General features: G+C 34.4%; 1 pseudogene across 1 annotated transcript; it reads right to left on the reverse strand.

Moving 5' to 3' along the window:
* Positions 1 to 4,702: 4,702 nt before the first annotated feature.
* On the reverse strand, positions 4,703 to 88,634 carry LOC309820961 (UBX domain-containing protein 2A-like; annotated as a pseudogene). The gene is made up of 4 exons: positions 88,608 to 88,634; positions 88,440 to 88,518; positions 4,958 to 5,320; positions 4,703 to 4,913 (listed from the first exon to the last, which is right to left on the reverse strand). The product of its transcript is annotated as a UBX domain-containing protein 2A-like (transcript).
* Positions 88,635 to 144,179: the final 55,545 nt, after the last annotated feature.

Genomic DNA, 144,179 nt, shown 5'->3' on the forward strand with positions numbered 1-144,179 from the left:
AGGTGAGTGGTAGACAAGTAAGTGAAGCTTCATCTGCCGCTCCCCCTCTCTCTCATTACTGCCTGATCATCCTCGCCCCCGTCCCCCCGATCTGTGGAAAAACTGTCTTCCAGGAAACCAGTCCCTGGTGCCAAAAACATTGGGGACCGCTGCTCTAGTTAATAGATCTTTAAATATATTTTTCTCTGTTTCTTTCTGTTTCCCTTCCTGTCCTTACCTGAACCAGGGATTGTCTTGCATTTAGTAAACCTGTGCTTTTCTACTCTTGAGGCCAGTGCCAAATTCATAGATAAGTCTTTTTCTACAGTAGGCAGGCAAAGGATTCAGTTTCTGCTGAGCTTGTCTGACACTCAGAGCAACATATTTTAATTATGTTATTCTAGAATTAGGAATTTTTTATAGCTGAATGGAATAAAAATCCAAATAATATACTGCTTAGTTGTAATATTATAGAATAGAAAATAGAGATATAAAACCAAATGAAAATGTAAAACATTATTTCTCAGCCTCTTAATGTTTTGTTGCAAGTCCTAAATGTTTAATGTTTATATTTATGCACTGTTTCCTAATTTTTTTTAATTAATTAATTTATTTTTATATTTATTTTTGGCTGTGTTGGGTCTTCATTTCTGTGCGAGGGCTTTCTCTAGTTGCAGCAAGCGGGGGCCGCTCTTCATCATGTCTAATTTTTTTAAGAATATATTTTTTTCTGTTCTTTAGTTGCTAGGTATGTGAGGTGTTAGCAGCATGAATAGCCATATAATTCAAATATATTTTTCATTAATATTCTGAAAGCCAATATCATGTAGGGAAAGAAAAGCTACTTGTAATCAAGAAAATAAATTACCAGCGTTTCACTTATTTAATGACATGATAATACGTATACCAACCACCAAAATAATAAGCATTTGCTGTTATGATATGTAGATTCAGTTGAGGGCACCTAGGTGATTCACATGATCTTGAACCACTCATGGATATTTTGGGGGGCTGGCTGCTTCTCAGCCAATCTAGGCTGGTCTTGACAGCAATGGCTTAGTAGGATCAGATCTGCTCTACAAGCTCCTCATCCTCCAACAGGATAGCACATACAAGTTCTGATGGGAATACAAAGAAGAACTACAACAAGTGCAAACACACAGATCCTCTTGAGGCCTAGGCGTAGAACTAGTACCATGTAACTTCCACCTTCCTCTACTGGCCAAATTAATGCACATAAACAAGTGTAGAATCAGAGTGTACGAACACTACAAGGTTACATGGCAGAGGTCATGAATACAGAGAAGTGAAGATTTGGGACCAATGATGCAATCAACCACAGCAGTAAGTGTTCAATTACATTTAAAAGAAATAGATCTATGATGTAGTTTGCAAATAGTATCAAATTAAAAAATACAAATGAATATTCAAAAATTAAATTTCTGTGTTCTATTCACTTATGCCTTTTCATATTGCTGACTTAAAAAAATCAAAGTATAATTTATATAAGGTGAAATGTTCAACTATTAAGTACTGTTCAGTCAGTTTTCATGAATGCATATCAAGACACAGAATACTGATGCTTTCACTACCCCAGAAATTTCCCTCACAGTCTTTCCTAATCAATTCACTTCAACTTTATTAATTTTATACTAGATGTATATTAGTCACTTCATTAAGATAAAAAAAGAAATAAAAGGCATAGCTATTAGGAAGAAGAAACAAAGCTCTGAATTCTGAGAAGATTATGTATTCATGGAAAACTGAAGAATTTACAAGAAAAGTAATAAAATATAAAAAGTGGATATAGCAATGTTTCAGGATACAGTTACTATTAAAAATAAATTGTATTTATGTATATTAATGAAATACTAAAACTGACATTTAAAACAGCATCAAAAATTATCAAATACCAAAGTACAAATTTAACAGTGCAAAATTTTATAGACTCTAAGCTATAAAGCTTTGATGTTATAAATTGAAGAAGATTTAAAAAACTGTAGAAATATACCAGTAAGAGGTCAGTTCTCCTTAAACTGATGTGGATTTACTTTAGTTTCCCAACTTAACATTAAAATATTAGCTGTGAGCTTTTCATTGGTGTCCTTTATCAGGGTGAGGAAACCTCCTTCCATTCATAATTTGCTGAGATATTTAATGAAAAATGTGTATTTTACCTTGTCAATACTTTCCTTGCCTCTATTGAAGTAAATAATATTCATTCAATCTGATAATGGTATGAAACAGTAATTTTTGAATGATAATGTATTCTTTCATCCTTGTTATACACCTCATATGATAATACTGTGTTTTCCTTTTCCTAGAATGATGGATTTGATTCACTAATACTTTAATAACTTTTGCATCTGTTTTCATAAAACATACTACTCTGCAATTTTTTTGGCAATACCATTGTCTGGTTTTGCTATCAGGGTTGTAGTGGCCTCACCAAATGAGTTGAGAAACCTTTACTCTTTCTCTACTTTATGAAAAACCTTACAAAAATTGCTATTCTTTCTTCTTTAAATGCCTAATTTAATTCATCAGTGGAGCAATCTAGAATTGGTGCTATATTGTGGGAAGATATTTATGAACTAAATATTCACATAGACATACAAATATTTAGGTTAGCCACTCTTCTTGAATAGGTGTTGGTTATGTGTGTCTTTTAGAGTACTTTTTTTTTTTTCCATTTGGATTTCAAATTTATTGGCATAGAATTCTTCAACATACCACTTGTTATTTTAACGTCTATGAGATATGTAGTAGGTGGTTTTGCTTTAATTTTTGACATTCGTAATCTGTTTTTTTTTTCTGTTTCCTTTTTTCTTCATTATTTTGCTAGGGGTTCATGAATTTTATAGATATTTCTGGAGAAACAACTTCTCACTTTAGTCATTCTCTCATTTACTGATTTTCTCTTTTTTGTTTGTTTTCTATTTCATTGATTTTTACTGGTATTTATTTTTCTCCTTCTTCTTTAGTATTTGTTCTTTCTCTAACTTCTTTTTGTACTGGGAGCTTTGTTATAGGATGCATTCACATTTAGGATGATATCTTCTTAATTAACTGACCCTTTTAAGCTTATGGCCCTACCTTATAACCTTGAATTTTTCCTCATTTAAGAGCATCAACAATGGCTTTCTTATGATTAATGAATGCATGGTAGATATATGTCCCTTTCTCATGCATAATGGATGAATAATAAATTAGGTCCGTTCTCTCATTTTCAACCTGTTTGTGTTTTTATATTTACAGCAAGTTTCTTATAAGTGGCATATGGTTGAATCTCGCTATTTTTATCCAGTCTTATAATGCCTCCCTGTTAATTGAAGTGCTTAGTCTATTTACATGTAATGTAAATTATTCATATGTGTGCATTCAAGTCTAATATACTGCTATGTGATTTTGATTGTCTCATCCTTGTTCGTCTATTGTTCTCTCCTTAAATTGTGGGTGACTCAAATATTTTAAAAAAATTTATTTTATCTTGTTACATCTTTGTTGTTATTGTCATGTATGCATGTGTGTGTATATGTTTTGCATTAAAAATGCAATATTGATCTTTAACTTTGAACATTCTGTTTAAACTATTTTAATGTTTCATAAAATTTTATCTATCATATGTTTCAAAATTACCTTTCAACTTTTGTTGTTGTTTATTTTACCTCTATATATGCTGTAAAACCTCTACTATAATCTGAATTGTGTCCCCCCAAAACTCATAAGTTTAAGCCCTAATCCCCAATATGATTGTATTTTTATATAAAGCCTTTAAAGTAGTAATTAGGGTTCAATGATGTCATAAGGGTGGGAGTTTAATCTATGATGATCAGTGTTCTTATAATAAAAGGAGGAGATACCAGGGATGTACACACGCAGGATAAAGGCCATATGAAAGCACAGCAAAGAGATGCCCATGTGCAGGCCAAGGAGAAAGGCCATGGGAGGAACCATCTCCCCTGCTTGCACCTTCATCTTGAACTTCCAGTCTCCAGAACTGTGAGAATATAAATTGCTATGGTTTAAGTCATCCAGTGCAGGGCATTTTATATAATAAACTAATATACTTATGTTCTTTTATTATTTTTGACATTTTAATAAGCTACAAAATTTTATTCTTAAATATATATACATCCTAGATACAGTTGCCAAATTAATATTTGAGTATATCTTGATGTTACAGAATGAAAACTGAACACACTGTGAAGTTTAGTCGTAGTTAAGGTGAAAAGAGAGTCTTGTAGTCTTTTGATTATATCTCAGTTATAAAATAATGACATTGATGCTTTTAACGTGCAATGCACTTTTTTTTTTTTAATTCACTGCTCTTTTTAAATCTGAGACAGCTAACATTTTAAAAAATCACTGCTGTTTGGGAAAGTAATGGATATGCCTTTAAATGAATCATAATGCAAACATATTTGCTTATTTATATGATGTTAAAATTCTTAATTATATAGCTACTAAAATGTACCTTATGTTGATTAAATGATATTTGAAAATGTGGAAAAATGCATTGAATTTCAGGAACATAGCTCCAGTCATAGTTAACTTTGCTAACTTGTACTTATTTTTAGAACTCTCATCAGAGGACAGTAAAATACGACCTGGATCAAAGGTCCAGTGAATATGACTTTTCCTTAATGCATTTTGGTCTGCATGTTTACTTACAATCATTATTCCTCTCCAAATTTCCCACTTAGTCCATTAAAAATTAATGCTATGAAAGTTCTCTAAAATGTTCAGCTCTTTTTTGGAGTCTCTCAATGATTGCAACATTGTACAAATCTGCTTCTTCCAGTGTGACTGTTTCATCTAGCAATTTGAGAAAGGGAAGTGGCACTGCCAGGGAAAGGGAGGACTTCTTTGAGACCCTTGGTATTTTCCAATGAAGTCTTTGATGTGGCTTACCCAAAACCTGTGACATGCAGCTCAAGCAGTGTTTAGAGGGAAATGAATAGCTATTAATGCCTACAGGAAATATAAAATTTCTGGAAGATCTTTTTCCATTTGGCTAACCAGATCTGTATTTTAGTGAAATGTTCCAGATTATTAGACAACAGGCAGAGTGTCTTTATTCTCATCCTCAATACTCTTTGCTTTAGAAAAAAATTTTGGTGTAGCACTTCCCAGTCTGTGATCCTGCCCTGAGAAGGGCTGGAATACAGTCTTCATTGACATACATAGTTCATTTTTCTTTTTTTTAATCTTTAACTAACATCCAGCATTTCTTTGTCAAAAATCTTTTGTAATTCTGAAGGTAATTCACCTTTTTGGTGGTGTTCAGAACCTACTTACTGACTTGCACCATCAGAATAACTTCTGAAATCATTAGCGACTTAGAATCCATTTTACCATAGTTTTTTTTTTTTTTTTTTTCGGTACACGGGCCTCTCACTGCTGTGGCCTCTCCCTTTGCGGAGCACAGGCTCTGGATGCTCAGGCTCAGCGGCCATGGCTCATGGGCCCAGCCGCTCCACGGCACGTGGGATCTTCCCAGACCAGGGCACGAACTCGTGTCCCCTGCATCGGCAGGCGGACTCTCAACCACTGCACCACCAGGGAAGCCTGTTTTCAGTAGTTTTAGTATGAGGTACTTGGCTGTGTTTTTATTTGCATTTATCACACTTCAGGTTTCTTTGAACTTCTTTGATCTGTGGGAGGTTTTGTTTGTTTGTTTTTAAACATTTAAAAAATTCTCAACCTTAATCTCTTAAAATATTTCTTGTGACCATTTCTCTCTTTCCTTCTTCTCCTCCTGGGTTTCCAGTACTTGTATATTTGAATGTTTTCATATTGTCCCATGGTTTTCAATTATTTATTCCATTTTTTCTCTGTCTTATTTTTGTGCTCGAGGTAAGAGAATTTCTATTGTCACATCTTCAAGTTCAAAATTATTTCCTTTGTTTTGTCTGTTCTGAATATACCATGTCAATCTAGCTTGTAGTTGAGTGGGGTTAGGGACTCTTGCTTATTTATTTATATTCAGTACCCCATGAATGTGAAAATCCTCTAGTGATAGACAGCTGCTGCTTTTTGCTTAGCGTGAGGCCTGGAATGATTGAGGCTATCTCTGTGGGTGTTATGGTTCTACCTTCTGCTTTCAGCAGGCCCAGGAAGACTTTACTAAAGATGGGTTTCTCCCTGTGCTTTGCTCCTCTCTCAGCAGTAGGGCATTGCTTGCTACCCAATGTAAGACTTATCCAGTGGGGAAAATATTTTTCAGTTTCCCTGCTACCAGTGCAACCTGAAACAGGCCCTGTTTCCTTGAGCCTTATGTCTTAGGCTTTCTCAGCATTCCTACTCTTCCACAGCAAACAACCACTTCCTCCTATTCAGTACAAAGTCCTGAACCCAAAGAGATTTCCTGGTACTCTCTCAACTGTAGCAAGTGTTTGCCTCATACTGATGCACTGTCAGAGATGGGTGTTTGTCCTGCTCAGCCTTTAGGGGCTGATGGCTTAATGCCATGAATTTAAAGAGGCTATGGTAGGTAAGTGTTCTGTACCTCCCATAGCATCAGAGAGCTTTGGCTTTTAGGTCAAAGTCTTTTAGGGCAGAGTCTTTCTGGCCCCCTCCCAGTGGTAGTCAGTCTTGGCCTTGTATTGATGTATGGGGTTGGGGAATATTGGTCATATTCTGTCTTTCCCCCAGTGACAGTTATTTTCTGCTTCAGGCAGTGAAAGATCTGGGGCAGATGGTGTTCAATTTCTTTCCTTTCCCCAGTAGCAGAGAGCTGCATCTTTCATCACATCAAGATCCAGGTTGAGTGTGGATGGTTTTCCTGCACACTGCTCAGGGTGGCCAATCCTTACCTTGCAGTCATGCAGGTTTGGTGAACAGGCAGGTTGCTTTAGGCTCTCCTTCTTCAGCCCCAAACATCAGCAAGCCATGCATCCTGTGAAGTTGGTATGTCTACCTTCCCTGTTCTCAGTCCCTCTCATGAGCAATTGACCTATGAAAAGGGTTGACGAGGGAAGGCAGTCTCTTATGTCTGGGGCTTTCAGGGATTCCAAGTTAGCATGCTAGCCCTTACTTGGCATTTAATAAGTCATCAAATTTAAGCTGTTTTGATCCAACTTAATTTTATAGTAGCTAAGTCTATTTCCCATTGTTATGTCTTAGATGAAACACTTTATGTGTCTTATCCTTTCTCAGAAATGCATGTCACCCATTGGAATTTTTTTTTAATTAGATAGCCTTTTGATCTTACCATTTTATTGAAGAGCAGGCCTGTTCTCATTTTTAAGGTGATAATAAAGTTGTTTTTTTGTTTGTTTGTTGCTGCTTTCCATGTTTTATGCAAAAAATAAAAGATAAATCTCACTCTTCAATTTTAAAACATAATTTTGGAAAGAAATGAAGTATTAGCATATAACATTTGCCTGGTTTGCACTTTTACTAATGGGCATGTTAGCCACATTTTTTTTCTCATTCTAACTCTCATAGTCCTTTAAAAATATAGATGTTTGACTCAGTTTCATGGTAAAAAATAATGATTTGATAAATTAGAAGCCCATTTTATTTAGTATGTGACTATTATTGATTAAGTCCATCAGGTTATATATTTCTAAAGAGCTACACTATAAAGAGAAAGAAGAACAAATTTTGAACTTTTTATTGTCTGCTGAAGCATTTCTTATAGGCATGTACAAACAGGCACACTGATGTACAAACAGATCCATCTAGAGTCTTCATTTCTACATCTTTACTGTCATCACCTATTTACAGAGAGACTCTTTTGGGACTTCACATATTTTTCTCCTAGAATTTTCTAGTTAACCTCAGATATTGCATCGACTCGAGGACAGTCTGTTGGTACAATGATATTTGTTCTGTGATAACATGGGGTTATTACAAGTCTTTATGAGAAGACTTTAGCCTAGTTTTTTTCAGATCCTACAGCATGTCTTTTTCATTATTTTTAAACTGGATGGTTAGAGTGTGTGGATCATTAAACTTTGCATTCACCCTAAAGAACAGAAATAGTGTAGGTTTTAAATAAGAGAGAGTACTAGGGCACTAAGGAAGAGAGTGTCCTTTCTGACTTTGCAGAGGCAAAATCCTTGACTAAATGGCTGATAAACAGATCACTTTGAATATTTATAATAGTTTTGCAAAAAACTCCAAAGCAGTCATGCTACCTGTAATAATGAAAGTGAAAATCTTTTCAGCTACAGACTTATTTCAAATAATAGTAATTTGTAAATGTTCTTCCAAGGAGAACTAATAATTATATTTTCATTTTTTTAGATATGCAGGGGTAGTAGCAACTTTTTCATGGATTTTAATGAATCATGCATATTTTCAATCTATGCTTAGCAATTCTAGACTTACCACTGTATCCTATTTAGCTTCTTAGGGCTTCTCAGCATATTTACCAAGTTATTTTTGAATACAAAAAATTTTATTAAATTTATAACCTAAGTCCAGAATGGTACACAATCATATTTGTATTAGTGATGCATTTACAGAAAGTAAACACACACTTTTTTTCTTCTTATAGGAAGAAACAGAGTGTTATCAGATCCTTCAAATCCTCCTTCACAACCTCTTTTCTTTGGTGACTACAACTGCCCCTCCCCCCAAAGTGAATAACAACAATGCTGACATCTAAAATAATATATTGGTTTTGCACTTAATAGAAAAGGGATCATCTATTATGTACTATGTCTGTCTAGCTTATTTTCATCAATATTTTGCATATGACATTCACCCATATTGCTACATTTGGTTGTAGTTTATTCATCTCATTAATGAGTAGTCCATTTTATGAATGTATCACAATTCATTAATTGCTGTAAATAGACAGTTGATTCCTTTCCAAATGTTAGCTAGTACAAATGTTGCTGCTATGAATGGTCTTTTTCATATATTTGGCTGAACATATGTGGTGGGGAGATACAAACAAATGAAGTTACTTGCTCAAAGTATAAGTAGGTTAGCTATAGTAAATACTACCAACCACCTTTGTAAAGTGATTGCATTAATTTAAATTCTTAACAACAGTATGTGAAAGCTCCAATTGCTCCATGTTCTCCCAAAACATGAAATTGTCTATTATTTTTATTTACCCTGCTGGTGAGATTATATTTCTGTTTTAATTTGCATTTACACTTTATGATGAATGAAATAGAGGACTTTTTCATGTGATTTATTCCCAGTTGAACATTATCTTTTGTGAATATCTTGTTTGAATCTTTTGCCAATTGTTCCATTAGGGCATCTTTCTTTTTATTGATTTATGAATGCTCTTTATATATTCCAGGCACATCCATTATTATATACATACGTATATTAATTTACATATATTTTATATCTACTTTGTAGATATACAAAGCCCAGAACATATTTCTCTATATTTATGCATTTATGTTAATCCTAGAGAAATACTAAGAGTTAAAGAGGATGAAAGACACAGACTATTAAAAATTGACAGGTCACCTTGAGGCCATGTCCTTGAAATCTCTCGTATGACATGAAGATATAACATTAATTGAAGATCTTGGGGGCAAAATGCCATGTTAACAAACATTTTTCCACAAAAATCCACTCTTATTTTGACCATGAACTCTTACCTCATGTTTTGAATTTGATCTTCAAGGGCCACTAAACTCAATCTCTCATATTGTTCTTGTCATCAAAGTTTATAAGTCTTTTTCTTGAAGTGTTCTAGAATTCATTATTTTCATGGTTGTCTTACCTGTTTTATCTCCCAGGCCTCTGGGATCTGCCTTACAAATATCTTAATAGAAATCATGTGTATTATTGTTTTTTCCTTTGACTAGTGTAACATCAAACAATAGCATTAAATTCTATCTCTGATAGAGCTGTATGAGTTATTCATTTCTCCTTTTACCCATTTCTACCTAATTTATCACCTCATACCTGCATGATTTCATTTTCTTGCTGACTGATCCTCATGGCTTTTGTCTACCTCCCTTCCAAGTCATTCTATACAAGGCTTAACAGATATATATATTTAAAAGTTAAAACTCTTTATGAGAATAACCCACTTAAAATCATTTAATTGTAAAGTCTTAGCATGTAGACAGAGTCTTCCAATATTTGATTGGGCCTTACCTTATTAACTTATGCTCTAATAGATTTGTGTAATTGGGACATGACATTGAATTACTTAATATTCTTATGGCAGTAAGGAAGAATTCTGCTTAAATCATTGTCCCATACCTACATTCTATTAAATAAGCAAGCATCTTCATTTTAATAACCATATAAATTATTTTTCTGTAGAATTCAACTTGTAACTTTTCATTTTTTCTTTCATTTTATTGCAAGTCTTTTGAAAACTTGTACAGGACATGATTAAGTTATGATAATAACTAAACTTAAAATAGTGCATTCTTCAGTCGTTGTCAGTGTTCTAATATATGTCTTGTTCTTTCAGAAATAATTTAAAAATTCACATTTTTCAAAAAATCATTTGAGATTAATTTAGGGTAGACTTAGATAGGCAACAGCGATTTTATTTCAGTATTGATTTTCCACAGAAATTTGCTCAGATTCCCATATGATCATACCATATTGCTTACAGCACAGCCCAGAAGGTTAGTATTAAATATCAGTCTTGATAAGACCCCAGGCGATTTAAGTACATCTTGGAGTCATTTCTCTCTGATTTCTCTTGAGTTATCTACTGTAGAACATGAAACAATTTTATTTTACTTAAAAAGCTCAGGTCTAAAGAAAAGATGGTTGTTTCTTCCAAAGGAAAATATTTTTATACGAAGTTTCAGTTAAAAATATTTCAGGATATTCCTGTCTTTGTAATGAACTCTTTCATGTGAATCAGTTTATTTTGAGTCATTCTTTTAAACTGTAGAGAACATTATACATACCATATTTATTTTATATCTAATTTTTGTTCTTATTATTCACTGTTTTATTCCTCAAAAGATTACCTGGCATAGAGTAGGTACTGAACAAATATTGTTTTAATGAAATTAGCAGGTCCACTGTGTACTATTATTTACCTTTGAGCACACTAATCTAATCTCCCATTTTCTTGGCCTTTTTCTGTAAAATGTCAGTAATAAAGTATGTATTTCACAAGGTTGTTATTAAGATTAAGTGAGATATTGAACATAAAGCAAAGTATAGTGCTCAGCACATTGTAAGCTCTCAATAAGTATCAGCTTTTCTTATTAAAATATTTTCAGGACTTTCTTAAGGAAAAATCTTAAGTAGTATAAGTTACTATATTCAGTTTTAACTATTTAATAGATCAAATCCACCATGAAAACACAAAGACATTCCTAGTGTAGAGAATGTTACTGAGAACATAATGCTGCCTGAGGCAGTTTCTCAGGGAAGTCTCAAAATTGTTTGAGTAATGACAATGGTGTGATAATAAGTGTATGTAATAGTTTCCTAGAGTTTCCATAACAAATTACCACAAACCTGATGTCTTAAAATAACAAAAATGTTGTTCTGTCCCCGTTCAGGAGACTAGAGTCTGAAATCAAGATTCAGCAGGGTTGTTCCCTTCCAGAGGCTTGAGAGAGAATCTGTTCTATGTGTCTCTCCTAGCTTCTCATGGTTGCAGATGATTATTGGCATTCTATGGCTTGTAACTGTATCAGTCTAAACTCAGTTTCCATCATCATATTTCTCCGTGTGTCTCTGTGTCCTCTGTCAAAGACACCAGCCTTTGGATAGGACCACACTAATCCAGGATGACCTCATCTTAATTTGTTTACATCTTCAAGAATCCTATTTCCAAAAATAAGGTCACATTTACAGGTTCCAGAGGATAGGGTTTGAATTTATCTTTTTGGGGAGAACACAGTTCAAGTCACAACAGTGTATATAATATGTTTTTTTATATACAGAACTCAGTTAACATTTCAAAGATAAACATATCTTGGGGGAAGATATGTCCTAAAATAATGTTACATCATTTTAACTAATTAATTTTACAGCCTGAATATTAATAATCTGCATAATCAGTTAGATGGGAAGTTTTAGTGAGTGCACACACATGTACCATTATTAACTGGCCCCCAAATAATACAGAACATTTCAGCCAAACTTCAAAGTCACAAAGGCCAATTTGCAGTCAGTTTTCTCCCCAACGTCCAGCCTCTGGTAAGTACTAATCTGATTTCTGTCTCCACAATTTTTCTTTTTCTTGACTTTCAAATAAGTAATATCTTAAAGTATATAGTCTTTTGTGCCTGCCTTCTTCACCTTGTCATCGTGATTTGAGGTACAAGGCTTGTCACATGAATCAGTAGCCCATTAATTTTTATTGCAAAGTAATATGCTATTTTATGGATACAACACAATGGCTTTATGCATTCTTGTATTGATGAATATATTGGTTGTTTCATGTTTGAAAACAGGAATTATTATGAATAAATCTATATACAAGCTTTTGTGTAGACCCATATTTCTGTTTGTCTTGGGTAATAGCTAGGAATGGAAATGGTGATTAACATAGTAAGTGAATCTTTAACTATATAAAACAACTGTCAAATTTTTCCAGAGTGGCTATACCATTTTATATTCCCACCAGCAATAAGTTCTAGTTGTTTTACATACTCTAAAATTCTTGGTACTGTCAGTCTTTTTAATGTTAGTAATTTTGTTGAATTTTAGTAAATTCTTATTATGATTTTAATTTCTATTTCCTTGATGAAAATTATGTTGAACAACTTTTCATATGCTTCTTTGCAATGTGCATATCTTATTTGGTGAAGTGTTTGCTTATGTGTTGTCCATTAATTTTATCAGGTTGTTTGTGTGCTTATTTTTGATCTGTAAGAATTCTTTATATAGTCTACAATAAAGTCGTTGTCAGAAATATATTTTGCATATATTCTCCATCTGAGTCTTGCTTTTTAAATTTTTTGAAATGTCTTATGGTGATCAGAAGTTTTATTTTTAATTTAAAATTAATTTTTCAATTTTTCTCCTTATGATTGTTGCTGTTATGTCATATCTAAGAAATCTTTGCCTAACCGATGATCACAAATATTTTCCATTAACATTTATTTCTACAAGTTTACTTTATCTTTAATTTTAGGTCTCCACATTTAGGGCTATAATCCACCTGGAATTAATTTTTATATATGGTGGGATTTTTTTTTAATATATATTCTTTTTTATTTTTAATAAACTTTATTTTTTAGAGCAGTTTTAGGTTCATAACAAAATTGAATGAGAGATATAGATTTTTCCATTGTAATGAATTTCCAATTGTACTAGAGGAATTTGCTGCAAAGATTCTCTTTTACACATTTAAATAGCCTTGTACTTTTTCATAACTCAATTGATTTTGTGTGTATGCATCTATTTCTCTTCTCTCTTCTTGACTCAATTGATATATATGTGTGTATACACACATACACGCACACACACACACACACACACACACAGATTTTTTTACTTCTCATACTAGCCTGTGTTGTTTATTGTGACTATATCTCTTGAAGGCAGGCCATTTAAGCCCTCAAACTATATTCATCTTTTACAAACTTATGTTGTCTCTTTTAATCCTTTCGTCATTTGTTTTGCTATTATTTTGTAAAATTCCATATTTAGATTCTTTGTGGCTGATGTATAAAAATATTATACATATAAATATGTTTCCCATTTAACCTACAGCCATGCTAAAAATACATATAAATCTATTATATTTTGTTTATTTCTTCAGGATTTATCTATACACAATAGTTCCTTTTGCAAATAAAGATGGACTTTCTACTTCCCTTAGAGTATGTCTATTTTTATTTCCTTGTCTATCTTTCTTATACTGCCTAGGACCTTCAGTAAAATGTTTTCTTTTTTCTTTTTTCTTTTTTTTTTTTTTTTTTTTTTGCTGTATGCGGGCCTCTCACTGTTGTGGCCTCTCCCGTTGCGGAGCACAGGCTCCGGACGCTCAGGCTCAGCGGCCATGGCTCACGGACCCAGCCGCTTCGCGGCATGTGGGATCTTCCCGGACTGGGACACAAACCCGCGTCCCCTGCATTGGCAGGCGGACTCTCAACCACTGCGCCACCAGGGAAGCCCTTCTTTTTTTTTTTTTAATGTTCTTTAGTTTTTAACTTATTGTGTCTTGTTATTTAATGTGGGATATCTGTAGGGTGAATATTTTGATCTTGCTCTATCATCTAGCTTTATACTCTATGAGCTTGCCTTAACTCATAGTGATTAGATCATTCTTATTTCTTGTAATTTTTGTTATGGTTTAAGTCTGACATCTTGCTGTTTGTTTTCTCTTTTCCCATCTGTTCTCTGTTCTGTTGGGGTTTTTTTTTTAATGTTTCATGCCTTACCTCGATTTTTTAAATGTCATTACATCCTAGCTATATATTTTTGTTCTATTATTCTTTTTCAATGATCACTCTATGGTATGAAATATATACTTTTTTTGTTTTGTTTTGTTTTGTTTTTGGTTTTTTTTTTGCGGTACACGGGCCTCTAACTGTTGTGGCCTCTCCCGTGGTGGAGCACAGGCTCCGGACATGCAGGCTCAGCAGCCATGGTTCACGGGCCTAGCCACTCCGCGGCATGTGGGATCTTCCCAGACCGGGGCACGAACCCGCGTCCCCTACATCGGCAGGCGGACTCTCAACCACTGCGCCACCAGGGAAGCCCCCCTGAAATATATACTTTTTAACATCACATTCTACCTTCAGATGACATGTACTATTAACTTATAATGTAAGAATAGTACAAAAGTACACTTTTTAAAAAAATTTTATTACTATTTCCATTTCTGTTATTGTATTAGTAAACATTTAACTTGCACACAAATCTCACAGAGCATTGTTATTGTTTTCTTTAGAGAGTAAATTATCTTTTAAAGATAATTAAAACAAGATAAAAAGCATTATCTTCTATACCTACACATGCATTTACTTTTGCTGACACTTTTCATTCATTTTTATCTGGTGTAATTTTATTCTACCTGTAGGACTTACTTTTACATATCTTTGGGGCAGGTTCATGGACAATGGATTCTGAACTTTTCTGCCTGAAAAACTATTTCCCCTCTATTATTACAATACATTTTCTCTGTGTTTAGAATCCTTGGCTGACATGTTTTTCTTACATTTGTCGTCTGATATGAATGAGTTGTGATATGAAGTTTATTGTTTTGCTTATTTTCTTTCCTCTGTACACATTGTGTCTTTTTCTCTAGTTTCTTTTAAGAGTTTATCTTTACCACTAGATAAGCCTTATGATGAGTTTCTTTATGTCTATTGTGATTGCGATTCATTTAATTTCTTGGACTTACGGGTGTATGAGTTTAACCAAATTTTGTATTGATTCCTGTAATCGTCACGGGTCCAATAAAGTTGTGTCCCATTATCCTATTGTCAACCATGTTAAACTGGAAACTAAATTTTCCAAAATCCAATTTACTGTCAAGTCTTAGGTTAGAGTTGGCCAGGAACTTTCACAAGGTATGGAATGAAGAAGTGTGGCATTGGCCATCACTCAGTGAATGTTGCTGTGGTTAGATGCTGAAGTACCCAGAAGTTTCCAGCTTGTCCTACTGCCCTCTCAATTCATTGTCCAGATCTTCTGCCAATGGGTTTTTTGTGTAGATTCACAGAGGCAATAGGCTGACACTCCTATTCTAGTAGCTCCCTCCTTGCACTTGCCCTTCTGTAGCTGAATATGTGCTTGGCTTCTCAGATTGACACGGTGGTGATGCAGCTGAATCTCTCTTACCTGTGTTTGGACATTCATTTTTCTGTCTCTTTTCGTAATTGTGCAAGCTTTAATTCCTATAGTAAATCACATTCCCACTATTACTGCGTTTCCATTTTCATCAATCAGCCTTTGCTGATACAGTAGGTATTATGATGATCTCTATTTTTTAAATAAGTAAAATAAGAAATGGAAATAATTAGTAATTTCTTTAATATTAAAAAGCAAATGAGCAGTTGAGCTAGGATTTAAATATGTGAAGCCTGTTTAACCACCCTGCCATATTGTGGTAATACAATATATTTTATTTTAAAATGCGATATTTTTATGACTATATGTGTTGAAACATTTGGAGATGTTTATTTATTTGCTAGAACTCCTTGCCAGCTCTCACATTCATGTAATGACTACAGAGTATTAAAATTAAGTTCAAGAATAGATTTTGTTTTTGTGTTTTATGTCAGGGGTGATACGTACAAGAAGAAACGTTCTGTGAATAAAAGTATCAAGAAACAATATCAAAAATATATTTGAATAAGAAATAATAAGTACTGATATAAATACAAATTAAAAAAATTCAAACGTAAATTTACATTACCTAGATTTTCTTATATTTTTTCTGCCATAATTATGGCATGAATTCTTTTTTTCACTGGCATTTATTTTTAAATAGCCACACTCATTATGCATTGCCTATGGACGAGTAAAGACTCTAATTAATAAATATTGATTTCAAATGCCTGGAAACATATAATATTTCAAATAAACACAGTCATAATGAAACAAATTAAAATGAATAATGTATGCTTACATTTGTGTATTTACTAAAATGTGAATAAAATATCTTTTATTAACACATAATTCTGGTTCCTGAGCACGAAATAATTTTTTAAAAGGAGAAAATATTTTATTTATTAATTTATTTACTTATTCAAGATATACGTAATCACTTCTATGTTCCAGGCACCTAAATTTTATAAGCAACTCTTTTCATTAGTGTTGATTGTGCTATTAAATGCCAGATTATGTATTATATACAATTCAAATCAGTAGGTAGGTAGTTGTGTGGATAATGTTTACATAGCTTCAACTGAATTTGCAAGTATTATCATGATATTAGATTAAAATATGTTGTCACTTGTCAGTTAGATAATCAGCAAAATGCCTAGTTCAAACAACAGAATACCAAAAAAAATAGAGTAGTACTTTTGTTTATTTGTAAAATAGTCTACATTTTTATGTTCAAATGAATAAACTTAGCTTTTGTTTGCATTTACAAAAGACTATATAGTTGTTTCATATACACTTTTAAGTTAGCAATGATTTAGAAATTTTTAAAGTGCATAAAATAATACATAACAAATACTACAAAGACACAGTGTAGTGTAAGAATACCAGGTTACCTCTCCTGGATCTATAAATCAATTTATAAATGATTTTGAACCACTGGTTCCTCGTCTGTATAACATAAAGGAAGAGAATGGCATAATCTTTTCCAGCTATATGAGGTGATCTAAGTAGTTAACATATTGAAATTTTCGCAATGTATTTTTACTGCCTAGTTGGTCATATTTGCTCTGAAAATTCCTACCAATGGAGTAAGAAATGAGGATAAATCTCATTGCTTCAAAGAAATATAAATGTTGCTGTAAGTAAAATGCATCACATAAATTTAACTTTTGGGATACAACCTTGAAGAGACTCACAACCAAAATATTAGCCTGAGTGCAAAGGATGTTCAGTTACTAAGCCTAAATAAGTTGGTTTAGTTTTGAATTTAAAAGCCTTTTCTTGGAAGATCATGGTTATATTATTTAAATTATTTCTCTGTGGGTAGGCAACCTATAATGACAAATTCCAGCAGTATCCAGGTTCTAAACCTACTTTGGTGGTGTAGAATTAATGTTTGAGTTTTGTGTGTAATTCTTGATAGTTATGTTAGTTATTTTGGGCTGTCATAATAAAATAGCATAAACTAGGTGGCTTAAACAACAAACATTTATTTCCTCACGGTTCTAATGCCAAGATCAAGTTTCCAGCATGGTCAGTTTCTGGTGAGATTTCTCTTCCTGGCTTTCAGATGATGCCTTCTTGGTGTGTCTTCCCATGGCGAGGAGTGAGTAGGAAGCAAGTTCTCTGGCATCTCTTCTTCTAAGGGCACCGATTTCATCATGAAAGCCCCACCTTCATGACCTTATCTAAGCCTAGTTATCTCCCAAAGGTCTCACCTTTAATTATCATCACATTTGCTTAAACATATGAGTTTTAGGGGACACACAATTCAGTCCATAATAGTGCTCCTGTATTTTCATGTTCACACTTCATACACTTTCAGTTTTATTTTTGTCTCAGAGAATTTGCCTTCACTCCCTGGGAAATACATCTTTATTTCTCAATGGAGTGTCTGTCTCACTACCTACTGGGAAGTTGGGTGTTACATGAACAAATTTTCCATGTATTATTATATGTTTCACCTTGCTGCCTTTTCCCAACCTTTCAGTCTGCTAATATTTTGCCTTATGTGTATGAGCTGCTATATATTTCATTTTTGTTATTCTATTTGAATCAATTCTGCCAATTCCTAGACGTTTCCCCAATAATAAAATTTTAATGATTCAAAAGAGTATTAGAGGGCTTTCCTGGTGGCGCAGTGGTTGAGAGTCTACCTGCCGATGTGGGGGACACAGGTGCCCCGGTCCGGGAGGATTCCACATGCCGTGGAGCGACTGGGCCCATGAACCATGGCCGCTGAGCCTGTGCGTCCGGAACCTCTGCTCCGCAGCGGGAGAGGCCACAATGGTGAGAGGCCACAACGGTGAGAGGCCTGCGTACCGCAAAAAAAAAAAAAAAAAAAGTATTAGAGTTAAAGTGAAAAATATAAATAAAAGCAATGTATATTCATTTCAGAAAATTAGTTATATTTTCCAAAATATCTTTTCAAAGAAGAGGATTCTTAAGTGTGTGTTCAGTTGAAAGAAGGAATTACTTTTTCAGTTATAAATATCATGAAAATTACATAATTTATAAGTTGATATTGACTTTCTAAAATAAACATCAATATTTATTGAACACCATGTGTATCTTTATCCAGGCAACTTCAGAAATAATTAATCTTGATATTCATAGAAAATGGAAATCAATAACTAAAATGTGAGAAGCATTAACTATCATGTTGTAAATTCTGTAAATTCCATTGATGTTTTAAGGGTTTAATCTAAGTCTTTGATTCTAAGGAGTAGCATCACTTAAAGTAATTTAGCCTAACTAAAGAATGACTTATGTAATATTCTAAGCTTACAACCATGTAGAGAAGTGTTAGGCAACTGGCCAAATCAAAGCCTAATAGATGACAACATATTTAGAATTTTTTCATTTAATCGAAAAATAAATTTTAATAACTAACAAATTATGATTGCAGTCTACTCCTAATTTTCACATCTGCTTAAATTTGCATTTTAAATAATAGAGTCTGTTCATTATATTGCCAACAAATTTTCATGCAAGGTTGAACTATGTCATGTAATGGGATGAGGTGACATGGATTTTGATACTTGCCTTTCCTCTGTGACCTTGGGCATTCCAACTTAATAAAAACATAATAATAATTGACTTCAACCATCAAAGCACTAAGTCAGATGTCACAGGGATAGAAACCAAAAGGAAACACTGTCCTCACACTGGAGGAGTACACAATTCCCTTGGGGACAAAAGTATGAAAAATATACAAGTTTCTATAATTCAATGTAGACTTTAAGTGCCTTTAAAGAGGGACTCTGGGAGGGATCATGCCAAGAAGTACTTCCCAGAACTTCTGCTGCCAGTGTCCTTGTCCTCACAGTGAGCCACAGCCACCCCTGCCTCTGCAGGAGACCCTCCAACACTAGCAGCTGTGCCGGGTCTCAGTTGCAGCACCTGGGATCTTTGTTGTCATATGCTGGATCTTTGTTGCAGCATGCAGGATCTTTGGTTGCAGCATGTGAACACTTGGCTGTGGCATGTGGGATCTAGTTCCCTGACCAGGGATTGAACCCAGGCCTCCTGCATTGGGAGAGCAGAGTCTTAGCCACTGGACCACCAGGGAAGTCCCTAGTGCTACTCCACTGGTGGATGTGCTCCAGTTTCTTTCCCATTTACTTGATGGGCTTTGCAGTTATTTCCAGTCTTGGGCTACTTTGACTGTTTTGGTGATCAACAAAGGGACCCAAAGCAGACTTCTGTCCTTCGCCTCAACACTACAGGGAACCAGAGCCTTGGTACCAGCAGAGGCCTCTGGTGCCCATCCACCTCCTTGGAACACTACAGAGAACCAGAGCCTTGGTACCAGCAGAGACCTCTGGTGCCCATCCAGCTCCTTGGACAATCCAGACAAATTTGGATGAATCTCTTCTGGTTCTCAGATTTCTCATATTGGTTGATGGTCCTGAGTTTTATTTGGCAGTATGTATCGGCCATGTGGCTGACAAGGTCTTGGTGCTCCGGCCGAGTGTCAGGCCTGTGCCTCTGAGGTGGCAGAGCCGAGTTCAGGACATCGCTCCACCAGAGACCTCCCAGCTCCATGTAATATCAAACAGTGAGAGCTCTCCCAGAGAGTTCCATCTCAATGCTAAGACCCAGCTCCACTCAATGACAGAAAGCTACAGTGCTGGACACCCCATGCCAAACAACTAGCAAGACAAGAACACAACCCCACCCATTAGCAGAGAGGCTGCCTAAAATCATAATAAGGTCACAGACACCCCAAAACACACCACCGGATGCAGTCCTGCCCACCAGAAAGACAAGATCCAGCCTCATCCACCAGAACACTGGCACCAGTCCTCTCCACCAGGAAGCCTACACAACCCACTGAACCAACCTTAGACACTGAGGGCAGACACCAAAAACAATGGGAACTATGAAGCAGCAGCCAGTGAAAAGGAGACCCCAAACACAGTAAGTGAAGCAAAATGAGAAGACAGAGAAATATGCAGGAGATGAAGGAGCAAGGGAAAAACCCACCAGACCAAACAAATGAAGAGGAAATAGGCAGTCTACCTGAAAAAGAATTCAGAGTAATGACAGTAAAGATGATCCAATATCTTGGAAAAAGAATGGAGAAAATAAAGAAACGTTTAACAAGGAACTAGAAGAACTAAAGAGCAAACAAACAATGATGAACAACACAATAAATGAAATTAAAAATTCTCTAGAAGGAATCAATAGCAGAATAACTGAGGCAGAAGAACGGATAAGTGACCTGGAAGATAAAATAGTGGAAAAAACTACTGCAGAGCAGAATAAGGAAAAAAGAATGAAAAGAATTGAGGACATTCTCAGAGACATCTGGGACAACCTTAAATGCACCAACATTCAAATTATAGGGGTCCCACAAGAAGAAGAGAAAAAGGAAGGGACTGAGAAAATATTTGAAGAGATTATAGTTCCCTCATATGGGAAAGGAAGTAGTCACTCAAGTCCAGGAAGCACAGAGAGTCCCATACAAGATAAATCCAAGGAGAAACATGCCAAGACACATATTAATTAAACTATCAAAAATTAAATACAAAGAAAAAATATTAAAAGCCTCAAGGGGAAAACAACAAATAACATACAAGGGAATCCCCATAAGGTTAACAGCTGATCTTTCAGCAGAAACTCTGCAAGCCAGAAGGGAGTGGGAGGACATATTTAAAGTGATGAAAGGGAAAAACCTACAACCAAGATTACTCAACTCAGCAATTTCTTGACAGAGAAATTAAAACCTTTACAGACAAGCAAAAGCTAAGAGAATTCAGCACCACCAAACTAGCTTTACAACAAATGCTAAAGGAACTTCTCTAGGCAGGAAACACAGGGGAAGGAAAACCTACAATAACAAACCCAAAACAATTAAGAAAATGGTAATAGAAACATACATATCGATAATTACCTTAAGTGTAAATGGATTAAATGCTCCAACCAAAAGACATAGACTGGCTGAATGGATACAAAAACAGGACCCGTATATATGCTGTCTACAAGAGACCCACTTCAGACAATAAAAATAAAGTTAAAAATGAGAAAAATAAAAAGTGACTTTGAAGAGATTTTTTTTAATCTGGAAACTAAAAGGAAGTAAATATTATAATGATCAGATAACTTTCAAGGTGGGCTTTCAAATTTGTGTACTGTTTCAAAAGAGAAATGGAGAATTGGATGAGAGAGCACTGCAGTCAAAGAAAACAGTATGAAATCTTGAGAAAAATGTGTAAAAGTAAGAAACATCTTCAGAAAGAGCAAGTCATAAAGTGTTATTTTAGAGTGAGCAAATGTAGAGAAATGGTAGTATATAAAGCCAGAAAAGTAGTTTAGAATCATTTTGTAGAGGAATTTAATTGACAGACTTTAACTGATTAACTCTACAAATAGTTTTTTGGGGGCTACAATTCCAGAGACCATATTACACACTAAAAATCCATACTTCACATTATAAGAAACACCAGGTCTTGAGACTATATAGAGTGAAGGAAAATAGGAACAAATGACATAATTACATAAAAATATCTGAAACTACAATTATATGATTCTGAAGGCTGTGATAGACAATTGCACAGTTCTAGAAAATACATGATAGGAAATATGACTGCATCAGATGGATTAATGAAGAATTCCCTGAAGAAAAAGAAAAATGAGTTCAGAGGGCAGAGGTGAAAGGAGGACAAAAGAGTATTACATGCATGTGAGAAAGTTTGTATGAAATGTAAGGCCAGTGTGGCTGCAGTACAGGGAGCCACATGTTCTCCAGTTGTAGGGGAAATAGGAAACACAAGACAGTCCCAGATGTTGCAGGGTTTGTAAAAGTCAGTTTGTTCATTATCCTAAAAGTAATGGGTAATTATTTAAGTGAATAATAAGAGAAAATGTTGTTTTATTATTATCAGAACTAAAACACTCACTGTTGAGTGAAGAAAAGTTGGAGGGACAAAAGGGTTGGAAGGAAGGAGATGAAAATGTTGCTACAGTGGACCAGTTGAGAGCTAATGATTGCTCCAAATAAGTGCTTTGGAGATAGATATCTTTGTACTAATTTAAGAAATATTTAAGATGTAAAATGGAAAGTACATTGTGGAGAATTAGAAATTAAATGGACAGAGTTATCCAAGGTTACTCTTTGTCGCTGGATTGTGATATTTAGTTGAATAATGGTTTTATTCACAGTGATGGAGAATTTAGGCAAGCCTGGGAAATAAAATTCTTTAAAGGGGGGAGACTGCAAACTCATTTTAAGTACCTATGGGGTTCCTTTGAAGTAGATGTCAAAGCAATGATGCAGATTTACAATTTCAAAGAGTGAGGCTAGACTGGATTATTGATGTTGGAGCAGTAATGGGGCTTTGCTAGGGAGCAATGAAAAAGTAATAATGCACCCCAAAATACTGACCAAGTAGCATGGGATAAGACTGAAAGGAGATTAAGAAAGAATAAATGAGTGCTAAGAGAAAGCCTAGAGTGTGACATCACGGAACTGTTTTAAGAAAGAGGGCAGCAAATGCTGAGACAGCAAGTAAAAGGATATTGACCATTAGCTTTCCAGGTGGAGAAATCAATGAAGATTTTAGAAGTGTTATTTCAGAGAGGTTATGGAAAGAAAACAGATTTTTCTGGGTTAAAGAGAGAAAGGTAGTGAGGAAATAGAGCCAGTGTTCAAAGGTAAATATTTTAAGAAGTGGTTTGTACAGGTAGGTGACAGGGCCACAGTTGAAGAAGCATATAATTAAATTGAGGGATTAAAAAAATGGAATACTGAATATATTCTATGGAAAAATGCAGTCGAAGAGAAATGGGATTATACTTCATTTGGTACCTGGCATAAATCATTGATTTTTTCCTAATAAAAATGACAAGATAGAAAACTTTATTTCTTGAAAATTAATACAACTAAGGTAAAATGATGACTTGAAGCTAAGTCCCTCTTGAAGGAGATAAGAAAAAAATGCAAAGGCTGATATAAACGTGTATAACTGAACTTTTGGACTTGATGTACATTAATGGCAGAGAGATTGGAATAGAAAAATAAGGAAACTGATGTGATAGTTCTGAAAAGGTAGAATCTATTGCAACTGGTAAATAGTTTTACCAAGAAATTAGAGCTACTTATGGTGAACCATAGGCAGATGTCTAGGATATAATTATTGGCTTTTGAAAGCATCTGAGGAAATGATTTACAGGAAGGATGAGGTATTTCCTCCACATTGCTAAGTCCAATGATCAGTTTCCTAACTTCATTTTGCTTGACCTGGTAACGACATTTAGTAAAGGTTATCAGTCCCTTAAAATTCTTTCTTCATTTGGCTTTAAGAAGACAAACACTCCTGATTTTGTCCAAAAGTATTGTAATTTTTTTTTTTTTTTTTTTTTTTTTTTTGCGGTACTCGGGCCTCTCACTGCCGTGGCCTCTCTTGCGGAGCACAGGCTCCGGACGCGCAGGCCCAGCGGCCATGGCTCACGGGCCCAGCCGCTCCGCGGCATGTGGAATTTCCCGGACCGGGGCATGAACCCGTGTCCCCAGCATCGGCAGGCAGACTCTCAACCACTGCGCCTCCAGGGAAGCCCTGGAATTCTTTTTTGATTTCTTGGAAAAAATCTGGAGAGATCCACGGATCAGTTCTTGGAATTCTTCATTTTACTGATTTTCTGCATGATATTTTCCATTAAATAGCTTGAGGTGCTTTTAATAGGCTAGCAAGTCCTACATTTTTATCTCAGTCCTGAACTCTAATAATATATCTTTAACACTATTTGACTTCTTTGCTTGGATCTCAAGTAGGTCTTTCAAAATTAACAGGACCCAAACCCATATCCTAATTGGAGCTCTTCCAGTAAGAGCCTGCTAATCTTGCAATCTCTCTCTCTTAAATTAATAAGTACCCTACCCTTCTTGTTCTTCAGGCCATGATCTGGAAGTTGTTAGCCACACCTCACATCCATTCTATCAACATACGTTGTTGGCTCATTGTTCAGAATATATTCTATATCTGAACACTTCTCACTGTTGCTACTGCCACAAAGCGTCTTCCTAACTTCTCCTATTATTACTGTTCTTCAGACACACAAGATTCCATGCTCTTTTTGGTATAAATTAAGCATGCTTATACTTTAGAACCTTTAAATTGGCTAATCTGTCTGCTTGCAATATCCTTTTTCATCATATCTGCATAGCTTGCTCTCTCATCTTTAAGTCTCTACACAAATATACTTTTAAACAAAATTCTCCCTGAATACCATTATAAAAGAGATTACACCTCACTCCCACACTTTCTATAACTTTCGCATGCTTTATTTTTCCACATGGTAGTATACCATGCAGTGTACAGTTTAATTTTCACTAGGTTATTTATTTACTGGTTACCTCTGGCTTGAGCAGTACTATCCAATGGAACTTTCTGCATTATGGAAATACTCTGTATCTGGCCTTTCCAAATTGGAAGCTGCTATCTACCACGTGTGAATTTTGATAACATGAAATATAGATAAAGTGACTAAGAAAATGAATCATGATTTTATTTAACTTACTTTAAGTTGTAATTTAAATAGCCACACATGGCTAGTGGCTATCATCTTAGACAGTACAAAGCTAAAATGTTAAACTGTAATGGCAAGGATTGTTCTCTGTTTTCTCTACTTCTTTCATTATTCTGTATAGGCTGTCTAAAGCACAGTAAGTGCCCAATACATACATGCGTTAATGAATGAATGAAAGTAGAAGTCCAATAGTTAGTTGATAATATTAAGTTTGGATCATGGAAGACCAATAATTAATTAAGATAAAACTGGAAGTTCATTAAAGAGATTTTTTAAAATTTGAATTTAGAAAGAAAATAAAGAATAAGCAAACCGTGATATTTCAAAAAGATATTTCAAGGAGAGATTTGCAATTAAATATTATAAAGATTTTGAGGAGAATGAAAAGCATGAAAATAACGTCCTTGAAATTTGAAAAAATGGTAGTCATAAGTAATCACAGATAGAGAAGAATCAGTGCTTTGGTGAAGGAATGTCAAGAAGCTTACCCAGGCTTCAGAGTTTAGGGTGGGGTTGGACTAGAGAGAGTCGGGTAAATTAGGCAAATTGGCACATTAGCCATTTATTAAAGACTAGAAGAAAAAGATAAGTTATAACAGTGGAGAAATACTTTAGTTTGTATTTGTTTGTTTTTGGTTTAATAACAATTGACCAGTTGTTTTGTGACCGTTGGTACAAAAACAATGAGAGATATTTTAAGAAGCAGAACATAATTGGTAGACTAGGCTCTTAGAGGAGATGCCTTTGGACTGACTCAGGTTAATACAGATTTTAATTGGAAAGAAAAAGATTCTCTCTCTGCTTCTCTCTCTTTCTTTCTCTCTCTCTGCTTCTCTCTCTCTCTCTGGAGGAAGAAAGGAAATGTTAGAGAAGAGATAAGCAGAAAGTTTAAGGTTAAGAAATGTCTTTTCAGTATTTCCAAATCATAACAGAATGGAGGGAAAGTAGTTAAGCAGAGGATAGCACTGCTCTGGAAGATACGATAGGAATTAATAAAGTGTTGTTGAGCAACAATGCAGGTCCAGCTGAGGTTAGAAAACATGAACAAATCATGTTTTCGCGAATATTGCCAATCATATTTGACAGCTCTGGTGTTAGAAGACACAGAAAGGCAGGGAAAAACAAGAGAAGTTTTAACGCTGCAATTTCATATATAATGTTAAAAAATTCATCTGTGGCAAGATGACAAAGAATCAGGAATCCAGTACATAGCAAGAAAGATAAATATTTTATGATGATTGAACTTTCTGGAAGAGGTGGTATATCATAATATAACATGCCTGAAAGACCTTCCCAAAGTGCTGCAGTGTAAAACAAGACATATTATAGCTACATTTATTCCTGTCCATTGACAGATTTAAATGTGGAAGTAAATTTAGCTATTGCACCTGTAACGTAATTGCCTTAAATTAAAAAAAAATGAATACCTATAATAATACTGATTACAATAAGGTATTAACTTGCTAATATATATTTCACACTGTCTACAATGACATAGAATTTTTAGATACTATCTATCTCTTCCATTATTAAATTTTTCAGGGCATTGAGAACAGTTCCTTATTCAGAGAATAAATTCCTTTCCTTAATCAGTGACTATAATTTAATTTCTCAGTACTGATTTTCACATATTAGAATGTAAACTTCACCCTTTAACCCCAGACTGCATTCTGTGCACATTTGAGAGCATCTTCCTGGTGTTTGAACTTCTCTGCCTGTCCTGAGTGTGTGCCTGCTGTCAGCTGCAGGACCTGGCTTAATCCTCGCTTTAGCTTTGGAGGGTTGTTCTGGCTGTTTATAGTCCAGTCCTTCTGACTGTGACACTTAAGGCTAAGTTTAAGTTAAAAAAATTCACTCAGGTAGTTTGTGGTAGCAACAAGATTAGCATCATGACCTCTGTACTGCTGTCTGATGTACTCTTTTTGAATTTCTCTGCATTCAAAATGGTAAATCTCAGCTTTCTGATTTGACATTTCAGACCACTCAGGAACTCTTCCCTACATAGAGTGGTGCTTTTTACTTCCCAGCATAAAATTATCAGGCCAGTTTGAATGCTTTCTTCCTGGGTCTCATATGTTCTTCCTTCTTGGTTCACGAATTAATTTTGCTGCAACCCATCTGCAATGGACTGAATGCTTCTGTCCTCTGTGCCGCCACACCCACAATTCATATGTTGAAATCCTAACCTTCATTGTCATGGTATTAGGAGGTGGGGTCTTTTGGAGGTGATGAGAGTTAGATGAAGTCATGAGGATGGAGTTCTCATGAATGAAATTAGTGTCCTTATAAAAGAAAAATGATAGAGGTCCCGGGGCTCCTTCTGCCACATGAGGTTACAGTGTGAAGAGGGCTGTCAATGAGGAAGTGGGTCCTCACCAGACACCAGATCTGTTGATGTCTTGATATTGGACTTACTAGCCTCCAGAACTGTGAGAAATGAAAGTTTGTTATTTATAAGCTACGCTGTTTACAGTATTTTTTTTTATAGAAGCCTGAATGCACTTCAGTTAGCCAGCCCAAAGCAAGATCTTACTGATATATTTTTTAATGTTTGCATATCTGAACATGTCTTTATTCCACTTTCATGTTTGATTTGTGGTTTGGTTGGATGCCTGTTTTAAATTCTGTTAACTTTGTTATTTGAGAACACTCTTTCCATATTCAGTGTTCTGGATGGGAGTTTGGTGCCCATCTTTATTGTCCCTGATTTATGACATGTTTATTTGACTTTATTTCCTACCATCTATTTAATTTTTTTCCTCAAGTTTTCAAGATCTTATTTAAATTTAAAAGAGCTTTTAAATTTATTGGTTTTGGTCACAGATGCCTTTTTTTAATAGGTGCAATTTCTTCTTGAAGAAGGCTTCCTTCATCAGTTGGTAAAAACAATATGTGTCTATAATTGACTTAAATTAATTTCTGGGGAACCATGATGTCTAATGACATTGCCACTTTTGCTGATTGCCACTTCTGCTGACTGGAATTTTGTTTTTAATTACTTGGACAGTTCTGGGTAGACAAAAAGAGTCTGGCAAAAGATAACTAAGAAATAGATACCTAGAAACTAATTAGATGTTGGTAAATTCTTCATCCTTTCTATACATTGGTTTCATTTCTCTATATATTCTATACACTCTCTTAGTCCGTTCAGGGTGCTGTAACAAAATACCATAGACTGGGTGGCATATAAAAAAATAAACTTATTTCTCACAGTTCTGGAAGCTGGAAATCCAAATCAGAGTGCGAGCATGGTCAAGTTCTGGTAAGGGTGCTCTTCCAAGTGGCAGACTGCTGACTTCTTGTATCCTCACAGGATGAACAGCAGAGAGCAGTAACCTCTCTGGTGGCTCCTATAAAACCATTAACCCTGTCACCTCCCAAAGGCCCCACCTCCTGACGCCATAACACTGTGGGCGTGGGGTTTCAGCATATGAATTTAGGAGGAACAATAACCCACACATGAAAGAGAGCAAGGAGAAAGAGATTTCTGGACATTGGAAAAGATCAGTAGAGAAAAATGAGAGCCATAGATTTTGAATATATTTATTTTTCTATAACTAGACTCTATGCAATCACTGCTTCATTCTAGAAAAACTTGTTTGATTAGTCATTTTGTCATAAAACTTTTGAATCCTGTTTATAGCAACTCATTCTGTTATATCCATCCCCTAATACAACTCTATTTATACAAATGAGACCTTTATTTGCTATATTGCCTTGGGCTTACCTTCAAATGTTCTCTTTCTTTATAATTTTGTTTCCAAAATTTCATACCTTATGTTTCAAAGGGGAAGTTGCAGGCTTGAAGCTGTATTCTGATTTATGATTTATATTTTATTGCTTTGTTATCTATCCCTCAAAAGTAAAAACATGCTATATAATTGTGAGAGTGTGTACATGGATGCGTTTAATTTTGGTGCTGTGTGTTTCCTATAGCACCCAAATTAAACACACACATTGTTAGAAGATATTTAAAAAGAAATAATATAATTATATGACATCCTTTAGATTTCCAGAAACTCACAGTTCTTCTGGAATGATTATGAGTTTATTTCCAAGAATTACTTTTATAATTTTGCTTGCTGCTCAAGGAAATTTTGGATATTGGCCTTATTAATATATATATTTTTTTCTATCAGAAAAAATGAGATTAATGAAATGTAATGATTTGCTAGCTTGGTGTTGGAAAGTTCTATTTGTCCCATTAGAAGAGAGAAGTTACACATTTACAACAAGATAGTAAAATGATATCATGTAATATTTTGTGAAATCTTACATTTTTAAATGACTGTCCAGGAAATATGTTCTGGTTATTTTACATTTACTGCTACATTTCTCATTTCTTTCCCTGGCCCTGAGGTCAGTCCAGGAGGCTGACCTTAACAGAATCATTATCTAAGTCTCCATTGTCATCTTGCTTTCAGTGGGCTTGGGAGGAGAGACAGGTTGGGTCCATATTCTTGTTCTTACCTCAGTCAGCACCATTCTACACACAATGTCCATTATTCAAAAAAAATGAAAAAAAACAAGGAAAATAATCCAATGTCTAGAAACAAAAATTCATCATTCATCTAGTTTAGATCTTGGATATATCAGACATTATTTTTTAATAAAATAAAAAGAACGATATGTTAAAAGCTCAAGTAAGAAAGGTTGGCAGCATGCACAAAAAAAATGGAAATTTTAGCAGAGAAATGAAACTGTGAGAAATATTTAAAGAAAATGGTAGAAATAAAAAACACGCTAAGTCAAAAATCACTGAGAAATTTTCCCACTTGAGACAGAGACCTGGTCTGCCTAAGAGTGAGACTGCACCAGCACAGCTGAGAACATGCACACCACCCACCATCACCATATATTTAATACATTAACATGAAATAAAATAGATTTTAAGCCAAGAAGTATTGCTAAAAATAATCAGGGATATTTCACAATAAAAATGATCAAAACAGAAGAAATACATGAAAGAATATATAACCTTAAGATAGGGCTCAAAATCGCTGAAGAAAAATCTAATAGAACTAAATGTAGAAACACATATTTTTAAATTATTATTTGGAGAGAGATGAAGATTTTCACGCACTTCTAGCTGAGAAAAATGACACATTTTTGTATAATATCAGTAAGGGTGTTTTTTTTTTTTGAACCCTCATACCACTTTGAATCTTTCAGCACTTAGCAAATAGTAAGGGTGTTTTATTAGCCAGCTGCCATGACTACCTCCCATGGCTCCAACCTCCCTATATTCACAGTCTCGTATATTCCCCTCTAATATTTTATCAGCAATGATCTGCATGACCAATAGCATATGCAGAAGTAATGTTACTTCACACTGTAATCAATTCAAATGTCACTCAACTAGTGTATGGCTATTAAAGGCTGTATCTCTCTCTCTCTTTCTCTCTCTCTCTCTCTCTCTGATTTTATTAACGGCCAAGACTCAACAAACTAATTTTAAAATGAGTGAATTTTATTCTATGTAAATTATATCTAAATAAGCTGTTAAATGTCACTAATTTTAAAAATAAATTAGACTACACTAAATTTAAGAATTTCTATTTACCAAAATACAGAATTAAAGTAGTGAGAGTATAAGACAATTCACAGATGGTGGAAGATTTCCCAGTATCTATATCCGAAACAGATATATATCCAGAATAAGGTAAATTGTTCATACAAATCATTAAGAAAAAAATAGTATCAACTTAATAAACAAGATGCATTAGTAAAATAATAAGAAATGAACAAAACCCAGAATATTTAAATGTTCATTTAGTGAAATATATTTGGCATCATTAGTCATCAAGGATAATAAATTTACAACTACAATATTATCCTACCACACTCTTCCAACAAAACATCTAAGATTAAAAGGGTAGAAAGTACTGATGTTATGAAAGATGTAGAACAACTTGAAGTCTCATAAATTCCTGGTGAAAGTAAACATTTGAACAGCTTTTTTGGAAAACTCTTTTTCAGAATTTCTAAAACTTTTGAGCAAAAGAAATCAGACACATATCACATGACACAATTTTTATAAATTTCAAAGATAAGCAAGTGAATCTATGGTGATAAATCTCGGGGAGAATAATAAAAAGGTGCATGAAAGAATTGTGGATCACAGAAGTGGTGTGTATCTTGAGGAGCATAGTGATTTTCTGAGTATATAAAATTGTAATACATCATCAAGCTCAAAAATATGTTTTACTCAACAATAACAAAGTAAGTAAACATTTTATTTTAAAAGACTAAATATAGGTTCAAGAAAATTACTCTATATAAGAAAACACATTTTATCCAATTTTGTACTTTCCTCAAAATGAAGAATAAAGTGAGTAAAAAAGGAAAAGGAAATTTTTTCTTTTTTAAAAAAATTGTATCCCTGTATACATAACATTCAAATTTGATGAGACAATATTTATATCGGGTACATTCTGAAAATGGATATTTAATTATTGGATTACAGCTTTCATTTATGATATAGTCATATTAAAATTTGAGAGAAGTAAAAATTGAGAGTAAAATAGAAATGTATTTTAAGTGTAGTTATAAGTCCAGTTTATTATAGAGTGTATCAAAATTAATATCATGTTAGAAGAAATTCTGACACTGAGCCAGGAAATCATTAAGCTTTTTTCTGTATTCTCTGGTATTCACTTGCTTTGATTAAAAGCTGTTAATTTATAGTCATTTCCTTTAATTAGATTTACATACTACATCCATTATTTTAAGACGTTATTGTTTTTTTCTGCATCTGATCATTCTTAAAGAAATATTTTTATTACAGTTACTTCTTAGAAATATAACGTAAATTATTGAAAAAGCTCTTTCTTCTAAATGTTTCCTAGAATCAATATTTATATCATAATCACGGTGTCATCCAAGTAAATTAAAGATACATAAAAATTGCCTCTTAATCCAACAAAAATTGTAAATTTTGTTCTGAGAGACGTGATCCCTACTTTGAATCTTTGGGAAATATTTAGAAATAAGAACAAGGTGAAGAACAGAAGAATGCTTTTTCAACCTTAATGCCACATTTTTCTTATGATCAGTAAAGTGAACATATTAAGTGGTTGAAGCTATCAATCAATTAAATATGTTAATAAAATGACTCATTAAAGAAATGCATAATAGACATTTTTAATTGATACAAGATTAATAAATGTATTTATAGAATAATTTCTGATTAAATGATTTTATTGGACAATAAGAAAGCCTATTCATGATACAGAAGCTTGAAACATTTCAATAAATTATAAGATTCATTTTTGTAATCCCACAGTTGGCTTCTTTCTCTTCTATTCTTTCAATTCAATACAAATTTTGACTTTGTAAGCAATATGAACCTTAGATAGATTGATATTATGAAACACTATATTCAAGGAAGGACTAAGCAGTATAATGCTATAGTCCCTTTTTTTTTATTTTTTTGGATTCTTTGTGACAGATAAAAGAAAAAATATTACAGGTGCAGGTGAATAATAGCCTGTCAGAATGAACAAGGAAATGCTTGTAAAGCTGTGCTTTTATTTGAATTATTTATATAAAAAAGGAAAAATGAATTTCTTACAAATAATTTAACACATGGCGCAAAATATGCTGCAATTTCTTTAACTAGAGCTCTGTATAGACAAGTAGGCTCTGTTATTGCGTTATTTCCAATATGAAATGAGTAAAAACACACTTGTACTTCAGAAATTCTTCAAAGAATAAAATTGGGGTGCAAAACTTATACAAACCTCATTGTGAGAAAGGGTAAGAGCATTTCTGTCAACTCCAAATTATCTTCAAGGAACAATCGAATTACACATACCTGTTATTACTAGATTACAGATTACAATTTATTTTCCGTATGTGATGGGGATGAAGTGGTTCAGAACAAGAGGAGGCAAAGCCCTAAACCACAGGGCTGAGGCTGCAGTACATGTGAGGCATTGCCTTGGGAAATATTATGAAAGACCTGACAGGAGAACCATTTTCCAGCTATGACATTGCTAAATGTTTGAGCCATTTTGGTCATGAAGAACCTAGGGGTAAGATGGGAATAAAGACACAGACCTACTAGAGAATGGACTTGTGTAGTTACTTTTTAGAGTTATTTTAGGCACAAGATATGTAAAATAGTTATACAGCAATAAAATTTATCTGTTTCTTTTATTTCTTCCTTTCTTCAAGCCTGTAATGAATATCCATGGAACTTATATTTCAAATTTCTGGAAATATAATAATGAACATTGATGATTTACCAGTATACTTATCTTTTGTGGATAAATATTATAATGTGCCTTTAAGGTGTATTCTATCCACTCACATGCTAACTGTACAGATTTAGACATTTTTTCCATAATTCTAGCTTCCAAATACCCTATGCATAAAAATTATTTTTCATACTTGAGTAATGAATAGAACTATATGAGTATGTGAATTAATTCTTTTCTAGGCATTTCCTCTCTGGAAATTGAGAATCGAGAGTAGACTGTGACTGAAGGATGTACAGGTCTCATGTGCTTTTAAAATTACAATAAAGAGGGGGCTTCCCTAGTGGCTCAGTGGTTGGGAGTCCGCTTGCCAATGCAAGGGACATGGGTTCGTGCCCCGGTCCGGGAAGATCCCACATGCCACGGAGCGGCTGGGCCCGTGAGCCATGGCCGCTGAGCCTGCGCGTCTGGAGCCTGTGCTCCGCAACGGGAGAGGCCACAACAGTGAGAGGCCCGCGTATCGCAAAAAAAAAAATTACAATAAAGAAAGGCTATACATTGGCCTTGAAAAATTACTATATAGTTATAGCCATTGTTTCAATTAAATAAATCATATATTAGAGATTGCAATTCAGTCCATAGCTCTACTTGCATTCACAGTTTACTGATATAATTAATAGATTGCGACAGAGAGGCTTCCTAGCAAAGTTCTTAGACTTCATTAGATCACAAACCACTTTGAGTATCTGAATAGACCATTGAGCCATCCTCCTAATAAATGCAGTGATATATACATCTGATCATATATGCAATTTCCACTGTTTTACAAAATTCTGTATAAAAAGTCTCCATCAGTCAGGGTTCTCCAGGAAAAGATAAATAATAATTATAGATAGATAGACAGATAGGTAGATTTTAAGGAAGTGGATCAGCTGGCAAGATCCAAAACCTCAAGGTAGGCCAGCAGGCTGGAGACCCAGGAGAGCTGTTGTTGCAGTTCATGTCTGAAAGCCATTAGAATTTCCTTTTGCTTGATGGAGATCAGGTTTTTTGTTCTACTCAGGCCCTCAACTGATTGGATGATGCTCACCTACATCATGCAGGGTAATTTACTTTACTTGATTTCTCTGATTAAATGTTAATTCCATCCAAAAATAGCCTTACAAAAACATCCAGAATAATGTTTGACCAAATATCTGGGCAGCAACTCAAGTTGATACATCAAATTAATGATCATGGGCTTTCCTGGTGGCGCAGTGGTTGAGAGTCCGCCTGCCGGTGCAGGGGACACGGGTTCGTGCCCTGGTCCGGGAATATCCCACGTGCTGCGGAGCGGCTGGGCCCGTGAGCCATCCCCGCTGAGCCTGCGCGTCCGGAGCCTGTGCTCCGCAACGGGAGAGACCACAACAGTGAGAGGCCCGCGTACCTCAAAAAAAAAAAAAAAATAATAATGTTCATTAAGTCCACCCATTGTCCAGTTGTCACCCATATGCATTTTTAAACCGTATTTAATCACCAAATAAAGACAACAATACAGTCATACTTTGCCTAACATGGTAAAACTATCCTGCACACAACCAAAAGCATACTAACAATATTTAAATATTATGATATAAAGTCAATACATCTTATGTTACATGATAAGGGGAAAAGAGATGAAAGAGAACAAAGATATTTGCTTAATATATACAAACAAATATACTAGTAATAGAATAAGGAAGAAATACTCATGACAGTTACACTCCTCATTTCTGCAGCTGGTCATATGGTTATAACTGATATTTATAACTACATTTTTCTACTGTCCGTTTTGTATTCCCCTTGCCCTCAAGAAGCACGTCAACTGGTTGTGCTATGTAACCCTAGACAGCCAGCCCTTTACTCAAAAAAGGATATCTCCCAGTTAAGTATAAGAATTAAATGGGTTAGTGAATGTAAGGCACATTAAGAGAAGTGTTTCATGTTCTCATTCAGCCTCCAGAGTAGTTGTAAAATTAAGCATTAAACACATAAACATATATATATATATAACTACATAATTAAAATGTTCTTGATAAAAATAAAATTAAGTGTCTAATTAAATGGAGAGTTAGAGAAATTTTTCTGAGTAAGTAACACTTAAGAAGAAATGAGTTGAATGGGAATTAGGTAAAGAGTTAGGAAGAAAACCATTACAAATAAAGTGAACCATATATTAGGTCCTAATGCAGAAAAGAGCCTAACACATTTGAGGAACTGAAACGTGTGTGTGTGTGTGTGTGTGTGTGTATCTTGTGAGAGGCACAAGACCAAAATGATGCCGTAAGTTAGGATAACACTAGCTGGTTGTGATGGTTAACTATATGTGCCATATTGGCTAGGTTACAGTCCCCAGTATTTAATCAAAGCCATATTTGCATTTTGCTGAGGAGGTATTTTGTAGATACGGTCAGTATGTACAATTGGTATCTTCAGAATAATACCTTGCCTTATGTTATTATAGTGTGCTGAGGTACAAATGTAGAAGCCTTCTGTTTACTACTTTTAAAATATATAATATCTAAACAAAAGTGTGCTGAATTGGGAAAGGGTATAAGTTGCTAATCTTAAGAATTAGAAATTTCCACAACTATTTTTATGTTTACATTTAACATTTATACTAATGCTAAACCTATTTATAGAAAAAAAAGTTATGCTCTTAAGTATAGCACATCCTCAGTAGTCCTGGAGGTTATAATCACTCTTACTTTTCCTAAACCTGGAGAAATGTCCAGAGCTTTAGCAGTTCCTATATTTTATGGGTGTGGAAGACACTGTTCAAAATGTATTATCCTCACTTGGTCTCACTTTGTTCCAGGGCAGTGGAATTCCATTTTACTCCGGAAAGACAAGAGACACCTAGACCTTAATCTTAGATCTTAGAGAAATAAAGCCCTACGAGAGTCCTTGGGGATGTATCATGATGAGCTGAAGCCAGTAATAATAATCCCATTCTACATTTACAGTGGTTAGTCTAATGGTGTATTTATAATTCAGTGCTACTAATGAGGAGAAATCAGCTTTATTAGCTATTGAAAAAAATACTTACCAAGGCAAATATTTGAAAGCAATTATCTTTATACTCTGCCCTTCATTACTACTATATACACTAAAGTGAAGGTTTGAAGCCAGTATTTTCTGAGGAATGGGTCAAAAGAATAACATGGATGTGATTGTTGAGTGACTGAACCAACAGTGTAATCGTCCTCCAGATATGTTAAAGGGAGAATACATCTTCTTATGATTTGTGACACTTTCAGCTCTTTATCAAAAGTTCAAAAAATTAATAAACTTTTATATTGGTGCTGACAAAGGGAAAAACGTTGATTCAGAAACTGTCTAATCCATTTTTCAGAATTATAAACTTTGATGACTAAGCAAAAATAATAAAGATGAGTTCTTGGTCTCAAGCTGTGTTTTTAGGGATATGTCGGGAGAAAAACTGCCCAGTGTATTTAAGCTATTCACATATCATCTTTAGTCAGAATTTTACTAAATGGGTTTGTTTTGTGGAGCAAACACATTGTTATGCCAGAAAAAGTTGTGAAAATTTTGGCTTCACTACATGAAGCTGATTAGGGAACTTTTCACTTGCAAGTATCAGCTAGAAGTCTTACCTGGCAATGTGGAAGCTAGCCATAAAAAACTAAAGCATATAAAGTACATTGTAGGCAGCATGCCCTGACAAAAGCAGCTAATTTTCTCATGGAAAAGGATCAAGATTCCTTGGTTAGAGGGCATGTTAATTATTTGGGACCATATCATGCAGAGATAATTGAGTCCTTCACAAAATGACTTCTGTGTTCCATATAAAGCCCTGTGGCAGCAATGATAGTTCCATATCACATAATGAATTGGAACCATATCTAAGTTGTCACTATTGCCCCACATAATTTCAAGTCTGCTTTAAGGATAGCATGACAGATAAGGTAATCCAATGGGAGTTTTTGGTGAAAATTCGACAGCAGCATCCATTATGTATCTTATTGTTCATCATTGTTCATCAAAGCACTTTGATGATAAAGAGCACATCTTCCTGGTTCAGTGCAGTATCCCCAGTGTTTTTAACAAGTGTATCTGATGCATGATAAGTCCTGTTGCATGAATTATTAAGTCAACATAGCATGCCCTATTAAAAAATGTTCTTGGTGTGCTTGTGTAAATAATGAAGTATGTGTGTAAAATATAGATGATTAGTTATAAAACAAAGGGCATATTCTAAGCACTACCCTCCATGACTCTGTTTTGCTTTATCTTTTTCTAGAACTGTAGAATTGTCTAGATTGGATTTCTTACTCTAAAACAAAACAGAAGCCATTTTATTTTACTTTAAAGGATATATAAATTGCAAATACAGTACATAGGTAAAGAAAACACAGCATATACATGTTAAAACATTAAATAATGTTAGGCAACCAAAGTAAAAATAAACCAGTGGGAATGCATCAAGCTATAAAGCTTCTGCACAGCAAAGAGACCAATGAACACAGTGAAAAAACCTACAAAAATGGAGAACATATTTGCATACTGTATATCTGACAATGAGTAAATATTCAAAATATAAAAGGAACTCCTACAACTCAGTAGCAAAAAACTGTATATCACAAACTTGAATAAAAAATGGCCAAAGGACTAGAAAAGATATTTTCCAGGAAAACTTCCAAATTGCCATCAGATTAAAAGATGCTCAACCTCAGTAATAATCATCAGGGAAATGCAAATCAAACCACCATGAGATATCACCTCACACATGTTAGGATGGCCATTATTTAAAAAAAAAACAAAACAAACTGTTAGGAAGGATAAGGAAAAATTAGAATCCTTGTGCATTGTTGGTGGGAATATAAAATAATACAGCCCTTATGGAATGCAGTGTGGAGTTTACTTAAAAAGAAAAAAGAGAACTACAACAAGATCTAGCAATCCCACTTCTCAGTATTTATTCAAAAGTATTGAAATCAGAATCTCAAGACATCTGCATTGCCATGTTCACTGTAGCACTATTCACAATAGCCAAGATATGGAAACAACACAAGGGTCCATTGACAGATGAATGAATAGAGAAAGTGTAGTAGATACATACATTAGTGTATAATTCACCCTTAAAAAAGAGGGAAATCCTGCAATATGTGACAACGTGAATGAACCTAGAGGACATTATGCTAAGTGAAATAAGTCAGTCACAAAAGGACAAATACGTTATGATTCCATTTATATGAGGTATCTAAAATACTCAAACTCATAGAAGCTGAGACTAGAAAGGTGGTTGCTGGGGGCTATGAGGGGGAAATGGGGAATAGCTATTCAATGAGTATAAAGTTTCAGTTGTCCAGGATGAATAAGTTCTCAGAGTCTGCTGAACAACATTAAGCCTATAGTTAACCATACTGTATTGTGCAATTAAAGTGCTAAAAGGGTAGACATCATGTTAAATGTTCTAACTACAATAGGAACCTAACTATACTAAAATTAAAATTGAAAAAATAATGTACATTAAGTTGAATATACAATATTTCATGGAGGTGGATAAGTATGTAAGCATGAAGGATGGAGAGGGCTAAAAGATGACTCTTTGGTTCCTTTATTAAGAGTTGAGTGTATTGTGGCACCAAATGGTAGAATTCTAGAAATGACAAGTCATGATTTACAAAGTATGACCACTAGATATTTTTGGACTAACACTGAAAGATATTTGCCATCTATCCAAATGTAGATGTCAAAAAGTTACTTAAATTCATTTATTTATTCATTCCTTCATTCTTTCAGAAACTACTATATACATGTATGCATGTATGAATTGATTGATTGATTGATGGTACTGTGTAGACGTCTGGACACGGTCTCAAGCATTGGGGTTAGAGAAAGAATTAATTCAGAGACAAACATCTTTGTCATCCAGAGAGAAAAACTGTTACTTAGGTTGTCAAAGACACAGGAATGAGAATGTTTTGATATGCAAGAAGTTGTAAGCATTGTTGATTATTGCTGAAAATTCAGATGATGTAGGAACCCAAAAGTGCCATTGAATTTAGACGCATATAGGACACTGTTGACCTTGGTCAGAGCAATATATATAAAGAAATGGAGGTGGGGGCTGGATTGTGATTGTCCAGAATTTGAGCACTTTATCCTGGCAGCTATAACTCATAGTTTGCTTTGTTAATTACACTATTGAAGATTAAAATATTTAGTCAAGGAAGCAGAGATACTAGGCTTTCAGTGAGACACGAGAAAGTCCTATTTATTCCTTCAACTTCTTGATAATGTGATATTTGGATATATGGAGTACTGATTTCTGGCATGGAGAACAGATAAAATATGCAACCAAATACATAAAGTAAGAATCAAAAATGTTGGTCTCTCAAATGCTAGATAAAATGGCACAAACCGCAGCTTGGGTCAAAGTGTCCTAAAAGAGAAAATTATCCACTATATTCTGAAAATTACTTTATAGCAATTGCTTTATTACTCTAGTGCTTCAGTTTCATCTTTTATTACACCAATTAATGAAAAGTCTATATTAATCAATGAGTCAACATTTATTTTGTACAAATAGAACAAGCAATTTCAAGTTTTTTAATATCAAACATCACACTGATTCCTTGATAGTTTTTATTCCAGTTCCTAGCAAAATTAAAAGAAACAAATTTGTTTGGAATTCTGGGTGTCCTGCAGTTATTTTGGTGGACAGTTTTTCTCAGCAAAGAGAGACTATTATTATGTATACATAATTTATATAATTAATTAATTGATATTGATTATATCAATATATATGATATAAATATCTAACATATTGCATATACTTTATTTTATGTGGAAATGTGTATACTATATTAAATATCATGTAACCAATATATGTGTGAAAAAATATGGAATATAATCACCTAGTTTTGACAAAACAATTTATATCTAGTAAAGATAATAACTTTGTGTTTTCTAAAGCAGTTTAAAGTAGAATATAAAAGTGAGTTGGCTAGTTATTTGATTAGTTTGTTCTGTGAAAAGCAGCTATAATTCTAAATTTTCATCTCTCTTAATTTTGTAATGCATGAGTATATATAGATTGATAGAGCAAATATTTCTCCTGTTTCTATAGTTTATAAGTTATGAATAGTTAGTATATCATGTCTCCTCTATTGGCCTGCAAGTTACATACCTTTTTACAATTATTTGTTTATTCTTTTTATTATTAAACATGTATTTCCAATTTGTCAAGACCAGTGCTAGTTAGTACATTCCCTTTTTTTCCAGAATAATGCAAGGGCCATGAAAAATTTATATTTAGTTCACCCTATTAAATTAATATGTCATTGTCATTCTGTATTTCAATACTAAATACTTTAATTTCCACAGAATACTGTTAGGCAGCCATAATTAATTTAAATTTACTGACATGGTTTTCATTTCCATTGCCCTTCATTCCTCCCTGTTGTTTAAACTTGTCACTATGACATTTTATCTTTGCTAAGTCTGACTTTAGGATTCCCGTTGGTGCTGGATTGCTCTCAAACTGTCACTCAGATTTTGTTTCCATAACACCTCTATTTCAAGATAAGAATTTTTTATTTTATTATTAATATCAAATAATTCATTTTTAAGATACTGCTGTGCTCTTTTATGTTTCAGACACCTAACAAAATCTTCATTTCATATTTTATCTCCTTTATAACTCCAGTATCTGAAACCCCTACAGGTCTATCTCTATTATCCGTTAGTCTTGCTGGTTGTTATTCAAAATTTTATTTCTCCTCATAGGCCCAGTCACTTAGAAAGGGTGTGGAAAGTGCATTTAAAACATGTTTCCAAGTATTGAATACTAATAAGATGTTATTTTCCTTCTGATATAATGTATTTGCTTATTCCAGGCATCTCAGGCCATTAATAAACCAAGGTCATGATATTTTAATTTCAAGAGTTAAAGTAATTCAAATCTAGTTTTTGGAAAATTTGTGCCAGACTCTTTCAGGGTCACAAAATAAAGGTTTGGGGAGTGGTGATTAGCAGATATCCCCTGCATGAACGAGTGTGGGCTCCACATTTTGTTCTCATATTCCTGTGAGGCTCATAAAGGCACATCTCAGGTTGTCTGCTGCCTCTTTCATAAAAGGCAAATGTACACTGGGGAAAAACAGTTCTAAATGCTAGACTCATCTCAGAATGTATGTTGTTTTCTTCCCTGGGAAGATGGCCTATACATTCTGAGCAATTTTGTTAGCTCTTTGAGGGCTACAAGCAATTTTTAAAATATCTATATTGTCCAGGTTTCTTAATTGCCTTCAGTAGAATTGGTCTCAGTGATCTGATCCACCATTACCAGATATAGAAATCTTACATAATCTTTGTAGGAAAAAAGAATCTGCCATTTGCCTGTATATAATAAAAGAAAAGAAAAGAACTTCAATAAAAATAACTTGAAAAGGAAACGTTCACAGTCTGCTTTTCTTGTAGTTTCTCAAGAGTTTGTCTGCAATTGAACCACTTTATTTCTTTCACAATAGCCAATATAGTGTTTTATATGCAATAGACACATTTTATGAAAATAGGCAAGCTGAAATATCATATGTTGCCAGAGTTTTAAAATCTTTGTGCATTATTAGTATTTTACATGGACAAATTTGTCCATTAACTTTCATTAAATGTCATGATTTTTTTAATAAAGAAAATATGTTCAAACTCGAAAGAAGTAAGAACTTTAATAGTTAAATCTGCTTAACTAAATTTCCCATGCAGTTCAAGGAGAAACAATATATATAACAAAATTCTATGTATTTTGGGGGAAGTTCTCGTCACCTAGTAGCAACATAGGCTTCAGAACTATTATATGATTAATCTTTCTTTTAAAAAATCAAAGAAAGAAAAAAGTCATTCAAGATTAGATTTATTCTAATTTATTCTGATTATCTACTTCAGGAAATTTGTGGCTTGAGGTGAACATATTAGAAAATTTAAAAGGACAATCTCATTTCAAGTTATGTACCCAAAAATAATTAAAAATAGGAATTCAAAGAGATATCTGTAAAACAATGTTCATAGCAATATTGCAGTAAGTCCCCCACATACAAACCTTCAAGTTTTGAAATTTCAAAGAGGCAAACATGTGTTCTTGTGTCCAATCAAGTAAGTTAGTTCATGTGTCTGGTGTACATTGTCACATGTGTGCATCCTCTAGTAGTAGCTGTGCTCTTGTGTACTGTACAGTACTGTATAGAGTATACAGTATCTTTATTTCAAGCCCAGGATGTCCAGAAGCAAGCATAAAAGCAGCAGTGATGAAGCTGGTACTGCTGAAGAGCCGAAGACATTCATGACGCAGGAAATGGCAAGGGGATTTTCTTTATCTGAGGAGGCACTGTTAGTTTTTGAAGCACTGGACCCGGATGTAGAACGGTACATGAAGATTGCAACAGCCGTTCAGAATGCAATCCAGTACTACTGTGTCATCTGTGACGAGAAAAAAAGAGCTACTACCCAGACATCATTGGATCATTTTCTGAAAAGGGTAAATAGAATTGAATCCAGCAGGGAACCAGAATCTGTACCATCAACATCAGGCGTGAGTGAAATTGCAGCTTGCCCTCCATCTCCTATTGCTGAGGATCCTTCAGCCCTGCCATCTCCCACCTCCTCTCCCTCCTCCAGTCAGTAACTCTTCTTGCCTGTTCACTCGATGCCAGCCCCTGGATGCCAGCTGTTGTACTGTACTACTGTACTTTTCAAGGTACTGTACTGTAAGGCTAAAAATGTTTTCTTTATTTTTTGTGTTTGTTTGTTTTTTATGTATTATTTATGTGAAAAGTATTATAAACTTACTACAGTACAGTACTATATAGCCAATTGTGTTAGTTGGGTACCTAGGCTAACTTTGTTGGACCTATGAACAAATTGGACTCACAAACGCACTCTATGAATGGAACATTTTCATATGTAGGGGACTTACTGTATTCACGATTGCCAAATGTAGAAAAAACCAAATGGCTGTTGATGGATGAGTGGCTAAACAAAAGTTAGTATATAAGTACAATGGAGGGCTTCCCTCATGGCACAGTGGTTAAGAATCCACCTGCCAATTCAGGGGACCCGGGTTCAAGCCCTAGTCCGGGAAGATCCCACATCCCACAGAGCAACTAAGCCCATGTGCCACAACTACTGAGCCTGCGTGCCTAGAGCCCGTGCTCTGTAACAAGAGAAGCCACCGCAATGAGAAGCCTCTGCACCACAACGAAGAATAGCCTCCACTCGTCGCAACTAGAGAAAGCCTGCATGCAGCAATGAAGACCCAACACAGCCAAAAATAAATAAAGTAAAAATAAAAACAAACAAACAAACAAAAAGTACAATGGAATATTATTCAGCCTTAAAAATGAATTAAAGTCTAATATATGCTACAATGTAAATGAGCCTTAAAGATATTATGCTTAGTGAAATAACACAGACGCAAAAGGGAAATATTGTATGATTCCATTTATATAATCATTGGAATATTATCCAGCACTAAAAGAAATGAGCTTTTAAAAGGTTTTTATGAGTAAAAAGACATAGAGGAAAGGTAAATGCATATTACTAAGTGAAGAGGCCAATCCTAAAAGGTTACATACTGTATGATTCCAACTATATCTTATTCAGGAAAAGGCAAAACTATCAAAACAATAAAAAGATCAGTGGTTGCCAGGGATTCAATGATGAGAATGAATAGGCAGAGCATAGAGGATTTTTAAGGCAGTGAAAATACTCCCTACAATACCATAATTATTGATATGTCATTATACATTTGTCCAAACACATAGAATATACTATAATACACCAAGAGTGAACTGTAATGTAAACTATGGACTTTGGGTGAATACGATGTTATCAGTGTAGGTTCACCAACTGTAAGGAATGTACCACTGGTGGGGGATGCTGATAACAGTGGAGGCTATGCATGTGCAGGGAAAGGGGGTATATAGGAAATCACCGTACATTCCTCAGTTTTTTTTGTGAGCCTAAACCTGCCCTGAGAAAATAAAGTCAACTACTGAATAAAAAATCTTTTCTCCCCCACTTGGTCTGGGGAGTATAAAAATTTAATTAATTATCCCAACCTGTTTGTTTATAGTGAGGAACGATTTGATTCTAAAGGAAAATAGAAGATACTGGTACCATTAGAAGAACAAATATGTATTTTTCCAGTAAAAATGACAGAACTGTACCCTTGACATATAATAGGGGAAAACAAAGACAGTGTCCCTAAAATTAAGGAGCTCACAATCAAGTTAATATTTTGTGTAATACCCAATGCATTTGTCTTTATTCATGTTTGCCTAACATTATATCATTACATTGGAAAATATTCCTTGAAGGTGTATATAATACTTTTTAAAGGAATACACACACACGTGTGTGAGTGTATATATGAGTTTGTGTATGTTTATACTTTTAGCTATGAATTTATCTACAAAAAGATTGATTCAATAATAAAATCTGGGCAATTCAAATTAGCATTTTCCTACTATTGCATGAATCAATATGAAAAGTATTCTTTAGAACATTCAATAAGGAGAATTAGCACAACTGCATTTTCACTTAAAGGAGTAACCATGTAATATATGGCTACCCTTACAGTATTGGTTCATAGCACAAGGTGCCTGGACTAGCAGCATCACTTCCACCTGGGAACTTGTGAGACAGGCAGATTCTCTGGCCTCCCTCCAAACCTACTGAATTAAAATCTCTGGTTAGAGCCCAGCAATCTGATAATTTTTTTATGGAATACATTTTCAGAAATATTGCTGTCCAGTTTCAAATAAAAGAATAAGTAAATCAAACTGTTCGTTATGGAGAGAAATTCAACCTCCATCAATAAATTAATTTCAGAATACAGTTTGTATATTTTATTTGAGAAACAAAGCATTATTTCATCCAGCTGCACTACTGTTACAGAAAAAGATTTAGACACATATCACATTCTTAGATATACTGGAAACTTAACAGCAAATTGTGACTTTCTCTAAAAATAAAAAGGAACTTGAGATATTGATGACAATAAAATAATTTGGGGTAATATATCCACACATAAAAATTATGTTTTTTAACTGTATATATTAAATTGCAAGGTTGAAAATTATGGCATATAATAGAAGATGTCATCTTTATGTCTAAAAGTAGAAATTTAAGAAAGTAACTGAATTAAAATATTAATGTTATGCATAACGTTCTTGTAAAAAAAATAAGGGTTACCTAATGGAAAAGACATGAGACTGGTTCTCAGGCACATGGCCAGATGGCTTTTCTTGCTCTGCCACTTACCAGTTTATGAGTTTGAGCAAGTCATCTAACCTATAACCTCTATGTGACTAGACTCTCACTATAACATCATGTAATTAGATGATGCACAGATTTTTATTTAACACAAAATATTTGAGGAGGTAGAATTTCAGGTTAAAGAAAGTGATGTCACTGAAAGGCAAGATATACAGGCCAATATCTGGAAGAAGAGATCGCTCTGGATTAGCATCCCTAACACTGTTAGATCTTAGAAAGCTAAAAGCCTGGAAGGGCACAGACAAATAATAAAAAGAAAACAGAATAAAAAGTAAAGGAGGGAGGGAGGGAGGGAGGACAGACATTTTATATACATAGGCTTGGCCAAAAAGTTCGTTCGGGTTTTCTGTAGCATCTTATACCCAATGTGTGTGTGTATATATATATATTTAAACATATATATATATTTTTTAAACATATGTTTAAACATATAACAATTCTTCTGGTTTAAAATGACCTCCAATTAATTTACATTTATGTGGGTGAATATTTAGTCAATTTTAGCTCAAACTGTCTATGAAGACCAATTCTCGTGAAAGCATCCGGCTGCAGACTTACGTAGCTACTTAGTGATCTTGGGTCAGCATGTTGCTCTTTGGTGCTCCACTAGTCTCAGGTTTAAGATTATACTATAATCTGGTCCCTAGGTGCCCAGGATCCATGCCCATTAAAACATTATTTGTCTTACCTTGTACTATTTTTTTAATTTTAATTTTAATTATTTATTTTTGGCTGCATTGGGTCTTCGTTGCTGCACGCGGGCTTTCTCTAGTTGCGGTGAGCAGGGGCTACTCTTCATTGCGCGGGCTTCTCATTGCGGAGGCTTCACGTTGCAGAGCACGGGTTCTAGGCACGTGGGCTTCAGTAGTTGTGACACGTGGGCTCAGTAGTTGTGGCTTGTGGGCGCTAGAGCGCAGGCTCACTTATTGTGGTGCACGGGCTTAGTTGCTCCGCAGCATGTGGAATCTTCCCGGACCAGGGATCAAAACTGTGTCCCCTGCTTTGGCAGGCAGATTCTTACCCACTGCACCACCAGGGAAGCACAGTCCTTTTTTTTTTTTTTTTTTTAATGTCTTTATGCATGTATAATATTTGAGGTCTATACCCATCTATATGCAGTGGCCCTCTGTGATTTTCTTATTCTTACCCCAGGACTTTTCTAGTTAACTGGTTCCTTCACTGTTTCTACATCTCCATGTTGAGGTACCTATTTCATATGCTGGGGTGAGTGGGGCCATTACGTTTAATTCATCATTTGTTAAGGCTTCCTAGATTCTCTATTCATCTGCTGCGATCTATTTCCCTAGAGGCTGACATCTTTGCACCATATTCTCTAGATTCCCTTTCCATGTATTTTTAAGTTGTAATCAGCCAGTGAGTTGCACCAGCAAGAGGTCAGAATGCAAGGGGCAAGAGAGTTTACATAATTCTCCTTTGCTCCACCCTCCCTGTCTAAGCAAGGTTTGGCCAGTGGCTGCATTCTTCTATAGCAGCAGCCCCTCTTGGAAGCTCCATTTTTACATTCTGTTTCCCCTAACTTTTGTCACATGTCTCCCTTCTTTGCACCTTAACCCCATGGTGGTAATGGCTCCCTCTTGTTATTTGTCCCTGGTGCTTCACCTCATTGTTTGGTTCCCTTAAACTTCATGAAATTCCCAAATTCTCTTTAGTTTTCCCATTACTTTTTATGAAGAACTTGACTAGACACTTTGTTAGTCATCTGTCAATGCCATCAACCATTTGTGAATTATTATATAAGTCCAATAAGATCTCTACCTTAATTAGCATGCACTAACTTCAGGTTATATTTCGGGAAAAAAAAGAACTAATCCACATTAATTGGAAAGCCATTCAAACATATGTAACATATTTACCACCCTTGGTTCCTCATAAGGGATTTTCACTTACAGAGAAAGCTAGGGTCACAAGCTCTAAATTCTCCTGGGTCTCATCCTCATCCTCTCTTCTCCTCCCCTAACTACTTCCTCTTTCAATTCTCCTCTCTTATTAATAGAAGATCCTCTATCATATAGTTTTGTAAGCATCAGTCCTCTGCTTCTCTATGACGAATAAGATAAAGGGACTTCAAAAAGGAAAGAAAGAAAGGAAAAACAATCCCAGTGAAAAAGCAAAACATTGTGATATATTTTTTTAAAAAGATCAGAAGATATGAATTTTGAGATGTAACATTCATAGATGTGATGAAGAATTTATTGTCTTGGCCAGGTCATTACAGGAAAAATTAAAATCACTGTACTCAATAAGATTAAAGAATTACAAGATCAGAGTGTCATATACATGTAAATGTGGCTTACAAAAAGCTAAGAAAAGGAAAATGTGAGCCAGATGCTTAATTTCTCAGAGAAATAGGTATATTGTGTATATTAAAAAAAAAGCTTTATTGAAATATAATTCATACTATTTCATACAGTTATACAGATATAATTCATACATACCAAGCAGTTCACCCATTTAAAGTTGTACAGTTCATTTGTTTTATTATATTTATAAATTTGTTCAATCACTATGTTAATTTTAGAATACCTTCATTTCAGGAAACTCCATACCTGTTAGCAATCATTCCCCAATTTCTAGAGTCTCTGTAGCCTAGGCAACCACTAATCTACATGTCTATACATTTGTTTATTCTGTACATTTCATAAAAGCAGGTAGCTTCCATCCTTTACCACCTCAAATAGTCACTATGCAGAATGATGTAATTTATACATATCAATTAAAATTTAAAGCATGTAAGTCAAAGAGTGAGAATAGGGATAAGGTAGAGCGTAAGCATAAATGAGGTCATTCATTGAAAATGTTCTAAATGGAATACGTTTTGATTTTCTTATTTCCTTTAGAATAGATTTGGGTTATGTTATTAGTAGTTCCAATGGCTCAGTCATGTTTTTATTTAGATGCTATTTTTCCATATTCTTTCACTTCTGCCATTTAATTTCATATATATCCATATGACTTGCATATTATGTGTGTATATATATATAATCTTATTTGGATGATTTATGTTTCTTACTCAAAGTCTGGCATAGAATTAGTAAGTGCTTTGTTTTGTTGTTTCTTCTAACAATCAGTTTTTCAGTTAAAGAACTGTGCATAGAGTTCTTACTGTCTATTAGTATTTACATATTTCTTTGTCTCTGTCCCTATCTACTTCACCCTTATTGTTTGACAAAGATGAAGTATAAATAAAAGAAAGAAATCAATAGTTATTCTCAGATACAAATGTAAGGAAGATGCAATGTGTAGCTTTATGAGATTTGTCTACGCCACTGAGCAGTTTTGATTCTACTACTTGGTATGAATGTCATCAGCAAAATGCAGTATGACCAGATCAATCTTTGCTTTAAATTATTTCCAAGAATACATTTAAAAATTTACGATTTTCTTTCATATTTCTTGATATTTTAGTATTCTTTCTTTGGTCATTATTCTCATCTCAGAGTTTTCTTAGGCTTCTTATTTCTTCAACCCCATCTGAATATGACATCATTCTAGTGCAACTGTGATAAAAATTTCAGTTTTTAAACCAGTCAGTGGCAAATATCCATTAAAGCAGAATGTATTTTTCTCACTGCTATTTTGGGAAAATAAATTTCATAGCAATTTCCTATGTTGAGGTAATTTTGCGTGTGTGATAAGGTGATGTATTGGGAAGAGGACCAAACATATGTCTGTCCAGTTTACTTCCATAAATATTTTCAAAGTGCCTATGTTTGGTTGGACATTTAATGCTAAGTGCTATGGGTTAAATAACATGAAAAAGATAAACCTTACCTTGGAAGTGCTTACTGTGCTTCATGAACAAATGTTACCATAATATGGTGAAGAGCATTCATAAGCTGTTGCTGAAGCATAAAAAGGGGCATTTCTGTCTTTTTTTTCCTGGTGCACAATATAGTGATTCAATATTTCTATACATTTCAAAATAATAACCATGATAAGTCCAGTTACCATCTGTCACCATACAAAGATATTACATAATTATTGCCTTTATTTCCCACACTATACCTTTCATACCTGTGACTCATTCATTTTGTAACTGGAAGTTTATACTTCCTAATCTCCTTCCCCTCTTTGTCTCATCCTCCCAGCCCCCTCCCCTGTGACAACCACGTGTTTTCTGTGTCTGTGACTCTGTTTCTATTTGTTATGTTTGTTCATTTGTTTTGTTTTCTTAGATTCCACATATAAGTGAAATAATACAGTATTTGTCTTTCTCTAGGGCATCGCTGTATTATCTGTGCAATTGGAAAAGGATTATTTAAGTAATAATCCATGACCTCTGTTTGGAAATATAAATAATAGCTAATGAGGTGAATATGAGTGGGAAAGGCACAGTTTTTTCTGGTAAAAAATCAGAACGAGCAGAAAAACAGAATTGAAAAACAACATAATGTAGGTGGGAAATTGCACTGTTTTATTAGTGATCACTGAAATGTAATTTAGAGAGTAAAAGGTAACCTGATTTCTGGCTTGAATTTAGTCTTCCTAAAACTCAATTTTCCTTAATATTTAAAATTGTGATATTAGTGGGTTTTCTTCCTAATTCCAGAGTTATTTTGTCATAAAATAAATAAATAATGTGGAACTATTTCTTCACTGGAAAGTCCCCATTAGATGTAAGTTGTTAATTACACAATTGTTTATAGGGCATGAAGTGTTATTGCCAAAAATAAAATCAGTGGTATTATACATGATATACTTCTTACTCATATACAGCTGTTATAAATTGTAATTAAAGACTCAGACTACTCCATAAGTTAGTTGAAATATTTTACATATAAAAGGAAAATGTATATATTATTTATTAATACCTGCTGCCAGCCATTTTTTTAGGAACAGTGGGTATTTCCACAATACATGACCACATGGAGGTTACCTATTAGCAAGTGAGAAAAGCAGATAATAAAATAATAACTTATATAGTAAGTTAATTTAGAAAATTTAATGCGTAATAAAAGGAAGTACTACGGGAAGCGGTTCAATTTTAAATGAGAAGGATAGGGACATCTTCACTGAAAGGTGACTTCCATGCAGAAGTTGGAAAAATATGAAGAAGAAAATTATGTGTCTGAATCAGGCAAAAGGATAAGCAAGAGCAAAGCCCTTGAGGCAGGAGTGAGTGAGGTATGTTCTAGGAAGAGTGCTGAGGCCCATGTGACTCACTTGGAGTAAGTGAGACAAAGAGTAGCAGGAAAAGAAGTAAGAAAGAAAGAAAGAAGGACAGATGGTTTCTGGCAATTATGGAAGTGTTGGTTTTTTTTTCCTTTTTGTTCTCCAGAAAACTGGAGAACTTTGAGCTGAGGAGTGCATGACAATGTACTTTAAAAGATCAGTTGGAGTGTTGTATTGGGAATACCATGAAAGCAGTCAAGGATAAAACTGGTGGTACAGTGAATAGATGTTTTGCTAACTGTTGGAGCAGCAGCAGTGGTCTTGGATTTCAATTCATGACCAAACTTATGAGAAAAAATAGGATTTACTGAGAACCAAATTTGTATAGCTAAAGAGTACAGGAATATAGCATGCTTAATGGCAGCCTGGTGGGAGACATAGGCTTCTACCATGGGATGTATGTAGCCAAAGGAGGATTACCTCAACTCTGGGAAGCTATCATTCTGAATGTTCCTTCTGCTTTCATGACTTCCATTGCCTGGTCCAACTGAATTTAACCAATTTCAACTTACTTTCAATAACTTGCACTTGTTAGTTACAGATAACTGAATATCTAGGTGCTGGATTACATACATAGTGTGCAGAGTGGAATTCTGATTTATCTTAGAAACAGTACACTAATCTTAGTATCTCCTTAAATAAGTGTAGCAAGAAGGATTCCACCAAAGATTAAAACCTCAAATGTTCCTGAAGCTAGAAGAAACGCTACAGGTCTTAAAAGATGTTTTTCCTCCCCCCCAACCCTATTCTAACCACATTTAAGATGGAACCTCAGAAGATTTTTGGTAATTTATTGGTCTAACTCATAAAACTCAAATGGCTTCGTACTTAGTCTTAAAAGTCTGCTTGGATGGGAATTTTACAGAATCTCTTAAGTAGCTGCCTTTTATGATTAGTACATTAGAACCACTCCAAACAAACATTTGTTATTTTTCTCTTTTTATAATATCTCCTGTTATAAAAAGCAGTCAAGGCAGCTCATGAGCAAACAATACCAACCAATCAACAAACAGGAAAAATACTATCCAAGTTTCCATTGCAGTATTAACAAACAGCAACTTCCGAGAAATTACAAGCTAGCAGTTATTCTGGAGAGTAAAATACCAGCTTCCCTCTCTTTGGGCCAACCCCAGTTTCTGTAATTTTCTTCCCCACTCCTCATTTAGTTTAATGGGGAAGAGACTTATGCATTTGAGGAGGTATGTGTTACTGCTACAAATTCCTTCCTTCATGAACATATCTTTGAAATTTCTATTATTCTGTCATGTAGACTTATTTAGGGGTTAACAATGTCAGACAGGTTTTGCTGTCGATGAAAATATCTTGTATAGTCATTAGAAACAGGGTGCAGTCATCTCCCATTGTCTTCAGCTTTCAGCTAAAATTCTGAGATTATAAAATACACCATTTTTGACATTCCGAAATAATACCCTTGACCATACTTATAAAGTAATTCCATTTACTAACCTTTCCAATCCATGTAACACACTGCCTTTTCCTATGACTTAAAAATACACAGAATGGAAGATAAGTAGGGTAAACTTGCCTCTTAATGATGAATGGTGTGCTTCATCAAACACTTATTCTGTAGAATTAAAGACAAGAAAGAAAAGTCAAATTATTTGCAAAGTTATCAAAGTATAGATATTTTGCTTGTAAAATATGCAATAAAAATCTCACACTTCAAAGAATACAATAAATTGAATTCCATTACATTTTTTCAACACTTGTAAACGACACCTTCTTCTCTCAAGAATCTCATCATCATGACTCACACAAATCTACTTAGATAAATGTTAAATCACTCTGTGTAAAATAAGAAACTGCTTGCCAGATTCTTGTTTGTAATTTCTTCTGTAGTAGACTTTCTTGCACAGTTCTCAATATATGTGCCATGGTTTAGAGACCAGAGTACATAACACATATCATGATATGTTTTAGGTAACTAGTTCTTGTACAATATAGTCTTTGGGAATGAAATATTCAAGTAGACATTTACAAAATCAATATCTCTATTAGTTTCTGGAATCAAACCTCTGGCATGTAAAAACTAAATAATGACTAGAGTCATATAAATTAATGTGCCCATTTCACTTAAAAATATAAATTATTTCTAAGAAAATATCTAAAAAAAATTAGAAATTATATTCAAATGTGTCCATATTGAGAATCTGTTAGTACTTTATATTTATTCAATTATGCCTTTGCAAAAATTAAAGTTTAGTTATACATGTAATTGACTAATTGGGGGGACATTTAAAGGGCATTTAATTACTATATAGCAAAAGGTACAAATAATTAGTTTATTAAGAAAATAAAGTGAACCTAACTAAATCAGTAAAATATATAATTTTCAAGTTTTCTTGCAGTTTCTACTTAACTCTAAATTATCCTACTCCAGGACCAGCTTTAACTAGGGAATAAAATATGAGTTTACTTTTCTCATATTAAAATCAAAATGATTATGTTTAGCAAAACTATTTCTTTGAATTTTCAAATGTTTCCTAATAAAGATATTTTATTAATGACTAATTTTATTAATGACTGATTTTATAATATGACTAATGCTGTACAAGTATTTTCTGTTTTTATTTGTCTAAATTATAAGTAATCTGTATGACAAAAGATGATGAGTATCAGCTGTTTATACTACTGAGCAGAGAAGGATCTAAGTTATTTATAGTGATTTTGAAACTCTTCATATGTTTTGATCCAATATGTGCATATTTGCTTGGATAAATGTGGTGTTGAAAAGAGTCAGAGCAATAATACCATTTCCACAGACATAAACAGCATCTCAGTGGGGAGAGGAAGAAGATTCTATCCAGGAACCACAGAGAATATTTGGAGAGTGGAGAGTATTCATTTTCTCTCTGTGACTTAGACAGTAGATACTGCAATTTTTTTCTGTACTCTTCCCACCAAAAAATCCATATGCAAATCCTCAGGGACAGAAAAAAGATGCATGTCAAAGAATTTTTAAAAATATATTGACTGTACTTCAGTTTTCAAATTTTTAAAAAATAGGAAGAAAACATACATCTTATACCTATTCTGCACAAACATATTGATGTGAACCAACAAACTTGTTATAGGGATAATGTTCAATGACCTTATTTCAGAAGTCTTTGGATTAAGTTTTCACTCTTCTTGGATTACTAATTACTGTGGGCTAACAAAGTATATTTTATAAAACAAGATTTTCAAAATTACATTGGTAAATTATAACTATTTAACTAAAGTATATTCAAAGACTGCAGTGCGTCAAGAATTTTTATAGGCAATGGTGATATAAACATTCTTGTAATATGGTTTATACTATAATGAATATCTCACATTAATAAAGATAACAGTGTTAGCAATTATCTGCTATAATTAACAGATTATTCAGTTATAATTGTGTTCAAAATAAAAGGATTTTGTATCTTTAAGTGGCTGAAAATCCAGAAGTAGCTTTGGTATTGAACAAGACATTGGTTCAAATAGAATGACCGCAAACTCATTTGTATTCCTTTCTCACCTTCACACCTTTTTTTTTTTTTTGGAAAGCAAGGAGAGATGGAAGACAACACAGTGAAAAATTATATAATTAACATCTATTTCTTGTAGTAAAACTAAAGAAATACCCAAGAATGAATTGACTCTGTTTAGGAGGATCAAGGATAAAAACAAAGAGGAATAATTACTTGGATTGGGTAGCTGAATAAAGTGAAAGAAGTCTTGGAATCACACACACAATAAATGTGCAGTATACACTCTCACATACACATATATACATCTATGATGCTACACATGCTGTGTGTGTGTGTGTGCGTGTGTGTGTATGAGAGAGAGAGAGAGAGAGAGAGAAAGAGAGATTACTGGCAGAGTTGGAGATCCTTAATAAAATTGTGCTATAATTCAATATATGAGAAAATTCAGTCTTGCTACGACATAAGGGTAGAATTTAGTTCTATCATTTTCTAGCTGTGAGTGTTGGATGAGTTATTTAAATTTTGCACTTGTCAGTTTCCACATCTAAAACATGGTAGTAATAATGAATAACTCCCTCAAAGAGTTGTTGTAATGAGAAAATAAATTAGTATTGCTAAAGTACTTAGAATAGTTACTGGCAGTAATAAATGCCATATGGCTGTTCATTATTAAAATATCAGTGAATTTTTTTTTTTTTTTGTGGTATGCGGGCCTCTCACTGTTGTGGTCTCTCCCACTGTGGAGCACAGGCTCCGGACGCGCAGGCTCAGCGGCCACGGCTCACGGGCCCAGCCGCTCCGCGGCATGCGGGATCCTCCCGGACCGGGACACGAACCTTTGTCCCCCGCTTTGGCAGGCGGACTCTCAACCACTGCGCCACCAGGGAAGCCCTCAGTGAATGTTTTTAAATGACATTTATTGAATATTCTTTTATTGCATTTAAGGAATATGATTGTATGTTGAAAAGTAATTTCAAAATTGATATTTCAATGTTGAAGTACAAAATGAATAATCTGTTTTATTTTCATTTTGTCCTTTCAATATCATTATATAATCTTCCATGGATTGTTAAGTAATGTAATGTTTCCAAAAAATAAGTTGTGTCTCAATATGTATAGATTTATTTAAATGTTAATTTAACCATTTGGAAGGTCAAAATTGTATTTTCCTTTATTGATATTACATACTAACATCTTGGAAGAAACCAGCTCAATTAAGCAAAAGTGTTTGACATTTCAAAATGTTAACCCGTATGCTTTATTGTCCAATATAATGAATAGATTGCCACAACACTCAGTCAATTTTGGATTATTTTAAAAGAAAGAACACAGCATGAATGACAATATTTTTCTTGAAATTTTTAAAGCCCAAGGCAACTAAACAAAGCCATTTTATTATAGCTAAAAATGAGATAACCCCATATTTCTAAGTAGAGGTTTATTTGTCCTAAAGCAAAGTTTAATTGTTTTTAGACAGTGGAAATCAAATATAATTGGGAGCTGGTAATTATAATTCAATTTTACTTTTTCTCAAAAGCAATATATATTTATAAAAAAATAAAACTATTTAAAACATTAAAATTTTCTATAATCTGGACTATATCAAGCTTTTTTATTTACATATGAATATCTTCCACATTTTTGTTAACATTTTATTTTGTCATCCTATCGCATTTTGGTTATGCTATTGGGTACGTAGTGCTAACCCATTGTGGCTTTAATTCACATTTACCCAAATAATGATGTCAGTTATAATAATTATATAATTATTTGCAATCTGTATATCTTCTTTTGAGGAGTATCTCTTCACGTTTTTTGCACTAATTTTAGTGGATGGCTTATTTTCAAAAATTATTACATACATATATATGCAAACACAGACGTGTCTGTAAAATCTTCATTTGTTCCTTATAAAAATATTTTATATATATATATATATATGTTACAGGTACTATTTTTATATGCATATATAAATGAGAATATATTTGCAAATATATGAAATTGTAATTTGTATAAATTTGTCATTTACAGTTGACCTTTGAACAACACAGGTTTGAGTTGCATGTGTCACTTTTATGCGATTTTTTTCAATAAGTACTACTCCCTCCTGGGGGTGTTGGTTGAATCAGTGGATGTAGAAACTGAAATATGGAATACTGACTATAACATTATGCACAAATTTTGCACTCTGCAGAGAGGGTCAGCCCCCCTAGCCCCTGCATTGTTCAAGAGTCCACTGTATTTTGTTACTTGAAAATACATATTAGAGAGAGTTTTATATCAGGATACATATTCTGTTAATAACTACATAGGAGAATGTTTTCTTCCTTAGCTCTCCATTAACTTAACCACTCCTTAATTGTTGACAATTTTGTTTTCCAGTATTTTGCTATTACAAACAAAGCAATGACTATCCCTGCAAAATATACCTAATCTATTCCCCTTATTTGATAGATTAAATAAGATAGCTGGTATTATATCCATTCTTTCTTTTTTTCTGGCAGACTTTAGGGAATTATCTTGTATCCTTGTTAGTAATGCTATAGTTAATTGACTGCTCCCCTCTCGTGTCCCCTGGTTATGTAGCGTCCCCACAAGGCATTTCCACAGTTACCTGTCAACCAACTTTCCAGTGTTTCTCCACATGACATCTCTATTAATCTAGAACACATCTGAAATAGGTGTTGTTTCATGATAGTTTCAAATATTAATAACTTTGAGGTGCCGAAAAGGCAGTTTCCCTTTTGGTCTGTACTGCAGTGATGTCCTAACTTGTTTCAAATAGAAGTGGGAATAGTTTTCTGTTCAGATTTCATATGGTTATGATTCTTCTCTTAGGAGTACATTTTTACTCTGGTCTACATTACCTGATTGTGCTCATCTTTGCACGCAAAAATGATCTTGCAAGATCTATACATCTTTCCATTGATTATGTGAATCCGATATCTAGGGTTCATTACTTTCAGTATAGAGACAATAAGGATGAAATTTTGGAAACATTTCTGGATCTTCATTTTCCACTTTAGAAATGCCATCAAGCAGTGAAGCAGTAAATATTGTCATATTTATGTTACACAGAACTGATTTACAGTAGAAAACATATGGGCATATCATAAGGATTTTATTCAAAAGTCAGACTTCCACATATAGGCAACTGGTAAGGCTGTCTGTTTTCAAACCCATTATGCATTTATGAATATTTTGATGGGTGATTTTCAACATTTATATTTGGTTACTAAGGTCAGTGAGTGGGGGAGGATAAAGGTGGCATTCATTTTTATTAAAAATGATTAAGAGGAATAATTTTTATTTTACTTGGAAATGTTTTAAACTTGATTGATTTGTTTGAAAGGTTTACTTTGAAAGTCTGAGAGGTTATTTGATTTCTCAGGACAAAAGGACAATGAATATTTCACAAGTAGTTTAAGATAAGAGCAGTCTCATGATACTTTTATTAACTTAGCTAGCTTTCTTTTTCTTTTCTTTTCTTTTCTTCTTTCTTTTCTGTTTTTCTTGGACATGAGAATCATGTCAGTGATCCAAAGTCAGGAAAAAATAAATAAATTAATCTTTAACTCTTAGGCTTTGCAGTTAGCGCTTACAGAAATAAAGGAGAGATGCACCATCAGTACCACTTAAATTATTAGTAAAATTCTCATTAAAATAAATAATCCAAGCTATTAAATTAAAAATTCTGTTAAAATAATGTATTTGATATGAAAATTCCTGAATATTTGGAAAATATTGCATTAAGAATAGTAACAAAACTAATATTAAAACTTAATATGGAATAATAAAACACTGCAACAATTTTTAAATCATTGCTATCAAATGGTAGTTCTGTAGATCTAGCAAAAGCAAAATAAGATGCTAAAATAGAAATGGACATTTATCCAGTAAAAATACACATGAAATTAGGAAGTTAAATCAGTCTAGGTAGGTGGTATCATAGTTTAGCTTGTTATTAATAGCTTAGGAGTCAAGTTACATGGTCTTTCATCACTGCAGAGACAAGAGGGAGAAATATAAAGAGATGTGTGGATGCAGGGCAGTTTAATTTTTGACATATTAATATGTAAGTGTCGAAGGGACCTGAATGTGCATAGAGTCATTAGATATTGATGGTAAATGGAATATGAGAAAAGATAAAACCTCCAAATTTTAAAATGGAGATACAGAAGAACCTCAGCAAGGAAGCTGAGATACTTAATACTTAGGACTTGAGGACCGATCCAAACTCCAAACACAAAAGTTTGAGACTTTCATAGTGAAAGTGATCATCGTTTTCATTTGTATCAGAGAGGTCCAGAAAATTAATAAATTGATATAAACATTATATTTCAATTAAAATGTTATTGATTCTTTGGGAAAGAGTAGCTTCAGTAGAGCAGTGACACAGAGCTGCCTATATTGCAACGGTTATAAGAAAACAGGAGATGAGAAAATGGGGACTATGCATAAAGTCATTCTCACTTTGATCTTTACAGAGCACAAGATGGTGGAATAGGGAGTCCCAGCCCTCATTCTCCCACAGAAACACTAATTTAACAACAGTAAATGAACAAAATGCCTTTATGAAAGGCCCAGATATTTAAAGAAAAATTAATGCGAATCCTTCACAAACTCATCAAAAAAATTGAAGTAGAGGGAACCCTTCCAAACTCATTTGTGGAGCTCAGCATTACCCTTATACCAAAGTCAGACTAGATAAAATTATAGGCCAACATCTGGTGAATATAAATGGAAAAATGCTCAACAAAATATTAGCAAACCAAATTCAACAGTATGTTTAAAGGCTGATCACTGTGATCAAATGGGATTTATCCATAGGATTCAAGAATCTTTCAATATTTGCAATTCAATTTATGTGATACACTACATTAACAGAATGAAGGATAAGAATCACTTGGTAACCTCAATAGATGCAAAAACATAATTTGACAAAATTCAACACTGTTTCATAATAAAAAATCAACAAACGGGCTTCCCTGGTGACGCAGTGGTTGAGAGTCCACCTGCCGATGCAGGGGACGCGGGTTCGTGCCCTGGTCTGGGAAGATCCCACATTCCACGGAGAGGCTGGGCCCGTGAGCCATGGCCACTGAACCTGCGCATCCGGAGCCTGCGCTCCGCAACGGGAGAGGCCACAATGGTGAGAGGCCCGTGTACCACAAAAAAAAAAAAAAAAAAAAAATCGACAAACTAGGTAGAGAAGGAATTTACATCAACATAAGAAACATAACAAAATCATATGTGAAAAACCCACAGCCAACATCATACTCAATAGTGAAAAACTGAAAGCTTTTCCTCTGATACCAGGAACAAGGCAGGGATGCCCAGTTTCACTACTTCTATTCAACATAATACTTGAAGTTCTAGCCAGAGATATTAGGAAAAATAAAATAAATCCAATTAAAAAGGAAGAAGTAAAGTTATCTCTGTTTGCAGATGACATATAATACATGAAGAAAACAAATTTATAAAAGCATCAAAAAAAAAAAAAAAAAAGAATCAAATACTTAGAAATAAACTTAACCAGGGAGGTGAAAGACTCCTACACTGAAAACTACAAAACAATTATGAAAGAAATTAAACAGAAAGATGTTCTTTGTTCAATAATTAGAAGACTTAATATAGTTAAAATATTCATACTATCCAAAGTAATCTACAGATTCAGTACAGTCCCTAACAAAATCTCAATGATAATTTTTACAGAAGTAGAAAAAAAATTCTCAAATTTATATGGAACTCTTACCAGTTTGGTGTGCATTATGTCAAATGGCTTCAACAGAGGAGATCAGCGGAAGTCCCGGACCAGCAATCTCGGCCCTTGTGATAGCAAGCAAAGAATTGCAGACTACCACTTCCAGCTTAAGCTCAATGCAAAGTTTATTAAAGCATAGTTATGCTCTCAGAGGGAGAGAGGGCTGTTTCTGCGAAGTGAAACCAGCACTCCTGTACAGGCTTCAGGGTGTTTATAAGGAGTGTTCGGCGAGGAGGCGGGGTGCAATTGTGGGTGAGTGACCGGGGATCATTATTTGATTGACAGTCCTGAGCTATGAAACAAGTTCATTATTGCACATGCCCTCACCCTTGATTCGCTAAGAAAAGCCCACGGTGGGGGCAGGGGTGGGGGCAAAACCACATGCAGATTTTATTATAGTGATGATAATAATGAGTTTGGGTTTACAGTAGGTTATACACCTGTCTAGTCTGGGCATGCGCAGCCCGGGGGAAGTTCCCTTGTGTTGCTGTGCTCCCTCTTTATCAGGATAAGTTGCCCACCACCCAACCATAGTTTCACCTGTTCCGAGTGGGGTCAGGGGAGGGTCCCCAGGTGGTTGGGGTGTAACTTGACTACTCTTGTCTTTTCGCCACTGTCACCTCCTTGCTGCTAATGTCAGGGGAGGGCCCCCAGATGGCTGGGGTGTGATTTGATTATTCCCCTCTTGTCTTTCTGCCACTGTCACTTACTTGCTGCTGATGTCTGACTAACTACCTAACAGAACCACAAAACAAAAATAGTCAAAGCAATATTGAGAAGGAATAACTGATTTCAAAGTATATTATTACAAAGCTACAGTAATTGAAGTGACATAATATTAGCATAAAAACAGATCTGTAGACCAATGGAAAAGAATAGAGAGCTGTTGGGCTGCAACCCACAGGTCTGCAAGCCCAGCCTCAAGAACAAAGAATGAGCCCGGAGACAGTGACAGGGACAAAAACAGTTTAATTGATATGGGATTTTACTTGTCCAAAGCAAGGAGGGTCCTGGAGCAACACCCCACTGTGGACTGCAGATAGCAGGCAGGACATGGCAACAGACTTTCCTACCAGAAGAAGAAGGAGATTACCAGTTATAGGGGAATTGTCCTCATGTTGACTTATCAGTTACCAGGGAAGCCAGCAGAGGATCCAGCCCTTCACTGCTCCTTTGATAAACTATCATAGTGGAGATAAGATTATGATAACGATTAGAACAGTCACTAGCTAGGGCCAAGGGGGCAAGTACATAGGCATTTACTGATTAGGTTCTATGATTAAGAGAGAAGGTCAGTCAGGTGAGTAGTGTGTAGGTGAGTCAGGGACTGGTCAAGTAGGGGATATACAGAGAGCAAGAGAACAGCCATCTTGGGGGTACTGATCATACAGTTGTGTCAACTTGGCTATATAAAAGTCTTTCTAACTTTACATTCTCTGTAGCAGATTGCCTATGATTTCACATCAAAGCCTGGTTTAAAGCTTATTCAATAAAGAAGCTACTTTATTTCTCTTTTACCTCTGTGGAGATCAGTAGGAGATTTTGCTTTTAATTTGCCAACAATAATCTACATATTCAAGATTCTAAGAGGGACATGATGTTTTCCTCTCACCTTGGCACCCAACAGACAGTACATGTTTGCATAAAGATGTCATTAAGTCCATGACAAAAATAAATCTAATTTTAAAGTTTAATGCATCACCTTGTGTGATAAGATTGTTAGAGAAGTGATAAGATATTTTAGGTAAAGTTTTAAGAAACATACACAATTGACCTTTAAAGAATCTTACCTGTTGTTCTTTATGTGTGAGTATCTTCAGATAGAATCTCAAAGATAAAAAGGAAAGTGGCAATTCCTGCAGATGTAGTAGATTTTTAAAAATTAGGTAACAAGTCATGCAAGTAATGGAATATCTCAGAACTAACAATGAGAAGAGAAGGTCATTATCTCAGACATCTAATTAAAGTGACCACACTTCTGAACTGGCCAGGCTTAATTAGTTAGAAAATGCACATTTTCAACCAGCTGGGTCAAGTTTTAAAGACAGAATATCACTGCATTGGGCCCCTATGACCTATACAAATGCTTTTGAAAATATCTGGTAAGAGTAAAATTGGATAAATTCTGTGGCTTTTGTTATGGATGAACAGCAGAATAATACAGTTACACCTGTAACTTGTCACAATGGAGGTAAAAACTGTGTAAACTTGACTAAATAGATAAATAAATGATGTAATTCTTATCTTCATTTTTTGTTTTACCTTATATTTCATATGTATTTTCTACAATATGCATTCTTCTTGATGTGAAATCCATGAACTGATCCTGCCTACTCTTCCAACAGCAGTGGAAGGTAGAAACAGGGATGTGAATGAGTTACCAAGGGAAAGAAAGTAGGGAAATATAAAAACTCACACACAGGAAGGTTGGTTCAAGATAGCAGAGTAGAAGGACATGCTCTCACTCCCTCATGAGAGAACACTGGAATCACAACTAACTGCTGAACAGTCATCAACAGGAAGACACTGGAACTCACCGACAAAGATACCCCACATCCAAAAACAAAGGAGAAGCCACAATGAGACGGTAGGATGAGCACAATCACAATAAAATCAAATCCCATAACTGCTGGGTGCGTGACTCACAAACTGGAGAACGCTTATACCACAGAAGTCCACCCACTGGAGTGAAGGTTGTGAGCCCCACATCAGGCTTCCCAACCTGGGGGTCTGGCAACGGGAGGAGGAATTCCTAGAGAATCAGACTTTGAAGGTTAGCGGGATTCGATTGCAGGATTTCAACAGGACTGGGGGAAACAGAGACTCCACTCTTGGAGGGCACACACAAAGTAGTGTGTGCATCGGGACCCAGGGGAAGGAGGAGTGACCCCATAGAGACTGAACCAGACCTACCTGCTAGTGCTGGGGGGTCTCCTGCAGAGGTGGGAGTGGCTCTGTCTCACCGTGAGAACAAGGACACTGGCAGCAGAAGTTCTGGGAAGTACTCCTTGGCGTGAGCCCTCCCAGAGTCTGCCATTAGGCCCACCAAAGAGCCTGGGTAGGCTCCAGTGTTGGGTCACCAACAGGGAGGGAACCCAGCCCCGCCCATCAGCAGGCAAGTGGATTAAAAAAGCTTTACTGAGCTCTGCCCACCAGAGCAACAGCCAGCTCTACCCACCACCAGTCCCTCCCATCAGGAAAGCTGCACAAGCCTCTTAGATAGCCTCATCCACCAGAGGGCAGACAGCAGAAGCAAGAAGAACTACAGTCCTGCAGCCTGTGGAACAAAAACCGCATTCACAGAAAGATAGTCAAGATGAAAAAGCAGAGGGCTAGGTACCAGATGAAGGAACAAGATAAAACCCCAGAAAAACAACTAAATGAAGTGGAGATACACTACCTTCCAGAAAAAGAAGTCAGAATAATGATAGTGAAGATGATCCAGGATCTTGGAAAAAGAATGGAGGCAAAGATGGAGAAGATGCAAGAAATGTTTAACAAAGAACTAGAAGAATTAAAGAATAAACAAACAGAGATGAACAATACAATAATTGAAATGAAAACTACACTAGAAGGAATCAATAGCAGAATAACTGAGGCAGAAGAACGGATAAGTGACATGGAAGATAGAATGATAGAATTCATGGCTGCAGAACAGAATAAAGAAAAATGAATGAAAAGAAATGAAGACAGCCTAAGAGATCTCTGGGACAACATTAAACGCAACAACATTCGCATTATAGGGGTCCCAGAAGGAGAAGAGAGAAAGGACCTGAGAAAATATTTGAAGAGGATATAGTTGAAAATTTCCCTAACATGGGAAAGGAAATAGCCACCCAAGTCCAGGAAGCACAGAGAGTCCCATACAGGATAAACGCAAGGAGAAACGCCGAGACACATAGTAATCAAGTTGGCAAAAATTAAAGACAAAGAATTATTGAAAGCAGCAAGGGAAAAATGACAAATAACATACAAAGGGTCTCCCATAAGGGTAACAGCTGATTTCTCAGCAGAAACTCTACAAGCCAGAAGAGAGTGGCATGGTATACTTAAAGTGATGAAAGGGGAGAACCTACAACCAAGATTACTCTACCCGGCAAGGATCTCATTCAGATTCAATGGAGAAATCAAAAGCTTTACAGACACGCAAAAGCTAAGAGAATTCAGCACCACCAAATCAGCTCTACAACAAATGCTAAAGGAACTTCTCTAAGTGGGAAACACAAGAGAAGAAAAGGACATACAAAAACAAACCCAAAACTCATTAAGAAAATGGTAATAGGAATGCACATATCGATAATTACCTTAAAAATCAGTGGATTAAATGCTCCAACCAAAAGACACAGGCTTGCTGAATGGATACAAAAACAAGACCCATATATATGCTGTCTACAGAGACCCACTTCAGACCTAGGGATACATACAGACTGAAAGTGAGGGAATGGAAAAAGATATTACATGCAAATGGAAATGAAAAGAAAGCTGGAGTAGCAATACTCATATCAGATAAAATAGACTTTAAAACAAAGACTATTACAAGAGACAAGGAAGGACACTACATAATGATCAAGGGATCTATCCAAGAAGAAGATATAACAATTATAAATATATATGAACCCAGCACAGGAGCACCTCAATACATAAGGCAACTGCTAACAGCTATAAAAGAGGAAATCGACAGTGACACAATAATACTGGGGTCTTTAACACCTCACTTACAGCAATGGACAGATCATCCAAACAGAAAATTAATAAGGAAACACAAACTTTAAATCATACAATAAACCAGAGAGATTTAATTGATATTTATAGGACATTCCATCCAAAAACAGCAGATTACACTTTCTTCTCAAGTGTGCAGGGAACATTCTCCAGGATAGATCACATCTTGGGTCACAAATCAAGCCTCAGTAAATTTAAGAAAATTGAAATCATATCAAGCATCTTTTCTGACCACAACGCTATGAGATTAGAAATTAATTACAGGGAAAAAAACGTAAAAAATACAAACACATGGAGGCTAAACAATATGTTACTAAATAACCAAGCGATCACTAAAGAAATCAGAGAGGAGATCAAAAAATACCTAGAGACAAATGACAATGAAAACACGACGATCCAATACCGATGGGATGCAGCAAAAGCACTTCTAAGAGGGAAGTTTATAGCTATGCAAGCCCACCTCAAGAAACAAGAAAAATCTCAAATGAACAATCTAACCTTACACCTAAAGGAAAAGAAGAACAAACAAAACCCAAAGTTAGCAGAAGGAAAAAAATCATAAAGATCACAGCAGAAATAAATGAAATAGAAACAAAGAAAACAATAGCCAAGATCAATAAAACAAAAGCTGGTTCTTTGAGAAGATAAACAAAATTGATAAACATTAGCCAGTCTCCTCAAGAAACAGAGAGAGAAGACTCAAATCAATAAAATTAGAAATGAAAAAGGAGAAGTTACAACAGATACTGCAGAAATACAAAGCATCCTAAGGGACTACTACAAGGAACTCTATGCCAATAAAATGGACAACCTGGAAGAAATGGACAAATTCTTAGAAAGGTATAACCTCTCAAGACTGAGCCAGGAAGAAATAGAAAATATGGACAGACCAATCACAAGTAATGAAATTGAAATTGTGATTAAAAATCTTCCAACAAACAAAAGTCCAGGACCAGATGGCTTCACAGGTGAATTCTATCAAACATTTAGAGAAGAGTTAACACCCATCCTTCTCAAAATCTTCCAAAAAAGTGCAGAGGAAGGAACACTCCCAAACTCATTCTGTGAGGCCACCATCATGCTGATACCAAAACCAGACAAAGATACTACAAAAAAAGAAAATTATAGACCAATATCACTGATGAATATAGATGAAAAAATCCTCAACAAAATACTAGCAAACAGAGTCCAACAACACATTAAAAGGATCATACACCATGATCAAGTGGGATTTATCCCATGGATGCAAGGATTCTTCAATATACCCAAATCAATATGATACACCATATTAACAAATTGAAGAATAAAAACCATATGATCATCTCAATAGATGCAGAAAAAGCTTTTGACAAAATTCTTCACCCCTTATAAACACTCTTGAAAGTGAGCATAGAGGGAACCTACCTCAACATAATAAAGACCATATGTGACAAACCCACAGCAAACATCATTCTCAATCGTGAAAAACGGAAAGCATTTGCTCTAAGATCAGGAACAAGACAAGTATGTCCACTCTCACCACTATTATTCAACATAGTTTTGGAAGTCCTAGCCATGGCAATCAGAGAAGAAAAAGAAATAAAAGGAATACAAATTGGAAAACAAGAAGTAAAACTGTCACTGTTTGCAGATGACATGATACTATACATAGAGAATCCTAAAGATGCCACCAGAAAACTACTAGAACTAATCAATGAATTTGGTAAAGTAGCAGGATACAAAATTAATGCACAGAAATCTTTTGTATTCCTATGCACTAATGATGAAAAACCTTAAAGAGAAATTAAGGAAACACTCCCATTTACCATTCCAACAAAAAGAATAAAATATCTAGGAATAAACCTACCTAGGGAGACAAAAGACCTGTATGCAGAAAACTATAAGATACTGATGAAAGAAATTAAAGATGATACCAACAGATGGAGAGATATACCATGTTCTTGGATTGGAAGAATCAATATTGTGAAAATGACTATACTAACCAAATCAATCTACAGATTCAATGCAATCCCTATCAAATTACCAATGGCATTTTTTATGGAACTAGAACAAAAATTCTTAAAATTTGTATGGAGACACAAAAGACCCCGAATAGCCAAAGCAGTCTTGAGGGCAAAAAACGGAGCTGGAGGAATCAGACTCCCTGACTTCAGAGTATACTACGAAGCTACAATAATCAAGACAATATGGTGCTGGCACAGAAACAGAAATATAAGTGAATGGAACAAGATAGAAATCCCAGAGGTAAACCCACCCACCTATGATCAACTAATCTATAACAAAGGAGGCAAGGATATACAATGGAGAAAAGACAGTCTCTTCAATATGTGGTGCTGGGAAAACTGGACAGCTACATGTAAAAGAATGAAATTAGACCACTGTCTAATACCATACACAAAAATAAACTCAAAATGGATTAGAGACCTAAATGTAAGACCAGAGACTATAAAACTCTCAGAGGAAAACAGGAAGAACACTCTTTGACATAAATCACAGCAAGATCTTTTTTGATCCACCTCCTATAGTAATGGAAATAAAAACAAAAAAAAAACAAATGGGACCTAATGAAACTTCAAAGCTTTTGCACAGCAAAGGAAACCATAAACAAGGTGAAAAGACAACCCTCAAAATGGGAGAATATATTTGCAAATGAATCAGTGGATAAAGGATTAATCTCCAAAATATATAAACAGCTCATGCAGCTCAATATTAAAGAAACAACCCGATCCAAAAATGGGCAGAATACCTAAATAGACATTTCTCCAAAGAAGACATACAGATGGCCAAGAAGCATATGAAAATTGCTCATATCACTAATTATTAGAGAAATCCAAATCAAAACTACAATGAAATATCACCTCACACCAGTTAGAATGGGCCTTATCAGAAAATCTACAAGCAACAAATGCTGGAGAGGGTGTGGAGAAAAGGGAACCCTCTTGCACTGTTGGTGGGAATGTAAATTGATACAGCCTCTATGGAGAATAGTATGGAGTTTCCTTAAAAAACTAAAAATAGAATTACCATATGATCCAGCAATCCCACTACGGGGCATATACCCAGAGAAAACCATAATTCAAAAACACATACCCTCCAATGTTCATTGCAGCACTCTTTACCATAGCCAGGTCATGGAAGCAACCTAAATGCCCATTGACAGATGAATGGATAAAGATGTGGTACATATATACAATGGAATATTACTCAGCCATAAAAAGGAACGAAATTGTGTCATATGTTGAGACGTGGATGGATCTAGAGACTGTCATACAGAGTGAAGTAAGTCAGAAAGAGGAAAACAAATATCGTATATTAACGCATGTATGTGGAACCTAGAAAAGTGGTACAGATGAACCGGTTTGCAGGACAGAAATTGGGACACAGATGTAGAGAACAAAAGTATGGACACCAAGGGGGGAAAGTGGCGGGGGTCGGGGTGGTGGTGGGATGAATTGGGAGATTGGGATTGACATGTATACACTGATGTGTATAAAATGGATGACTAATAAGAACCTGCTGTATAAAAAAATAAATGATATTAAATTCAAAAAAAAATAAAGAGTGAAGTATTACATTAAAAAAGACAAGAAAACACACACATTTAAAAGAATGTTGAGTTAGGGATATGGGCAGTTAGTCTAGGGATATTGATATGTTTCAGTAATTTACTTCAATAATAGGAAACTCATATACTCATATATGGATGAATAGTGACTACCAGAGAGTTTAGAAAATCACACAGGATTTTTTTTTTTTTCTTAGCTTAGGTTAAAGCAGAAAAGGGAACAAAAATTATTTTGATCATCTAATGCTAATTAACTGTTAACAGTAAGGTATGGCAGATAATTCATCACAACATTCTCCTCTTGGGAATGCAGGAAAATCATATTCCCAAGCCTCCCCTAAAGTCAGTTTGGAAGCCATGCAACTAGTTTCTGGGAAATTAAATATACACTACTTCTGGTCCTTTTCTCGTTCCATGGTTCCTTGGAAGCACTGCATTTGATGGCACAGCTATAAAAAGGAGGAAGCCACAAAATCATCATTAAAGAGAGAGCAGCTCTCTCTTTAATGAGGTGGTCAATACTTGGTCAACAAGGGGTGGTCAATAGATAAAACTTTAATGAATTAAGACACTAGGACTTGGCAATTTATTATCATAGGAAAGTCTAATCTATTCTGATCAGTAAATAAATTGATACAGAGGTGGGATGCTGTACTATTAAAAACTTAAATTATATCTCAAAGCATTATTTCTCATGTTGCAAGCAGCAAGGTAACAACCGCAAGAAGAGCAGCAAGGCAACAGACGTAAGAGACTGAAAATATGAAAGCCACCTGCAGATTTCATGCTTACAAGACTTAGAGTACTAGGGAAGATAGTAGTATGTGTTTGAAGCCATTGGTAGATTTTTTTGAAGATATGAGAAGGATACTCTAGAAATTCAAGGCTTCCCAAGAATGAGGAAGAATGTCTCTGAAATAGAATTTTATAGAAGTTTTATGGAAAAAGGGCCAGTAAAATAATCTTTTTTTTGTTTTGTTTTTTGTTTTTGTTTTTGTTTTCTTTTGGCGGTACGCGGGCCTCTCACTGTTGTGGCCTCTCCCGTTGCGGAGCACAGGCTCCGCAGGCGCAGGCTCAGCAGCCATGGCTCACAGGCCCAGCCGCTCTGCGGCATGTGGGATCTTCCCGGACCGGGGCACGAACCCGTGTCCCCTGCATCGGCAGGGGGACTCTCAACCACTGTGCCATCAGGGAAGCCCAGTAAAATAATCTTGATTTAATAAAGTAACCCGGGGAAAATACCATTTTAATGGTCCTCCCATCTTTTTTTTTTTTTTTTTTCCCAGATAGCTGCTTGTGTTTATTCAGGCTGGTAAGAGAATGAGAGAGTCGAGGGGTCAGAAAGTAGGGAAGTAAAATATACTTGACATTTGTGTCCAGAAAATAATTTCAGGTGACAGAAACAAATGGATCAGAAGTGTATTAAGTTTGGCAGGTTTATCAAAGAAACCATTACTTCATCTAGGAAAGACTTTAAATCATCAAAATATTTAGAGCCTTGAACCCCTACCTTCTTTTAGGAGAGAAAAGGCTCATTATAGACCCCTCAAGAGTACATGGTCTTCATTCCTCATTTTGGATATAGTCACAGCCAGACAAACTCATAGAAAGACATCAAATTTGTGTTTACCAGAGGTGAGGAGTGAGGGGTAGGGAATTGGATGGAGTCAGAAAATACAAACTGCCAGTTATAAATAAGTATTAGGGATGTAATGTACAACATGATAAATATAACTAACATTGCTGTATATTATATATGAAAGTTGAGAATAAATCCTGAGTTCTCATCCCAAGGAAAAACATTTTTTTTCTGTTTCTTCAATGTGGTATCTATATGAGATGATGCATGTTCACTAAACCTATTGTGATAATTTCATGAAATATGTAAGGCAAACTATTATGCTGCTAAATGCTATTATTACCTTAAACTTATACAGTGCTCTGTGTCAATTTTATCTCAATAAAACTGGAAGAAAAAAATACTTGAATGAAAGGGAAACATTTTGGAAACGAGGACAAAGATCTCAAAATAATGAAAAATAAAGACTATGTAATAAATAAGGAAGATGAAAATATCTAGTAAATCAGGGAGAAATATTAAAGAAGATGGCAGAGTACATTAATATCTTTTAAAAGTCCACTAATATGCAATATGCAAAATAAATGCAACTAATATGAATTTAAAGTTTCATCTGTTTGGTATTACTGGGGAAACAAGCCAAAACAAATCACTCTAACTTTTCATGACTAGATGCAATGAAAGGGCATAGCATTTCTGATGGAAAAATAAAACAGAAAGAATCTAAGTGGAACAGTATGTGTCATGACAGCATAAACCTACTAAGCCATCCATGTGATTGATGCTTATGAAATGATAGAGGGTACCAAGGTGAGAATAAGAGGCAAAAAGGGAAATAATACATCTCGAAAGTTGAAAAAATGATTCCTTCATTTGATGGAAGATTGAATTAGATAACAATTAATATCTTGAATTCCTGCAACTTTTATAGTGAAATTACTACTTTGGAAATACAATGAAAAGTTTAAGTTATAAAAATGCATTTTCAAACTAACTAAAAACCATATGCTGATTTTAAAAACTAACAAGTAGGCAAATTATACTTAGGTGTGAGAAGTGTTTTGCTTCCCTTGATTACAACCTCAAGGGAATAATAAGTGAATAATAATAAAATAATAATAAAACATAATGTGTGATTAGAACTGGACCCAGATGTAGAGTACTATGTTTATAAAGGCAATTGGTTCCTAAGCAAAAACATTTCCAAAAATGTTATATTCTACAGTATGTTTTCAAACTGGTTCTAATACTTGAACATGAAAATCTTCCATATGTTTTCTGTCTGTAAACTTAATGTTGTTCCCATTTAGGTATATTTGACAATGATAAGCTTTTTCTACTTAACGCTCTTCGCATTACATAGTATAGTATTTCATCCATTTTATTGTTATTCTTTTTGAAATTGTTAATTAAAAATTATCTTCTATATATTTTAGGATATATTTAACAAGTACAGTCATTATGGCATCCTCTAAAGTATAGTCCATAAAATAGGAAATTATTAGTATAATTTAATCTCCTTAAAATATTGTGAGGAAGGAAACTTGATTCTACTTACCCTTATAATTCTGAGTACCCAGGAAAAAAGAGAGCCAGGCAAATTAAAGGATAGAACCAGTGGATTCACATGGACATTTAGGCCTATTTATTATCTTTTTCTGATGCTTTCTTTGCTGCTGACACATGGGTTTACAAGACAAACCACAGGCATCCATAAAATTAGTTGTGTCAATGTCTTTCCTGCCAGTGTCTTCCAAGATCTAGAGTTAAGTCTGCAAAGTAAAGAAACCCTATATTCGCTTTGGGGATAAATTCCACTATGCTATCAAGCTTACTAATTTACCAATATTAACTCAGATACTGTTTATTCTTCATTTGGCTACTTATGTCAGTTGCTCAATTTGGAAGGAAAGAAAGGAAAGGCAAATAACTTTCAATCTCAAAATTAAAGCAAAACTAAGCACTTTTAGTTGACTTGTGCATGCACACATGGTGCGCACACACACCACCCCCCAGATGAGGAGCGTCTTTCTCCCTTAGCGTCATCTTTGTCTATGAGCAACTTGTGTGGCTCAGACCTAGGACGAGCATGAGTAAGTCAGAAGAAACGCTGGAGAAAGTGCAAGAAAGTAAGCACAGTGAAGTAAAGGAAAGGGGGAAGAGTAGTGTCATCTTGACCCCAGCAGGAATTGTAATACAAGAACTCAAATGCCCTAGTTTGCTTATCTCTCATGAAAAAAAAATATCATCCAGTTAGGTAGAATGTGTTTTACTGGGTGTATGATCGTTTTTAATGTTATTTCAGACATGACAAATATTCCTTTTGCCAGATTCAGTTCTGTCTAATATGGGACTCATGGGGCTATTCGAATATAAATACATTCCTGCCTGTTAAAAGACTTTAACTAGCTGTGTCTTCTAAAGTAATGGGACTAATGTGTATAGCTGCATTTTGGATTTCTTTCCCTCTAAGAGTAGCCAGGGTTGAAAAGTCATTTCAAACCTTGTTTAAAGTGTGAACCATACAGTGAGTTGATTTTAGGATAATTCCTTTTCTACTTTTCATTGAACTGAAAGTATATTTAATTTGGAAATATTGAACATGTGAGGGTGAAGTCAGGAAAAGGGCCACCAGCATTATGTGTTCAACGCTCAACCTTAATCACCAGAGGAAAGAAGAGGTTAAAATGGTCACAGAGGAACACACAGGATGCATGGATTTCTGAAGCTATTTTCTGAAAACTCTATTTCTGGGAAAGAACTATTAGAGGGAGGTGAAGCAGGAGATTTTCTTCACTTAGAAGAACAGCTGACAATTGCCCCAGTAATTCAGTGTTGTTTCAGTTTCCCTAGGATAATAGAATTGTGTCATGAATCTCCCCTGCCGTAGAACCCTGGGACTAACTGGAAACATAAGAGGAAATTTTTTGTCGTTGATTTGTGTTTGATTGATTTGCTTTATTTTGTTTTTAGGAATGGTCATAGGCCAGTTTTGACTTCAGAAGTCTTTCTGTATTAAGGAAAGGAGGCAAATTACAGTCTTCTAAATATTTTGGCAAATGTAGATGATTTAATTTCTCTTTAATAATTTAAGGTATTTATCAAGGTCCTATCTTCAGCCAGTTTTTTGTTAGTAATGGCACAAACCATGACCTTTAGCCAATTAATCAGATAAAGTACAAAAAAAAAAAGTAATGTGCACATAATAGAATGATTATTCAATAACTCAGAATTGTTATCCATCAGTGGGGATGGACTAACGAGGCATAAAAATGAATAGTATAAATAATCTCAGGTAACTATAAAACGGGATAAATCTCTTCTTAATGAATTTTATATCCGATTAGAATATGAGAGGAACAATGATAAATAGGATATATAGGATCAAATCCACATAATTACACGATTCTGTTAAATGTTAAAATAGATAATCTCATTTTTTGAGAGAAAATTATAAAAGTAAGTTTTTTCTTCCTGAGATGCAACAGAAAACTTTCCGTATGCAGGTGTTTACAAGCAGTCTCTCCTGGACCACAATCTAGTCACGCTCCTCTGAGTCCTCATCTTTTTTTTGTTTTTTTTAACATCTTTATTGGAGTATAATTGCTTTACAATGGTGTGTTAGTTTCTGCTTTATAACAAAGTGAGTCAGCTATACATATATCCCCGTATCTCTTCCCTCTTGCGTCTCCCTCCCACCCTCCCTATCCCGCCCCTCTAGGTGGTCACAAAGCACCGAGCTGATCTCCCTGTGCCATGCGGCCGCTCATCTTGGCTAGGCCTAAACTTGGCTTATATGGATTTAAACAAACGCTAGCATAATTTCTAACACCTCAAGTCTGTATCACTAGGATGATACTAGCCTGCCTGAGAAAACTCCAGGCTGCCAAAATAATTTACTGTGTGTTCCAGGCAACACCTGATGATAAGGACCTCTGTCTCCCAGTCCTGAGAGGGTGTGAGCTAACTTCCATAAGCACAGGTTAGCAAACTCAGATAGGTTTCCCATGGACCAAGCTCTCCTTGCTGCTTTTTAAAATTTTTCCCTTTCCTGATTCTGTTCAAGGCCTTGCCATTTCCCCTCCCTACTGCTTCGTTCTCAATTAATTAATTAATGATATAATTAACGTGTAACATTGTGTAAGTTTAAGGTGTAAAACCTGTTGATTGATTCACATATATAGTAATATGATTATCACTGTAGAGTCAGCTAATATGTCTATAATATCACATAATTATTTCTTTGTTATGGTGAGAACATTTCAGAGCTAGTCTTATAGCAATTTTGAAGTATTCAGTACAGTATTGTTGACTTGTAATCTCTAGGATGTACATCAGATCTTGAGAAGTTATTTATCTTCTAGTTGCAAGTTTGTATTTTTATCGACATCTGCCTAATTCCCTCACTCTCCAGGTCCTGGTAACCATCATTTTCATCCTCTGGGATCAAACTCTGCACAAATTGCAGGGGAGCTCATCACTTTCCCCTACTGTCCATAGTTACTGAATAGTCTGCTTTTACCATATTAGCTAACGTCCGGCTGTGTTTATCTTTGACAGTATCCATTATCCAGAACAATTCATAATACACAGAAAATAAAACAATTAGCAGTCTCCCCAAGAACTGCAGTAAATGGTCAGATTTCACCACCCTCCCAGCTCTGATGCCATAAGTCACAAAGCATTGTCATCACTGTCTGCAAATGGTGTTGCTTATAGCTCACACATAAAGTGATTCTAATGTTCACTTGTTATAATGCAACTTGTGTTAATACAGCATTTTACAACTGTTTTAGAATATTTTTAAAGTGCTGAATTAAATGAATCTGCTTGCAATTATTTATTTATTGTTATTGGCCATACCATGCGGCATGTGGGATCTTAGTTCCCCAACCAGGGATCGAACCCACACCCCCTGCAGTGAACATGCAGAGTCTTAGCCACTGGACCACCAAGGAAGTCCCTGAATCTGCTTTTAGAACTCTTATTTCTGTATAGTTCAAACTACTTTCATAAACCAGTTAAGTTAGATTGTACTATGATTAAAAATTATTCACTGCTTTTCCCCAGGAAAGAATGATACTTCCCTACTCCAATAGTTTCAAGATTGCCACATAACTTACTTTAGCCAATTAAATATGGGCAGAAATGTGACATTTCTGAACAGAAACTTTAAGAACCAGGGCATGGTTTGTCTTATTTTCTCTATGCTTGGGCAGTCCCATCAGCATAGGTTCTTAAGTGAAGATAAGATGCAGTTGACTTAGGAAAGACACGTGGGATAGGTGAGAAATACACCTTAGTTTTGTAAGCAAAAAGATTTAAAAGTTAATTGTTATACTGGCATAACCTAGTCTATCCTAACGCACCAGGTAAATCAATGTGTTAGAATAACGTTTATCCTTGCCTGGGCACAGCCAGTAAGTAGCACAGGAGAATATGAGCATCCACATTACAGATGAGTTCTGAAAATATTGTTAACTGTGTGCATTACAGTTAAGTCAATAAAAGAAAGAGAAGAAATTAAATCTTTCTCCCTATTTCTTAACTTAATTCACCTCAGTGTTATTTTTTCTTTTATTTTTAATTCAACATGTGTTTAATTGCCTTCTATGTAGTTCCATTTAAATAAATTCAATTGCATTCCCCTTGCGAGATATATTTTTTTCCAGTATGATATTCTTTCTTCTAGGCAATATATATTTACAGACATGTGTACCCATGAAAATATATTGTTTTGCTATGTAAAATAAAACTATATAAAATAAAACTAAAAATAAAACTATATTGCCAATCTTATGAAACTTTCTATGTTACATATCTATTTCTATGATACATATCTATTGTATTCATTTTAACTACTGTTAAATAGTAGGTATACTTCAATTTATTTAATTGTTCATATAATGAACATCTATTTTTTTTAATTATCCACTATTATAATCAAAGTTACAATGGGTATTCTTATACTTTCTATGCCCTATGCATATGCATATGATAAGAACTAGTAATGGAATTGCCTGTTAATTCTTCCATTATTTTCCTCTTTCCCTCCAAAATGAGTATTGTAATTTACAGTTTCACCAGCAGAGAAAAACAGCACTGATTTCACAGACAAGTTTGCAAACATGTTATACTTTCTTATCTTTAAATTATTTTACCAAATGTAATGTTAAAACCTGATACCTTATTGTTTTTATTTGCATTGCTCCAATCAGTAGTGATTTTGAGAATTACTTAATATATTCATTGGCACTGTATTTCCATTATGATTTTCCTGAGTTTATGACTTGTATATTTTTCTTTTGGATGTTCATCTTTTGGTGTTGTTTACAGTTTATTTGTGGGGGATGTCTGGTGATGATCCTTGACTACTTTTCTGATTCATGGGCAAATTAATCTCACAGATCATTGCAAGACTCCTTTTTTGTTTTCCTGTTCCCCTAGGCCTTTATACTACTGCTTGAGACATGTGTGGATTGCATATATCCTCATAAAATAGATAGCATTGTCTTGAGTGTTTATGTATTATAATAAACATAAATTATATGGCTCTATAGATTCTGTGTCTTTCATGTTTCATCAAGAACTACATTTTTAAAAATGAGTGCATGGTGATGTATGTACCTCTAATTTATTGTTTCTAAATGCTGTATAATTCTAGGATACACAGCTAACATTTTTCGTTCTTACAAGCCAGTTTTCTCTGCCATTTCTGTATATGACACATGACCCAGTATGTAAATTTCTCTAGAGCAAAAACTCAAGGATGGAATTTCTGAACTGTAAGGTAGATGCAGACTTAATTTAATTTATTACTGTCCTAATGCTTTCCAAAGAGGCTATCACAGTTCATGCTTCAACCAGCAGTTCCTAGTTGGTTCAGTTTTCTGAAATTCTCACTAATAATTTATATTATCTGACCCTCCTCTGCCAATATTCCATATTTTATGATATTAACTGTTGAATTGTCTGTTGTTTTATGATATTAACATATGCTCTCTTTGTTTCTAGTTTCTATTTACAAGGCATTTCTTTGCCTGTTTTTTGTTTATTTGTTTGATTTTCTATTCTTGATTTCTCTAAGAAGAGATTTCTTCTCCAAACACATTCCTGACCTCCATCCACCCTTTTATCTCTTCTTACCTGGGGAAAGTAGAGTAATTTACTTTAGTAAATTTGGAGAGAATAACAAAGAGATCTGAATCCATCTGGTCCAAGCAGAAGAGGAGAGTACCGAAGGGGAAGTCCCAACCCTGCACTGGGCTCTTAGTCTTCAAATTGGTGTTTTTAACCTCATCTCTGACTCCACGGTTTTATATTACAGATTGGGTAGGGAAGATGGGTGCTAATAGCTGAAACTCCTTAGTGTCCTCCACACAGGGCTAGCAATGAGAAAAAACAAACAAAAATAGTAGAATTCAGGAAACCACAATATTTGTATGGAGAGAATTTGGTGGAGACCGAAGCATGGCACTGTTGTTAGAACTTTATGTTTTGACAGATATGTATTTTTTTCTTACGTGTTTTTAGAAGCTTATTTTAGACCAAAGAAGTTCTTATGTTTGTGATTTGTTTTTTTTGTTTTTCTCAGTACTAGGGTGAAGGTCTTTAACCTGACCACAGGGTGTTTTAATCTTAGTGGCTCTTACATATCAAAGATTTATCTACAAGTGATTGTCTCTTTATAGAGAGGCAGAAGCATAAATTAAGGGACAAGGACCAGAGGGACCTTAACAAGGCAAGTGTCCCTAAAGGCAGGAAGGTTCTCAGGGTGCAGCCTGTCACAGCTTATTATTTAGGCACAGCTTTTCCTAAACAGGCTTGGCTGAAGCAAATCTTTATTTTACAAGAAAGAAGTCCTTATGTGCCCTTTAAATATCAGTGTGCAGAATGGCTTTTAAATTGCAAAACAGCTAACTTTCTCCTGTTGGCAGAGCAAAAGTGAGGTCTTTACTTTTAAAATATACATGCCAAACCTAGAAAATAAAAGGAAAAAAGTGTCATGCTAAACTGCTACAAAAGAGAACATTAGAGAAATGACAGAAGATTTCATTATTACATGGAGATCATCCTTAGAGGCTGGTAAGAGCTATAAAAAGTGATTATAGAGTATCTGTACAAGCTTCAGATGAAGGTTAGTATAAAATAATTAGAGCAATATTAGATGTTTTCAAGGTGATAAAGTTACTGCAGATGTAGATACTGATATATTGCTGGCACTCTGAGTAATGTTGGAGAAATTATACAATAGAAGTAAGCCTTAGAAGGGCACAAATAGATGAAAGATACTAAAGGAGATTCAGGCAAGATAATTATCTATTAAGTATATGCCTGACTGGACCAATGGAAAAATATTTTGTTGGTGGAAGTGTTAAGGGATAAAAAGGTAGACAAGCTATGTTTGAATAATAGATGCTTCTGGGAGAAACATGAGGATTTGACTTCATATTTCTAGGGTGAGAGACACCAAAATATCAAATGTGTAAGTGAGTGCTAGAAAAACCATGTCTCGATCAGATAAAAAAAGGAAAAATAAAGAAAGGAAGTCATTAAATTCCAGGAACCTACAGGACTCCTGGGACTCAAGCTTCAGAAACATTTATCACAGCTTCAATTCAGGAACCTATTGAGGGCAGTTCTACAGTAGAAATAAATGTGAGGATAAAGAAGAAACACTCCTTGGTTTTACAGACTTAAAAAATCTGTAACAAAAGGCAGTGGAAACATCACTGGGGGCACAGGACTCAAATGTGTTATCTGAAGAGATGGCAAAGGGAACATCAGCAAGTGGATCCAGAGTGGAACGGCTCTAGGTTCTCGGAACGCAGAGCATAAGAGAAGTGGAAGTTTTGATAATGAAAGACAGTGAAAGAAGGTCCCTCAGTATAACTGGTGACAATACTAATCTAAAACATTTGCTAGATGGTACGTGTCTCTAACTCAACTCTAAAAGAAAACAAAGTTTGCTTCCATTATTTTTTTTTCCACACATATGGACAATGCACAGTGCTCAAAATTAACTTCTTGTCAATTTTTTTTTTTCTATTTGAGCTGAATCTCACGGGATATGAAATATGTGTCGTTGAACCAGCCCACTTTACTCTAACCCCGCTAAGTTCTTGCTCCTGTCTTTGGCAACATTAATTTTGCCTGAGAGAGCGCCTGTGGAGTTGGGGATTGGTTTAGTCTGTCTGTCTGTCTGTCTCTCTCTCTCTCTCATTGTGCTTAGAAATTAAAGTTTAATTACCTCATAGAAACTTGGTTATAGAAGGAGTTTGCATTGAGGCATATCGTTGTTTGATATATATATATATATATATGTATGTATGTATGTATGTATGTATGTATGTATGTATGTATTTAAAGACTGCCTTTTACTCATTTTAATGTCATCCCTTCACTGTACTGCAGAACCTCTGATGTTCTTATTTGGCAAAGAATACACACACTGTGGAATGGAAGGGAACTTTCAGTCTTGGGTTCAGCTGTTTTAGAATTGATTTCATTAATGCACTATTTTTGAGACTTTGGGCAACAAAATAGAAATTGTCCTCCATGGTCATTGGTTCTTCTGAAAGCCATAGCCATTGGTATTTGGAGAGCAACTTCTTTGAAGGTAGAGATCAGATAGACTTCTGATATCCCCTTTTGTGGCAAATAGCCCATTCTTGTTAGGTTTAATGGGTAAAACCAAGACTAAGAAAATAAAGTAGAATAGTAGAATAAATGTCTTTTCCCCACTTCTACTTTACATTTAAATGAGCTTTTCCAAAGTACTGTCCTAATTAACCTCTTCATGACTATTTACTTTGGTAAAGTGAAATTGTATCTAATTAGAAAATTTAGAAAGATGAACAGGGCATCCTCATCCTTATATCCTCTTGAGAAAGCATTGGTCACAGATGTACAGGTTCTATAATGTTTTCTACACTCTTCACCTTTGAGGGCAGATGAGCCCCAAACAATTACCCACAATGATTGAGTAGATAAGGCCACCTAAACATGGTATTCAGTATCATTAAGGTCACCTTGAATACAGACCTAAAGTCTCCTTATTTTCTATCAGCAATAATGGTGATAGTTTGTTTCTCCTTCTATTTTTAAAATTTATGTCTTAAGTTCTATAGAGCTCAGGCAGGGAAGATATATACAATTTATTGAGTCCCACACCACCGCCCCCCTTGAAAACACAATGTTTATCACCTAAAAGTTGTTTCTTCTATTTAATATAGCTATAGTTTGAGTTCAACACAAGTTAAATACTTCTTTTTTCTTTCCTACTTGTTGTTAATTTCCTATTCTATTTTTGTCATGCTTTCTTATTTTTTCTGGTTCAAGTAAGTCGACTTATTTTATTTATATCTTTGCTGTTTTTGATTTTTTTCTATTTTTTTTCATTTTTATGATGATAATCTTCCCTTTGTGGTGTTCAGAATAATCTGATAACGATTTCTCTATCATTCTTTGAAAACAATATATAAAAACATATACACATAATGTTTCATTGAGTAAAATGTCTTGGACTAACTATTCACCTTATTTGATTGCTATTGAGTTATTAATATTTTTTTCCATCAATTCTTTTAAAAAGAATTTATCTGTTTTATCTAAGTTGTTCATATAATTAGCAAAGTATTGTTCATAATTTCTCATTATTATGTGTTTAATCTGTAAAGGATTTATAAGTAATGTCTCTTTCGTTCTTAATAATGGTACTTAGTATTTTCTCCATTTTTGTCTTAATCAGCCCTGCTAGGATACATTAATTCTATTATCTGTTTATGCTTCACTCTTAATGTTAGAGTGAATCCATAGTCTTGGTATAGTTATTGTTGCAAAAACATAGTCCTTCTGGGGTTTTGATGGAATAACTTGAGTATTTTCCAAGCCTTTATAATTTGGGATTATATTTAGTCTCCAAATTTTTGTTTTCAGTAGCTGAGATCTCTGCTCACCTTTCTTCATCTTCCAGCCATTACTTTCTACTTAGAGGCATGAAGTCTGTCCTGTGAATGTGGATTTCTACCTGATTTCTATCAAATCTATACCACATTTACTGGTTATTCCTTAGAGAACAAAAATATCAGTATAGATTTCACCCAATGATGTTTCTTTATTTTGAGAGTCAAATTCTTTATTTTGAGAGTCAAATTCCAGCTTCTGCTTGTCTTTTGGTAGTACTCCAGTACCTTTAATTTTTAGTGTGTAATATTTCATATATATATATATATATATACACACACACACACACACATATATCTATTTATTGGAGAGTAAGTCCACTATATGCAACTCTGCCATTACCAGAAGCAATAAAATCTTTGTATGATCAAGAATCTGACCTGGATGGAGAAAGGAATAATGAATTTTTGAAGATTAGTAAATTCTCATTCCATTTCTAAAGAAGACATGTCTGATTGGTATAAAATATCAGCAAAGACCCTGGGAAATTGGAAGGTGGCATTTTAACATTTAAGAGATAGGATTCAGGACTTCCCTGGTGGCGCAGTGGTTGAGAGTCCACCTGCCGATGCAGGGGACATGGGTTCGTGCCCCGGTCTGGGAAGGTCCCACATGCCGCGGAGCGGCTAGGCCCGTGAGCCATGGCCACTGAGCCTGCGCGTCCGGAGCCTGTGCTCCGCAACGGAAGAGGCCACAATAGTGAGAGGCCAGCGTACCGCAAAAAAAAAAAAAGATAGGATTCAGGGATTTTTTCATATTAAGATGATTTCTTTCAGAATGTTTGGAATTTGGTCAGATATTGAGATAGAAAAACAAACATCAACAAAAAAGTCCAGTTACCTAGTCAGTAAGTTGAACCAAAGTTGCTGTTTGACAACCTACAAATTCAAACTTTCCACTCTGTTGAATCTTTTGCATCCCAGCTGCTCCAAACAATAAGTGGATCTTTGGTATAGTTTTCTAATGCCTTTAGGCTTCAGCCATTGCCTTGAGGAATATGTTTAAGAAATATACCTTGTTTGCTTTTTTTAAGCTGTTCAGCACTTTTGGAAGAATTCCCTCAGCTCACAGTTCTTAAATATTTTATATTCTTCATACTGTTCTGTGACAGTGGTCATTCAGTAGCTTAAATCTTCTTTCTTTGTACACCTTTTTCTGGGTGATCATAGATTACAATTTAATTTTTTTCTGTTGTGGGCCAAGATGCCTGAGAATCACCCAAAAAGACTAGTGGAATTTAAATGTCTTCATATTCTTCTTTTTTAAAATTGAGGCATAATTGATATACATTATATTAGTTGCAGATGTACAACAAAATGATTCTATATTTGTACATATTGTGAAATGATCATCAAGTTTAGTTAACATATGTCACCATACATAGTTACAGAATTTTTTTCTCTTGAGAACTTTAAAGATCTACTATCTTAGCAACTTTCAGATACGGAATACAGTATTATTAACTATAGTCACCATGCTGTACATTACATCCCCCTGATTTATTTGTTTTATAACTGGAAGTTTGTGAATTTTGACTCCCCTCACCCATTTCTCCACCTCCCACTCTGCACCTCTGGCAACCACCAATCTGTCCTCTGTATCTATGAACTTGGTAAAATGCCTTCATCTTTAACATGGACAGTCAATAATAGATTGTTTCCATTTCCCTGAATGATTGCTCACAACCTCTTTTTATTGACAATTTTTGGAACAGTTGATATTTATTTGAAAGGCCCAGAAACTGTGTGATTTAAGCATGGAGGTTATTGGTTAGCTCACAGAAATTGATGAGATGCTAGATTTGGAAGAACAGAGCCTAAACAGAAGCTGAAGCTGCAGTCAAAACTGTGCCTAGAGGAAAGCTCTCACTGTTGCTTCTGTTGCCAGCATCAAGAAATAGATACTTTTTCCCCTGGAAAATGCACATGGCTAATCCAGCTACCACTGCCAGCAGAACGTATTCTCTACTTGTTCTGCATGTATGTCACTATCTCCTACTTCATGAGTGGTTTCAGTGGGTTGAGGTTATGTGTCATGTCCATACATTAGGTAGGACATCAAGTGTATTGATAGCTTCCTCTGTTTATGCTGCAACAAATATAACCCCCTCTCCCAATTTTAACAAGGTACTATATATCTTGATTTACAGGCCAGTTTTGTGTTAACTGAGGTTCTACTCCTTATGCGCTCTCATTTTAGGACTTAGAGTGAGAGAGCAGAATGATGTGATATCTGTGGAGGCTTCTGCTCTGACATTTCATATAATCACTTCTGTTCACAGTTCGTTGATGGAAGCAGGTTACACGGCCAAGTATGCTGTTAATAAGGCAGGAAATTAAACTGCCATAAAGAGTCACTTAAAGCAATTTTACAAAAGTTGTAAAATCCTTTTATACTGAAGGCAGTGGATAATGGGAAACAATAAAACCTACTGAATTATTGTATTTTCTTTCTATAGTGTGAGGTGAGTCTCATCAATCCTTTTTTGGTAGAATTTCACTAAATATAGAAAAAGATTTCAGGTGCTTGGCAGGTACCTTATGATAATTGTTCACTATAGTTTTTGGATGCATTCCTTTAAAGATATATAGTGTTTTAACTTGTTTACCCTTGTTTTGATACCTCTAGTATTAGTCACAAGGGTAGCATCTCCAGAGGGCAGCAGATTTATCATTTCTGTCTGTTTGCTTTTTATAATATTTGCTTTTTATAATTTTTATGGCAATACCCCCCATGGATTTGGCAAATAGTTCTATAGTATCACAATAGAAGTCTAATTAGAGGTAGATTAGATATGATCTGATTAAGAAATGTAGTCTAAATATAGCCTATCCTTGTGACTGAAATTAATAATACACTGAAAAATGGGCAGAATTTCTTGAATAGATTATCAGAATAACTGATCAGCCTACTACTGTTAATTGTTTGGGGAATAATTATATATTTTGCTGAAATTTAGCAATACACTCCAGGAGGAGATGTCCAAGAAACTAAATGAGTGTACTTTAGAGGGAATGCAATAAAATTCCATCAAACTTGGTTCTAAGTGAGGGGAGGGTCTATCCCTATAGGGATGATACAGGTTAACTTTCACGTTTCCCCAATTGATATAATATACAGAAAGAGAGTAATATGCCCAGACAAATTACCAGCTAGGATGACTCTTGTGTAGATTGAGAAACTAGGAAATGAGTAATACAGGCAACTTTTAGGAGGAAAATTAAGATTTTTTTAAATTTTATTGATGAAGTTCTAAATTCTACTTTTCCAGTTTGCCCTTGCAATTCAATAACAAACACATAAAACCCTTTGTAGTCTGGGGGAAAATGCAGATTAAAAGTACAGATTATACTTCAAAAATAAGTATAAAAATGGAAGAGAATGGTAATTATGAAAAAATTAAAAGATACTGAAATAATTACCCTGGAAAATCTCAAGGTTAACTTTTTTTCAATAGAGGGCAGGATAATATAGTTTAGTTTGCTTCAAAATAGATCAATATGTAAAATAAAGAAAATATATTTCACCACCATTGAACTGGTGCACAAGAAGGCAATTTAGCATAACAAAAAGAGCAAGCTATGAGATATTTAACTGAAGAAATGTGTCTTTTCAAAGTAATGGGAAGACATCTGACTATTCAATAATTGCTGTTGGATAAATTTGTTCACTACTTGAGTAAAAAACTCAAAAACAGGAAAAATACGTAGAAAGAAGGAAACAACAGAACACAAAGCAAAACAAATACTAATTTGTGTGTGTGTGTGTGGTACGCGGGCCTCTCACTGCTGTTGCGCAGCACAGGCTCCGGACGCGCAGGCTCAGCGGCCATGGCTCACGGGCCCAGTCGCTCCGCGGCATGTGGGATCTTCCCGGACCGGGGCACGAACCCGTGTCCCCTGCATCGGCAGGTGGACTCTCAACCACTGCGCCACCAGGGAAGCCCTTTTGTAAATTATTTAATGAATATATGAACAGATGTTCAATCACTTTAATAATCAGACATATAATAAAAATATAAGATGATATTCTCATTTAAAATTGTCTTATTGTAAAGTTTATTGTCAGCTCAGGGAAAAATGAGGTTGAACATATAACTAGTTAGAATTAAAATGCTACAGAAATTTGAGAACAAAATTTAAAGCATGACTATTGTTTGTATCAGCTGTTTCACTTTTAATAGTATATTCCAAGAATCAATCACACATGTGTGCAAGGATATAGGCACAAAAGTTTCCATGGGTCTTCCTTGCTTTTTAATATCTAAATATAAAAAATAATCTAAATATTTATCACTCGGGCATTGGTTAAATAGAATATGGCTTGTGCATGCTGTGGAATACGACCTAGTCATTAAAGTCCATATATTGACAAGCAAGGAAAGAAGTCAATGAAAAATACAGTGAAAATGGACAGTTGAATAAAAAGGTAAAGAATATCATTGCAATAAAAACTGTGTATATATGTTTGTTGAGTAAGGTTTGGAAGAATCCATCGTGACCTATTAAAATTGTTAGCTATAGAGAGAGATCAACTGAAGCCATGACTTTTTACTTTAAAACTGGTTATTTTGTTTGTGATTATCATTTATTATATTTCAAATTTAAAAAACTATAAGAATGCAACAAAATTATATATAGTATATATTTATATGTATATGTGATATATATATATGTATGTATTCAACAAGCAAAACCACAAAGCCTCAAAGCCACTTGTATGAAGCTATACAGTTTAAGTGTTACTTATAATCTATTAAATATGTAAATATTATTATATTTTAGAGAAACAAAATTACCTTTGAGTACCTTTTTTTCTGTTTACTCACTGGGAATTATCTTGCAGCAGAAACTGATAAAACATGGCTGAAGTCATATCTATAAATAAATTGAAAATGACCCAAAAATTAATTAGTAGAGTTGTATTTATTATATGTATTTACTATGTGTAGGAAATGCAATTTTATGTTTTACATTTACTATAATAATAAAACAGGTTAAAAAATTACTGTAGAAACCCATACTAATTAATACCAATATAACTATATGACTGAGAGGTAAAAAATGAGGGATATAAAATTGATGTTTGTATGAATCACCTTGTATAAAATTGATATAGAACTTTTTACATAATGCCAAGACACACACATACTAAAAAAACCCACTAGTATAACAGGAGTGAACTTGATAAAAAGTAAGACAGTAAATAATTAGAGTTGGTAGTGAATTATAAAATCTACTAGAATTTCAGTTTGCATAACATTTTTAATGAAATCTTTCCCCAAAATGCATTAGGAAATTAGAATTAACCTAGTTATACATTTTTATTAGGAAAAAGCAAGCATGCAAACTTGATTAGTGGTAAATAAAAACAAATAGTAAAGCATCTGTTCTTTTGTGGTGAATTGGTTTTTAATGATTTTCCTCAACCTTCCATGACTGAATGGTTTTGGCTTCTACATTCCTCCTGAGCATTTTCCTATTTCTACTCATCCATCTGTCCTGATATTTTCTTCAGTACTGTCCTTACAATTTTACTTTTAATTGTTTTTTTTAACCATTAACTTTTATTGTTCCACATTCAATCTTCATAGCCTATTTAACTTTTGTTACTACTTTATCTCCCCCACATTGTTTCATTTAGTTTTTTTTCACTCACAATTTAGAGCTATTCTGTCCAACATGATAGCCATGAGGCATAGGTGATTACATTTAAGTTTAAAGGAAATAATTACCCACATTTCAAATCTTAATTGCCACATGTGGCTTCTGGCCACTGTTTAAAACAGTCTAGATTTATAGACCATTGCAGAAAATTCTCTGCAATGGTAGTGGTGTTTATTGGCATTCTTTTAGCAAAACTTATTTGTATGCCTTTGCTTAAGAATCTGTCATGGTTACCTATTGCTTTATCTTAGATTGTAATTGTGAGAGACAATATATGATACAGAAAAGAGTAAAGAGTTGGGAAGATAAAATATTAAAATTGATTTTATTCTGAATATGTAGATTAGAGGTGATGGAATTTTATTTTTAAATGCAGTGTGATTTACTTGAAATATGCCATGTAATGTGCTAGTATTTATTTTATCCTTTTTCCACACTTCACATTCCACTCCATTTAAAACCTTCAAAATGGCTAATTCAAGCATACCAAAATAAATATAATCTTAATAAACTTTGAGTTGTTTTCAGATTTGAATAAAAACAGATTTTCTGATCATACAATTAGGTGATATTTGGGCATTTGATTATTTATTTAAAATGCAATATTAAAAATTAAATAATAGGACAAGAGCCATAAACATATTAAAGTCTCTAGAGATAGACCAGGAAGCTATTATTCAGAGCTTGGTATCACTTTAATCAACAGCTGTATATAATGCCATTTCATCATATTCTTCAAAAAATTATTTAATTTGAGAATTTAACTGGTAGAAATTATATATATTTTATTTACTTGAATCTTAGTTGAATATATTCTCATACGTTTTAGACATTTGCATATCTTTTTTTGCCTACATGTCCAGATTCAACAGCTTTTTTTTTAAACTATATTGTTTTGAAATAACTTTATTTTGACCATAAAGTGATAAACATATACAATATTTATTATTTTATCTTGGAAAAGTTAGGAAAAATTTATATAGGCAACTGAATTATGCAGAAATACTCACCAATAATTGAAACCCTGCAATTGTGTGGCATTTTCTTCTTTACTTTTATGTGGATTAGAAGGAAGCAACCCATTTTCCTAAAATGCCTTCCCTGACACCCTGTCATCACTTCCTGTATTCACTATGAAAGTGACAACATTAAAAGCAAATAAAATGGAATGATTGCCATATTATTCAATATCAGTTGGAAACATATCTGAAGGAATTAATTTATTGCCTTCCACAGTGACACTTAGATAGACAAAATGTTTAATTAGAAACAGAGAGGTAGACACAAAATATAGGCACTGGTTTTAGTTATCTAAACTATAATTATGTCATAGGTCAGCCAGGGGGCAGAAAAATGCAATAATCCTTAAAAAATGAATTTATTTACTTCCTCACATTTGCCGTATTGGAGTTGAGACACTTACACCATAAAATCCACAAAACAGACCCCAAAAATGTTTTAAATAATTCTGAATACATTTATAGACAGAGGATAAGTATCAGGATAATTTATTAATAGGAATAAATAAAAAGTTGACCTATATATAAATTTATTTTCTTCTATTCTCAGTAGAATTGTATATAGCAATTTATACATTATCAAATATTTCATACATATAATATGTTTTAATATACCTAAAGTACTTGTGAGTATGGCATAATTATTTCTCTACTTTTTGATTCTGAAGCAAAGGCTCAGTAAACTGTGCAATAGAGTCAAACGGTCACAAATTTAGTAACTGACAGGACAATATTTCAAATAAAGTTCCTCTGTCTCCAGTGCCATACCATGCTTGGCACTTGGCACAGAAGGATGTACTAGTCCCTCACAGGAGGGTGAGGGACTGCCCAAGAACTGAGAAAACCTCTGAAACAGAAGTACAACAATATCTCAAAATATCTTGAAACATGTTTTCAAGTGCTTCTTTGACCAAATATTGATTTTCTTCTGATTACCTCTTCATTCTCCATTTCCACAGCCATGGTCTTAATTCAGAACCATCAAGCTACACTTTGACTTTAGTGGTAGTTGAATACTGTCTTCCTAGCCTGACACCCATGGTCTTACCCCTTGCTTTCTCATAACTTTTCTCCCCATAGTCACCAAAATTACCTTTCTAGAACAAAAATCTAATAATTCCCTTCCCTTATAAAATTTTAGAGTCTGTACCAAGCTACCATATCCAGTATCAGTGTGTTAGTGTATGATTAGATTTTCTCAAACCCTATAGTTTATTGTTACCTGAAAACCATGTGCCATTTATACCTTTGTCCCATGACACACTGTTTCTTGGATCTCCTTTCTCATCCTTTTACCTGATAAAGTTACCATGGGCACTGAACATTTTATTTACTATTTTAAATCACTTGAAGAAAATACTAGGAGAAGATATATAAACCCAATAACTTAAAACTTCACTAACACAAACGTTTGCTCCTTCCCATCTGGTCAAGGGTTCCATTATCAGTGGAATAGAAGCAACATGAAGGCCAGATGTTTTTTGTAGTTTTGTTTTGTTCACTATGTTCCAGCATCTAGAATGATACCTGCCATCTAGAATGATACCTGCCATGTAATTCACACTGGAATATATATTGAATTAATGACCACAGGAATAGCAATTTAAAAATAACAAAAACCAAACCATCTAACAAACGAAAATCTTCTCACAGCAGGATAACATGATTGACAAAAGGCAGATGACTGAGTAAAAAGGCCAATAACTGCATAATGCAATGGCTTGCTTATGAGAGGTACTTAATAAGTATTTATAGAATTATTTTTATATAGAAATTCTTATCCTCAAAGATCCCACTGAAGATTTCTTCCTCTGTATTAGCTCTAACATTTCTCTAGGTAAAAGTTACCCTAAACTCCTTTGCATCTCTTTGTATCTTTTACTTATAAATGGTATTCCATGTACCTTTAAAATTGAAAATTGTTCAAGAGCTGTCTAGAGACTTAAAAGTGTTCATTCCTTTTGACCTAGTATTCACAGCATTCTAAAAAAATGAGCAGATGCCTAAGTACCACACACTTGTAATGTCAGTGAATCTTCCTTTTTTCAAGATAGAAAACACCCTTAAGTGTAACAATAACACTATATTTATTGTGTATAATAACATGATGAAGTTCTTATGCATCAAATTACCAGTATTTTATGAGGATAGTCAATGATTTAAAAACTGCTTATGCCATAATATTAAGTAAAAGCTTTGACATACAGTGTTACAGACTGTGTGTGTGTGTGTGTGTGTGTGCACACGTGTGTATTGATCTGAACTCCAACATAAAGCACTGAAAAAAGACTAAGGGAAATAAGCTGCTGGCATTATATATTTTCTTTCTTCAGTTCATTTATGCTATTCCACACTTTTCAAATATTTCTTTAATGAACGTGTATTACTTTCATCCTAAAACCAAAACAAAAGCGAAAGCCTGTTTTCTACTCAATATTATATGGATGAAGTAAAAGAAGGCAAATATTGTAGCATTATTGATTGAATTGATTGAACATTATTAGTTGAATCTGCAGATCTAGAACTTGCAGATACAGAGGGTTGACTGTAATCTGTTAATGGATAGGGTGAAATTAAACAAATTACTTAATTTGACCAGTCATCTAGGGCCAATGATAGATACACAGAAATAGAGGATCAATTCCTGTTCGTAAGGATCTAATGATCTACTTAGAGTGATACATACTAAATTATAGAACAATGAATAAAAACACAGTGACACAGGAATTATCAATTGTACTTAAATTAGAGTCTCTTGAAGTTCAGAAGACGTGTGGCCACTTCAATTTCAAATAGATGAGAGTTCATGGGATAGGACCAGAATTTAGTGGCAGAACAGGGCATTATTATGACTTTCTCAAACAATTTTTTTATCCCCTTGTGTTTGTGCTCGTTATATGAATAGTACAGCAAATCACTTTAAAGTTAATTTTTACTATTAAAGAATCATTATGGAAAGCTACTTTTATCCTGTTCCAAATGAAATCTTGTTAAACATATTTGAGAGTACAAAGAACAAACACAGCCCTGGAAATAATGCATTCACTGGTTTTGTTGTTGGGGAGGAAGAGGCAGTGGCAGTGTTGTCTGAAATATGAAAGATTTGGGAGATTATCTGATTCTTTTGAACGAATAAATCTCACGAGTATTTGAAAACCCACACCTCCAAAAGTCAGTTTCTATTGTTATTCCCCAATAGAATTTGGAAAATCATACCCGTCACTCCTAGACTTAGGATAGTATATTACAACCAGTGAAACAGAATTTTTTTCTTACACCTTTAAAATCTAATGTGTGATCATTTCTTACACTGTCATTCCTTGGATTTCTAAAATATAACAGTAATAATAATAACAAAACGTATTTCTATACGTCTATGTACCTGGCTTATTACTAACTGCTTTCTCTGAGCCTTACTCAAATAAGAACATGAAGTAGATACTACTGTTATACAGATTTGCTAGGTTATGTGCAATTCTCCATTGCCATCAATATCTTAGTAGCTTACAAAAGAGCGATTGATATTTTGCTCATGTATGTACTGTCTGTGGGTTGGCTGCAGCTCTATTTATCACAACTTCTTAATTCTAAGATTCAGGTTTAAACATCAACTTCCATCTGAAACATGCTGTCCTTGTGCAAGAGTTGGGTAGGTGAAGGCAGAACTTCATGATTCATAAAGTTCCTGCTGTGGAGTGGTGCATTCCACTCCCTTCACATTTGATTGGCCAAAGGCAAGTCACATGATTAATTCTGATGTCAGTGGTGTAGTGGTGTGTATTCCTCCCACGTGGAGGGGGTCTGAAAGCACTATGACACCAGGAGGTGTTGTATGAGCTTCTTGTGAAAGCAGAAAATAATTTGAAACAATAATACAATTGACCACAGGCACTTTTCCTATTTTACTGAAGAGAAGATAAATAACTTGATCAATGTCACACGGCTAGTTGGTGGCATAGGTAGAGTTCACCTCAGACAATGTGGTTCCAAAGTCTGCTTTATTATGTCTGACACTATTTTGTGCTATGATACTTCTTTATTCAAATACACATACTCTTATATCCCAGAAACAAGACCCTAATTATGCTCTGTATTTGCATTTAACTAACAAGTGAGCAGAAAGGATCTTGCTTTCTGCTGGTTCAGATTTCCTAAGTGCTTCATACTGAATGTATACTTAGGATAAGCAGAGAGTGTCACCGGGCAGATCTGTGAGAGAGTAAGTATCTCCATTTCAAAATACAAGTATTTTATACTTCTGGAGATATCATTCCAAAAATCAAATTGCAACAGCTTCACTCCCCAGGAGCAAGTGATGGAGACTCATTTGGTCCTTTGAAGAAGCTTGTAGATAATAAGCTGAAATACAGGGACTGGCAATTTCTGCAGCATAGTACACCTATAATTGCTATATTTTTGTATCACCCCATTACTTCAAATCAGCAGGTTGTCTTGAAATAACCTGCTACTTAACAGAGAATATTAAATATATGCATTAATGTTCTAACTGTGGCTTTTATCAGAAAGTAATGAACTCTCATGTGTTTTAAATATAAATAGAATGTTCCATTTTATAATGCAATAATCTGTCTTTAATGATAATCACATAATAAACCATTTACTGAATGCCTGAGAATAAAATGTAAACAAGACTAACAGCCCACTGAGAAAGCACCATTTTTCTAGAGAAAGCCTATATGTTATGTATCAATAGGAAAATAAAACAATAAAGTAGTATATGCTCTAACATCCCTTAAATGATTTTCAGAATTCTGAAAATTTTTATTATTTCTTTAGTTATTTTGATTATTATTTCTTTAGTTATTTTGATTATCAAAATTCTGAAAATTTTGATTATTTCTTTAGTTATTTCAATAATTAAGATTATGCTTTATTAGGAAGGGAAAACTTCTGAAATCTGCAGAATAATAATAGCAAAATTTTCATGAAATTAAATAAAATGAAACTGCTTTTTGAAAAGCAATGTTATGTAAAGTATGTATAGTAGACTAAAAAACTTCAAAGATATCAGGTCCTAATGCCTGGAACCTGTAAATGTCAATTTATTTAGGGGAAAAAAATGGTCTGTTTTACACATGTGTTTAAGTTAAGGATCTTAAGTCATGGATCCCAAATGCAATCATTTAAAGAGGGAGGCAGAAGGAGACTTGAAATACACAAGGTATTGTGAAGATGACATCAGAGACTGGAGTAATGTAACACAAGCCAAGGCATGCTGGCAGACACTAGAAGCTGGAGGAAGCAAGCAACAAATTTTCCCCTAGAGCTTTGGAGGGAGTGAAGCCCTGCCAACACTTTGATTTTGATTTAGTAACACCGATTCTGGACTTCTGGCCTCCAGAACAATGAGACAATAAAATGTATGTTCTTTTAAGTCACCAAGTTTGTAGTGATTTGTTTAACAACCCTTAGAAAATTACTATAGGTACAGAGATGATATTGTGTAATAAATGCCTGAAAATATGGAAGGGGCTTTGGAATCAAATAATGTATAGAGGCTGGAAGAATTTTTTGCCACATTATAGAAAACATGTAGAGGCACATAAACAGACTGTTGGTAGAAATGTGGGTTAAAGGAAAGGGCTCGGAAATAAGGAACATACCACTGGAAACCGAGGGAAAGGCAAATCTTGCTATATAGTGACAGAAAAAGCTGAATTGTGTTCTACAACTGTTTGAAAAAGCAGAACTTGTAAGCAAGGAACTTGGATATTTATCTGAGGTTATTTCCAAGCAAAGCATTGAAAGTGTTAACCTGATGATATCAAAATACAAGCAGACAAATATAAATTAAGAAAAAAAAAGCTTAAGCAAAAGGGAACCATCACTTGATGATTTGGGAAACAGCCTATCAGATGGCAAAATATGATAAAATTAGGATAGTAACTGTTAGGAAAGTATACTTTGGAGAGAAGGCCAATGGTATGTCCGGATAACCTGCTACTAGCTGAAGAGATTACATAAATGGCTCATGAAGTCACTCAACCAGAAGAAGCCTTGAATAAAGATGGGATTATCGGGCCTCCCTGGTGGCTCAGTGGTTGAGAGTCCACCTGCCCATTCAGGGGACGCGGGTTCGTGCCCCGGTCTGGGAAGATCCCACATGCCGCAGAGCGGCTAGGCCCGTGAGCCATGGCCGCTGAGTCTGCGTGTCTGGAGCCTGTGCTCCGCAACGGGAGAGGCCACAACAGTGAGAGGCCTGCATACCGCAAAAAAAAAAAAGATGGGATTATCAAACCAAAGATCTGTGGAGGATGCTGTGGCTAAGGGTGTGAATCCCTGTGATATACCTGGCAACCTGAAAAGGTTTTTGAGAATGTTGTACCACCATAAACACTACCAGATGGGACTGGAATGGATAACACAGATAAAATGAAGAAAGGCCTTTGAACTACAAAAACTCTACAGGCAGGCAGTTGGGTGATAAAACCACTGAGAAGCACACATATGTTCCCTCTGAAGTAAAAGGAAAGATGATTCTGAAGGCAGAGACTTGGGCCCAGAGGTCATAGCAATGGGCTCAGAAGAGGAGATGTAAGCCAAAATCACAGCAATAGAAGATGGAGCTGTGTTGCAGATGTTGGAGTCGAGGTACAGAGAATTGTTCCCAGGTCTTAAAACTTAATGAGAATCTGCCCTTTTTGATTATGAAATTGCTTGGAATTTGTGAATCCATTCTTCCATTTTCTCCCTTTTGGAATGGGAATGTCTATAAATATTATACTGTATCTATCCCACAGCTGTATTTTGGCAGCAGGTAACTTTCTAGTTTCACAGTTGTATTTTGGCAGCAGATAACTTTCTAGTTTCACAGGTATAGAGATGGAGGAAAATTTTGTCTCAGGATGGATCATACCCAGGGTCTCATACAATCTTAATTTAAATGATTTAGATGATGAGATTTGCAATTTTGGAACTAGTATTTAGATGACATTTTGGACTTGTGTTGATGCTCTGTTGTGTTGAGAATTTTGGGAATCTAGGCATAGGTGAATATATTTTACATCTGTTACAGACATGAATCACTGGAGGCCAGAGAGAAGAATATAGTAGACTGAATTATGCCCACCAAAGATATCAAGATCTAATCCCTTGAGCAAATACTCAAGGTATTTGTTACTTTATTTTGGAAAAATCAAAAGCTTTTGCAGACCTCATTAAAATGTACGTGTTGAGATGAGGAGAGTATCCAGATTACATGGGTGATCCCTAAATTTAATCACACATACCCATATAAGAAGGAGACAGAGAGAGATGAGACACATGGCAAGGAAGGCAATGTGACTATGGAGGCAAAGATTGGAGTGATCTGGTACAGACCAAGGAATGTTGGCAGTATCAGCTGGAAAAGGCAAGGGGCAGATTCGACCATGAGTCTTCAGAGGGATCGTGGCCCTGCCAACATTTAGCCCAGTGATACTGATGTCAAACTTTTGGCCTCCTAAACTTGAAAGAATAAATGTTTATTGTTTAAGCCACCAAGTTTATACTAGTTTGTTACAGCAGTCATAGGAAACTCATACAATATGTGAGATGCTATCTCCTATCTGAATTATATTAACACTTATTAATAAACTTAAGATATTATATAAATTATCCAGATCTAATCTAATGGTGTGAATATTTTATAATTACTTGTACCTATTTCATTAATGAAATCAAATGCTTATCTGAACAAAATGCTTCATATTAAAAGATGGACTTTAGGGCTTCCCTGGTGGTGCAGTGGTTGAGAGTCTGCCTGCCGATGCAGGGGACACGGGTTCGTGCCCCGGTCCGGGAAGATCCCACATGCCGTGGAGCGGCTGGGCCCGTGAGCCATGGCTGCTGAGCCTGCACGTCTGGAGCCTGTGCTCCGCAACGGGAGAGGCCACAACAGTGAGTGGCCTGTGTACTGCAAAAAAAGAAGAAAAAAAAAAAGATGGGCTTTATTATCAAATTTTTAAAAATAAATTTATTTTATTTATTTATTTTTGGCTGCATTGGGTCTTCATTACTGCGTGCAGGCTTTCTCTAGTTGCGGCGAGGGGGGCTACTCCTCTCTGAGGTGTGCGGGCCTCTCATTGCGGTGACTTCTCTTGTTGCGGAGCACAGGCTCCAGGTGCGAGGGCTTCAGTAGTTGTGGCTCACAGGCTCTAGAGTGCAGGCTCAGTAGTTGTGGCTCACGGGCTTAGTTGCTCCACAGCATGTGGGATCTTCCCAGACCAGGGCTCGAATCCGTGACCCCTGCACTGGCAGGCTGACTCTTAACCACTGCACCACCAGGAAAGCCCATTATTATCAAATTTTAAAGAAGCAAAAAAAGAAAAAAAAATAGAGTAGGTAAAGCATATGAATGTATGTAATTTTATAGTTTGGTGCATAATGCACCTATTTATAGGAGTTCCAGTTTCATTTCAAGTCTGTTTTTCCCTACCTCAGAACAGTTGTGAGGATCAAATGATCTAGCAAATATATATTAATAACTTCAGTTCTAAAGTGGCATGTAAATACAGAACGATGATTATTGATTTTTGACCCTACTGTTATGTTATTAGAATCTGGTGGACTGTTCTGTAACTGGCACACCTGCATCTCTTATCATATCTTTCTTACTTTTCTAGTCATCTTATTTCACTGAGAATTTCCTACTTTCACCTATTTTTCAAATTGAGCACAACTGTAAATATTTAGAATATGAGAGTTATACTCTTTCTTATGGGGTAGATCAGATATCTTACTTCCAGAATTTATCTATATTTTCATCTCTGATAATTACATTTGTTGATTCTTTTGTGGATGGCAGTGATGATCGTGATGTACATGTGTGTGTGTGTGTGTGTGTGTGTGTGTTGTATGCAGAGTGCATAGGGTAATGTAGAATAGCTTATAGCCCTGGGATAGGATGATTTGATACAAAGACTTTTAGAAATCTCATACTTACATTACTTTTAAGATAATATCTAACTCAGATTACGTATATTCAACTTATCCATTAGACTGGTGTAACACAAATATAATTTTTTTTTTTGCTTACATTGCCCCATACTTATTTCTCTAAGGACCAGTCCTTATCTAATGATTTCACTCTTACTCATTCTTGTTATAAATAAGTCAAGATTTTCCATTTTAAATCTCTTTATCAAGGTATTCAAAGCTCCCAGCTCCATATTGTCTTTCCAGCTTTATTTTCCACTCAAGTCACATAGAATATAGTGCCATGACCTGAAGTAACTGTGCTTTTACAGCTCCATGATTTACAAGGTGAGCGCTCTATTCTTTTTTTTTTTTTTTTTTTTTTTTGCGGTATGCAGGCCTCTCAGTGCTGTGGCCTCTCCCGTTGCGGAGCAAGGCTCCAGACGCGCAGGCTCAGCGGCCATGGCTCACGGGCCCAGCCGCTCCGCGGCATGTGGGATCTTGCCGGACTGGGGCACGAACCCGTGTCCCCTGCATCAGCAGGCGGACTCCCAACCACTGCACCACCAGGGAAGTCCTGCTCTCTATTCTTAAAATAAATTTGCACCCTTATCTTTGTATAAAATTTTACATTCTTCAAGTTGAAAAGTTAGCATTGTGTATACAATTCCCTATCCCACCAGGAAAATATAGCTGCACTGCATTCTGCTTTTCCACTCCCTTTGTATATCTTCATTATGGGATTTACTATGTAATAGTGCCGTATATTCCAGTGCCTGCTTCTGTAGACAAAAACTGCTCAAGGAAAAGTATCTTTAATAAAATCATTATGTTGCTAAAGCTTTAAAATCATTTTTTGGAATAATTCAATTTATATAATTGTATGTACATGTTTCAGAAAAGATGATATAGGGTGAAAGATATAATACTTTGCAGAGAAAATATAAAATTTAATCAAAAAGAAGATACAAACACAGACCCACAAGTTAAAATTTGATTTTAAAAATTTTTCACAGGATTATTCTTCCTTTAAAAAACCCAGTAGGCACCAATCTGTTTTTATCCGTAGATATAATTTTGTTTTTTTTTTAAGAAGATGTTGGGGGTAGGAGTTTATTAATTAATTAATTTATTTTTTGCTGTGTTGGGTTTTCGTTTCTGTGTGAGGGCTATCTCTAGTTGTGGCAAGCAGGGGCCACTCTTCATCGCGGTGTGCAGGCCTCTCACTATCGCGGCCTCTCTTGTTGCGGAGCACAGGCTCCAGACGCTCAGGCTCAGCGGCCGTGGCTCACGGGCCTAGCCGCTCCGCGGCATGTGGGATCTTCCCGGACCAAGGCACGAACCCGTGTCGCCTGCATCGGCAGGCGGACTCTCAACCACTGTGCCACCAGGGAAGCCCTGGTCCATTCTTTTTGTCTGTTTTTAGTAGATGACTTTATATCCTACTTCACAAAGAAGAAGGAAGTTGTCAGTCTGTTGAAAACTCATCAAACTTACACACTTATCAGAAATTCTATTCATTTTATGTGTGTGTATAAATACACAATACATAGGTATTACAAAGAATGTACTCATTGAGTGTTTATGTTATATAAATATATCCCATGGAGTAGAATATATTTTGAGCAAGATGGAATTATATGAGTAGTGACTTGCGTTTGTTTACATCAAAAATTTCTGTATTATCTATAATATAATGCTTTATTTGGGGCAATGAATTCGATATAGATATATATATGTGTGTGTGTGTGTGTATATATATATATATATATATAGATGATCTTAGTGAAAAAAAAAATCTGTCAGCACTACCTAAATGTTTGAAAGACACACATAAATACAATTCATTCTTTAAACATTGTTGTAGGAAATCTTCCTTTCTCTTGGCTTCATATTTTCATGTGAAGGGGACTCCACTAAATAAATACAGGTGGACCTTGTACCAGAATGGCATCACTGCTCTAACAGATGAGTTTGTAAGGATAAACTGAGAATGTAGGAATTCCTCCTTCTCTCTTTTGCAAAACCTGGTTGATTGCTAGAGAGGTTCTTTCTGCTACTACTTTTAAAAGCTATTAACAATCTCTTCCTCAGGGAGGGTAACCTGCTGTGGGGTTTGTAAGTGATAACAATGAGTGATTTTTGTTCAATTTTGGGGTGTGGTCATAGGAAGCTCAATATTGTCATACTCTATCACCTTTATCAACATTAAAATTAATTTCATCTTCCTTTGCTTGACTCCTGATTTTTGTGTTTTTTTTTCTCCTATGGATCCCAACCTAGAAATATAATATAATCAAAAATAAAATTCTATCTGAATTATTCTAGACAGTATTTTCTTTATTAACAAAATAGTTAAAGATTTCTTTATCCTGCTATTGAATATTTTTTGTGTGAACCCATACTGCTTAGGACTGTTGCAATCACCTTGCAACCGCTAGTATAGATTCAAAATGCTGAAAATGTTATTTTATTGTGTATATATACTGCATTTCTTCATCCATTCTTCTGTTGACAATTACGTTGTTTCCTGCCATTTACGACAAAGTAGATGAAACAGGAGGATATTATGCTAAATGAAAGAAGCCAGATGCAGGAAGACAAATACTATTGATACATCTCACTTTTACGTGAAATCTAGAATAGCCAAACTCATAGAAACAAAGAGTAGGGTTGTAGTAGCCAGGGGCTGGGTGGAGGTGGGAGTAGAATGTTGATCAAGAAAAGGAGTAGAAAATTTCACCTATGTAAGATGAATGAATTCCAGAGATCTAATGTACAACAATATAATGATTGACAATGCTGTATTGTACACTTGAAATCTGCCATGAGGGTAGATTTTAAGTGTTCTCACCACCAAAAAAGAAAAAGAAACCAAAAAAGGAAAAGGTACCTGTGTGAAGTGATGGATATATTAATTAGCTTGGTTTTGGTTGTTATTTCACAATGTATACATAAATCAAGTCATCAAAGAACAGAACTCTTTTCTGTAATGCTCCTTCTAAACAGCTTCTTTCTGAAAAGGTGTTATTCTAGTTCACCATAAATCATGATTCTAAAAATGTATGTTGGAATAAAGAAACAAACTTTATCCTATAGATGGTTTTACCATCCATTACATATGACATTGGAAGCATCACACAAATTGCCAACAAACACTCTAACCTCCAGCTATACTGAAATTTTAACTATTTCTTTCTACCTTAATCTTATTTATTTTGCTATGACTTTGTATATGATACTTCACTTATTTTTTTATTACCTATTTGAAAAAGACTTATTCATCTTCACTAGCAGGACAAAGAATGCCACGTCTGAAAATTCTTCACTGATTTTTTAGTCTCTAGGCTATTATAGGGCACAGTGGACATTTTAATAATAACATAGTTTATAGTGCAAGTTTATTATTACTTTCTCTTTCCCACTATATTGTGAGATCATGTAACAGAAATTATGTCCTGTTTATCAATATGTCCCTCTTCTAACACCTAGCCATAGCTCAATAAATAAAAAATAAATTAGTATAAAACTGTTTTAATTTTATATTTATATACTTAGTACTTGACAAAATATATATATATATATTTATGCAGAATATATATTCAGAATATATGTAGGTAAGGAAGAGAAAGAAGAAGAAAGCTGTGAATTTATAGGAATGAGATAAAAATGGAGCCAGAGTATCAGTAAATACAATGACTATGAATGGTGTTTTTATTACCTTGACACTGGCCATGAGAGCAGAAGGAACAGAGTTGGGATAAATAATTTTATAATCGTTTTCTTTTTAAAGTTTAATGATAAATTTAGATTAAAACATATTCTGGAAATGATCTAGAATACAATGAGGGAGAACAAAGTTATCTTTAAATAAGACAACTTTAAAACAGCATATGACTCATAATATGAAAAAATAAGATAATTTTATAAATGTTACTTTTATATTTTGTTTTTATTTGGAATATTAATTCTAATGAGTTGTAAAGAGCACTCAGTCTAAAATTTTTCATTCATTCCCTCATTAACCAAATAACCAAATGAATATTGAAGAGTCACTACAACCATAAATGATAAAGCATGTTAAAGCACAGTATAAATGGAGACTTTAAAATAGCAAAACCTCAAAAATAGTTTGTAGTTATTTTGGGGGGGGCAAATCAAACAAGTACAAACAGGGTTTTCTGATTAATTTTTTAAAAAATTCAAAAGCTTAGGATTCATAAGACATACCTTAGCAGCCACAGTTATCAAAAGAGGTGGAAGATTTAAATTTTCCATGACTTAGGTATGAGATATGACATTGATAGTTGTATAATATTAAGAGTTAAAGAGATGATAAACCTATCTATTCTGTAGCCTTATAAAACTACCCCTGAAATATTTATGTTCTGTTTTGTTCACCCAATTGTAACAATAATACCTAGAGCAAATTCATGAAACATCTGTTACCTGTTCTGAAGAAGGAGCCTGAAATTCATGTTTCATTAAAACTAATTGAAGGAACAAGTAAGTTTAGCCTGCAGAAGAGGAGAGATAGAGTGAACTTAATATTTGAATCAAATGTATTAAAAGCTCCATTTTGCAGGATATCATGTATGATATTTCCTAATGCCTTGGAAAAATCGTTTAAAAAATCTTACATTATGAGGACAGCCATTAATAGTATATTCCACACATTCCTTGGGTCTAACAAAGACAGTTAAGAACCAGTTCTACACTATTGGTATTCCAGACATTTATTTTAATCTCTTCCTCCAAGTCTCATATCCTGTATGTCTGAGATTCATATTCTGTCTTTTTAGTGACTTTTTCTTTAATATGTCTTAATCAAGTTATCTTTCTAAAATTTCATTTTACTCATAATTTTTTTCCTTCCCCATGACGTGCTGCTTTTAATTGGAGCTTTTGTTCCTGTAATTTCTCTTCTATTTCTTTCCTCCATTTGCCATTTCAAAATTTGAATGCCAATTTTTAAGATCATCTTTTATCCCATGGTTAATAAGCTCAAATGTTATTTTATTTCTTTGATTGCTTGCAGACTGTGTGTCAGTTTTCATATAGTTCATGGTATAATTATTTGAACTTTTTCACCTATGTTATCCATTTTTCTTACTTACTATTTTCATGCAATTAATTTACTTAAGTTCTATGTTGACCATTTTCCAGTGATCACTCTGGGATTAGGTCATGGATGAAAATTTCCTCACCAACACACCACCTCTATATCTAAACCAGCCTATACACTCTAGGTATTGTTCTGAGTAAAGAAACCTTCTTTCCTGCAGCAGATGTATATTTTAGAATGTTTTTATGAATTTATTGCACAGTAACATTTGTTCAGCTAATTAAACCGGCTAGTGGCAGGAGTGTAGGCCATAATCTCTGTATCCTGTCTTGTATTTTGCCAAAAGAAAAAAATTTGTTTGCCTGTTTTTTTTATCTGGTTCTGCCACTCTTTACAGAATCCTTCAGTAGAGACACATCTGGCCATATCAAGGAAGATTTCTTGACTACCCCTCATGAAACATATTCTATTTCCAGGAACTCTGCACTGAAATAAATTTGTAGGAACATGGGTTCATGCTTTGCTTCAACACAATTTTTACTACATTTCTTCATAGTTTGTGGCTACTGATTATGACTGATTTCTCCTTTCATTGAAGATTTAAGTATATTTGTTGCTATTCCAATTTTTGCTAATATTTTGAAGATTTTATCTTTCTGTCTGAAGTTAAAATACTGACACTTGCAAAAAACACTGATATAATAATGAATAAGGGAATTAAACCAAAGACAGGCCTTGACGTGCCTAATTGCCAAGCCCTAGACATGCCTGATGCAAAACACGGATGCCTGATCCATTGCTGTCTGAAGTTTAGAGAAGGCATGCATCAGGATCAGAAAAGGCCATTGGGAAACTGAAAGTGGTATGAGAGCTATGGATATAGGAGAATCCAGGAAGCTCAGACCATTCAAATATCCCCACCTTGAGCCCATATCAACTTTCAGGACAGTCACTAAAGAGAACACATAATGTGAGCATTATATTAGACAAGATGTTTAGCACCACAGGAGGATGAAATAAAGAATTTAGGGGTTAAAGAATCTTCACACTTGGATGGTGTTGGAGAGTATAAGACAAAAAGGAAAAAAGAAAAGCAACAAAGCCTATTGAAGAACACTGTATATCCATGGAGGAAAATTTAAATGACAGGGAGAGAGAGAAATCAGAAGACAAATTTAGGGTCTTTAATTTTTCTTTTGAACGTAAATAGTTTCAAAATCCTTTTTTAAGAAGTGTAAAAATAATTAAACTGTGCATTAAAAGAATAATGCATCATTACTAAATGAGGTTTGTTGCAAGAATACAAGAATAATTAAAGAGTAGAAAAACAATCTGTGCAGTAGTATTATAATCAGAGGATAAAATAATCATATGCATGAACTTTTCGTATAATAGTGGTCACATTATAAATATGAGGGAATCATGAATTATGCAATAAATTGTTTTGGAACAATGAAAAGCATATTAGTTATTTTATGCATTAGCCTATGTATTCATCAATGAAAATATAATATGTAAAATGTGGTGGTTAAAAAAATATATAAAATAATGAAAGAAATGCACCAAATGTATATGTTTGTCTTCATGGATTGATCTCAAGTATAATGTGTACTGCCAGTATGGCACTCCTATTTTATATCCATACTTATTTTTGTCTGTTTAATTTATCAAGGCAAATGAGTCAATATTTATTTCGTATATAAAAATTTGTTTTCACAATTGTCAAGAATTCTCAATAAAATCAGATGCTTTTTTATTTGGCACATAAGATTCAAGACAATTATATCATTATTTGAAATTATTATTAAGGCAACTCTGGAATTGTCAAATTACTTATTGTGTTCTTAGTAATTCATGACATGATTTCACTTGGATTGAAATTGCCTGTTCTAATTTTACTTTACCCTTTTACCTTCTACAACCCAGAATGATTTCATTTTTGAATTGTTCCCTGTAGAAACTATATGGTACAATTTTATTCTTACTAATTCTGAAACTTCATTTATTTAGAGTAACTATATTTTCAATTATGTATACAGAACTGTCTCTGCATTTTTCCTTTGCACTGGCTTTTTCTGCATGTGCTCACTGTGTCCTACTGTAAACCTCTGAAACTCCTGATTGAACAGTTTCTTTGAGGTTCAACATGGGTAAAACCAAAATTGCCAGAGATATAAAGACCCTATAGCAGCATTCAGCCATGAGCAGAAGAGAGATTTCTTTTCTTTTGCAAGGGACAGCTCTTAGACATTGTTTCAAAAGCCTATGTAAACATTTCCATCAGCATTGAGAAGGAAATCTAAAACTCAAGCTCTTGATTTATCTAAAGATCAGCAGAGAGACACAGAAAATATGTAAGAGATTTAAGAGCTATAAATGATAGAAAGACCTAATCTGCCTAACTAGATGGAGACCACAGATATAATGGAGGAGACGCAAAATTTGCAAAATTGTGATAAACTTCCAAAGTTGAACAAAGACATGAATCCATACGTTAAGGACTCCTGATGTATTCCAAGTGGAAAACAAAGCTATAACTCATAAAGTAAATGAAAAACACTATAAATTTAATATCATTAAATTAATCTTTTAACATCAGCCACAAAGAAGAGAATGAGCATCTAAAAAGGAGGAATCATGAGAGTAATCAATTATTTTTTTAAAAGAAAAAAATGGAAACCAGAAAGTAATAAAATGATATTTTAAAATAATTGTGAGAAACTGCATACCTAGGAAAAAAACTTATGATTTAATATCGTAAAATATTATAAAATATTTCCAAGTAAAATAAAGCAGAGAATTTAGTAGTAACCGTAGTTCATTAAAGGAAAGTATAAAGGATGTATTTCATGAGGAAATTAGTCACTGAAAGAATTTCAGAGGCAAAATTATGTGTGAACAAATAAAATGCTAAAAATTATTGTTAGAGTGTCATGTGACTCCATCAGATGCATGAAATATATGTGACATGACAGCAGAATATTGGTAAAATTTCCACTAATCATGTCTTATGGAGTATACACACACACATGACTGTATATGTGTGTGTGTGTAATATATATTATATATGTGAATATGTAACATTATATACCTATATTATTGTATATTTTTATATATGCTTTTAGGGCTATAAGTCTTTTTTTTTTAATTATTCTTTTAGCTTCATTCCACAATATTTAAAATTCTATATACCAGTAGAAAAAAAATATATCAATTATGGCACAATTTAAAATGTTTATATTTGTTTAGAGACATTACATATATTATCTAGTTCATTTTTTTCTCCTATTATTTTATTTTAGTGTTCTGATATAGATACAGATAATTTATTGAGTCTTGTCTTTTTTTGTGTGTCTTTTGCCTTTTACTTACACATTTTAATTTGCTTTATGTATTTTGCTGTTATTAAAGTTATTTAGTATGTAACCGTTCTTGTCAGTTATATCTGCATTATAGACTCTATTATATAACATTTGAAAGTTTAAGTTTTTATGGGCAAATGTTTCCTCCTTAAATTAATTTGATATAAAATTAATAATCTCTCCTTTCTTATACGCACATTTTTCTGGCCTTTTTTTCATTCATTTACTTTCTTCTGCATGTACATATGGGATATCTAAATAAAAGAATTTTTCTATCTAAATGAATGTATCTCATTAAAATTATTTCTTTAAGATGTATATTCAGTATTATTGCTATTTTCTTATTTTACTCTGTTTTTCTTTTTTTTTTTCCTTTTTTTTAATCTTGGATTGCTACTTTGATATTTCCTTCCTATTGTATCATCTTTGGCCATGTGTTCTGCATTTCCTTCGTGTCTTTCTCATCTCACATCCCACTCATGATGGTCCACTGTGTCTCTTCCCATTCATCCTTCATTCTGCAGGAGAATTACTGGTATCTCTTTTTCTGTTTTCTGGTGACATTAGAAAGTAGGGCTCAGCTGGGTTTTTGGTAATATCAATTGTTGGATTTGCTCTCTGCATTTTTTCAGTTATTGAATTGAAAGTACTTTGCAAGGATTTATTCTTTTGTATAAAAGGGCACTGAATAATCCTTCAATTCAGGATGCACTCCTGAGCCTCTGCCAAGGCTAGAGGCTATTTGATATTTATATCCTCCCATTGCTAACATGTAACCAGAAACTGCTCTTATCTTCTCACTCATCAAACACAGATAGAAAAAAAAACTGGTTTTCGTTCTAATGACAGCAGAAGACAATTACATGGAGCTTTTTGAGCATTTTTCTTTTATTACTGTCTTCTCATTAGGATTTGCTGTCCTTTTGCTTGTTTAGTATTTTTATCAATATTTTATATAATTTTATTAGAGAGGATAGAGTAGGCTATATTATTATAACAAATAAGCTTCAAAGTAGCAGTGGATTAGCCCAGTAAAGTTTTATTTCCTACTCATATTACAGTCTGGTGCAGGCTGGCCCTTCCTCCTTGGTGACTTGGGAATCAGGCCATTCCATCATGCAGATGTAGATCTGGAACACACAGAATCCAAAGTCCCTGCTTAAGGGCAAAAAGGAAGGGTAATGTTGTACAATGGGCCAAATCTAGAAGTGTTTTACATTACATATGCCTATATTCCACTAGTCAGAATTTAATCATATGGTCTCTGACCTAACTGCAAGAAAGATTTGGAAGGTCAGATTGTTGTGTGTCCAAGAAGATAGTAATTTGAATACATCTTATTATCTTTGACAGAGCATTTTAGTTACCAGATTATTTTATTCTACTTTCACACATGGAACACTCTCACTCCTTCCTGAGAAAGACAACATAAAGTCCCATCTGGTCAGTGATTATTGCTCAGAGTCCTTGTCTCTAGGTGCCATCATATCCAGATGTGACTTCCTTTAGTCTGCAGAACTACCAGTTTAAACTGCAAATTATCTTCCCTTTTCAGGACAAACACCTAGAATGTAGTGATGGAGCAGGCACTGGGTACACACAATTATGGCTCCCATTTGGAAAGGCAAAGAATGGGAGGCATACAATATCAACTGGAAAACAACAATGTAAGCTGGGAAGAGCCTTTAATGAAGCTCCTAGGCACACACGCTGAGGGGGGAAGGAATTACCTTGATTAAACTCTGATTCCCATGATAAGTCTAGTTGTCATCTGTCACCATACAAAGATATTACATTATTCTTGACTATATTTCCCACACTGTACATTTCATAACTATGGGTAACTGAAAGTTTGTACCTCAATCTCCCTCACCTATTTCCTACCCCAGCCCACTTTCAACAGATTAATGATTCAGATGATGACTATATGCTTTTGGCTCATGTACTTTGAAATAATCTTTTTCTAATTATATTTGTAACTAAGAATTATTGTATAAGTATTTATGTTCAGAAAATTATTAAGTAAATGAGGAAACTGGAAATTTTAAAACCATCAACTAATATCACTGAGAACACTTAAAATAATATATCATTGATTAGACAATTAAATCAAGTTTTTGCAAAAACCAGTTAACCTTATGATAGGGAAAGCAATAATTTAAACAGTTTACCAACTGTAATGTATGCATTTATGTTAAAGAACTACAATGTGTAGAGAATCAAAGTAGATGAAATATAAAAAAGAGAGCTGATACTTCCTCAAAGAATGTAGTAAGGAAAAATGCATAAGTGAGGTAGATCCCATATGAAATTTTCATTGTTGAAATATTTACATATTTTGAATCATAGTTTATGCCAAAACTCTAGACACATAAACAGTATAATTATTTAAACTTTTTGAATAACTGTATTTCTAGATCATATTTATCCAAATACACTTGTGTGTGGAATATAAAGGTAAATAGTTGGGATTTTAAGAAACCTACCAATAAATTTTGGTCTGTCAAATAAAATGTATACTAGCATTGTTATTTGACAGATTGTTAAGTGTCTTTTGAAAGATTACTGACAGTCTTGAAATACTAGTTTTAGAAAAAGGAAAAAGAATGATGTCTGATATTAACAAAACATTCCTTCTTTGAAAGCAATGATTACCTGTAATATTTTTATATGCTTTACAATTTTTTTCTCTCTTCTCTATTTTTCAAGTATTGCCAACTGTAGTTCAGGGATAGAATATATTTTTAGCTAAAAATATATAACTAAACAATTTACCTCTGTAAATAACATTCAAATTTGACTAAAATATTTTTTAACTCTCTTAATTGATTGTCATGTCATTATAGGTGCACTAATATCCATGGGCGTGAACTTGAGCTTTCTCATTCTGTTTGGCATAATAATGTTTCTTGATTTCCTAGTATTTTCCTTTTCCGAAAAATTATAATTTCAATGTCTCCATCATCTTTACAGGGATTTTATTTTAAAAAGCTGCTTGCTTTTTTTTTAATATAACATGCTGCTTATGAATAAAAATATTATTTTGAGACAAGAGAAATCAAGATATTTTTAGTTGCAGTATATTTAAATACTACACTAGTACAAGCCTGAAAGTAAGGAAGCTATATACTGTCATATTTTGTATTTTAGAATTCATAAATCTAAGAAAAATTTCCTATAATAGTAGTCATTTTAAAACAAGCCTAATTTTTAAAAAAACTTTTTGGCTTATGTGAACTATGAAAAAGTGCACTCAATTCAGAATTTGAAATAAGCTACAAAATATATGGTGCAAGCAATAGTTTTGTTCTTATTCGTCTCATCTTTACTATTTCCTTTAAATTCCTTAAACGTATATCAAATTTCCTTTTTCTTTATAAAAGTCAAGTAAGGGCTTCTCTGGTGGCGCAGTGGTTGAGAGTCCGCCTGCCGATGCAGGGGACGCGGGTTCGTGCCCCGGTCTGGGAAGATCCCACATGCCTCGGAGCGGCTAGGCCTGTGAGCCATGGCCGCTGAGCCTGCGCGTCCAGAGCCTGTGCTCCGCAACGGGAGAGGCCACAACAGTGAGAGGCCCGCGAACCGCAAAAAAAAAAAAAAAAAAAAAAAAGTCAAGTAAATACTTCTCTTCATTCTGAGGGCACCTAACTGTTAACTCCAATTCATAAGTCAGATCATGTCTCTCCAGTGCACAAAGAGCTGAACCCAAAATCGTCAAAGTCTTTATGGTACCTAGAAGGTTCTAGTAAATATAACCTCCCATTCTCTTTCTGACATCATCTCTTCTATTCTCTTCTATTCTCTGCCTCTGTTCACTTCAGCCTTACTGACCTACTTGCTATTTCTCATGTACAGAGCATCTTTGCACTGGTCTTCCCCTCCATCTGGAGAGTTCCTTACCCCATATCTGCATGTATACCTCTCTAATCCTTCCAGTTTGTGCTCCATCTTTCTCAAGATATACAGATGAGCCTCTTCAAATTTACAAGCCCTCAGAATTCTTATGCCTTAGTCTATAGTTTCTGTAAAGTGTATTATCTTCTCACATACTTTATACTTTGCTTTGTTTATTGTTTCTATCTGACCTCTAGAATGTGAGATTCATTAGATAAAAGATCTTTGACTATTATCTTCTTTGCTGTACTCAAATCACCTTGAACGGTACCTAGCACATGTTTTGCATTCAATAATACTTGTCATTTGTGAATGTTTTCTCAAATGTCCTAGGAGAAATTGTGACACTCAGGTAAAGTTCATGTGTAAGTGCATGTGTTTGTGTATGAGAGAGAGGGTGTGTGTGTACTCGTGTGTGTGTATGTGTATGAATGTATGTGCATACCTGTGTCTGGAGGAGTAGCTTGGAAGATAGTGGAGAGCAGATACCAGCCTTGGCATGCTGAACACAGGAAAGAATATTCCTCTCAAAAATGATTGTGTTAAAGTCTAGAGAACAAAAAGGAATTGTGTAGAAGTAAAGATTAAGGATTTTAATGTTTTAGATAATCCACTTTTCGTTGCCAGCAACTGGATTGTAAGGGATGAGACAGATGCAAAGGAAAGCTATAATTGTCCATGTTTGCTGGACACTGAGTATTGAGCTACAATTTATGGACTTCATTCTGCTAAACCCCTGTATATTTAAGAAGGTAATTTGAGCAGCAGTTTAATAGAAAGAGATTCCTATCTATTGGCAAAGACTGGGATGGCACAGAAAAAAAGCCTCAACTGAATACAAGTAAAGAGGGGGAAATTGTGATTTGGGGCCTATAGAACAAAATCCTGCTGAACAAAAGAAAAGAATGTGACTTTGAATTATCAAAATAGGAGCAGAACTTTGGAAATATTTTATTAGAGAAATAAGAAGGCATATTTTTGAGAAAAATTATTTAAATCTTACTACAAACTTCATAAACTGGATAATGAAAGATAAAATTGAAAGGAAAATTCTGACAATATCAAATGGAAAGGATAGAGATAATAGGATAAGTGCTGACATACTTATGAAAGACAGAAAATGGAGATCCAATCTTAGAATTGCTCATTCCAGAAAACAATACCAGAATAACTGGAACAGAGGTTTCTAGGGATATAAATAAAATGTTCCAGCCCTTATAGGAGACTGAATAACATAGACCAAAATTCTCATTAGCTTTGAGAAAAAATAAAAGTCATTCACATGTATTCATGCTGATAATAATTTGTAAAATTATCAGTAACTAAAAATACTTCAATTATTGAAAGGGAAAATATTTAAAAGGCTTTTGAATAAAGAAATAAACAAATATAAGCAAATCAGAAATCAAAAAAGACCATAGCTTTTCCTTCTGAAACACTATGGTTTAGAAAGTGTTCCCTGGTTACAAGTAACAGAAACTGATAGTTGGAAACAGGATTGTTCTGAGGACCAACATGAGGTATCAAAAAGGTGAAGATAATTAGGGCAAATTAATATGAATCACAGTGACTGAAACACAGAATATGAGAGAAACAGGGATGAGCTGAATTTGATAGTGTGGTAAAGACTGTTAACAATCTTCGAATATCCATTTTCTGCTTCTTCCTTATAGAGAATTTCCCAACTGTTAGCTAGACTTTCCATTTACACACTCTATTTTATTGTTTTCATTTCATTTACTATCAGTTGCAGACCAAGTTTGGGTCAATGGAATGTGAAAGGAGAGATGGACAATTTCAGATGATTTCCTTAAACCCAAACTTGTTGGCCCTAGAATTCTTTTTCTTCACTTTTCACAGTCTGGAATAGGAATATCTCTCTGAAACTTGCTTGAATCATACAGCTAAGGGAAAACTTTGAGAAATATTTGGACAGAATAATGAAAGGGACCAAGTTCCCTTAAAAAGGATTAGACCAGAACCAAGTGATATATACTTCTATCTTTTCAACTACTCTTTGTTTTTTTTTTTGTTTTGGGGGTCTATTTAATGCAGTATCATAGACTCTACCATAATTATTACAAGTAATTCTTACAAGCCTTGGGCTAGACTTTGCAAAGTATAAAGAGATAAGCAGAGAATTAATCATATCAGGTTTTTATTTTAGAAAGACCTCTCTGGCTACAGGGTGGGGATGCAATTAAATTGAATGGTTTACAAAGGAAATTGGTTTACTAATACAGGCAAGGTAGGTTTGTAACTCTACTGAGTACGGTAGATATGATTTACGTAGAAAAGAAACAGTGGAAGGCTTCCCTGGTGGTGCAGGGGTTGAGAGTCCGCCTGCCGATGCAGGGGACACGGGTTCGTGCCCCGGTCCGGGAAGGTCCCACATGCCGCGGAGCGCCTGGGCCCGTGAGCCATGGCCGCTGAGCCTGCGCATCCGGAGCCTGTGCAAAAGGTTTGGGAGGGAAAAACATTAAGGTTTTGAGGTCTGTGGGAAATCTATATTTTCCAGGATCACCATGGAAATACAGGTGTGGAGTCTACAATGTTGTAAAGATTGTTAGAAAGATGGTTGAACTAATAAAAATAGAGTTGTGTGTATCCTAGCTATGATTTATTCTAATAGCTTAAAATAGAACTTCAAATGGTACAAATTGGAAAGTAAAATTAAGTGGTTTTGCTTTGTTTTGTTTTAGAAATGTCACTATTAAATAACATTAGAAATGACCTGCATTATGTAATTCAGTGGCATAAATATACCAGTTTTTGTTTTATTAAGGATGCTCAGAAAATGATGAGTTAAGGGAAGTCATAAAACACTGTCAACTTTTTTTTTTTTAAAGAAGATGTTGGGGGTAGGAGTTTATTAATTTACTTTATTTTTGCTGTGTTGGGTCTTCGTTTCTGTGCGAGGGCTTTCTCTAGTTGTGGCAAGCGGGGGCCTCTCTTCATCGCGGTGCGCGGGCCTCTCACTATGGCGGCCTCTCTTGTTGCGGAGCACAGGCTCCAGACGCACAGGCTCAGTAGTTGTGACTCACAGGCCTAGTTGCTCTGCGGCATGTGGGATCCTCCCAGACCAAGGCTCGAACCCGTGTCCCCTGCATTAGCAGGCAGATTCTTAACCACTGCGCCACCAGGGAAGCCCAATACTGTCATCTTTAATAACACTATTATTTTATACCATAATCAAAATTCTATCATTCAAAAGATCATCTTCAGATTAGAATTCTGTGTACATAAGGAAAAAAATTAAAAATACACTAGGTCAATGTTGAGGGTGAAAATAATAAAACAAATATATGATTGCAGCTACTCCTATTCTTTTTGTGCCCAACTTACAAGTATATGTATATGTATACAATGTATATAGATAGAGAAATTTCAAAGGAATGTGATCACTCTTTTATGTTAGTATGACAAGCTTCTATTTGCATATGTACAGAAATCCATATTCTAATCTGTGATTTACTAGAAACTAGGATTGTCACCAGTGTTTCAAAAATAGAGTGAAAGCATATATGAGCTAAACAAAATTTTTGTTGAGGTGAATCTTTAAAATATTAATCTGTTTTGTTCTTGCTCTGGTAAATTTTAAAGAGTGAGAGATGCATTATTCATTTCCCATCTCAGAATTCTAGTGGAGCCTCTGAGTTGTGAGATATGGACCATCACCCAGGGCAGAGTTGGAATGGGGAATATGAGTTGTTTGTGTTTCAGTGATATCCTGAAGAAGAACCATGCGTGTTTAGGCTAATCAAGGGAAAGAGGTTCAAGGGTTTGAAGGAGATAGAGCTGGAATAATTCAAGAGAGAAATACTGAAGTTAGTTGAAGATAAGGGAGGGTTTGATGGAAAATCAACAGTAGAAGTTTGCAACCAGTTTGAGAGTTTGAATGTCTTGATAGGCTGAACTATCTGTCATGGCCAAGGAAAAAAAATCCAGCATTGACGAGGTTGAACCCACTTGTCTTTCAACATATCACTCACATGTCAATGATGAAATCTCAGTAATCATCATAATGGAATGGAAAATATTGTTCCCCTTTTCCAATTTTCTTGTGCCATGTTAGAAAAGGAAACTGACCTCAAAATGTAACAAGTGGGATACTATAACTCTGGATTGGAAGGCCAAAAAAGTATATCTAAATCAAAATATTAATATTTTGGCACACAAAAGATACATAAATAGAAACATTTATTGTAGCCCTTTCAAGTGTTAGACTTATTCTTTTAAACTTGAAATTGGAATTTTTAAAGATGGGCGTATATATCATATTCCCAAATAATCAAAAGCTGCTTGTACAATTTGATTACAATATACCTAGAGGTATAATTCTTTATTAAAAATGCAAAGAAAATTTCTTATCCATGGTTTATCAGAGACATTTGAACAGAGTTGTAAAACAAGTACGCTTTTCCTACTGTAGAAGATTTTGTATTTGCAGCAACTGGAGTAAGTACCAGAATTCATTCTATTCCAGGGTCCCTCATGCAGGTGTAGGGCTGTGTTTGCATAGAAGGAATTTTAATCTGAGTTTCGATGTCTATAATTCTTTTTAAAATTTTTTTCTGAAGGATAGTTGATTTACAATGTTGTGTTAATTGCTGCTGTACTGCTAAGTGCTTCAGTTATACATATACATATATATATATATATATATATACATTCTTTTTTTTAATGTTCTTTTCCATTATGGTTTATCATAAGATATTGAATATTGTTCTCTGTGCTATACAGTAGCACCTTGTTGTTTATGCATTCTGTATATAAAAGCTTACATCTGCTAACCCCAACCTCCCACTCTATTCCTCCCCCACTCTCCTCTCCCTTGGCAACCAACAGTCTGTTCTCTATGTCTGTGATTCTGTTTCTGTTTCATAGATAGGTTCATTTGTGTCATATTTTAGATTCCACATATAAGTGAAATTGTATGGTATTTGTTTTCCTCTTTCTGACTTACTTCACTTAGTATGATAATCTCCAGTTGCATCTATGTTGCTGCAAATGGCATTATTTCATTCTTTTTTATGGCTGAGTAGTATTCCATTGTATATATGTACCACATCTTCTTTATCCATTCATCTGCCTATGGACATTTAGATTGTTTCCATGTCTTGGCTATTGTGAATAGGGCTGCTATGAACATAGGGTTGCATGTATCTTTTAGATGTCTATGGTTCTTTAATGATTCCTGCCATTTTATAAATCTCTCTTTACAGGTTAGAAACAAATAAACAAAAATTTTTCCAAATCAGATCTGAGAAATAGTATGTTTCATAGTATTCATAACATCCTTTTGGGGAGAATTTTGCATTCCTGATAAAAGGTCTAAGCAATTTTATGATAAATTTAATGGTATGAAGACTTCTGGGAATCTAGTGCCCAACAAACCCAAGTAACTGTCAACCATATATATTATTATTTTATTCAAACATATTTTCCCCTTGTATTAAATCTAACAGTCATTATCTAAAGTTTCTCTTTTGTAAACATCCTTATGAAAAAAGAATCTTGTAACTGGCTTCTAGAGTTATCTTTTCGGCAACATGTTTGTAATAAAACTTTGACACTATTTTTAATTATCCAAAATTTGTTGGGTTTGTTTCGTTTGTAACAAATGCATCATTCGCTAAAGTTTCAATGAACTGTGACTAAAACTGGAACACAGTGCAACAAGGAAAGAAATATTTGGAAACTTATATACAAATAATTACACTTTCCACTGAGATGATTATGTTGCATTACCTGATTTCTCTAGTGAATTGTGCTAGTACTAAAAATATTTTAAAATCATTATATAAAATAATATAAACTGAACTTATGTTAAAATGAGAATATTTAAAATATTTTGGGGGATGTGGCACTATGTTCTATCTGATACTGTAGTTTTATTGTTCTTAAATTTTAAATAACTGCATGTCAATTTCTTTTTAAATATATATTTTTGAAAATTATGATCATATAGCTTAATCCTAGAATAAAGATCCCAGATTCTAAAACATTTAGTATCTGTAATAAATAGACGGAAATATTCATTTCAATAGAGGAAATGCATCACAAATAGTTATTGTAAAGCTGGACCATTAGGGTGAACCTTGGGATTTTACTGTTGTTATTGTTTGGGAAGGAAGAATTTGGCTATGTTTTCTTGGTCGTTTAGATATAAGTCCTGTTGTTATTTTTGCCTACAGGGTAGCATTTTTCTTAAATACCAAATGACTTTAAATAATTAATCACTTATTATTTAAAAAAATAAAAGCAAGAAAACAAACACCCTCTCAGATTTGTAAAAAGAGACCTTCATAACTGCTGCATCAGAAATTATAGCTTAGAAAAACATCTTGGTAGCTGCATCCTTCCAAAATATTTTATTAAATTCTCCAAAGATTTTAATTGTCTCTCTTCATAACTTAAGAAAAACTTTGCGTAAATGTTTAGCTTCAAGATGCCTAAAGACAGAGCTATACATGGACTCACATTTATTTGAGTGAAAGAAAATGAAGCTGTCATTTTGAAACCAACAGAATATCTTCTCTTAAACGATGATATTCAAACATAGATTTTTGGTATTTTGAATTTCTTTATATAACCCTAATTTGTTTGTAGGATGAAATGACCATTGTCTTTCCTTTTAGGGTGAGAATAGTCAGAAAAACTGTAATAGTAAAACTTGGATCCTCCTTTTTCTCTAAGAAGTGTGATGTATGCTCTTGACTAAGAATGGATTAGAAGAAAGCCTTCAGCATATGTTTTCCCAGATTGTTTTAGTTTTGTTTGATTTTGTTGTTAAAGTCCTTTTCAGTTAGTTTTTTTTTTTTTTTTTTTTTTTTTTTTTGCCGTACGCGGGCCTCTCACTGCTGTGGCCTCTCCCGTTGCGGAGCACAGGCTCCGGATGCGCAGGCTCAGCGGCCATGGCTCACGGGCCTAGCCGCTCCGTGGCACGTGGGATCCTCCCGGACTGGGGCACGAACCCGCGTTCCCTGCATCGGCAGGCGGACTCTCAACCACTGCGCCACCAGGGAAGCCCAATGTGGATTCTTTTATAAAACTCAACGCTGTATGTGCTGCCACCTTTTAAAAGTTTATGATTGAAAAGAAAAAGTTAAAGACCTCTTCACAGCTTTCATAAAATTGCTTTATAAAAGTCTGGCCATAAGGAGACATAAATATCATAAAGAGAGTAAGTCAAATGGTACTTTATATAAATAGAACCAATAACATCATACATTTATAGGATACTGCAAATCATCTGGATTTTAGCTCTCAGAGACAATAATCGTTTCAATTTTTCAACTCAGTATTACTCGGGAAAATAGTTTTGTTGTATTTTTATAATATGTTCCCTCCTGTATACTTGTCAGTTTCATTCAATATTTTCAATGACAGAGTTTGTGCATCCATCTACAGAAGAAAATCATGGTTAAAAATATTTCAGGGATATGACATAGAAGTCACAACATTTCAATCATTAACATTATTCCCCGATTATTTTCTAGATTAGATATTTAACATTTTTTAAAATGACTCTGAGTTGAAACTTTTTAAAATTATGAATTTTCTATAGTTTGTAATTTATGCAGCTGTGTTAAAACACATCTATTCCTTTGTGTCACTACAATTACCTATAGTTGTTTGTCCCTACTATTAAATGATCATTACTAGAATCATAAATTCAGACTAATATTGGAATGACCAAAAGCTTATGACAGACAGATTGGCTCTGGGAACTTACAGTCCTGTGATAGAAATATAAGTATAATGAACTTGAATTTAATTAAATATTGGCCAGAAAATACAGCATGAAAAAACCTCTGCATTGGTTGGATAGAATTTTATAAGTATTGTGTTTCAATGTAATCATTTTAAATGTTTTATGGGTCCATTAAAACTGTCTATTGTGTCTTTACAAGTTACAAAAGTCACACACAACGGTCAGTAATTTTCTAGATTCTTAAGGCAACTCCACCATTAATTAGCTGTGTAATACTTAGTAAATTACATTAACTTTCAAAATTTATTTCTCCCATATAGTAAATGGAGATAACTTTTGTACCTATCTCAAAGTACCATTCTGAAGATAAAATGAATTGTTTTATCATCAATGAAGTATTTGTCAAAATGTAAAATTGCTTAATATTATTTTTATATCACATTGGCATTATAATATCTTTTTTTTTCCCTGCTATATGTAGTTAAGTCTTGAAGTTTCTAAGTCCTAAGTGATTTGTTGGGGTTTAGAAAGACAGAAATTAGATCTATGGAATAAAATATGTATTAAATTGAGCTGGCAGCAAATGGAGATATATAGTTGCAAAACATTAGTTTTATGCAGAAGGAGAGTAAAGGTACTAATTTCTTTTCAGTTTGATGACTTGAGGCATGCCCTAAAAGTACAGAAATGGTACATATTATAGGTGCAAAATTAGTGAAGGAGAAAATTGCAATGATTAAAACTAGTTATTTATTCTAAAAAAGCATAAAAATCACAAAAAATCAGGCAGTGTAAAAGCAAAGAGGTAGTAAATTGAAAATTCCAAAATATAATCAATTGTGTTGCTTAGAAATGGATCAAAATATTCAGGTTAAAAAAAAGTCCAAATTTTTAAAACCTAACAAATACCTGGTTTCTAGCTCTGACATGTTAAAAACTTGAAAGTTAACATTCTGGTCCTTAAAAAAGAAGAAAAAAAGCTGAACAAAATGAAAATCAATAACTCTTCTAGGATCTGTCAGAGAAGTGAAGTCACGGCAAATGGAGACCCTGAAATCCGGAAGCAGGTAGATTAGTTACAGCCAAGGTCAACTTATCTGAAGCAAAACAGAGAGGCACCATAAACTGAGAGAAACAGTTAATGATAGCTGTGATCAATTCCTGAAGGCTGAGAGTGGACTTTCTGAGGGAAATTCCTGAGGGTGACAATCTCAGGGCGATCAACACCCTTTCATGGTCTTACCTCTGGGAACCCCACCAGTTTCTGAAAGTAAAGAACCAATAAAAGTTTCCTCTTGGTTCTGGCACAGAGAGGGCAAAATAAACTTTGCTAAATATTCTCAATGTTTTCTCCAAAGCAAATGACTACTACCAAGAAAATGACTTTACTCCAATGTTCATTGCAGCACTATTTATTATAGCCAGGACATGGAAGCAGCCTAAATGTCCATCTACGGAGGAATGGATAAAGAAGATGTGGTACATATATACAATGGAATATTACTCAGCCATAAAAAAGAACAAAATAATGCCATTTGCAGCAACATGGATGGACCTAGAGATTGTCATACTGAGTGAAGTAAGTCAGACAGAGAAAGACAAATATCATATGCTATCAATTATACGAGGAATCTAAAAAAATGGTACAAATAAACTTATTTACAGAACAGAAATAGAGTCACAGATGTAAAAAACAAACATGTTTACCAGGGGGAAAGGGGGGAAGGGATAAATTGGGAGATTGGGATTGACATATACATACTTCTATATATAAAATATATAACTAATAACCTACTGTATAGCACAGGGAACTCTACTCAGTATTCTGTAATGACCTATATGGGAAAAGAATCTAAAAAAGAGCAGATATATGTATATGTATAACTGATTCACTTTGCTGTACAGCAGAAACGAACACAACGTTGTAAATCAACTATACTCCAATAAAAACTAAAAGAAAAAAAAGACTTTATTAGAGCCTTATCCCCCCTGAGGGGAGCTCCCCTGACTTAAGCCCCTTCTAGCCTTTCTGTATCAACTAAGAGAGTGGTGAAAAGCTAAGAAACCCTAGTGAAGGTCACAGGGCCCCTAAAAGTCTGGTAATTAATTATGACTGCAGGAAGTTTCCAATCTCACATACTTTATCACCAAACCAACAGGACTCCAGTGTAATAACAGTGAGTTACAAGTGAAAAAGCTGCAAGACATAGAGTCTAAGGAATAGTTCTTAGTTAATTCAAAGACAACAGGGGAGTAAAAAGCAATGATACTAGAGGAAGTTGAAGCCACTGGCACCTGCAGCTACAGCAATTGTTAACCATAGCCCAACTCCTAGCCAGAGTAACATAAAACTTTACACTAAAGCACTGTTTACCTCAGTTCCACTTATCCAAAACATAATGTTTGGCTTTCAACAATAAATTACCATCAAATTGCGTGTCTCTGACGAAACAAAGCAAGCATCAGAAATAGACTTAGATATGACACAGGTGTGACTAATCAGAAAAAAAAAAAGGAAAGAAGACAAAATTTACCAGTATCAAAAATGAGAGGTCATATCACTACTAATTCTACGGATATTAAAGCAGATAGTAAGGAAACACTATAAAATATTTATGTCAATAAATTCAATAACTTAGATTATGGTAAAAAAACACACAAAAAAACACAAAGCACAAAACTCCCTCAGTAAGAAATAGATAACCTGAATAGCACCATGTCTGCTTTTTTTTTTTTTAAGGTATTGTAATCATATTATGTCAAATCTCTTCCAAAAGAGATAAATTGTGCTTGTCAGAATAAACTTACTAATCTGCTACCAACTTGGAGACAATTTTAACAAATAAATTTGTGTCCAAATAATAACTCAATGATTATCATCCATCCAGCTGAGAGCAATACCATAAGATTAAACAAGAACCAAGAAAAAAAAGGACTAATAAACTAGGTCCACATTTCTATTTCAGTAAAGGACAACATGCCATATTTTTGTCAAACTGTCTTTGGAAGAGAATTTAACTCTAGAAAAGAGGTTCAAAAATGGTAATAGTGGGCTTCTCTGGTGGCGCAGTGGTTGAGAGTCCGCCTGCCGATGCAGGGGACGCGGGTTCGTGCCCCGGTCTGGGAAGATCCCACATGCCGCGGAGCAGCTGGGCCTGTGAGACATGGCCGCTGAGCCTGCGCGTCCGGAGCCTGTGCTCCGCAACGGAAGAGGCCACGACAGTGAGAGGCCCAGGTACCGCAAAAAAAAAAAAAAAGGTAATAGTGCCAGAAATGTGAAGTGTTCTGACTCTAAAAATAAATAGACTTGAAAGAAACAAGCATTTTTCCCCTAGAAGGAGGCAGAGTCTGGAAATATGGATAAATTGAACACAACACATTTACCTTTGATTATAATTTATTCTAAGCAATGGGAATCAGAGCCATAAGAATGAATTGTCATTCTGAGTGTGAGAGATCCTTAGCAAGACACAGATTGAGTACTCATTCTTTCCCACCCACAAATATACTCTAATGCCACCTCTTTAGGAAAAAATGCAACTGGACAACATTTAGCCACTTAAGATGTACTAGAGTCTAATTCTGATCTGACCAGGCTTGTGAGAAATGGACCTCTGTGTGAAGGAATGAAGGTTGAGTGCAAGAACCTCATGCAATGTCCAAGGAATAGAACAGAATCAGGAGTCAATAACCCAATTTAGTCCTGAAGATTACAGAGGTGAAAAAAAAAAAAAAACGAGAGAAGAGAGTTAGTGAGTCAAAAATGACCTAGAGGTATGCTAAGTTGAATAATACCTTGTATTATCCTTACCTGATAGAAAAGCTTTTGAGGACAAATTTTCAAAGAACTATCAATATATAATCTTTGGCAAAGGTAAGACAAAACAAAACAAAAAATTCACCTAACCATAACTACTTTAAAATAAGTGTAGATCCTTGTAAATTTAAGGAATCTGTTTCAGCTGAGACCCTAGATTTAATTGGGTAGGGAACTTTTCAAGCCAGAGATTTTTTAAGAAAAGGCAAACAATAATTTAGTCCTATTGAATGTGGGAAGGACTCCAGAACAGAATAGAAAGAATTCAAGGAAAGGGGAGACAGCTGTGCCATATATTATGTGGCCCTAAAATTTCAGTAACTTTATTAAACATAATGATGTTCCGCTATTTAAACTTTATTACTTTTTTTCCCTCTTCATCTTTTTAATGGAGGAAATTGGTAAAGGGATGAGGTGAAGAGTGTTTGCATAGCTTTCCAAAGTACAAAGAAGAACTCAGCTGTGTTTTAAGCAAAACACTAAAGAATAACATTTCCCTCACAAGTTATCTTTGGTATTGATAGACAGCAAATATATAAAATTCAGGTACAACAGAAAATTCAAATAATAGTGTTTAAAATTTAGCACATTCCTATGAGTTGACGTCTTTGTATTTCTAAATTATATGGCACATATTTGTATTGCACATTTAAAATTCTGAAAGAAAATATTAAAATACATAATTATTCAATTTGTCATCTATTAATATGGACAGCTTAGTTTTATTTCAAAAAAATTTCTTTATTAATATAGTTTAATACATAGTGAGAAATTATTTTAAGGAATATATGTCGTATTGCACACATTTATGCAAGTACATAATTACAGCATATTCAAAATGTAATGCAATGAAGATACAGGCAGATATGCTACACCGAAAGTGAATGCAACAATATCTTAACATACAAATGTTAAATTGTATAATAAAAATTTTGAAATTTATTATTTTTTAATCATTGTACAGGAGTAGGAAGAATGAGAAATGTAAAAAGAGAAGGAGGGAAACAAAGACAACATAAACGTAACAGTCACATAGCTGATCATATCGAGTTCCATGTAATTTAAAATTCATTTAAAAGAAGAATGACCTTCCAGATAATCCTATTTATTCAAGTAGGTGTGAGTCTTGACACCTATCCTTTTGCAAGACTCAGAATGAGCTGAAAATGCAGCATCCCAGGAAACGGATTCATCAATTGCCTTAGGACTCCACTGATGACTGATATCAAATATAACTGGGTCCTTTCATCTCCAACTTAAGAAAGTGGTCAAATTTTCTTTGTATGTGCCTTGAGAGGAGTTGACCTGCCTTTATGTATTTTTAATATGACAGTTACTTTGTATAAAATACTACCCTCCAACTTTGTAACTAAGCATCTAAAGTATATGCAACTTGTAATTAGATGAATTCTACACACATTCAAGTTTTGCTGCGTTAGAAATTCATGTTTTTCAAATACAAAATAAAAATCCTCTTATTTTTATACTTATTTTAACTCCTAAAACAATGTATACAGCTTAATATTGGCAATAAAACTATCTTTAATCTTAATCAGAATGATTAGAAGACATCTATTAAAGTAAATTTAGATTTAAAAATAAAGATGTCAAGGATTTTCAACTAGTGTTAACTTACCTTTGATTTAATCTCTCCACCCAGAGCAAGTGCTATATATTCATTTAATAATGTCTAGTTGCAAAATGTATTTTCCATTATTATTATGGTAAATACTCTGTAATCTTTGTCAGAATCAATACTTTAAGTCACAGAGAACATACCTAAAGGAAAGTTTTTTTTTTTTTTTTTTTACTAAATACCGGTTCATAAATATGGATGACTTTTAAGCCTCTATGGGGTTTCTTGTTTCTGTTAAAATCAAAAACAAATGGAGACCAGCCTTAAAAATTCCCTCAGCAGACAAAATAAGTTTAGTCATACAAACAGAGCTTAATTTGGCTTATTTTGCAAGACTAACTTGAACTGGGCCATTTCTTGTTCATGCCTTTGGAGATCATAAGGAAATCTTTAACTGTCTGCCAAAATTGATATGAGGCGACCACTAACCAATTCCATACCATTTAATACAATTCTAATATTATAACCAGTCATTGTGAAGAATCCGCAGTCACTGCCTTCCTACTCTGTAAGCTGCTGTGTAGTAGTATATAACAATATGTTTCTGAACCTCATTCCGTGTTTTGGTTTGAGTGCTCCTACTACACAAACTGTCTTTTTGGTGTGTACACAACAAACTTTTAGTACTCACTACTTCGGTGATTCATTGGTTTTACCTCTGCTATTCTTGAATTTTTGACATTTCCCTTTCCACATGTAAGAATCTTGGAAGTCACTACTTTGTCCTAACAACAAAAAAGCTAACCAGACTGAAAAATCAACAATTCTTCTTGGATCCATAAGAGAGGGGAGAATACAAAGCAAACATCTGCCCATAGGACTGGAGAGAAAGGCAGGAAAATGCAGCGAGTCTCAGCTTTTTGCTGGAACAGAAACTCACAAGGGTAAACCACCTCAGGACCCGGTGCAACGGTAGGAAAATCTGAACTGCAATCAACAAATGTAAGGATGCTCAGTGTGGACAAGTCTGAGAGTTAAAAACCTTTCTCCCTATGAATGGGCCCCCCACAATATTGTGAGATTTACCTCCAGCCCAATCAAGGTTTCACAATAAATGTTGGAGAAAAATCCCCTCAGGCTTTTGGCAGAGGGAGGGGAAAGAAACCATTCTGAAATATACCAGAGTACTGTGTTCTTGTAACAAGTTTTACCTTCAGGTGAGACTAGTTAACCAGAGCCTAACCTGCTGAGGTATATTCAGATCCTAACTGACCTGGACAAAGTGAAATATCCAATTTCAGCTCTCTCTAGCCATCCTCTTCCACCTAATGGGGGGAGAAAAAGAAAATGAGAAACGCTTGTGAAGTTCACAGTCCAAAGGCACAGGCTCACTAAAGACTGAGACTTAAGCATAGGACTGTAGAATGCTTCCTCTCTCCCCACACCTCACTGCCTCATTTCTATGGGCCTATTTTTGGCAGTTCCTTTTACCCCATGCATCATGTCTGGCTATCAGGAAAAACTTATCTGGGTATACCAAAAGGCAAAAGCACACTTGATGAGGTAGAGTAAGCATCAGAACCAGACATGGCAGCAAAGATACTGGAATTACCAGCCTGGGAGTTAAAAATGACTATGATTAATATGCTGAGGGCTCTAAATGGAAAAAGTAGACTGCATGTAAGACAGATGGGTAATGTAAGGAGAGAGATGGAAATTCAAAGAAAAAACCAAAAATAAATGCTAGAGATCAAAAACACTGTAGCAGAAATAATGTCTTTCATGGTCTCATTAATAGACTGGATACAGCTGAAGAATAAATCTCTGTGCTAGAGAGTATATCAATAGATGCTCAAAACATGAAAAGCAAAGAGAAGATACACTGGAAAAAAAACAGGGTGTCGAAGAACTGTGAGAAGACTGCAAAAGTTGTAACCTGTGTAAAGGGAATACCAGAAAAAGAAGAAAGAATGGAGGAGCAACTAAAATACTTGAAATAATAATGACTGAGAATTTCCCCAAATTCATGTCATATACCGAACCATACATACAGTAAGCTCAGAGAACATCAAGCATAATAAATGCCAAAAAGCATCACTACATATCATTTTCAAATTAGACAAAAACAAAATAAAGTCCTGAAAGAAGCCAGTGGGGGTGGGGGTGGGGGGAGGAACACGTTACCTACAGAAAAACAAATATAAGAATTATATCTGAATCTTCTCAGAAACCATGCAAGCAAGAAGAAAATAAAGTGAAATATTTAAATTTTGAGAAAAAAAATAATTATTTAAATGTTGAGAGAAAACCCCACGAATCTAGAATCTTGTACCCAGTGAAATCCTACAGAAATGAAGGAGAAATAAAGATGTTCTCTGACAAACAAAAATTAAGAGAATTTGTTGTCAGTAGACCTACCCTGAAAGTAATGTTAAAAGAAGTTCTTTAGAGGAAAGAAAAATACTATGATCAAAAAGTCAGATCTACATAAAGTAAGGAACAGTGTTGAAGAGGGAATAAATGAAGGTAAAATAAAAGCCTTTTATTTTTTTATCATAATTGATCTAATAGATAACACTTTATTTAAAATAATACCAACAGTGCATAAATTATGCAAACTTAAGTCTGTATCATAAAATTAATGCCTTTGCATTTTTATATATAAGTAGAATGAATGACAGCAAAGATACAAGGGACCGGAGGAAAGAATTAAAATTATTTTATTAGTATTAGGTACTCACACTAAGTGAAGTGGTATAGTAATGATTATAATATATATTAATCCAACTATATTAGCAATCACTTTGAATGTCAGTGGTCTAAATGCACGAATGAAAAGACAGAGATTGTCAGAGTGGACAAACAACAAGACCTAACTATACGTGCTCTATAGAAAACCCAAATTCAATATAAAGACATATGTAGATTAAAAGTAAATTCATGAAGTAATATACTCCATGCTAACAGTAATGAAAAAAGCAGAAGTAGCGGTATTAATTTCCGACATAGTAGACTTTAAATCAATGAAAGTTTTCAGGGATAAAGAGGGTATTACATAAAAATAAAGGAGTCAATTCTCCAAGAAGACATAACAATCCTTACTCTGTATGCACCTAGCAACAGAGCATCAAACCATGTGAGTAAAAGGGACCATGGTTTATATCCCAACCTTGAGCAGCCATAGGACATAGGCTCCCTCTCTTGGAAGGCACGTGCTTTTAGTCTGTGCACCTCCTTCCCTAAGCTAAAGGCTGTTCCTGGGAAAGAAGTCAGCTGTGAGCTGTCAGAAAGCAACATTACCAGCCGCTGAGTCACTGAAGGACTCTGTCCTGAAGGAGAGATCTGGCTGGTGCACTGCAGCCAACCCTACATGTGCTTTTGATAAGGTAGTAGAACATACTCCTAAAAGACCTTTTTCTCTATCAGAAGACATTACTAATTTTCATGAGAAATTGGGTTGTGGACAAAGATTAAGAATTTGTTATTAAAATTAGATTTCTTGATGTGGGCTTTTTCTAGCTAGGTGTTCATTTGGACAGAAACTAATACCAGGGGGTCTATTATCTGCTATTGTTTGTTGAAATTAGATGTGGCTTATGTAGTACTTCAAGTATGCATGCAGGTTTAGCATTACTCTCAGCATGAGATAAGTTAAGCACCTTAGAGTGTGTGCTACACTGAGATCATTGCCAGAGTGCTAATATTCTGTGCACAGCTGGTAGAGCTCTGTTAAAATGTTGTATTTGTCCTCTATTTTGAAAGCACCAGTGGTGCGAAACCTGCCATGCACTTTAATTGTTCCACTTTTAATGCAATCAAATAACTTAAGTGAAATTAATACAATTAATTTAATAATTGTGTATGTCCTAATAAATTTGTACAACTTCACTGTATCAGGGAATATATTTTGCAAAACATGTCTGGGTTTTCAATTTTTCATAAATTACTCAGACATTTACAGTTATGATATTTTATTTGTTAAGGGATTTTGTTGTTTACATAAAACCAAATTCCCAGTTTTTATACACAAATTAAATTAGTTGTGGGTTTTTGTGTTTTTTTGTGTGTGATTTTTTTTTTCTGTTATTTCCATTTGAGATTAAAACTATTTTCTTCAGCGTACTGGTTATCTATTACTGCGTAATAAACAATCTCAGAACACAGTTAAAGTCACAACCCTTCTTTATATATCATACAGGTTTGTAGACCATGTAACACAAAGAATCAAATTGACAAATCAGACTCAGGTGTACGTGTTAATTGAATTTGAGCTTACTAATAATTCAGTCAATGAAGAAACTCAAAGAAAGCCGACAGAGGTCTGGGATGTTAAGAACTGTTTCTTGGTCTATTATGCTCACATCAAACATGCACTCTCTTGTCAGAATAATAGATTTGGTTTCCAGGTGCTTCATTGTGGGTGATTACTCCATACAGCAGAAGAAGCATTAAGTAATGAAGCATTTCCTAGTTCTTTTCAGAGGAATTGTTTGTCTTACTTGACATTCTCTAGGGATCTGTGCCTCATAAATCCATTAGTCCTGAATTTATCTACCATAGATAACCCTTAGCCAGTCTTATCCAACCAAGGGCATTCTTTATGTAGCAACCCTTACTGTTAGCAAATACCTTATTTGATTTTCAAATTTGGGTTGCCCTTCCAGTATTAGGAGTAAATGGATCACAAGCTGAACTGCTTTGAATCCTTCCTCTTGATTCAGGGGTTATGAGGCATAGAATGGACATCTTCCCACTTCTGTTATATTCTATACATCAAAACAGCCACAGGTCACTCAAGACTCAAGGAAAGGGAAAATTGATTCACAACTCAATGAGAGAAGTGTCAACGAGTGACTTTTACTTATCACATTTATAATTAAAATGGGATGGAATTAACAGTTTGAATGATTTCTTATGAATAACTTTTGTATACTAAACCGTGCTAAGTGTTTTAAGTACATGCTAATTTAGATTAACTTTAGATGTGATAGCTTTTAGGGCAATATCTTTACAAGTACACATTGTGATTATTATAACTTTTTGATTCATTTCCAGGGAAGGCAAATATATATCATTTTTATAGCATTTTCTCATGTACCCATTCATTTATTAAAGTATTACAGTAATACAGTATTTCATGAGCACCTACTTTGTAACAGGAATTTTGCTGGGCAGTGAAAATATATTTTATAATGAACAGAACTCTGGACTTGTCTGTTAACCAGTAATAGAGAAACTGTTGAGTGAATAGGTATTTGCAATACTATGCGAAATGCATTATGACAGGGAGAAACACAAGATTGTAAATACACAGGAGTGATGTATAACCTGGCTTGTTTTGCAAAAGGCTTTTCAATGGAGTTTGACACAATTAATCATTTTCCAGTTTAAAGAAACTGGAGAGATTAGAATCAAAGTAGAGGGAAAATCTATAATAAACTTTATTCAGAACTGATTCAGAAGGACAATACAGTGGGGCCTGGGTGAACACAGATATCTATGTGAGACTGGAGAGAAAAAGGGTGGCAAATCACAAAGTCACAATGTATAGCAACATTAAAGGAGTTTACATTATATCACTGAGTCAACAAGGACTCAAAGAACCATAGAAGCAGAGAGGTGGTGTAGTTTCATCAAAACTACATTGTACAAACATTCTTTGAGCTTCATCTTGGAAAGTGTATACATTAGAGACGTGAATTGAGGTAAAAAATGAAAACAAGAGAGAGATTTAGGATAATTTTTTTTTGTAATTCTGGTGAAAAGTGATAATTACCTAAATGAAGAAGATGTTTCTTGACAGATACTGGCTTGAACATATTTCAGAGATATTAAGAAGGTAGACTTGGCAGGTTTGAGTGCTTCATTACTAATTACATATAATGAAGAAGAAAATGGTTTTAGACTTGGGGCTGGAATTCTGGGTTGTTTTGTGATGGTTCACTTATGCTGGTATTTCAGGCAGAATGTTTCATGATATTAAATTTATTTTGTACTTACTGGTATTGAGGTACTGGTGTAATACCTAGTAAGAAATTGTACAAAATGTTTAGAATGTATAGATAGTACTTCATTGGGAGATACAGAAGAGCTACGAGCAAAGAGATGATGACTGGGACTTCCCTGGCGGTCCAGTGATTAAAACTCTGTGCTTCCACTGCTGGGAGCATTGGTTCGATCCCTGGTCCGGCAACTAAGATCCTGCACGCCATGCGGTGTGGCCAAAAACAAAAACAAAAGTTGATGACTGAAGGCACAGAGTGGATGAGAATGCATGCAAAGTGACGGCAGACAAGGAAATGAAGACCAGACACTGAGGCCCTGGAGATGCTGACATTATGGGGACAGACTGCCAAAAAAGACAGTAAGAAGAATTCTAGAAAGGTAGGATGAAAACAGAAACATATCCCACAAGGGAAATAAAGGAAGAGAGCATTTCAAATTTAATTTAATTTCTATTTTGAAATTGGGAGGTAAACATTTAAATAGTAATGGGAAAATTGATGAGGAACAAGTATACACTTATATATTTGGAGGGCTTCATACAGATGATAAAACTGTTGACCAGCAGCAGAAGCATCTTTTCTTGGATAAACCAAATCTGTTAGTGGGAGGGGCAGCTATTATCATATTAATATCTATTGGGGGAAATGCCATATAATTCATTAAAATGTTCTTAAAAACTGTACCTTTCGGAATATTGTATATGTAGCTTAAAAATGTAATATGAAACATAAACATGGAGGAATAATTGTTTCTCCAGTGATTTTAAGAGTTGATATCAGTTTCTATATAATGTGAACAAAAGGCATATTCATACAAACCCATACTTTTCCTTTGTTTCTGTTGCATTTACATCATTGAAATCTGACTCTAAAAATGTTTTGGAAAATTGCCTTCATTCAGTAAAGAAAATATTACAGATATCTTCAATTAACATCTATATTTCTATCTCCTTATTTGAATTAGCTGAAATGCAAAAGTAAAATAATCCAGTCAGTCATTTTCCTATTGCTGTGAATATTCAAATTTTCACTATTATAAATAAAATTGAATTGGTTATTGTCTTATATATACCTTGGCACATATATGTGAGCATTGCTATTAGGTAAATTCGTGATAGCAGAATTGCATAGTCAAATAGTAAGACCATCATGTACCAATTAATACAACTATCAATACATCAATAATGTATTCAGATGTATATGTACACCTCAAAAGTAATGTATATATTTTTAAAATGGGGAACTCATTCATTATATATCTCTATTGTCACAAAAGTGAAATGAGAAGGACCAAACAAGTAATGCTTGCTTTAGATTTTAAAATAGAGAGAGAAAGAGACAGAAAAGGATGGTGCTGGGAGGGTGAGGGAGGGAGAATGCTCAAGTCTGTCTCTTGAAATTGACCTGATGTAAGTCAAGGTACAGGAACTTGACCAATCTGTGATGTCACAAATAATTATGAAATACACATGAAACTGATAAACAACGACACAGGTACAAAGAGAAAAAACAATTTGATAATTTGAATTTAATCACTCAAAGCTGTGATATAAATCACAGCTCAATTTAGGACACTGAATAAAAAGTTCCTCTTCTTAGGACAGCAGCACACCTTGGACTGAATTTTTCTTTTTTTTTTTTTTTGTACTGCAATTTTGAACTAAATTATTTTCTACTCACCTCACAGCTAACAGAGTTGAAAATTAAGTGAATTTCAAGTGAAGTGAGGTGAAGTCATTCCATATTCATGATTCAATGTCTACCAGACAGAAATAGGATTATTTAAATTAGAATTTTGAAGAGCATAATGGAGAACTATATTAATGATTTGTGAAAAGTGATCCAACGATTTGAAAATGACACAAGTAAATAACGTCTAGTGAAAATTTGGTTCTCATATGGATATTTCTACAGAGGATTATATTGAGTTAAATTATGACCCGTGCTTAAAGAAAAGATTCAAGAAATATAAGAAAACGGTAATTAACCCTTGCCAGCCAATTTATTTTAATTGCATTCATCCTTCCCAGTTTATAAATAAATGCTCCTGAGATGCTTCTTTCATTTTAAATTGAAAGCATTGAGCATGCAGTCTCAAAGGCACCACTCTGTATTAACAGCTCAGTGACTTTATTTTAAAATTTTTTTCTACTTTAATCCCATGTGAATAAAGCATAAGACATTATAACTGAAAAATTTATGAGAATACATCAATTGATAGTTACATTATATATATATATAATATATATAATATATATACCTTATACATTCTATACATATAATTTATAATTACTTTGGGAAATAATACATATGTTTTATTGGTAATATAATTTGTATGTCTATATGTCTAGAAATCCATGAGGGCCCTTAATAGCAGGGACTAATCTACTTGTTTGTTTTCCAATCCAGCGTACAGGGTTCAGCATATAATTTTCATTTATTCAATGACTAATACCTCCATCATCTCACATAATTATCATTTCTTTTTGTGGTGAGAATATTTAAAATCTACCTTCTTTGCTACTTTTAAGTATATAATACAATACTGTTAACTATAACCATCCTGCTGTACATTAAATCTCCAACACTTATTCATCTTATAACTTTAAATGAATTAATTGAACAACCTATACATTAATCAGTAATTAGAATAAGACTCTTATCATGTACACCCTTGATGCAACCAATAGTGTAGTGCAATATTTATTTTCTATAGGACAAAAGTATGAATGAATTAGCTACAAAGATATTAAGATCTTATATAAATTTATGGCATGACGCAGGTGATTCCCAGACAAGGTCATATTCTATGCATTTTTTTTTCCGTGATTTACAAGATAGCAAAATAATTTGTCTCATGGCTCTTCCACTATGATTTGTAAGTCACATTCATTTTTATTTAATTATAAAATCAATTTGTTATAAAACAAATCCAGTAACTGCTGCAGAGTGTGTGATAGAATATCATATTAAAACATTAAAAATCAAATAATTACCTTTTCTTTGTGTTTTGACACTCTGTCTAATCCTTCAGCCGTTTGTCTGTAAGAATATAATACTGATATTTATCTCTCCTACTTCACAGTGATTTCCTGGGGATCATATGATAGGATATCAATGAGGATAACCGTAAAATGTAACAATATATAAATGTGCTATTATCTTTATTAAATTCAGGGTTTAGATTAACCTAGTGGAGTAACATTAGTAAATGGACTTCAAGCTCCTTGTAACTCTTAGCTTTACTATGGGATTATATTAATTTTTCAAATGTTGTGAATATAAGGTTTTATTTTATATGGCTGACACAGTAAATTGTTACTTCTGCATACTTTATGACATTTAATACTTTGTATGGTTTGTACTTATACGCCCACAATTTTTATCCAAAATTATGACACTGGAAAAGCTTTGGGAACAAAAGATGTTTTCTATTTATCCATATGTTTTGTGCTCAAGTTACTTGAATGGGCATGAGAGAACTACTAGGCCTCAAGCACTCCTACCAAGAACAAATGCTGTGCTCATTACTGATACTTAGTTTACTGTTATTCCTATTTTGTGACATTACTCAATTATTCTATGAAAGTGTAAAAATGTAAAAAGATGTATAAAAACACTTGCATGGATAAAGCCAGATGACAAGACTGTGTCTGTCATCATCAGTATCATAAATGAAAAAAGAATTGTGCTGAGACTTCCCTGGTGGTGCAGTGGTTAAGAGTCTGCCTGCCAGTGCACGGAACATGGGTCGATCCCTGGTCCAGGAAGATCCCACATTCCGCAGAGCAACTAAGCCCGTGCGCCACAGCTACTGAGCCTGCGCTATAGAGCCCGTCAGCCAAAACTACTGAGCCCTTGTGCAACAACTGAAGCCTGTGCGCCTAGAGCCCGTGCTCCTCCACAAGAGAAGCCACCACAATGAGAAGCCCGCGCACCACAAGGAAGAGTAGCCCCCGCTCGCCGCAACTAGAGAAAGCCCACGTGCAGCAATGAAGACCCAACACAACCAAAAATAAATAGATAAAATAAATTTATAAAAAACAAAAAAAAGAATTGTGCTGTTGTGCATTTCTAAGGAGGTTTACTGAATAATATGAGATGCAGACACTAACAAGTACAACTTAAAGAATCAGAGCTCAGTTGCTGAAATTTTACAATAATAGCAATGACCAAGAACTAAGGTAACAGAGAAACATTGAACGGGGCAGACAATGAAGATCTTGACCTTGTGTTACCTGAATAGATTCTCAATGAGGAAGTGATCATGTCACTCAGTAGGTAGTATGTCATGAAAGGAGCTACATTATATCATAATGATTCAAACTTTGAAAACAAGTGTGACTATTCAGGTGACTGGATACAGAAATTTAAGAAAAATTATACTGTATAAAAACAAAATTTATGGTGAAAAATGTATGCTGATCATGTAGCAACTGAAAATTACATTGAAAAATTTATTATTAAAAATCTTAACCCTGAAAATATACAATTTATAGTTCTAATGAAACCACTCTGGCCTAAGGCTGTATTCTTCAAAAACAAATAATTCCTGAGAAAAAAATCACCAAATATTTAGGGACATTAAACACACTATAATTGTTCTGGGATGCAAATGTTACAGGCACATAAATTAAAAAGTTGTAGTTCATGTTCAGGAAAAGCCAGCATCTGAGATATTTGAAAGGTGTATGTAATTTAGGCGAGCATTTTTTTTTTTAATTTATGAAAACATAAAGACATGGGTAACAAATGAAATATTTTCTAACCTCTTTAATAATCACTTTGACCAGTAGCACAAATGATTTGTAGGCAAGATGGGTGGGAATAAGTGTAAAATTTTAGTATTCTGGGAAAACTGCCTTGCATATTACCTTCTAATTTTGCAAAATGTAATCTTTTCAGCAGTTACTTCCACCCAATGTGAACCTATTATACAGCTTTAGAACTAAGAACTTTTGTCCTCCATGAATAACATATATAACCACTTTGTTTGGTCGATTGCTTGGTTTACTGTGTGCTTGCTACAGTTAGATTACTGTGTCCTTGCTACAATTAAGAGATTTCTTGGACCAAGACTTCATAAAAGTTGTTAAGAATGCCATTTTTGGGAATTCCCTGGCAGTCCAATGCAGAAGGCCTGGGTTCCATCCCTGGTCGGGGAGCTAGGGGAGCTAAGATCCCGAAGCCACGTGGTATAGCCAAAAAAAATTTTTTATTATAAATAAATAAAAATTAAAAAAAAAAAGAATGCCATTTACCCAGTTACTAATCATGGTGTGGTGGGCTGCTGAGAGCAAATGCCTAGTACAGACTTCAACACTCATTGATGTTTGAAAATGAACTTTCAAGTGAAGGCTTTAAAGAGTTTTGTGTTGCTAATGAGAAAATCATTTAAAACCCTGCTAAGTATGTCAGCATTTATCAGCTGAAAGTGTAAAATAAGTTAGACCTAGCTGACATCTAAAATATGGTACACATTAAATATGAAATACTGCTTATGCATTTCTTGAGAGAGAGTGAAAATGCTGAACATGGGGTTTAACGTAACAGTGAATGATGACAGCAGTGATGATAAGCATGATATTGTAAACTATTTGAAAAGAAATATCTTTGCATGATAAAAATGTGTGCTCATGTAATTTTTGGTCTTAAGGCTGCTTAGATAGAAATTCATGTTAATCAGGTAGATGCCACTGGAAGAGGTCCTTACAAAGACTATTCTGCACAGCTTTGATAATTAAGGACCTTGTATCTTTCTCATCATCAAATATCCAATTCGATTGGATCAAGATGGTGAGGTCGGGAGCAATAGTGATTTACCTTTTTCTCAAAGATCCTCTAATACCCAAGGGTAATTAGCATTTACGCATGTGTACAGGTATTTAGTTTAGTGTACGACTTATCAAACACTGCTCTTAGATATATACTAAACTAGCTATGGTCTATAACTATCCCATGATATTTTTTATGAATTTCATATTCTACAAGTAAATATTAAATAAACTATAATATTATTAATAGACTTTTAAAAATCATATTAATGTGTTTGATTCTGAATTATGCTCTTGACCTCACTTGAGCTTTCTGTAATACATGAAATATACACTCTATTAATTTTATTAGTTAAAACTGAATTCTGAAAAATATCTTGACCTAAATATTTTGGATAGAAAATGGTGAACTAGTATTGGATAGCTAGTTAATTTATACAAAGTAAATGTTAGCCTGATAATTATTTCCCGCAAACATTTAACATAACTATATATATATATATATTTCATATGACAAACATGAAAAGATGATAATACCCTAAATTTGTTAATTGGACATATAAATATAAAATATTTTCAAAGCATTTTACTCATGTTATCATTCAATTTTGATTTATTATTTATTTTCTCATAAATGAATATCTGCTCTCCTAAATTGCTCCTGAAACTTAAACTCCTTTTAAATCAAAACCCAAAATATTTTGAATGTTAAATTCCTACGATATTCTGAAGAGTAGTGTTTCAGTAGTGATAATAGTGTACTAAGAGTATTGATTTATATTTGTTTCTTTGTACCTTAAATATATCATTCATTCTCTTGTTTATAGTTGTGTATTAAGGTCGGGTAAAACTCTTAGAGGTATGTGTATGTATAGAGCTTAATCATGTTATGGAATCCATAAATCCAAATGCTGTAAAATCATAAGAATATAATAAACACAAGCATGATACATAATACATAAAAATATGTAATATATATCAAGAGAACATTATAAGAATATATTACTGCTTTTTCTTCAGCTCTTAACGATACTGTTTTAATACACATTTGATGGAAGGTCTGGATTGTATATGTTTTCAATTTTTGTTATTATGAAAATTTTGTTTAATAATTTTTACATGACTATGCACAAGAAAATAAAAGTATTAAATGAACTTTTTATAGTTTTATTATCTAAATGTACTATTTGAATATATCTTTAAGTAGGATTTTAAGAGATTTAATGAGCAACTTTAAAGAAGCAAAAGTTTTTTTATCCTTGTTTAAGAGTTCTGGTGCTCTGTAGGAAGTGGTTCCCCCCTCTGGAACTGAAAATATTATCTTAAGAGAGAATAAAAATTTACCTTTTAAAATGCATCTTTATGAAATTTATTTCATGTTTTTCCTATTATGTATGCAACCTGTATTGCAAAAGGGGCTGATAATTATGCTAAAATTCTTGGCCTCGAGGATCTCATCAACCCTAGGAAAATAAGTATAATATTGACTCTAAGGTATTAAAAATGTGCTGCCATAAAAATCTCAGATAATATTTTGGAAAAAATATGACTATTTCCAGCCTGAGATTTGCATGTTAGGAAAAAAGAAGGAAACAACTGTAACTACCTCTCCTTAGTGTGTACATCAATTTTAGAGCTCTTTTTGCACAAGAGAGCCTAAGATTCTGTGCCTCACAATTCCAAGAATTCCTCTTGAACGCTCAGGAGACAGAGAAGGCCTCAGGAACTCAAGTAAACACAGTTCAAAAAGTTATTTGAAAGGAATAAGATACAATTTACATTTGAAAACAGATTCAAATATATTGTTGGAAAAAAATGAAGTCACACTATTCCATCAAAATAAAGTGTGATAAAAGGGTTGTAAATTGGTCAAGTGAGTAAACATTAAACTCTCTTTCTGTGCCTGTGTGTGTGTGTCTGTGTTTATTTCTCTGTCTCTCCCCACCCTGCATTATTTCTTCATGGGTATAATGTTATGGCAATTCATAAATGCCATACTTGAAAGTTTATTTAACTGTAAAACCTCATTAATGAGCTATTTTTACTTACTTTTGTTTTGATTTTTGCCATTTTTGCTATTATTTATAGGCATAGCTAAAACAACTCATAAGTCATCTCCACAAATTCAGAAATATATTAATATTATAAAATCAAGCTAATGGAGAAAGACTGTGTGACTCAAATATGTGTGTATATATATATATAAAATACATTGTATATAAATTATATATTTATATGTAAAGTATATGTAAAATGTGTAAATTAATATGATTTTATTAAATTATATTTTGTCTTGTATTACCCTAAAAAAACAAGAAAAAAGACAATAATTCATTGGTACAGAGTATACCTATCAGATTTTTATTGTTGGCATAAGATGATTATGTCAATATGTGTTTTGAATAGCTGGTACCTCTGTAGCATTTGTTGGTAAATGTTTTGTATGTACTTACTAATCAATTATCTAAAATTTTCTGCCTCAGATTTTATAAAAGTAGCTTCATTTATTGCCTTTCTGATGCTCAATTATTTGTGACCACGTTACTGAATTGGTTACCTGGACCCATGTCAGGGTCCTAGCCCAGGTTCGAAACTCCTTGTTTCAGCTAGGGAGTTTCTTTTTCTGCTCAGATTTTCACAATCAATAATGAAACTGATGCTGCGACTGGAACGCACAAGCTTTATTCAACGATCAGAGAGAAGAAGCAGGAACTTAGTTTGCAAATCACCTTCTCAACCCAGTAGGGGCAGAGACACCACATATATAGGAGGGTCAAGGTAAAAGGGAGGGAATTAGAGAGTGGGAGGAATATTCATGAGTTATTCAAGAACAGGGGTGTGGTTTGGACCCAGAACTGATGCAGCACTCCTTTAAGCCCTTGTGTGGGCTTTTCTGGTTGTTGTCATGGCAATTGTCAACTGTCATTGTTCTGGTGCCTGTGTCATTTAGCTAATGTATTACAATGAGTGTATAATGAAGCTCAAGGTCTACTGGAAGTCAAATCTTCGGCCATCTTTGGCTTGGTTGGTTCTAACCAGTTCTTGTTTTTCTCTTTGCAGTGTCGACTGAAAAAAAAAAAAAAAAAAAGCACTGCCTAAAAGCTGAGAGTTATGTTTTATTCGGCAGACAAAACTGAGGACTTAAGTCCAGGACACAGCATCTCAGAGAGCTCTGAGAGACTGCTCTGAAGGGGTCAGGGAGGAGCCAGGATACAAGGAGTTTTTGCAACAAAGACCAGGTAGTCAAAACATCGAAAGATTACTGTTAAAGAAAACCAGACATCTCGGGTTAAAGAATTTAGCACTTTTCTATGTATGGGAAGATGCAAGAGTCTAGGCTCACTATAATCATACCTTTGATATGCACCTCAGATACCTGGGGCCAATATCCTGTGCTTTCTCATCCTGAGTCTTCTCAGGGTGCACCTGCAGGGGTGGATGCAGTGACTGATTCCTTCATGGCAGGCACACTTTCTATTCTTAGTTCCTTCAGGGCTCACCATGGGGGGCGGCTGTAATGTGACAGCTTGATGGCTTCAACATCCTTTGTTTACAGATATGGAAGGCAACATCTTTTTCATTGACAGCAGCTTCCTCCTGAAACTTAGATAAGAGCAATTGGTTTCCATTCCAGGGAGGGGCAGGGGTATGATTCTGGGGCAACAGTCTTGGTAACAACCACACATACACTATTCTAATTATTTGCTTCCTCCAAATCTTTGTCCCCCAAAAGTTTCGATATGTTTCAAAGTGGTCATCTCTCTTATATTAAGAATAATACTATGGTGAACATTTGCCATTTATATTAATTAGAATTAACAAAGTTTCAGCTTTTCAAAATAGAAATAAACCTCCTATTAATAAATTTTAGTCTTCATATTAAAAAAAATCATTGAGTATACACTTGCTAAACAAAGTATTCAATAAAATATTTCTTTCTAGAATTATTCTAGCTTCAGCAAGATATTTTTTTCAGCTTTTCATATCCATAAAGTGTTATAAATCATTTATTTTGAAGAATTCAAGGAAATTTTTATTATATAATTGGAATTCCTGATATATCTATAGTATGTATGTACTATATATATATATATATATATATTTGAATATATTCTCATTCAAATAAGCTCAGCATGGTAGAAAATACAAAGAATGTACATATTTCTGAATCATTTCTGCAAATCCTTTTAGAATTTGGTATTTTATTAAACTGGAAGACAAATGAAAATTTTATAGAAATAGCACTATTTTCTTTATTGTTTACCCGAGAGGTCAAAAAGTGGTAGTTAGCCCATTATTTCTGTCACCAGCAATTCTAGTCATATGATTATTAATAGAGTAGCTGTGACACATTCATCTAGTATTGATTAGTCTATGAAATGTCATTCTGAAATGGAGTTAATGATCTGGTAACAGGGTTTTTATCAAAATGGACCATCTAGCAGTATTGAAGAAATAGAAGCACAAGATTTGAAGGCAGTGTATTTTTATTTAACGTGCATAATTTGGGTCATTTTAAGCTACAGTTTTATATCTAGAGTGATGAAAATCTCTTCAATTAAAAAGAAAACATATAATTTTATGAAATCTTATCTTTTCATATATAAGCAACACAGGAATGTTTTACTTACAAAGATATTTAACGTTTTTCATTTTACTGGATTTTGTATGTGTTTCTTATCAATACCTTCAGTTTGAAATGGGAATAAAATAATTTACTTCCATATTACGCATCATAGGCAGCAAGACCTCATAGGATTTTCATAATATTTCCAGAGCAAGAAAAAGTATATTGATATCTACATAGAAAATATGTACAGAGATTATGACAGCAGATTGAATCAGTTTTTTTAAACCAACGTAAGGTTGTTAGAATAATATGACAGTAATCATGTTATAATAACAAATATTAAAATGATAACTCATCGGTGTATATATGTGTTCAAATTACTTATTTACAACATCTTATGCCTGAAATAAAACTTATCACACATTTCTCCATACAACTTCTATGTTTGTAGAAGTGAAAGTTTAACCCTAAAAAGCTTCAAGGAATTTATTTTTCTGACAGTTTGGTTGGCTAGATATTCTGAAAAGACTTCACACTGCAAACTAAGTATATGTTATATAAAGTATCATTACCTTTATTTTTAAATGTTTTGCAAGTTCACAGAAAGCAAGAGGAATTCCCCAAAGGGAAAATAACAACAACAACAAAAATAACTGAGAGCAGCAAACAGGAGAGCAAAATCTGGCATCAGGCTTCACCACTGAGCTCAGATGTCCATCCTAGGAAGGCGATACATGTTAACAACGATTGTATATCAAAGGATTGAGAAATCTGGTTTTGAGCCACTCTAAAGGGGGAGGGGCAATTGAAACTGAGACCTAAAAGTTAGGCTTTTGTGGGAAGAACACTAAATAAAAGAGAGAGCTGCAAGAATTAAAATCAACTTTTCAGAGAAATACTTCAAGATTAAAATTGTTTTTCTCTATTTTTTTTAATATGGGATTAAAAAAAAAACAATAATCATCTTTCCTGAGAACACCTGTGATGAGAAGTTATGTGTCACTCCAAATGTATAGGTACATCAAGGTGTGTTCCTATGGTGCATATTATGTAGCCATGAACATTAGCAAATCGTTGCTCCACACAGTAGCATGATTTAAAGTGTTGGAAACAACCTTAATCAAAAGAAAACAATCTCAAAAGGTTTTGCTTCTGACTTCCAGTTTTATAAAGTTTGAACAATGGTAAAACATCATAATTTATGACAGTCAGAAGAAAGCTTGTCTTGGAGAGAGATAATGACCAGAAAGAAAGCCCAAAGTGGGCTTTTGGAATGCTAAAAAGAAGACATTTCTTGATTTGGGTGCTGGTTGCACAGAAAGTTTAATTCATGAAATTCATTCGTGTAATTCATGTATACGTTTATGATCTATACACATTTTAGCATACGTATTACTATTCTCAAAAGGTTTTGCTTAAATAAAAAAGGAAGACTTCAATATGAATTAAGGTCTAAGTGATCATGTTTGGTATGATATTACTGGATCCAATGACCATGGATATATTTCTATTAATGGAGCAATAGTCTCCACCCTGTTCAACCTGCTGCAGTGGTTTGGGTTCAGATTTACAATCCATCTCACAACACAAAACAGGCATCACCCTAGTTTTAAGAACTAAGAAAGAATTCAAGACAGGCAACAGTGTAGCATGCAAAGCAACAGCGTAACTTAACTTTTGAGACTCTGAGGCACGAATTCCCATTGCCCTAATTTAGCAGTTCAACATGTGGTCATGATGATTATGGTTGAATGTTTACCCACATTTATCAGTGATGACTTACCAATTTTAAGCTGTTCATATAGCCTGAGACACCAGCTCACCTGATAACTGTCTTTTAATTTGATCAAATTTTTTCTTCCTCTTCAGGTACACTGTTTGAACATGGCCAGTTTCCTTGAAAATAGCTCCCTCTTGTGTTCCTGTCTAAGTTAACAAGTCTTATCATACCCAAGGTGAGCCTCCAGAAAAATCCTTTCCATGTCCAGTCCATACCAAATCCAGTTTCCAAAGACTTAAGAACATCTTACTACATTGGGGCAAGTGATGGCTGAGTCATCAAAGTGCTGAGTACTTGTGGTAATGGTGAAATTCAAGTAAATTATATGCACCCTCAACAAATATGTCATCTGGGCAATTGTTAGCTGATCATGTTCAGAGATGTGTTTCAAGGTGCATTTCAATCAATATGCAGAAAATGACTTTGCATAAATATCTTTTCTGAAGTTTCAGAAACAAATTATCACTGATCTTTAGCTGTTACATCGCCAACATTCATCATTTCGGACGTTATGCTGTTTCAATAGCCACTTTTATAATGATCCCTCCATACTCATATGTGTTCTAAGAACAAAGCAGAATCTGATATAGGAGCAGGCAGTAAAAATCCCTTTGCTTTGTATCCATACAGTTGTCTAAAAAAATGCCATCCTGGTTCACGGCCACATGGTGCACCAGCTGCTCTCTGCCAGTCATAAAGCATACAGTCTAGTTCTAAGGTAGTATTTCTTTTAAGATTATAAAAGAAACTATATGATAACACAACCAAGGAAATGCTACAGATGTGATAAATTCAACTGCTGTTAATCAGGATATTCAACAAGAAATACTGGATGATGTCTTTTCTTCAAACGATTCAAGTTGTTTTGGGGTAAATCTTAGAATTTGGCTTCAGTTACATTCTCCTTTTCAATGGAAAAGACATCTTGGGCTTCTTCCAACTTTGAATATAAGTCAGCACTACATCAAACAGAACTGGCCAAGAAAATCATTATCTTGCTTTGGGAAGCTAAGTTAGATATGGAGTGATAATTTCCTTTTCTGGTTTCCTTATCCATCTGTAAACTTCCTTTCAATCAATCACATTTCTTCCTACCTCCACCCCAATGTACCATCTGTTAACCTAGATTTTGTATCCCTGATAGTGATAATGAAAACCCACAGAGATAGCCTTAGCATAGCTTCCATTGTACATATTTCCAGGAAGAAGAAATAGATTTAGAATAGAATTACAAAAAGACAATGTGAAATAGTACAAAGGGTTTCCATATACTCCACACCCAGATTCTCCTATTAATGTCTTACATTAGAATAGTCCATGTGTTACCATTAATTAACTAATATTGATATATTATTATTAACTAAAATTCATTATTTATTCAGATTGACTTAGTTTTTACTTAATTACCGTTTTCAATTCCAAGATCCCATCCAAGTACCATATTGAATTTGTAGTCCTGTCTCCCTAAGATCCTCTCAGTTATAATGGTGACAAAGACTTTCACTGTTTTCCTTGACATTAACAGTTTTCAAGAAAGCTGGTTAGGTATTTTGTGGAGTGGTCCTCAGTTGGGATTTGTTGATGTTTCTCTCATTATAGACTGCAGTTTTGGGTTTGACAGAGGAAAACCACAGAAGTAAATCATCATTGTTTATCACATTATATCAAAGGTATGTATAATAAACATGGCTTACTACCACTGATGTTAACGCAGAGTTTGTCAGGTTTCTCCACTGTTAAATTAATCTTTTTGCCCCCCTCCATACTTTTCATACTATACTCTTTGGAATAAAGTCATTTTCACAGTCTATACTTAAGGAGTTTTGCTTCACCTCCTTGAGAGTGAAGAACCTACACAAATTATTTGGAAATTTTCTGAATGGGAAATTTTTTATTGTGCACCATTTATTTATTGAATCATTTATTTATAACACTTAGGACACCTGGGTATATATATTCTATATTAAAGTTTATAATGCAATACTATTTTATTTTGTGGCTCAAAATTTCTGGTTTTAATTATTTGGAACTCTTTTGGTTGGCTTCTCTGTCCTTTTGACATACTTCCATCATTGTTTCTTTTTCGCTTATAAGTACTTCCTTACTTTGGCAATGAAAGATGCTCCAAACTCATTTATTTTCTGCCCCAGTCCTAGAATCAGCCATTTCTCCAAGGACACTGACTGATTTCTTTTATTGGCAAATGGTACTAGAGACTGGTATCTTCTGCTAAGTGTGCTCATTGATCCTGGGGTGTCAATGCTTCTAGGTTTTCTCAGCCAACAGGGCATAGGAATATATGTATATGTACTAACCTACATATATATACTCCCTGTCTCTCTCTATCTACACAAGTGTGTGGATTGTTGCATTCCATTTTTTAATACCTTGTTAGAATTTTTTTTTTAAATTTTTGTCTATGTTCCTGACAACTATTGTTCTGAGGTTTTTTTTTTTTTCTTGTAATGTCATTATTGAAAAATTACTGAGTCAGAGTGGATAAAGTGCCTTAGACAAGACACTGTATAAAGTGTTCTCTGAATGGGATTCTTACTCTAGGAATTCTGATATGTGTATGAGAATGGCTGGCCTGAAGGTTGTGAGTTCTTGACTGCAACTCCTCCTAGAAACTTCAATATACTGGTGTGGGAAGGGCAAATTATATTCCTCCCTTGGCCTTGTGAAGACCATCAGGCAAAATATTATAATTGCCTATGGTCACATCTGAAAGACCTAGGATGTGAAGCTAGAACCAGAACTGAAGAGTTGAGGAACTCTAACTCTTGATCCTTTAGGACCTGAGTGAGTAACATAGGCTACCCATCATGTACTCAAATGACTGCAACATTAAGAGGCTGTGAGAATAAATGGTTAATCTGTCTGAGGCAACAGCAAACCAAGATTATAGTAGAAATTATTCCAAACAGGATGACAGGCTGCCTAGAGTAGTGAACATAGCCAAGAGCCTCAATCGTTACCAAACCAGGAAAAGATGTCCTATAGGCCAATAAGGTCTTTTCTAGAAGACCCAGGAGGTCTTGTGTTCAAGCCTCTTATGGACTATTGTACTTTGTCAGTTTTGTTGATCCAGATGTAACACTATGAGTTGGCAATGGAACATATTGTTCCAGAACCATTTGTTGAAAATGTTAGCGAATTATCCAGTTTCTCACCATTAAGTATCTCATCATGAAGTGATGGTAAATATCTCAGTAGTAAGTATCTTACCATTAAGTATCTAAAGTCTCAGATCCAGTTATTCCCTAAATTTATTCATCGTACTGGATCCTCTAATATACCATATTAATAAACCATCCTCAGCTAGTAATATGTATATAGTTTCACAGTTTTAAATTCTTCTTTGACTTGTTTCTCTGAGAAGAACAGACATGTGGACACAGGGCGGGAAGGGGAGGATGGGATGAATTGGGAGATTAGGTTTGACATAAACACACTACCATGTGTAAAGTAGATAGCTAGTGGGAACCTGCTGTATAGCACAGGGAACTCAGCTCGGTGCTCTGTGATGACCTAGATGGGTTGGATGGGGGTGTGTGAGCAAGGTCCAAGAAGGAGGGGATATAGGTATACATATAGCCGATTCACTTTATTGTATAGCAGAAACTAACACAACATTGTAAAGCAATTTTACTCCAATAATTAAAAAAAGAAAGAAATACATCATCCTGTTATTTCTGTAATGAATCACTTTTATTTTAATAGTGATGAAATTGAAATTTGGTTTCTGGATTCAATATGCTTGCAAATTCAGATACCCTGCGTGAATGGGAGGATGGTGATGTACAGTAGTATAAAAAAGTGGATTTTACTTCATTTCCTTTCAAAGTTAGAATAAAATAGGAAGCATCCACCAAGTTTGTGTGAGAATACCAATTCCTTTAGACTGTGGGACTTCCTGATTAACTTTTATCATGTCTGATAATGTGTAGGGTAAAATGCATGAATTTATTCTAACCACAATAATCAATAGTTACTCTTATTAGCCATTTAATTTTTCACAGGGCACTCAAGACA

The sequence above is a fragment of the Grampus griseus genome (genome assembly GCF_964374135.1).
Source record: "Grampus griseus genome assembly, chromosome: 3".
NCBI classification, from domain to species: Eukaryota; Metazoa; Chordata; class Mammalia; order Artiodactyla; family Delphinidae; genus Grampus; species Grampus griseus.